This window comes from Acomys minous, assembly GCF_964271855.1.
Source record: "Acomys minous genome assembly, chromosome: 5".
NCBI classification, from domain to species: domain Eukaryota; kingdom Metazoa; phylum Chordata; class Mammalia; order Rodentia; family Muridae; genus Acomys; species Acomys minous.
Window position 1 is genome coordinate 72,684,961 of NC_140494.1, and position 110,308 is coordinate 72,795,268.

Consider the following 110,308-nt stretch of genomic DNA (forward strand, 5'->3'; position numbering starts at 1 on the left):
CTAATACATATACAACTGTGTAAGATCCTAGTGAGATAACACTCTGGTATAGAGTGTGTTGCACCCCACAGGCCAGCAGAGGGCCATTCTTTGTTCTCAAAACCCAGATGATGCAGAAACCTGTAGTCCATTGTTGCTAACATGTGCAATTGACGACAAATGCAATTTTACTGTAGAGTACTAGTGCTACAGTGAAATGCTTCCTTTAAGCCCAGCCATCAGGGTTCAGTTTGAAAAAAGCCAGACAGCAGTTGTTTCTTCTTAATGCTGTTTTTAAGGGGAATAAATTAGGTGAAGATTGCAAGGTAATTTTCTTGTTGACGTTTCAACGTTTCCCAAATGTCGTTTTGTTTACACATTAGATAAGATGCTTCAGAAACAGACGTCTACTTTTTAAAGCTAATAACAAAGGTTAGAAGTAAGAAAACTGTCAGATTTATGTATTCTTGGCTTTTTAGACACACATAGACATACATAAGTGTATTAAATATATTTTCCTTATGATTACCTATGTGTGTTGTATTTTATATATTTCTTATACTTAATCTGTAATGCTTCTTTTCAGATCTATGTACTCTTGACTTGTTAGACACACATAGACACACACACAATATATATATTTTTTCCTTATAATTACCTATGTGCGTTGTGTATTATATATTTCTTATACTTAATCTGTAATGCTTCTTTCTGATAGCTTAATAAAGTATGAAACTCAAGATGTATTTGGGAATCCAGCCAGTAAAATGGATAAATAGAAGTGGGAGAAATACTCTAGCATGAGTATCTGTGACGTTACCTAATTCCAGCCCAGGCGATGAAGTGCATCCAATGAGGGTCTTTGGGTTTGTACTTACTCATTTTCATCAGTTGTGCTGCACTTACCCACGGTTTCTACTTCATAATGTTCAAGCATTAAAAGAAAAAAAACCCCAAACTCTTGTTATTTAAAATACACACTCTAAGGTAGATAAGAACTGAAGGAGAAAGAACGTAGCTTTTGTGATCTGGCGAAGGGGGTCAGTTGGTGGAGCACTTGCTTATCCTACATAAAGCCATGGCTCTGATTTTCAGCACTAAGTAAACCAGTCAGGGCTGAGTGACAGCCATCCTCACCCCAGGCATCTGAATGCAAGGTTTTCTGTTTTATTTTTGTTTTGTTTTGTTTTGCTTTGCTTTAGTGAACTAATTTAAACAGTTTCTATAATTTTTTAAAATTAGCATCATTTATTCAAAACCAATGATGCAGCCTTGGCCCAGTTGCTCTTTGCTTTTTCTTTAGGTCCTTTCAAAGTATGTTCAACTGCAGTTGATGTTTTTTGTAATGAATCTAATTTACCTGTTCAAAGGTGTCAATATATACTGTGATAATATATATGTGTGTACAAATAACTATAGCCTTGGGGGAGGGGCGTGTTATTTAGGTCATTCAGATCAATCCCATACTTAAGTAAGGTCCAAAACATATGTTTTGTGAAATGAATTAATTCAGCATTCCTCAAAATTTCTAAATGCCCACATCCCAGAGGGCATGTGTTTCCAAAGTACGGCCAGTGATGGGCTCAGTGTGTCTACGTTCGAATGCTGTGGCCTCAGTGTGTCTGCCTTCTGATGCTGTGGCCTCAGTGTGTCTGCCTTCGGATGCTGTGGGCTCAGTGTGTCTGCCTTCGGATGCTGTGGCCTCAGTGTGTCTGCCTTCAGATGCTGTGGCCTCAGTGTGTCTGCCTTCAGATGCTGTGGCCTCAGTGTGTCTGCCTTCGGATGCCGTGGCCTCAGTGTGTCTGCCTTCAGATGCTGTGGATTCAGTGTGTCTGCCTTCAGATGCTGTGGCCTCAGTGTGTCTGCCTTCAGATGCTGTGGCCTCAGTGTGTCTGTCTTCGGATGCTGTGGCCTCAGTGTGTCTGTCTCCTGATGCTGTGGCCTCAGTGTGTCTGCCTTCAGATGCTGTGGATTCAGTGTGTCTGCCTTCAGATGCTGTGGCCTCAGTGTGTCTGCCTTCAGATGCTGTGGCCTCAGTGTGTCTGCCTTCAGATGCCGTGGCCTCAGTGTGTCTGCCTTCGGATGCTGTGGCCTCAGTGTGTCTGCCGTCGGATGCTGTTCACTAGGTCCAAGGCTTCTCCATTTGAAGTCTTATCTTGTCTTATACTGCCTTCTTCACACAAAGCCATCCAGCATATCAGTCCTGCTCTGAACACCCAGAGCTGACTGCAGCAGGGGATGGGGCTGAAGCCTCTCTCAGTTCAAGAAAGTTACTAGTTTTCTTGGTCTTTAAAAAAAAAAAAGAATGCCTTTATTTTTGTGAACACACAGGGATGACTTTAGCGGTTTGAGTGGCATCTTTATGTTCATGGCTCCTGTTCAGTCCTCCGAAGTGCAATGCATAGTCCCTGGATAGGATCCTCATTTCAGTATCTGATCAGTACTGTGTAGCTGGGTCACAACAGTAATTTGAGACTCCTCTGCTTCTCAAGTCCTGGTACCCCTGATGCAATTCCTAGGCTTCCTCCTCAAAAACAAAACCATAAAACTCCCCAGGAACAGAGTGTAACAGAATGTGGTTAAATCTGCACCATAAATTCCCTCCTAATATCAGTGTGATTTAATTATGTTATCTCTACTTATCCACCCTTCAGACCATTAAATATAAAAGATGATTCAAATGCTTGTTTTGGTGTAATTCATTATTCATTTTTTTTTCCCAAAGACGGAGGCAGTTATCTCCAAACCAAATTAACATGTTCAACAAAGAGTACAACAATCAAGATGCCAAGTTGCCCGTTACCATTACAGCAAGGTCACCATGTTGGCATGTTTTAGAGCTGTTGAGTCACGCTCATGACCCAAATCAGGCTCCTGCTTATGTACAGCGTACAGTCAACTCAAATTAGATAAGGAGATATCTTAGCTCAAGACAGACACCAAGACATGCTGAACACTCCGTATCAAAGCAGATTTTCAATGATACATTACACAGCTTTGTTAAATGTTAACACATTAGATCTTCGCTCCTACAACTGAGTCTAACAGTGCAGGATACGTATTGATAATGTGTTTACTTTTCACTAATGCTTACCATGACTTAATGACACATTTACTAAAATGGAAAGTATTTCTTCAACAATATACACTTATGTCATATCTAAAAAAAATAATTGGCTTATAAAAACTTCTAAATTTTCCTTTTAAATTTTGGTTATGAGTATGTTTACATTAATGTTATCAGATCTTAAATTATTTAATTCATCCCATAATGACTACTGTGATTATTATTTGCTCTTAGAAAAGAATACACTACTTAATGACTAGCCACAGATTTGTATTTTGGGAAAAAGAGGCACCTCATTATGTGAAGTTGTAGTGAATTTTAAATATATAGAAAGTAAAGAAATTTGAAATTCTGCCCTAGTAAACTGAAAAGTTTGTGTTATCTGGCATTTACTCTATCCTTGATAAGACTTCAGTTTCCCCAGCTATGTCTACTGTTTGGAGAAATAACTGTGCTGTGTACACAAGTGGGTTGATGCCTAGTAACTAAGAGTAGCTGCTCTTCTTAAATCTGTGCTTTGTGTTCAGCAAGATAAGGACATTGGAGTGAGTTAAGCTAATTACACACTTCTACTGACCTTGTTTGTAAAACAAAACAAAGCAACCAGGAAGCACATAGCACATGAGGGATGATCCTCTTATTGTTTGCAAACCTGACTTTTCTGATGTGTCTCAGATAAACAGCTGTGATGCACAGTGCAGCAACCTCTTATCTTGGCATTCGTGTTTACATGAAAAACTATTACACGCATTCTGCCATTATCAGGATGATGCTCCGTGCTGACTCAAACCCCAGTTTTTGAAATAGCGAGGAGAATATTCATCACATGCTCTATACCATCCAACACTTTTGTACTCTCAGGAAGCTCTCCTGCCCCCATGCCAGGGGATTTCTGGTCTGATCTTGCTAAGCTTAAGGTCTACTGCTTGGTTAATGTCCACTGCCAGCATTTACATTTATTAGACACAGAAAAGACTAGCTTCGATATATTCTTGGGGTCCTCAATCCACTGCTTTCAAACAAGTCAGCATTATTCTTATAACCTTCCACATTCAAAAATAGACCCATGCCTGTATTTATTTTTTTAAGAGGATCTTTACACAAGGCATTTTATTTATTAGAGAAAGTCTGACTATGGTTAGTTCTGTAGGACACAAAACAGACCTAACTAGGTTGGATTAATCATGAAAGGGCTTGGCTATGTTTCTGCTGTTGTTATTGCTTTTTATTGTCATTCTTTTTAAAATTAATTTATTCATATTACATCTAAATTGTTAGCCCTTCCCTTGTATCCTCCTATTCCTCCCTCCCTCCCGCTTTCCCCCTTCTCCCCTTCCCTATGTCTGTGGTCATGCCTGTATTTATGAGGCAGAGGCAGGAAGAACTGAGGGTAAAGACAAACCTTGCAAAGCAAACAAACGAACTAACCAAAGTCACTGCTGCCTGTGTTTCTAAACACCCTCGTGGGTTGTGGGCAGTGCCAAAGCATCCTCTGACATGGTTCTTCATGTCTTCACCCCACATCCTTGGTCCCTTACTAGCTCACATACAGTCATAAAGGAAGAGTCTCATGAGCAATTCCAAGCTTCACTTTAAACCTTGCATCATCCTCTCGTTTAAGTCTTAATTTTTTTTTTGAAAATTCATGTACATGGTGAATGTTCCTTGTAAATCATGGTGAATTTAAATAAAAGGATATAATAAAAACAGGCAAATGAACACAAATTATTATTCACTGGTACATTATTGGTATAATTTCCCAACACCTCTAGTATTACAATATCAAATATGGAATAGAACTAGGAAAGAGAAAAATGTGAAAGTTGGATAACAAAGTAAAAATATTTGAGGTTTTATTTCAACTTAATTGATTGGTTTAATTTAATTTTTATTTATTTTATTTTATTTGAATTTGATTAGTTGGTCATTGGTGGTTATAGAGACAAAACCTATAGCTTCCCACGTTAGGCTAGCATTTTACTACTGTGTTTTGTTAACTCTAGTTTTTTATTCTTTTTAGGAAATATAGTGGGAGTGAAATGAAGCATGAAGGAAGTAGGCATAACTGACTTTTGGAGATATTACATACACCAAGCACACTATTAGAATATAGTCAGTGTGCCATGCTGCTGTCTCTCGGCCCTGCCCTTTACACTGAATCTTGGACCTTTAGCCACAGGGCTCCTCAGGGAGCATGCTTTAGTGTTCCCATTAGCAGTGTGAACCCGGCAGAGCTGGTCCTAAAAAGGGAGAGCTAAGCAAGGTCATGTGAGCAAAGTCCACATGAGTTCAAGTCATAGAGTCACAAGGGCAAGATCACATGAACTCAGGCTTGTGCGGTAACAAGGACAACTCATGCTTGGAAACATCCTTGAAATGATAACGAATAAGATGCTGGGTAATCTAAAGTAAACCCACTCCTATTCATTACATCAGGGAGGGACACAAAGGCACATTATAAGAACAACCCACATTATGGAAGGACGGAGATTATTTTCTCATAAGTTTTCAAAAATTCTCCTTACACGGCTTCAACCATGGGCCACGTTCTGACAATATACAAAAACTATGGCAAGGATACAGACTGCTTGGATAACCCGAGTGCCACCCACAAACCCTTGCATAACTAAGGAGAGCTGCCAAAATGTTTGTGCACATATTTTTATTACTTTATAATAAATGCATGGGCCGATGACATAACACGGCAGGAAAAGCCACTCACTTTCAAACCCGAGCACCTGAGTGCAGTCATCAGAACCCATCTGGTGCAAGGAGACAACCAACTCTCCCAAGTTTCCCTCTGACTTCTGCATGTGTGTGTGTCCCATGTATGTGCCCCCACACACAAATAGCTAACTAATTAAGATAATAAAATTAAAATAATGAGCATACATGTAATCACACAGCTCCAGTATTTCCTTGTGACAATGCACTACACATCCTTAGCTTTTCCCATGGGATTTTTATTGACTTTCTTATTCTCTATAATGTATGTGTTGAAAAAACATTTCACTGTACTATAATTTATTTCAGAAATCCAAAGTTTTCGCTGCTTTGGTTGTAATACTTGACAATTACAAGCGGTACCAAAAGTGCATATTCAGCCTCTAGCATCATTTGATGTTTTGAAACAAGTTTCCATTTGAAATAGCCAAGTTGTGCTATTTGACATATATGTTGTTCTATCTGCTTGGCATTTTTTATCTGGAGCATTGAAATCTACTCTTGCTAATTTTCAGGGATATATTATTAACTGTAGTCATCATCTTTTATAATAGAGTCCTTAAACATACTTTTTCCTCATTGAAGTCTCATATTCTTTACTTATTTTACTTTTTAAAATTAATTTATTCATATTACATCTCGATTGTTAGCCCTTCCCCTGTTTCCTCCCATTCTTCCCTCCCTCCCACTTCCCCCTTCTCCCCTCCCCTATGTCTGTGATTGAGGGAGACCTCCTTCCCCTATATATGCTCTTAGAATATCGAGTCTCTTCTTGGTAACTTGCTATCCTTCCTCTGAGTGCCGCCAGGCCTCCTCATCCAGGGGATGACCACAATTTTTTTTATTTTATTAACTTATTCATATTACATCTCAGTGGTTATTCCCTCCCTTGTATCCTCCCATTCCTCCCTCCCTCCCATTTTCCCCTTACTCCCCTCACCTATGACTGTGGCTAAGGGGGACTTCCTCCCCCTGTATATGCTCATAGGGTATCAAGTCTCTTCTTGGTAACCTGCTATCCTTCCTCTGAGTGTCACCAGGTCTCCCCATTCAGGGGACTTGGTCAAATATGAGGCACCAGAGTACGTGTGAAAGTCAGACCCCAATCTCCACTCAATTGTGGAGAATGTCCTATCCATACCTAGAAGGGCTTAACAAGTAAAGCCATTGCCAGCAACCTTGAGCCTGAGTTTGGTTGTTGGAACCTTTGTGACAGAAAGAAAGAACCAATCCCTGCAACTCATGCTTTCACCTCTGTATATGCTTTGTAGCACTCATGCATGCACACAAACACATACATATTTACATACATGCACAATAAAGAAATAAAATGTGGAAAGAGAATTGATTCATCTAGAAGGTAGCCTCATTGGAAAATAGTCTAAAGTATTTGTTATTCTCACCAGTCCATCAAGAAGTGAACTTTAGAGGCTGGAGAGAGATGACTCAGCAGTTAAGAGCACTTTCGGCTCTTGCAGAGGACCTAGGCTATTTCCCCTAGGCTTGAAGTTGTCTATAACTCTGGTTCTATGGGGTCTGATGCCCTGCATTGCCTCCTCATGCACCAGGAATGCACACAGTGCATGTATATACACACAGACAATACTCATAGATATAAAATAAAAATACATAACTCTTTAATGCAAGTACCTGAACTGTAACTCATTCCATATTGAATCAGTATAACAGCAAAATCAATAGGAAGGTAAAGACACATCTTTAAAATGTTAATGATCAATCAAAAAGTCCAGAGACTTTTTTGGATTAAGGCTTTGGAGGATGAGTTATTACTATGTCTATTTGATGAGGTGAGACCACACAAGTCACTTGCACATCTTTTCCTGTTTAATGTAAAGCAGTGTGTGGCACATAAAAGAAACTTAGTGAATAAGTGCTGAATGACTAAGTGAGTGAGGGTCATATACTTAACTACATGACTTACCACAAAAGCATCTTCACATAGCACCATGCTTGTAGTTCAAGTGAACAATTTGCTATGTTTCCAATTTTTAAAACTGCTAGAAGCTGCTGAAATAGTATAGATGAGAGGCAATATATACCTGAGTATAACAGGAGTGAGAAGAGGGAACCTACTAAGTAGCTACTTAGAACATGGGCCCCAAAGTTCTTGATAATAGTTTAGATATGAGTAGGAGAGAAGGGTGCTGTAATTTCATGTTGCTGTGATAAAGTACTTTGACAAAAATACCACTTGGGTTTATTTGACTTACAATTTCAAGTTTTAGTCCGTCATTGTGTAATTCTAAAAGTCACATGACATCAAAGGTCAAGAGCTGAGAATGATGCATGTGTACTCATTTGCTTGCTTGTTTGACTCAGCAAGGTTTCTCTGATCATATAGCTCAGGACTTCCTGCCTAGGGAGTGGTGCTGCCCACATTGGGATGTGTCTTTACACATCAACTAACTTAATGAGATAATTTCCTCACAGGCATAGCCCTTAGGCCAACTAAATGTAGACAACCCTTCATTGAGGCTTGCTTCCCAGATGATTCCAGGTTGTTGCTGTTGGGTTTGCTTTTGGTTTTGTTTTTCATTCATTTAAGACCTTTATTAACAGGTGCTTGCAGTTTGTTGACTTTTTCAAAAATCAAGTTGTAAACTTTTATTATAAATTAAAAATGAAGTTCTTAAAAATCTTAACTTGACCAGATATGAAACAATTTAAAAACCATTGAAGATGTATTGAGAAAAACCAGACCTTTTTCCTCAAAAAACATGTTTATCATTACAAAAAAATAGGTAAAAATAATAAAAACCCCATGCTGCATAGACAATGCAGATAGTTCTAGTGTATCTGGTCATTGGGCAAAAAACAAGCACTTCAGGTCTTCATCTCCAATTTTTGTTCATTTCTTATTGCTGGAATTTCATATTCATTTCTTCTTGTTGGATGACCAAACCAGATGATGGTAGAGATGGTAAGCCAGCATTTACCCAGCCCTGTCCTGCTCAGCCCCGAGAGCAGACGAACTCTCAGCTGGTGGATCGGCTGCTTTTGTCTCTTTGCCATCTTGTGGTTTAAGGTTCTCTGGGCATCTGTGTCTGTAATTGACGTCGCACAGACATCGATGTTGAGGTGGCTGCTGATCTTGGGTCTCATCTCCTTGGTTTTCCTTGTCCTCTTCACTGCCATCCTCTCTAGGCTGTCTTTGGAAAGGAGGCTCCTGCAGAATCGTGATTTGTAACCCTGATACATAATCTGTCTCACTGGTCTACCTTGCTCTCCTGCATTTGGGTTGTCACCACCCTCCATCACTTCTCCTTACACAGGCAGGTTGGAATACTGTGGTCAATGCCCATAGGGTCTCCGCATGTAGTAAGGTGGGAACCTTTGCCTACGGTTCTAGGTTGTTTTAAGTTAATATTTAAAGATAACAATCACAACAGGTATTTTAATTAATTAATTTCATTATTTCTTGGTTAGCTCCCATACAGTTAGTGTATGCTCAGGAGTAAAAACTGGTGAGCATGCATTTTAACCTTGACCCCAAGAGATTCACAGTGTAGTGAAAGAGAGTAACGTTGAGTTAGGTGAGTTGAGGGCGTCTGGGTCTCTGGTGTAGATTGCTGAATGGATGACAATATTGCTAGCAGATGCACAAAATGCTTAAGCCAACAGGCAGACAAGATAAGAATATGAAACATTCTTTGCCAAAAGGCTGCAAAACCTGAGGCAGAAAAGAGAAATATGTTTCTTATGGATCTACAGGCTGGAAACCCAAGACCTCCTTACGCCACATTGGTCCCAAGGATCAAACTCATCATAGCTCACCACTGGTTCAAAACGATGTCTCCTTCCATAGTAAGCCAAGGCAGAATTTATCAGTGTACACTTCAGAGCATATCACACACAGGCTTACATTTGAGCCATCCCCTCCCACCATCTGTTACACAACTGCATGAGCTCTTCACGATAGATCTGATGTCTGTTGCGGTCACTCTCCGAGACTCCTCTTTGTGCCTTCAGACAGCAGAACAAGCAAGACGGTCAAGACACTCCCCATAGCTTTTTTGATAAAGGTGCTCTCCCTGTCAGTGTGGATTCTTTCTTCATTGTCTGGTTATATCCAGTGTCCTACTCCTCAGCAGCACAGAAGTTTCAACACTGCATGTTTGGGAACTCACATTCACATCACTGTTCTGGGCAACACATATATGACATGTAATAAGACTGCAAAAACTAAATTTAATTTCTTTAAATGAAAGAATTTAAGATAAAGTTTCCTTACAACTAAGTTTTGATGATACTTTAACCCTTATTCAAATGTGGAAACTAAGAACAGACACTTCAAATTAACAGGGGAAAGTATTTATTAAAACTTCACTCCTTTATTGGGCTTTGGGTTTTTCAAAGAGAATAATTTCTATTGAGCTTGTTTCAAGTTTTAAATTCCCTGGAGCAAGTTTAAAATGTGATCTACCTTGCTGATTTTTGAGGGGCACAAGTGTCTTCATAAAGGTAGCTCTCCCTAAACCAGTGCTGAGCATGATGTTAAGGCACAGTGGAGTGTGGGGGGAGGGGAATGGCGGTTAAAATCAGAAAGTCTGAAATGACTAAGCTATGGAAGGAGAACAACAAAGTGAAGAAACTAACTAAAAGGAAAATGGAAAGACTGAGACCCAAAGTGATGCCAATCCATAAGAAATGGCGAGTCAGGATGACCCGAGGCAGGGTGTCACTACAGTGGTCTGAAGTACAGACTGGAAAATTGTTTCTAATAGGGAAGGAGATCTTAGTCTGAAAGCTGACTCAGCAGGTAAAGGACCTTCCTGTCAAGACTCACTACCTGGAGTTTTGTCTCCAGAAATTTGTCTCCTGACCTCTGTACACAGAGCCATAACATAGACACACACACACACACACACACACACACACACACACACACACACACACGAAAATATTATTATTCAAACAATGCATTTCTGTGCAGCTGATAAAGGTATGCTCTAAACATTGTGTTTGAAGATGATATCACAACATTTATGCAGAAAAGGGAGTGTAAAAAAGGAGAATATAGGAAGGGATGGTGATGCTAGGATACGGGCTCTGGGAATTAAGATGGGAGCAGGCAATGCAGCAGGGAGAAAGGCAGAGACTGAGGTGGGACTGAAGCAAAGCATTCCACAAGGCTGTGCTCATTTTATAGGGCCCCGACAGGACCAGTGGGAAGATGTCACTCTTGAGAGCTTCTCCTCCACACAGACTGCATAGCAAAGCATCAGGACTGAAATCATCATGCCTCAGAGATCCGAGCCCTGGGCAACAGCATACTGGCAGAAGGAACAGCAATAAATCTCATATCTTAAAATACTGTGAGCATATGAAACCCTCTGTAAGGTCACTGTGGATGATACCATATTAGCTAAAGTGTGGTGCAGTCATCAGAATGCTATGACTACATTATCCATGCAGAGCCATTTATTGCATCAAGAAAAATCTAGCTTTTCCAGATTACTAACAGAGGAAATGGGATCTTAAAAGACAAACATAAAACATGGCCCAGAAATAATAACACTCTCATGGCCAAACGTCAAACCTCTGACGTTTTTGAGATTAGGTTAAGCCAAGGCTCTCATTTAGCCAAGCTATTCCTGTTGAAGGGGGCGCAGGGATCTGACAGCTCACATATTAGAAAAGGGTTTCATTGTAACATATATATAACTATGGTGGTTGGTGTCAGAACTACTCTAGTCAGGAAAATACCTTCCTTAATATAAATATTAAATCCTAAACAAATACACATACAAGCAATAGGTTGTGTGTGTCGTGTGTGTGTATGTGTAATAATTGAAGAGGTATGAACTTGTGGGGGATACAGGAGGAGCTGCAGGGGAGAGGGAGGTGTGGAAATGATCTAAATTCACTACTCATGTTTGAAATTCCCAAACAAATTTTTTAAAATCTTGAATTTATAAAAGATATCAACTTTTTATTATTATCAGAGAAAATATGTATACAAATTATGGTGCGTGCTTTTGGAACAAGATCAAATGAAGCCATGTTTACACGAACTGTGTTGTTTAAACTCTGACAAAGCAGAAATGGCATGGTTGTTAGCCTTAACACAGATGGCGTTTGTGCTGGCCAAATTTATAATGTGCATAGCAGATGGGAAGAAAAGAAAAGCTTTTAAGACATTTTCTGAAGTAGTAATGTGATCTTATAAAAGTATATGTCTTACCAAAAATTATTTGTCTCATATGGCTCCTTGTAGAGAGCCTACTAAGTGTTCAAAGTATAACACCCGTGCTCATCAAATGAGTCTATGCAACTTAAATTGAAGATGTGAGTTGGAAAAAAACTTATGTGGCTCTTGACAAGCACATAGAATCACACTGTTGGGTTCTTGGGTTGTGCAAAAATAAGAATTGTCAAGAAATTATTAAATATTAATACCTGGTCAAGTGTCATAGTTTGTAAACATTTTTTGCCATCTTGTTAGCTGCCTCTTAGTGCTTTCAATTGGTTTTTTTTTCTTAAATTATATGGCAACTTCCTAAGTGCATGCAATATCATTTATTTCATACTTGGTGTCTATAGTTATGAATTGTTGATAACATTTATTTTCCATATTCATATCTTCAAGCACATAATTTCTTCTTGTAGCATCATCATTTTGTACCTCTAGAGTATTTTTAGTTTATTTTTGTGTAAAATGAGAGATGAGAGTGAGAAGTTTGTCATTTATTCAGTAAACCTACAATTTTTAATTAGCACATTTATTCTGTTTATGTTACAGGTTATTTTTTATATTCCATCATTTGTTAATTTCTGTTTGTGTTTTTGTTGTACATCTCAGCCTTCTCTTTCTTGCTTTGTGGTATAGTGGCATTTTGAGCTAATGTTTGTTTCTTTTGTTTTTTGAATGTCCAGTTTCTGGGACATTGCATACATCTTTACATTCTTACACTGTGGTAATGACTCCTTGCTTCTAGATGCAGGGCTTCCTTGAGCACATTAAGGCTTGTCGAACAGGGATATGTCCCTCGATCTTCTTATGGTGAGAAGACTTTTTCTGCTGTGATTCTCAAGGGGAGCTTTGCAGAGTCCAGTCCCCCTTGGTTGCCAGGATTTTTCCCTTTTCCTCACTTAAGAAAAAAAAATAGACAAGCACACAAACACACTACTACAACCAACATCAAAATCAAAGAACCTAACAGTAACTGGTCATTAATCTCTCTCAATGTCAATGGTCTCAGCTCTCCAATAAAGACACACAGACTAACAGAGTGAATGTGTAAACAGGACTCAATATTCTGCTCCATATAAGAAACACACCTCAGCCACAAACATAGACATTACCTGAGAGTAAAGGGCTGGAAGAAGATCTTCCAAGCAAATAGATACAAGAAGCAAGCTTGAGTAGCCATTCTAATATCTAATAAAATAGATTTTAACCAAAATTAATCAAAAGAGATGAAAACTCAACCAAGATGACATCATAGTTCCAAACATCTATGCCCCAAATACAAGGTTACCCACATTTGTAAAAGAAACATTGCTTAAAATACACATCAATCCTCATACATTAATAGTGGAAGACTTCAACACCCCCTCTCACCAAAGGCTAGATCAATGAAAAAGAAAGCTAAATTGAGAAATGAAACCAACAGATGTTATGGGTCAAATGGTCTTAGTAGATATCTACAGGACTTTTCACCCAAGCACAAAAAATTATACCTTCCTCTTAGCACCTCCTGGAATTGACCATTTAATAGGTCACAAAGTAAGCCTCAACAGATGCAAGAAGATTGCTATAATACCATGTACCTATCAGACCACCACGGACTAAAGCTGGATGTCAACAACAGAAATGACAAAACGCCTACACACACATGGAAACTGAAGAACTCTACTCAATGATAACCAGGTCAGAGAATAAATAAAGACAGAAATTAGAGACTTCCTAAGATTGAATGAAAATGAAGGTACAACATACCCAAATTTATGGGACACAATGAAAGCAGTGTCAGAGGAAAGAGCTCCTTTCATAAAGATATTGGAAATATCTCACATAGGCAACTTAATGACACATCTGGAGGCCATAGTAAAAAAGGAAGCAAACACACCCAAGAGGAGTAAACTGAAAATAATCATACTCAGGTGTGAAATCAATAAATTAGATACAAAGAGAATAATTCAAATAATCAACAAAACCAAGAGCTGGTTCTTTTAGAAAATCAACAAGATAGACAAACCCTTAGCCGAACTAACTAAAAGGCAAAAGGAAAGTATCAAAAAAGAAATGAAAAGAAAGACATAACAAACGTTGAAGAAATCAAAAAATTCATTAGGTCTTACTTCAAAAGAGTATATATCCCCAATTTTGAATATCTAAAAAAGTTAATGAAAATCACATAAAGAACCTAGATAGACTTATAACCTCTAATGAAATAGAAGTAGTCATCATAAGTCTCCCAACTGCTGGTCTAACTGGATGGTTACATGTAGAAAAATGCAACTAAATCCATATTTATCACCCTGCACAAAAATTCAAGTCCGAGTAGATCAAAGACCTCAACATAACACTAGACACTAAATCTGTAAGAACCTTCAACTTATTGACACATGAGACAACTTCCTGAACAGAACACTAACAGCTCAGGCTCTAAGATCAAAAATTAATAAATGGGAGCTTTTGAAACTCAAAGGCTTCTGTAAGGCAAAGACTCTGTGAATAGACAGAAATGACAGATTGGGAAAATGTTTTCACCAACCCTAAATATGACAAAGGGCTAATATCCAAAATATATAGAACTCAAAACATTAAACACCAACAAACAAAATAACTCAATTAAAAAATGGGGCATACAGCTAAATAGAATTCCCAACAGAAGAATTGTTAATGGCTGAGAAGCACTTAAAGAAATGTTCAACATCCTTGGTCATCAGGGAAATGCAAATCAAAATGACTATGAGAGTCTGTCTTGCACCAGCCAGAACAGCTAAGCTCAAAATCTCAAGTGACAGCATACACTGGTGGGGTTATGGAGAAAGGGAACACTCCTTCATTGCTGGTGAGAATTCAAGCTTATATAAACACTTTGGAAATCATTCTGGCACTTTCTCAGAAAATTAGGAATAGTTCCATGTCAAGCTATACCTCTCCTAGATATATAATAAAATATGATCCACCATATAATAAGGACATTTTCTCAACTATGTTCATAGCAGCTTTAGTCATAATAGTCAGAAGCTGGAAACAACCTAGATGTCCCTCAACTGAAGAATGGATTGACAATACAGTACATTTGCACAATGGAATACTACTCAGCTATTAAAACAAGTAAATCATTAAATTTGCAGGCAAATGGATGGAACTAGAGAGGATCATCCTCAAAGAGGTAACCCAGACCCAGAAAGTCACACAGGACATGTAATCACTTATAAGTGGGTGTTGGTCATATATTATGGGATAGCCACAGACACAAAGAAGCTAAGTAACAAGGAGGGCCCAAGGGAGGCTCTCCTTGAATCTCACTCAGATGAGGAAATATAATATGGGGTGGAAGTACAGAAGGAACTGGATAGGAGAGAGTGTGAGGAGGGAAATGAGGTGGGGAGATCAGATGTGGGGAGAGGGGGGAGGGGAGGCTGGAGGGTTTGGAGAGAAGAGGAAAACCAAGGGTGGGGTCTCACTGAGACAAACTGGGGACCTATGACAGGACAGGCTACAGGGAGGATATGGGGCTGTCTCTAGCTGAGCCTTCTAGCAGCATGGGACATGGAGACTTGAGAAAGCCAACTTCTCGCCAGGCAGGACTTATATTGGTGGGAGGGGAACACCAATCCACCTACAAAACCTTGGAACAAAAATTTACCCTGCCTAAAAGATGTACAGAGATAAAGATAGAGATTGAGGGAATGTCCAGCCAATGCCTGGCCCAAACTAAGACCGATCCCATGGAAGAGAGCCAAGCCCTGACACCATTAACTATACTCTGCTATGTTTAGACAAGGGTCTAAATTGACTATCCTCTGAGAGGCCCCACCCAGCAGCTGATGAAATCACAGCCAAGTGTTAGGCTGAGCTCAGGGACCCCTGTGGAAAAGTATGTGTATGTGTTGGGGGAGGCGTTGTGAATAGAAGGACCCAGAGGGGATAAGAACACTGCAAGAAGACCAGTAGAGTCTACTAACCTAGACCCATGGGGTTTACAGAGACAGAAGCACCAACCAAAGAGTATGCATGGACTGAGGCCCCCTACAAATATGTAGCCAATGGGCAGTTCGGTCTTCATGTGGGTCCCCTAGTAAGTTGAGTGGTTGTTATCTATGGCATGGATTTTGTTGCCTGCTTTATATTACTTCACCCTAAAGGCTTTGCATGGCCTCAGTGGATGAGGATGAGCTCAGTCTGGTGCAACTTGATGTGCTGGGGTACATTGATGGTTGGGGTCCCATTTCTGAGGACAAGGGAGGAGAGATAGCAGGAAGAGGTTGAGGAGGAGGGACTGGGAGGAAAAGAGGGAGGGGCTACAATCTGGATGTAGAGTGAATATATAAATTAAAGATAAAATTTAAAATTTATTTTAAATGCTCACTCTTGCTTCACAATTGCCCATTACAAAGGCATGGGCATGGCACACAACATACATTCATTAAATGTCTGTTTATTTAATACACTAGTAAATTAAAAGAAATGAAAAGCTGTTCTTAAAAGAAATGAGAAAGAGAAGGCACAGTGTTATGGATATTTACAAGCTGTTCACCATATTACAACCTATTTTTTTGGACACTTAAATAAGACCACTTTTCCCAATCTGCACTACCGTTTGGTATGGCCAAGCAGTTAACCTTTGAATGGTATAAGGGGGCATAAATGGTAAGCCCTATTTACATATTTGATCCATTTCCTCATCTGGAGGTTAAATCAGAGGACAGGGTGAATCCCAAGGTGCAAGTAGACTGTACAGAACCCCATGAGAGAGACTGTCTTCCATTCATGGACTTCTAGTAAGAGTGAAATTTATGTGGAGAGCCTCTAGATTATGGTAACTTGTTTGCAGTGATAGCATTTTCCTGATGCTTTGAAGGTCACGCGTATAATAATGAGAGTTTTCTCTAGCGGAAAGTTGTATATAAAGGAATAGAACAGAATCTATCAGGAAAAAGAAGAATAAAGTGTATCTCTAAAACAAGGATGAGTCATATTTAAGTTTAGTTTGAAATAGTCGGGGGAAGCATCTCTAAGTAAAATGGATCTACTGGAATTGACTCAGGGTGAACGAAGGTGTCTATTGAAATGCATTAAGCAGAGACAATAGTGAACAGTTTGACAAAACTTGTCTTCAGAGAGACATTTTTCCCAAGATAAGGACAAAGAGTGACAATGGGGACTCTTATCCTGAAGTCCTGTGTCAACTGCTGTAGACGTTCCACTTAAGTCTGGGGCACGACCACTGTAGGACGTGTTGCCTAGTCAGTAGATTGCCAGATATTCTGCACTGTGCAGGACTCCTTATAAAACCGTCTCTGCTAATTTTCCATGCAAGTAAATGTACATGTGCTTCTTACTTTCAATGAGGCCAAAGAATGTGCTTAAAGGAGTAGTAAAGTATAATATGAAGTAGATATGGAAACACAATGTCACTGTTCAGATTAATTGTGAACACCTTCCAGTTCAAAGCCAAATCCATTAGCTACAAAGATATTTTGAATTTATCATTTACTAGTTTTGGGGAACACTAGCTAACTTTTAAATATAGGCATCTGTGAATTGGGAATGTGTCATTATCTCCTTGCAAACCCAAAGTTATGAAAATCTAGAGCCTTAATAGACAGGAAATAATCTCACTTTCCTTATCACAAATGGCTCCCTATGATGCCAACTCCTACTGGCAGAAGTCAGCCACAGAAAAGAAAGTGTGAAGCCCTTGAAGTCACATTTGCTACAGAGCCCATGGAAGTTCTCCATTTGCAGTGTCTTGTGCCCACCAGCTGCTTCTCGTGGGGGTTGCATCTTGTGGGGACATGTCAGAGCAGATGCTCTACCCTGTCAGCCACGCAATGCAGTTTGCCATCTCTCTGCATCTTCATCCTGAAATTCCACCTTGAGCTTTTGATACACATATTTTTCATCGTTCATCTCAAAATCTTGAGATTCCCTGGTTAATAAAAAGGGAATCAGATTATTGAGAAAATGGAAGGAACGAAGGAAAAATCAGATTATCAGGTGCTGTCCTTATTAAAGGGGTAAGGCGTTAGTAATAATAAGCAAAGGCTATTTTCCTTTTTAGATTAAAATCTCCAATGAGTTTTGAATTTAGCTCTGAAAATGGGTTAGATTTCCTCTATTGTATGCATTTAACTAACATAGAAATTAAAATTATTCATAAATATTTTTGTGTTGCTTTGAAATTTAAAATGGATATATATATCCATATGCATATATATATGCATCTTGAGGCCAGATCAAACAGATTAATCTGTTGGGAAATCTGCTATCAAGGTAGAATATAGTATTTGTTAGTATTATGAATTAGTATTTAAATAGTTACCTAGAATGCACAAGACCCTGAAACAATCAGCAGCAAAAAATGCATACATACATACACACATACGTACGTACGTACGTACGTATGTACGTAAGAAAAAGATATGTGGTTTTAAAAGCACCTCATTGCAACTTGTCCCAAATCCTGATGCACCATACAAAGTAAAAGCTAAGGCAGGTTTAGGACAATACGTTATTATAGCATTCATCACGTAGCCGTATGAAAATGGGTGTGTGAGCTGTCTTGGACTTGCTGCTCTGACAGTGCAGGAAGAGCTCCTTCGTCTTCCTCACCATTACAAAGATGGCTTTCATGGGTGAGGAAATATTTTCCTTACTCTAAGTGAAGCTAATGATTGTTCTCTCTCGATGTTTCACTGATTTAGAGCACTCAAAGGCAGCAGCACAAACATTAGAATATCTCTCGTTACATTTTTATTTATTCTCTCTCTCTCTCTCTCTCTCTCTCTCTCTCTCTCTCTCTCTCTCTCTCGTGTGTGTGTTTGTGTGTGTGTGTGTCACTGAATATGAGTGGAAGTCACAGTGAAGCTTGCATGAGTCAGTTCCCTCTGTCCACCAAGTGCGTCCCAGGAACTGAACTTAGGCTGCAGGTTTCGTAGCAGGTGCCTTTACCTGCTGAGCCATTCTGCCTGCCATCCCTAGTGTATCTCGTACATCACTTAAATGATTGACTATTTTTCTAGGTACTTAAACAGTAAATGTTCACTTAATCTCATCAATATTCTCATCCAGGTGAAAGCCCCTCTGCATAAATAGGAAGCTGTGAGGTTAAGTGCACAGGTTGTCTGAGGTGTCTTACATTGCACTGGTAATGACTCACTTTCATTTGAAAATCTATTAGTAGAAGAAAACAGATGCCTATTTTCTCAACAATGAGATTGGTACAGGACACAATAAGCTAATATATGATATTAGGATGATCTCCGTAGCTGAATACAGGCCCCTTGTAGGCTTCTTCTGAGTAAGCCCTAACATGGAGTTCACTGCTAACACTTCTATCTCCTAAGCTTCCTGAGAATTGTGGTACTCAAAGCTGGAAAATAGCCTGTTAATTCTCAAATCAGGCCAGGAAGAAAGCAGGAATGATGCGGTTACAGTATATACATGCCAGCAGAATGGCAGGGTCCCTGTCACTGAGTGAAGGTCCCACCTGTAATGTTCCAAATGAACAAGTAAAATTGGGACTCCCAACATGCAAAAATCTTGGATGGTGTGAGACAAAGATGGAGTTGCAGCCAAAAGCAGAGAGAGAGCCCTACCAAGGGAAGTAAGCGAGGTAGGAAAGCCATCCCTCAGAGTGCAGCATGTGCCTTTACTGAGCATGACATGTGCTGGTGGCTTTGCTAGATGCCAGGAAGGTTGGAGAGAAAAATAAGAATTTCAACCACCTGCCCCCACCCCAGAAGCATTGCAGATGTGGCTGCTGTGTCACATATGCATCAGGAGGAGACAGAGAGGAGAGAGGCTATGTCTACACTCAGTGTTCTGACTATGAACATATGAATAATTAGTAGCCCAACATTTCCTTTAAAAGGGGATCCTGAGATGACCACCAGTTGGGTGCCCTGCAGGCCTGGGGGAACAGGCCATGCCTGAGATGAGCCCTGCCCAGCACCCTAGCATCATAATGCACAAGCAAGGAATAGCATCCCTGAGACCACTCCTGAGAAAACCCAGACACTCAGACCCTAGCCACCCCTGAAAGGAACAAATAAGTGCTGGAGAAATGGAGGAGAAAGAGAAGCAGAAGGATGTGGGCACAATGAAGAGAGGAGATCTGAGGGTAGTGAGGAGCAGCCTGATGTGAGTTGCTGGTGATGCCACCTAGGACCGTGGTACTGTCCTGGCCTGTGCTGCCACAGAGGCTCGTGTCTAGATCTGTGGCCTAGAAGGAGCAGATAAATGCCGAGCAGATGTCTAAGGTCTGGGCTGCAGCCTAGGGCCACGTTAAAGTTTGAGAGCTGTGCAGAACTAGCCCCACTCCTTATCTGGGAATCCTGGGAGAGCTGGCCTTGGAATATGACAGCAGAAGAGCTGACCCCGCCCCTAGCCAGCTGAAATACTCTGAAGATCAGCTCTGCATATTGCCAGGGAGCCAGGGGTCCAAGGATGTGAGCTTAGGACCTAGCACTTCCTCTCATCTCCCATTCAGTGGCATAGATGAGGGAGATATACTCTCCTCCCCACTTGCACCTCACCACCTGTGGCAGGCAGGAAACCTGGCCCTGCAGTCATGAGAGGAGCAGAGCTGTCCCGGGCCTATCACCAGCTGCAGCACTTAGGAGAGGAGGCCCTGCACCTCAGCTGGCAACACAGTAGAGCTGACCTTTGTTGTAGGGTTGTGGGTGAGCCTAGCCTGAGGGTGTAAGTGTGGGAGAGTTGGCCCTGCTACTTGTATACTGTGCAGTGACCTCCTCCCCCACTTCCCCCTTTGTCACTTACAGCAGGCAGGATTGCTGGCCCTGACGTCATCACAGCAGAAGACTTGTCCCTGGATGGTATGGGTTGCAGGTGAGCTAGCCCCAAAGTGAGAGTGTGGGAGATCTGGCCCTGCCTCTTATCAGCTATGCAGTGGTGACAGTGAGGGAGAAATCTCCTCTTCTCCATTGTCTCTTCACCACTGGTGGTAAGCAGGAGAGTTGGCCCAGACTGGGTCATGAGCACAGGAAAGCTGGTCCCGGCCTCTCATCTACTGCAGCACTCAGGAGAATAGATCCTACACCTTTGGGCAGGACAGTTGAGTTGGGCCTGGATATGGGGGCTGTGGGTGAGCTGGCCCAGAGGGCATGAGTATGAGAGAGCGAGCCCCGCCTCTTGTCTGCTGGGTGATGGTGCAGATGAGAGAGAAGTGCCCTCTCCCCTTCCTTGTCCCTTGCCATCTATGGCAGGCAGGAGACCTGGACCAGGGTCATGAGAGTGGGAGGACTGGCCATTTCCCTCACCAGCTGCACCATTTGGAAGAGCAGGCCCTGCATCTCACCTGGGCAGCAGGGTGAGACCTGGCACTGGTAGTGAGGGTTTCTGTTGATCCAGCCCTTAGGGCATAAGAACGAGAGAGCCCGTGGGCTGACCAGCTCAGACGCCTCTCAGGCTCAGATCCAGGGCTTTGAGTTGGCCCATCCCAACATCTACCTTATCAATAAACTGCTGGAGTGTGTGAAGTAGCTGTTCCTGTACATCCAAAGCTACATAATCTCCAGGACACAGGGCAACAACAGGATATCCAAGAGAAGTCCCAGTGAGGTTCCCGTATTGGTAGAATAACAGAAGCCAGAGGCCTTGTACCAGACCAACAAGTCATTGGGATGAACATTTGAAAACAAAGAAGTGTGGGCAAAAGGGTGTACTCTGGACACACTACAGCTTCCACAACAAGATTTTTTTCTCTGTTGCGAGGGAGGTTGTGAGAGTGAGGATGGGTACCAGAGGAGGGGGAGATGAGTGGGACTGGGTGCATGATGTGAAATTCACAAAGAACCAATTTTAAAAAGTTCAAAAAAAAAAAAAAGGAATTCCAAACAAATACCAAACACTGGTCACAATAATTACATACTAAAAGCAGAAGGATTTGGTTTCTCATTTTCTTGGGAGGAAGATAGTCTTGAGAATATAAAACCTTGGTGAGTTGAAGAAGGCCCCGAGTTTGTTAAAAACAAAACAAAACAAAACAAAAAAAAAAAAACAGCAAAACAAAACAAAACACCTGAATGTAAACTGATATTCAGTTTGCAGCCTCTGGCTATAACATCATCTTATTGCCATTACGGTATATGTCAGGTTTTAATTTTTCTTCACCTTCTATTTTCAGTGTCTCCTCTCCATGGATCTCTTTCCTTTACACCTTTTCAAGTGGCTCTCTTTTTTAAAGAAAATAACAGACAACCTTCCCATTATTCATGTCTTCTCTTCTCAATTGAATCCCCCTCAACTGATCTTTTTTCTTTTTTCTGGATTGGATGTTAAGTGCCTACTGTGTGCTCGCCTGTGTTTCTATTCTAATTTTCTAGAACAGGACCTTTGGCATGGGTTTTTACTTCTGTGGAAAAAAATCATGGTATTAAACATGGTACAAAATTAAATATTTGCAAGGTAGACACAGAGTTGAGGGACATGTTTTCCACACTTCCTCATGCTGCTTTCAGCCCTCTATCTGGTATTGTCCAAACACGTTTACCTTAATTTGATATAGTCAGCATTATCGATGTCACAGAATATCTTGTGAACACCACATTTAGTGAAAAAATTCAGCCTTGTCTTAAGTGGGTTTTTTCCTGCTTTATTTGACATCATTGTCTCTTGAACACCTGTAATTTACACTGGTGGCAAAAATTCAGAAAGTGATATGACACACACTATTTGGAGACTTGCTTTGAAATACGCACATGTGCAGTTGCACCCACAGGCATGAATACACACACACAGAGAGAGAGAGAGAGAGAGAGAGAGAGAGAGAGAGAGAGAGAGAGAGGAGGGAATTATATAGATCTGCATATGTGATATACAGTTGAGAAGACCCATACTGTATTTGCTATGTGTTTGGATAAAAGTTTTTGCTTTATCTTCAGATGGGGAAACACACATGATGGGGGACAAGACATCTAGGGAAAGCCTTATATTCACGGATTAAGGATCAGAAAAGCCAATGGACTCCTAACATTCAGAGTCAGGAGAGAACACTATTGTTAACCTCTCCCTAGTTCTGCTTACCCCCTTCTTCCTCTTCCTCTGTATCCTCCTTTTTCTTTCTTCTCCTCCTTCTTTCATCACAGACTCAGGCCAATAGCACAGGGCTCTGTAGCTATGGTGAGAGTTGTAAGAGCATAAATAAGGGATATATCTCAGCCCATTCAGGCTGCTATGTGAAAATACTCTGAAAAGAGTAGTATTCAAACCACAGAAATGTATTTGTCATGAATCTGGAAGCAACTTCAGGATCAAGGCAGTGGAATTTCATTATTAAAGAACTGCGTCCTGGTTCATAGATGGTACTTTCTAGCTGTGTAGAGGCAGGGCAAGAATAGTGAGACCTTCCTCGTGGGTCTCTTTCAGAAGTACAGTACACTCATTCATAAAGCTCTACCTGCACAAGCTCCACCTCCTGTTGACCTCATGTTGATGAGGAGGTTTCATCAGATGGATTTGTGGGATACACATGTGCTCTATCCATGGCTTTTAGAAACAAATGCTAAATAACCATGCCCATGATGAGCTATCATATTACTGTATGGAAAAAATGAAAAAGGATATAAGAGTATAACTGAAGAAGAGGTTTAAATGTTTCTTCTGAAAATGCCCTATTAACAAACAAACAAAAAAAATGAAGCCTTCTCTTGTTTCAGGAAGACACGAACTTCTTGGATCATTGCCAATTTCACTATTTTTAGCAGATTACAATTTAAAGTGCACAGTGTTTGGACTACTATAACAAAACATCCCTGGCCAGATAACTTGCCCACAGTTCTTGTGTCTTTCACAGTTTTTGGAGGTTGTAAGTCCAGGGTCATGGTGCTAAGGCTGGGTTCTTAGGAAGCTTCTTTTCTTCGCTTGCTGATAACAACCTTCTCAGTGTGTACTTTGCAGCTGTCTCTTTCTTGCTCACTCTCCCTCCTTCCTTCCCTCTGTGTGCGTGGGGGGGTGGAGGGTGAGAGAGAGAGAGAAAGAGAGAGAGAGAGAGAGAGAGAGAGAGAGAGAGAGAGAGAGAGAGAGAGAGTATAAATAGAAAAGAGAGCAACTATGACTGTGGGGGAGAAAGAGCTAAATCCAGTCACATTGTGGGTGAATATTTCAACCTATGAACTTGGAGAGGACACATTTAGGCAAGCACCTACTCCTATATCAGATTTTATACTAATTCCAGCCCTCAGTAGCAAGGCCATATAGCATCTTAATAGACATTCACTAATCTACTTTAACAATAAGTAAAGCCTGGCACAACACACTTAAATAATAGCCATGAACACAGAAAAGAGAGGCTATAAATCATGTTCTAACTCCCACTGGGACATTGGTTTCACCTTAGCTATGAATCATACCACTACATCAGAAGACCAAGTGTGGACGGAAATAAGGAAGATGGAGTAACAAGGCAAATTAATCTTCAATAATGGCAGAAGACAGAGAAGCTACCTCAAGGAACAAAGTTTGCACAAATACCATGGAATGCAAAACTGGTAGCAAAGCCTTGGAGCAAACCTGGTGTGTTAGAAGTCCACAGCAGATGACAGACCCATGGAATGACCTCAAGGGTCTTATGGTGCAGCCTAGCCTTAACTGAAACCACGCCCTCCCTGTGCCTTGGTTGTGTGACTGCCAGCATGTGCCAGCAGTTCCTCACCCTATCTTATTCTTGTTCACACGACGCATGAATCCTAACAGGTGTAAGTTATGACAAATCTTTATCATTTACATTTGCCTGATTTTCCTGATTCTAAATTAGTCCTTGCACATGTGAATTTTTAATGGTAACCATATTAGTCAACAGAGGACAATGACAATGGAGCGCCAAAGTTGGTATAGCTACAATGCATCTACTACACCCAAGGCACAGGGAACATCACAGAAGAAGGAATAGAAAGATTGTAAGAGCCAAGGGCCCAGAGTGTCTGTTCTGAGGTAGTGTCTTCTGTATATGACAAGGGAAGATAGACTCATGAAGACTTGAGAAGGTGGTTGTCTAAACAATATCCCACAGCAACAACCCCAACTGACATGCTAAACACTCTACAGATCCAACAATCTAAGGTATTGTGGTGTTGCCATAAGGACTGTGGAATACAGCAGTTATGGCACAGAAAGGCTTTACTCTCATGTACTGATTTTTCAATGCACATTTAACGATAACTAATGAATCATATTCTGCTCAGCAGATGGTACTAAAAATGCTGGATAGCAACACACACAAGAAGAGGGCATAGGGATAGACTTTATGCCATATGAAAAGCCAACTTTAAATGCATCATGGTGCCAGCACTCTGGGCAGCAGGAGCAGGCAGATCTCCATGAGCTCAAGGCCAGCATGGTCTGCAAAGTGATTCCAGGAAAGCAAAGGCTACACAGAGGAACCCTGTCTCTAAAAACGAAAACAAAGCCGAAACCCAAACCAAACAACAACAAAAATCCCCTCAAAAATATGTGATAAGTATAATGTAAAATAAACATGACAGAAAGCTTTTGGGATTCAACTTAAAATGGCTTAATTTTTTTTGTTTTGACACTGAAAATGTAATTCACAAAACCATAAATTAATAAAAACAAGCTGTATCAATATCAGCCAGTTCTGATTGCCAAGGACCTTAAAGATGAATATGTTTGGAGGTAGTATTTCTCGGTCTCATATATATATATATATATATATATATATATATATATATATATATATATATATATATATATATATATCAATGAGTTGTATCAACTGTAAAAGGAACTAAACGTTATATTGGCAGATGCCTTTTTAATAACACATGACTTATCCTTTGAGAAGTTCATACACGCACACAATGTACTTGATCGTACCCACACACCAGCTCTGATCTCAACTACCAGCAAACTCCCTGCCAATCATGGTCTCTTGTTTTATATGCAGTGAGCTTAGTTGCTGCTGCCCGCATGTACAGGGGTGTGGAGCCATCCACTGGACCATGAGTAACCTATCCATATCCATAGGCCCACCCCAAATTACTCACACATTCCCAGCAGCTGCCAACTGCTAATGGCCCCTAGCTAGGAATGGGGTCTTACAAGCCCCTCCCCGACCCATCCATATCAGAAATATGTCTGTCACTTATTCTTAGCATTTTAAGGAGGGAATTTTCAAACGCTGATAAAAAAAATGTGATCAGACCCAGAGATATGTGGAGGAAGATATATAAGAAACAAACACAAGGAAAGAAGGTGAATGTCCTAAGTCTCTAAAGAAAAACCAAAACCCCACTGAGATTCCATCACATACTTCTTAAGTTTGCTGAAATTAAAAAAAAAATTGACCAACTGTTTTTCAGGTTGTGGCATAACTAGAACTTCAGCACCCTAGGGAGGATGAAAAATGGTGCGGCCACTTTGGAAAGTGGTTTGACAGTTGTATGCACACCTATGGTGTTGGTCCATTTTGGATGCTATAATAAAACACGATCCACTCAGTGGCCAGCTTAGATACAACCGGAAGTTATCTTGCCCTGATCAGGGCATCATCAAAGCGGCAGACTCAATTTCTTGTGAGATTATTTTCTCTTTTTTGTTCATAGATTTTACTTCTTACCTTGGGGTAGGAGGCCTGAGGCAACTAGACAATATCGCAGTCCCCATAGCTCCACCTCCAAGGATCATCGTACTAACTATGCAGAGTCAATGTATGAAGTCTGCGAAGATCATAAGCAGACCACTGCACATATGAACATATCTAGCCACTTTACTTCTAAATACTTACCTAACAAAAAGTAGAATATATGTATACAAAGACAGGCATACACATTTTGATAGTAAATTTCTAGCAAAAGACAAATCATACAGCTGTTTATCAGCTGGTGCATAGACAAACATGCCATGGTCTAATCATTCATTGGATTTCTACTGTGCAACAAAGGGCTACAATAGAGTTGAAACTCAAAATATTGTAGAAACTATTAAAAAAAAGAGCATATTATGAACTAGAAAAGAAGTACTCATTTCTAGTACCATATTGTTTTTCAAAAAGATGGAGTAAACTTCCAAGGTGAAATGGCTGATTCTACAAGGGTGCATGTAGTAAAAAAAAATGTCTGGAGAAGTTTGTAACCCCAGAGAACAAAAATGTGCTCAAAATACTTCATTCCATGACCACCCATCTTTACCATACATAGGGAAGGATGCCAAGTGACACAGAGGACAAAAGAAGGAATGCCTCGTGCTCAAAGCTGAAAAAAAAGCTTGAACAAAATGTTTCCATAGTGGTACACACACACACACACACACACACACACACACACACACACACAGAGAGAGAGAGAGAGAGAGAGAGAGAGAGAGACAGACAGACAGACAGACAGACAGACAGACAGACAGAATAAAGTGTTAATAAGGGTGAAGGGTGCTCACACATGCAGAATTACAAATAAAGCTTTCAGTTATTTACTCCATTCTGGAGTAGAGAACAAATTTCCTACTCCCGCACATTCCGAAAATGTCTCATAGTGACTTCCTTCAGCGGGTGTAACTGATATCCATGTGCAAGACTCTGAGAAACACAGGTGCCCAAGGCCAACATCACAGCAAAAGTCCTGTTCAGTGGGAACCTTTTATGCACAGTAGTGAAAACAGCACTTGCCAACTTTAGTTTTCTTTCCCATGAACCGTGACTACTTAGAGAGTGTCACTATACATGAGTTCTCAGCAGTACCGAGGTCATGAAATACAAGGGAAGTCTGAGAAGCTATCATAGCATAGAGGACCCTGGGAAGCCATGACAACAATGAAACAAAGTGGCCCTGGTGGAAAACTCTTGGAAAAATGAATATTAAAGGAAAACTGTATATGGCCTGAGCATTAGTCAGTAGCTATACACCAGCCTGAGCTCACGAAAGGCAACATACATTCTGTATTAGTGTACAAGATGCTACACAGAGAACACACAGTTACTCTGTTTTCTCTGGTAAATTTTGCTATGAATCTAAAAGTATTCTGAAAAGGAATGCCTATTATATAAAGTTTAAAAAAACCAATTATATCCAAGACATATAGAATAACCCAATGAAACATTTAGTAAAGCAGACAAAGATCTTTAAAGTCCTAGTATACCGTGGCAGGTCATTGGTTACTGGGGTGGGTGGTGATGGTAGAAGGAAGAGATGGGAAAGCACAGTTTGCAGAGATTTTACAGGAATGAGTCGGCTTTTGGAGGCAAATGTTTCATGTCTCACTTTGTCTGTGCTCAAGGCTCCCCATTTACATGGTGCATACATATGACATACCTGCTAGCCTAGTTCCTTTCCCTCCCATACTTATTCTATGCACTGCCTGTAAATGCCCTCCCTGCAGTTCCCACACCCTATTTTACCATTTGATGCCTTAAAGACATACAATAACTGCTTCCTTGAATTCTCTTCTAAAATTAGTCAGTGGTAACTCATTGCTGGAATAGCCAACACCCAAGCTCAGTGGCTCAATGCAAGTGCTTTACTTCTCATATGGAGCGCCTCCCTGGTGACTCAGGCATGCAGACACCTTGTCTCTAGCAGCTCCACCCGACCAGGAGTTTTGGAGTCTTCCATGTATCTTCTAGAGCTGAGTGAGAAAAACTGCAAGACATCAGCATAAACAGAACCTAGACACACTCAAGGAGCTCTCACAAAGGACTAACCAGTTTTGAATAGGGCACATTGAAGACAGTGTCGAGATGCCCACTGATCACGGGTTGATCGTGGGCATTATTAGCTTAGGGCTGTGTATCGTATTATTCTCTCCCTTCTGCAGTGTTGGTATGATTTAGTTTTAAAGCTTGGTGGTATTTATTCTAAGACTAGAGAAACATTAAATGGAGAAAATAGTGTTTAGCTTCCCCACTGGATACTTTAAAATCTGATGCAGGGTACTTAATTAAGGCAGAAGGGAACTTTTTGAAAATATAAAGATGCCTTTATTAAAGCAAATCAAATATGACACTCAACACCCAAATTCTTCACACACGTAGAGATGTTTTACCAACTGTCTTCCATCCTTACTTGCTAAGTCATATTGGTGGCCTTCAAAAGGAGTGTGATCCACCTGCCACAAGAATAATTTGAATGTGTTAAGGTTTAGGGACAGGTTGGAAGGGCAGCCTATGGATGCTTGGTGCCAAACTCACAGTGTGTTCTACCTCCAGAACCCACAAGGTGAAAGGAGGAAATCCATGCCCTTGGGCTGGTCTCAGACCACCATACGCACAATGTCACATGCACACATTCACACATATACACACAAAAGTAGCTGCTCTTTCAGAAAACCCCAGTTTGGTTTTTAGCACTCACATCAGACTCCTCACAACCACCTATAACTTCACCTCTGAGGGCTCTGCTGGCCTCTGAGTGAACACGTGATACACACTCACAGAGACACATACACGTCATAAAAAATAAAATATCAGGGACCATTTTCTATACATTTATTCTAAAAGATAATGCCACCAAATGTCATTGTCTGTGTTGAGCTTTTACAAATGTCAAATCCTTCCAACAAGTTTGCTTTTGACAGGGTATAGTTTTTCTCCCCAATGAGGCTGGCATACTTCTCAATTGACAGTATAAAATCTGATATGCTTTGGGATATTCCAAATGGAAATCAGATTAGTGGATGACAGGAATGCCAACCCCAGAGGTTTGGATCTAGCCAGTGATTGGCTAGGGAGGGGCTTTGGGCGGGCCTTCCTAGAGCGCGGAGGCTTGCTAGAAAGCTATGGAGCCAGTCCAGACTGTCACTATCAGTTAGGCTTTGTAGTATTTAAGAGTGTGAGGATTCTGCTTTTCTGGTAGCAAGCCCAATAAGAACTTGCTTCTCATAGCTTTCCCAGAGCAACCTGCAATCAGAGATCGCTGGGACTGCACTGAGCCCAGGGAGCCTTAGAGACTGTTGCAGCAGCAAAGGAATAAGAATGGGCTACTTCTAAAAGGTCCAACTAGCTCCAGACAGTAATGCAAACTTCCTAAGATGCTTAGGTTTCAACCAATGGAACAGGTCCGGAGATAGCAGGAGCCCTTTTTGCAGCACCGGCTACTGGAGCGCAGGACGGGTGAGCACCTCCGTGTCTCCCATCTATGGACGGACACCGGGAAAAAGTCTCTTGAAGAACTCTCTGTTTGAGACCAGCTTGTTCCAGCTACTTCTTACTGCCCTCACCCCAGCGCCGGGACAGCGGACTGCCTGCTATCATTCCTCTCCGTTTGGGTGGAGGGTAAGGACAGGAGCTGACCAACACCGCCCCTCCCGACCAGGAGGTGGAGATCCCACGGGTCCTGCGATTCAACACCCACTTCCCCCTCCCTCTGCTCCTATATCACCAGTACCCCCTCCTCCTTCCCTTTTCCCTCCTCCCTAGAGACAGGGGAGGAGAAAAGGGGAGCTCCGGTCGTCATGACTGAGCTACAGGCAAAAGATCCGCGGGCTCCTCACGCGTCAGGCGCCGCTCCCTCCCCCACCCATATCGGGTCCCCCTTGCTTGGACGTTTGGACTCCGGACCCTTCCAGGGGAGTCAACCCTCAGAGGAGTTGTCTGAGGTCTCGCCCGTTCCGATCTCCCTGGACGGGCTGCTCTTCCCTCGGTCCTGCCAGGGTCCGGAGCTCCCAGTTGGAAAGACACACGACCAGCGGTTGCTGTCCGACGTGGAGGGAGCATTCTCTGGGGTCGAAGCTACTCGCAGGGCAGGAGGCAGTAATCCCAGAGTCCCGGAGAAGGACAGCAGACTCTTAGACAGTGTCTTAGACACTCTGCTGGCGCCCTCGGGGATCGAGCAGAACAACGCCAGCCCTCCAGCCTGCGAGGCCATCACTTCTTGGTGTCTCTTTGAGCCAGAGCTGCCAGAAGACCCCCGCAGTGTCCCTGCTACCAAGGAGTTGTCCCCGCTCATGAGCCGGTCAGAGAGCAAGGCTAGTGACAGCTCCGGGACAGGAGCGGGACAGAGGGTGCTGCCCAAGGGGCTGTCACCACCCCAGCATGGGCTGCTCCCGACCTCAGGGACTGGTCCCTGGGCCGGGGCAGGGGTGAAACCGTCCCCCCAGCCAGTTGCCGTAGAGGTGGAGGAGGACGGTGGCCTGGAGACCGAGGGCTCCGTGGGTCCACTCCTAAAGAGCAAACCTCGGGCACTAGAAGGCGCGGGCAGTGGAGGAGGAGTCGCAGCCAGCGCTCCCCAGGCGGCTCCGGGAAGCGTCGCCCTGGTTCCTAAGGAAGATTCCCGGTTTTCGGCTCCCAGGGTCTCCTTGGAGCAAGACGCTCCGGTGGCGCCCGGGCGCTCCCCACTGGCCACTACTGTGGTGGATTTCATCCACGTGCCCATTCTGCCTCTGAACCACGCGCTCCTGGCCGCCCGCACTAGGCAGCTGCTGGAGGGGGACAGCTACGACGGCGGGGCCTCAGTCCAGGGCTCTTTTGCCCCGCCTCGGGGTTCGCCTTCGGCGTCATCCCCGCCGGTGCCTTGCGGCGACTTCCCAGACTGCACCTACCCCCCAGACGGCGACCCCAAAGAGGACGCGTTCCCTCTCTACAGTGACTTCCAACCGCCGGGCTTGAAGATTAAGGAGGAGGAGGAAGGCGCGGAGGCTGCAGCGCGCTCGCCGCGCCCCTACCTGTTGACGGGAGCCAGCTCCGCCACCTTCCCAGATTTCCCGCTGGCGCCGGCGCCGGCGCCGCCTCGAGCGCCCGCCTCCAGGCCGGGAGAAGCAGCCGTGGCTAGTGGCCCCGGCAGCGCAGCGGTGTCACCTGCGTCCTCTTCGGGGTCCGCGCTGGAGTGCATCCTGTACAAAGCGGAGGGCGCGCCGCCCACGCAGGGGTCGTTCCCGCCGCTGCCCTGCAAGCCCCCGGCCGCCGGCTCCTGCCTGCACCCGCGGGACAGCCTGCCCACCGCCCCGGCCGCATCCGCAGCACCCGCCATCTACCCGACACTGGGCCTCAACGGGATCCCGCCGCTGGGCTACCAGGCAGCAGTGCTCAAGGACAGCCTGCCCCAGGTCTACCCACCATACCTCAACTACCTGAGGTGAGTACTTGCACTGCGGCCCTGTTTGCTCCACTCCTCCAACCCCTCCTGGTAGCTGAGTGTCTGTGGGAGCGCTGGGCCTTAGGGACCTGACACCCACTAGCCAATGCTTCACTTCTTACATTTTGCGTGAAAAGGGGGTGCAATGGCTTGCTGTGCCTGAGTGAGTTGATACCCATCTGGGAGGCGGGGAGGTGAGGGGAGGGGATGTGAGGTGGGACTGAGAGAAGAGGAAGAAGGCTGCGATTAGATTGTAAAGTGAATAAATTAATTAATGAAAAAACAAAGAGTGCAGATATACCTCTTTGCTGTGCACCCTTCTTCCAAACATTGTCTGAAAACCTTCTGAAGCAGGAGCAACCTAGCTCAAAACCTGAGGCATCACTGGAAAAAGACCTTTGATTGAGCTGAGGATGGGTTGGGGACTTATGTAAATACTTTGTAAGAAGGGCTTTGAACCCGGATGTATATGTGTTGCAGAGGCAGAGGAACTAAAGCCCAGTTCCTCTGGGAGGGGTGGGGCTTAAGTGTGGCTTCAGAACTGAAATCAGAAACACCTTAGGGACTCAGGCAGGCCCAGATTTTCCCAGGAACCTCAAGAGCACAGTAACTTGCAGGAGGGAAGTGTTTGAATGGCGAATTTGAGCATCAAGTTGAAAAGCAGGCAGCACAAGCAGAGCATCAAATCCTCATACTGTTTCAGACACCCTGACGTTCCTCGGATGCGCTTTCAAGAACATTTAACTTCACGTACTGACCGAACAGAACGTGAAGGGAAAAATGCTCAGCGTTTCTAGTCTAGCATGCTCTGTGACTGGGCAAAATAATGGCAGTGTGTTAACAGTGCCTTAAAATAACATCTATTGGAACAATCAATCTTTCCAGGGCTGAGTTTTCAAAACGGAACCACTGCTAAGTCCGGTTAAACTCCTAAAGCTCAGCCATATTTGTTGTGCCCCAGCCTTCAGGAAGGATGTCATATTTCATCTGCCACAGGCAGATGAAGGAGCTCTTTTTAGACAAGAGTTTCTAGCTTTTTTGAACCTGAAAGGATGCATTGGCTCTCCTTTTATTACTGCTAATGAACGGCTAATAATGTGCAGGTTCAATGACTCCATCATAGGTAGTTATGGTATCAAGTACCAAGTTTAGTCACCTGACTTTCAAATACACATGCATACACATGTATGTGTATATGTGTGTATGTATGTATGCATGCATGCATGCATGTACGTCGTATGCATATGGTCCTGGGAAATAGGTATGTGGATCGGTTTCTAGAAAGGTTGTTTACCTATCATGTATTAAGCTCAAAGTTCTATTCCCAGCACCTCATAAACTGTGCATGGTGGCAAATGCCTCTGCTCCCAGCACTTGGAAGGTGGACATTTACGAGTTCAAGGCCAGGCTTAGATATGTAGCAAGCTTAAAGACAAACTGGCTACAGGAGACCATTAACAAAAAAACTAAAACACAAATACTGTGGATCTATTTTTAAAAAATTTTTGGCCTCCCCAATGCTAGTTTAAGAAAGCTTTCTTTATCAGAGAGCAGTGCCTAAAACTAAATGGAGTCTGTTTTGCATTTCAAGACCAGATTCAGAAGCCAGCCAGAGCCCACAGTATGGCTTCGATTCCTTACCTCAGAAGATCTGTTTAATCTGTGGGGATGAAGCTTCCGGCTGTCACTATGGCGTGCTTACCTGTGGGAGCTGCAAGGTGTTCTTTAAGAGGGCCATGGAAGGTAGGCAGCTTCCTTCTTCCTCATTCCTCCTCTCCATTTCATTGTCGCGGGGATCAGTGAATACTTTATGCACTTTAATTATTCCTTGTTTGCAAGAAACGGTGACATTTCTTTACACCTTAAAAGGTGATCGTATTTTAATAGTATGCATTGCCTACAATACCTAGGGGTGAACGTAGTTAGATACTATAATTTAGTGCTCTGTGACTCACACTTTCAACAGCACACTCAAGTCATGACACTGAGGTCTGTGCTGACACTGGGCCATTCTCCTTTCAAGATGTGCCTTTACTCTAGTGATGCGTTCAGATGTATCTACTGTATAAACAAAACACTGGGGTTTTGATTTTTAAAAAGATAGTAATTAAGGTTACATGTGTGTGTAACCTTACACTCTCAGACACACATACATTCATATATATATTACATGTTTGCTGTGTAGTTACAAGTATATGACATATATATTTGAATATACACATAGGTGAACATATGATACAATTGCAAATTATCTACCTGTTTACCCTTTCCATAAATGCATATTGATATAATATTTATATGACAATTCTAAACAAAACTTTACTTTGTCTTTTGGTTTATCATAGTGTTGTGTATACAAGAGGACAGGGCTAATTGCTTGGAATAAATGAACAACCGGAACTTCACACTGACACAATTTCCCCCCAAATATCTTGCTTTAAGTAACATTGGCACATTTTAAAAGAACGTTTTTGTAACATATTTAGCCAATGGTTTTGCATTAGTTTGCAGGTTATCTCTCAGACGTTACCTTCCATAGAAACATTTTAAAACTTCTTCCACCTCAGTAAGCGCCAAGCCAAATGCGTTTGCCTTTGAAGAGAAGAATCCCTGTAGAGATTGTGTCAGATTCTGATGCTGGAGCTAGTGTATCTTCTAAGCTGACATGGAGTGCTGAGGTGGCCTGTGGGAGAGCTGCAGCCTGACCCTCAGCTGCCTGCTCTCCTGCTTCCAAGGGTTCCCAGTTCTAACAGCCTCTACTCACAAGCAGCCAGTGAGGGACTGGAGCGGTCAGACTTCAGTGGCGCCGAGAGGGACTCTGCAAGGAGATGCGTGTGCTTTGTGTACTTCATAAGGTTGTTTTCTTGATAAGTAACAACTTATTTAAGGGATGTTGAATGCATTCGGCTCCAGGGACCCTGAGTTCACCGGGGCCCCATCCAACAGCGCATCTGAGAACGAGGGAAGTGAGAGCATTTGAGCCTTCTGGACTTGTTAGTGGGGTCTTGAATATCCATCCCATGTTAGGAGTCCCTGTGTTCTGTAGCATCCCTAGAACAGGATAGGTTTATAGTTGAGCAGCCCCTTTACAGTTCTCCAAAGGCCAACTGTTCCATCTTACTTCCGCTTTTCATGTAAGCAAGTCTAAAAACCCTGAATCTTCATAATTAATAGCTGATTCTAGTGGATACATATTAGGTGCTTTTAACTACAATGCTGTAAGTTGGATGGCATCCACAATGTTTGCTGTTACTTTTCAGAAGTTACTCCATCAAGTGCATGCACAGAATAAAGGTCACCTAACTGTCATTGTCATCATAGTAGTGTTCCAATGTATTTTCAAAACACATTGTTAGTAAGACCCTATTTTAAAAATGATGTAGCAGAAATAAAACACCCTTATTTAGCAATATGTACAAGGAACAACTAAAATAGATATTTATAAATTATTCATGGACTTAGAGTAAGGTTGTAATTCTCTGTGGACAATCCATTCATGTAGCAATGGTTATGTGCTCTCTGTGCCCAGATTTCTGATAAGGGCCCTCTTCTTAGACTTCATTTTCCTTCTCTTGAACACAAGATGAGGGTAAAAATGGCAGATAAGTTTTAAGGTGAAGATTAAATGAATTCATGCATACAGTATTCAAGGAAGGTCCTTGGGTATGGTTTCCCCGTTAAGAAGCTTATAACAATACTGAGGGGCTTCCCTATGCAAAAATAAAACATTTCAATAGAGATTCTCAGTAAGATAAACACTCCAGATAAACATTCTTGAAATTTAAGAGATTTATATGATTTCCTTTGGGAACACAGGTGAGGGGCTTGAGAGCTGTGTGTGTGTGTGTGTGTGTGTGTGCGTGCGTGCGCGCATGCGTGCGTGCGCATGTACATCAGAGGACAGTTTGTGGAGTATGTTCTCTGCTCCCACTTTTACGTAGGTCCTGAAGATCAAACTCCTGCTGCCAGGGTTGCATATCAAGTGCTGAAATGGCTGAGCCATCTTGCCAGATTGTGAGCTGGGATTTGTAGATTCTAGGATAACAACAGGAAGTGGGCTTCAGGTAAAGTATAAAGCTCAGTTGGCTAAAGAGCAAACAAGGGTTCTACTCATTGAGGAAAGGTTTCAAAGCAGGCAGTCAGGGAAGACATAGTTAGATTGCTAGGGTTTGGGTGAATTGGGAATCAGTGATCAAATGCAGGAGAGTAGATAAAAGTTTCTAGGAGTTTCCAGGAGTGAGAGATAACCAGGAGAAGATATAACTGAACTGGATCTGAGTAAGTTCATGGTGGAGGGCTGTGTATAAGCCAGGGGGACCAGAAGGGGAACGGCAGGTGAGGTAACTGAACCGGTGACCTGCATGACAACCTTGGCATTACAAAGTGATGAGGGGAGGCTTCTGGTAAGCAGCAAAGGGGGTTTAGGAAGCTACATCCCAGTGACTGTTTCATAGGCTCTATTGGACTCATCTCATCCCCACAACAGAGGCAACTTGTTATTCCCTTTTCACTTAGGCGGAAATCAAGCTGCCTGCATGACAGTTAGGAAGTGGTAAAGTCAGGATTCAAACCCAGATGGTGTGGTCCAGGTCCCAGCCCTCAACCACAGCGCTTCCTTTCTCACAATAGGAAACATAGTCAAGCGTGTTTGCCACGTGAGGGAAGGTCTAGAATGCTAAACACGAATATTAAGAGAGAGGGTAAAACTAGGGTGAATGGAAATGTATGATATAACATCACATGAGCTTCACATTTGGTGCAGTTTCCTGAAGAAAAGGCTCACTCAAGTGCCAAGAGAGAATTCTGAGTGGTTCCTCTCCCGGGTTAAGAGTGGGACACAGTGTCACCTAGGACAAATTGTTTTAATTGATTTTACTGGTTTTACATAGAAGAGAAGAGAGGAAAGAGGAGGACTGGAGGAGGATGGAGAGGGGAGAGGGAGGGAGGGAGGGAGGGAGGGAGGGAGGGAGGGAGGGAGGGAGGGAGGGAGGATACAATCCTCAGGAAATAGAGAATAGGAATGAGGAGAAATGGCTAAGTGAATCCAGTTTGTTGAAAAGCCTATTAAACCCCTTTACCCAAAAAATTGGCAGTCAGTGTGAACCAGGACGTGGTCAGGAATCACACAATGTCTATAAAAAAGATGGGATAAAAAACCTGCCAATTCTACTTATGCTGTCCAGCAATCTGGTCCTATGGGGACAGAGGCATTTTTATTGGCTTATTCTCTGTGCCCAATGACCAGAAAAAATGCTAGACAGTAAATAAATAGTTTACTTTTGCTTTATGAGCAAGTCATCATAACTAATTATGCTACATTCTTATTGTTTGGTTTACTATGTGACAACATTGTCACATAGAATTATAACATATTATTATATCACATAACATAATTGAACATAGTATTATAACAATATTATATCACAAAATATATAACATAATTGAATTGTATTATTTCAAGACTACATAGCATGGTGTATTTGTAATTACTTTGTAATATCATAACATTATGATTTCTGTATTCATTATTCATGAATTAATTTCCAGAAGTACATTAGCTTATGTGCTGAAGTATTGAGTACTGAGTACCTGTCATGCTCCAGCTTTATGCTAGGTACAGGTGGGAGGCCGATAACTCAGAACACAGAGCTGGCTACACACAGTAAAGTGCATGCCACCATATATGTTCATAACTAATTACACATATGGTACTTGACTGATCCATGCAGTGCTTGACTACCTGAAGCACTGAACCCTTGTTAGAAACGAGGGAGTTTAGAAAATGTCTGCATTAGAGAAGAACTCTCAGGGATGGAGCACAGTGAGAACAGGGCAGCAATGAGATTCTAAGTTTGCCTTAGGATCAAACGTTTCCTTGATACCATTTCCTGAAGAGAAATGATAGTAGTGTGTCCACCGGCAACGGCATCAGCTGCATTTCCCTGGCTGTAAAGTTCAGGGAGGCTTCATCTTCTGCAGTCCACACAATTACCCAACAATCTCCTCTGCTACAATCCATGTAATTAACATTTGGGCTCTTGAGAGAAGATTATTCACCCATCATCATATTTGGTTTAATGTGCCCTCAGAAAGTTTACCATTTAGCTAGTTTTCCCATTGCCCTAAAAATAAATGTGTAGTAATTCACTGGACTTCGTGTCAAAACACTACAGCAAATTTCTTCTGCCTAACACTGGAAATGAATAAACATGGTTAGAGCTATGACATACTGAGGGAAGGAGGAAGTAGAGAGATGCATTGGGTAGTATGTGTTTGACAGTTCTTGATGGCGTTTTGGCATCTATGTGTCATTAATACATGGTATGGAGGAAAGCAGTGCTACTAGACATTCGTATTAACCATGGCAGCTGTGCACCTGCTGAGGCCATTGCATCCTGAATTTTCTTCTAACTACCCAAGAAACATGACGGTGCATTGTAATTTTTTAAAAATTAAAACATTACTGATAAAGCTTAAGTCCTTATGATCAAAACGTTAATCTTCTCCCATCGCAGTGATTCTTCAAGGCCTCTACCTCAATGATTTAAAACATGCATATGTATATATGATATATATGCATATATATCAGGAAATGTTAAAACATAAAGCATCATTTACTAGAATGTATGTATCATTGGTATTATTATCCATATTCCTTTTTTGCATAATGATGTGTGCGCACATGCATTTGTATATGCACATATTCGGTGTGTACATATGTACATGTGTGCATGCTTCTGTATGAATATATGTGTACATATGTGTGCTTGTGTAGGGGTGGAGGCTCATGTGTGCTTGCATACATACATGTGCGCTTGTGTTTGTACATGTGTATATATGCATGCATGTCTTAGTCATGTTCTATTGCTATGAAGAGACGCAATGATCATGTAAACTCTTGTGAAGGAAAACGTTTAATTTGAGCTTGCTTACAGTTTCAGAGGCTTAGTCCATTATCCTCATGGTGGGGAGCATGGAGGCACACAGATAGACATGGTAGCTGCGAGTTGTATTTCTGGATCTGAAGGGAGCAGGAAGAGAGAGACACAGGGCCCAGCTTGAGCATTCGAAACTCTAAGCCCACCAACAAGGCCACACCTCCAATCTTTCCCAAATAGTGGCACTCCCTGATGAGCAAGCATTCAAAGACATAAGCCTATGGGGGCCATTCATATTCAAGCTACCACAATGTGTGCACAAGCTTGTATTCATTAATATGTGCATGACATTTGTGTGTAGGTGCTTACATATGTAGGTGCTTGTGTGTGAGAATGTATATAAATGCATAATGTGCATGATGATGTGTGTGCCTGTGTGTGTTCATGCACGAATGTGGCTTGAGGTGGATGTGTTTGTGCATACACATCCATTTGTGTGCATGCTTGTGTGTGCTGTATGTCTGTGTGCGACATGTGTGAGTGTGTGACTGTAATTCTAGCTTGCTCTTTGAAGCTCTCTGTAGTGCTTTGGAGAATGAAACTCCTCTGCAGGCATTGCTGGAGGGAACATTTCTTGTGCTTGGTAAGTGTCGCTCTATTCTCCAGGAGTTAAGTCTTTTGCTGATGCTTCTAGCAGACTAAATCCTCCTGCTGCCAACATGACTGCACTCACTCATTTATTCACTTCAGTTCTTTACTTATGCTTCATTTAAAGATGGATCATATTGGGAGTATATAAAGAAATATGTATGTGATCCTGCCTTCAACTGCTGCAAAAGCAGGAAGAGGAAATTCAAGTGCAACAACCAAATCTAGCCTAGTGTACACACATATGCAAAAAAACATATGTATGCATATACACGTAAACCTCTACTTCCACATGGACACATGAATGTGTACACATATGCACATAGAAGCATGCACACATGTCCACATATACACACTCAGACACACACATATATTTACACACACGTGCATATGCATGCACACAAATTATTCTATGAAGAGAGCATGATACTACTCTGGTGTGGGGTATCATGAAGATGTAGGAGGCAACACTGCACTGCAAGAACCGAGGAGGCATGCAGGGTTTCCCTCAGCAACATCTGAGGTTCCACAAGGGGTCCCCTCATCTAACAGACCCTGACTGGCCTTACCTATCATCTGGGCACTGGCTTAAAACATTTAACTCCTTTATAAATACAATAAGGTAGAGATACTATGTTCCATCTGAGTTTTACCAAGAAATACACAAAGAATTGCCTCCTCCCATTAAGTCTGACTCTACTGTCTGCCTCTGTCTCTTAACTCCCACTTCACTGATGTCTCACCAGATTGTTTGCATTTGAACATATATTAGTTATATTTTCAGAAGTAAACATGGCCTCCCTGTGGAGACTGAGGTTCAGAGTTGTGCTCCTTAACTCAGTCCTAATCCTTTCTTTGCTCAGAGTGGCTCTAGACTGTGCTTTTATTTGATTTATGTTTCCACTCCAAAGTTTATTATACAAATGATTCTAAGCCAACACATACACACACACACCCACAAAGGAAATCTTCTATGACGGGAAATTCTTAGGTCTCAATCGGATGCTTAGTGGAGCCAGAGCAAATCCTGGGCAGGCCTTATCTTTGGCATCTATAAAAAGATAAGAGGGCACTGTTTGGTGAAGACTTAGCACAAGAATGTCCCGGGGCCTGGGAGACTATGACCACTGACACCGGAAAGCCATGCCTGACACATATAGCTGCTGCTGTAACCAGCAAAACAGTGTCTCCAAAGATCTTAGTTAAGACAAACATTAAAATGGACACATGGGTCACTTCTTTTGGTTTTTAAACCGTGTCGTCATTTAAAGTGTTTGACAGTCACATATGAAGGTGGCGGTTTGCCCTGGATTCTCAGCTTTAGGGAGAATCAAGCAGCAACAGCACAAGTTCAAAGCCGTCATAATCCACACGCCAAGGCTCTAGCTCCTGAAAGGGCTTCTGTAATCATATCTTCCTCAGAGCAACATATGTAACTTACCATATTCTTTACTGTGTCAAAACCAAAGGACTTATTTATACAACTGGCCAAATGCTTAGTGAACACGGACCACCAACGCAAAGCTGTACTCAAATGTCTGTAGACAACATATAAGAAAGAATAGAATGGTTTTCACTAATTTATAAATGAAGGGACTCTTTTGAGCTCCCTCTGAAGACTAATTCATGGTTAGTTATCACAGCCAGACTGTGTGTGAGACGGGTTCTCTTTCCTTCATAGAAATATAGCATTAAGAAACAGCAGCACTGACCCCTTCCAGGAGGCCTGGATCCTGCCTTTGCAGACCTTGGTTCCAAGGAACTTAAAGGGCATGGGGAAGAGGGCCGTTAACACATATCACTAGGGTTTGCTGGAATGGAGACTTGGAAAGCATTCAGTAGAAGTGGAAATAAAATGCAAATGTTTGACATTACTGTCTTTATATGGTAGAAACCCTGCTAAATGCTTTGGATTTATGGCTTCTATCCCTCACAACAATCCCTCACCAGGATTTACCAGCCCCACTTCATAGGTAAGTCAGCCAGGACTCAGATGCCTACTGAGTTCCCCAAATAGGAGAGAGCACTGGAAGAAAGCACTTATTTCATCCTACAGAAACAAGAAGGGGTTTGTTAGGACTCCCCACCCCTGTATTTCCATGTATTTCTCTTTCAAGCAGAATGTAGGAGCCATTAAAACTATGTCACAGTGCATCTTAGGCTATTGTTAACCCAGAGATAATGTAATCTTCAATGGTTTCAGCTACATCTTATGTCAAAAATTAAGAGGAAAGTGAAGTTGAATAGAGAAAAAGCAGGGAACCCGGGACTCTAGTCAATCAACCAGTCTTCCCAGGTGAGCCGGCAAAATAGAAACCAACTTAGCAAGAACTTACTAGACTGTCCAGGAGTCAAGAATGTTTTCCATGGATGTTTGGGCTGGGCCTGTGACTGCAGCTGGGACAGATGCATTCGGGTTCCTTCTCAGTGGCCTCAGTGTTTTCAACGGGAAGTTTTCTGTGTCAATAAAGAAATAAGTATCTGGGGATAGTTGATGAATTAATGAGGCTGATATGTCCAGACAAGATATCATTTCAATAATCATTATCCCTTGTACTATAAAGACTGCAAAAGCCTCTCTCATCTAGAGTCCCAATAGCATGTCCTCCCCTCTGTCCCAGTTTCCTGGTAAGTGAAGGCTTTCATGGGACATGCCCCTTGGGCTAGTAAGCAGATATAAATGAGTATATACCATTTGAGTCTTTCTGCTTCTGGGTTAACTCACTCATTATGATCATTTCTAGCTCAATCTATTTATCCACAAATTTCGGGAATTCCTTGTTTTTAATAGCTGAGTAGTATTCCATAGTGTATATGTACCACAGTTTCTTTATCCACTCTTCTACTGAGGGACACTTAGGCTGTTTCCATGTTTTGGCTATTATGAATAAGGCTGCTATGAACATGGTTGAGCAAATGTTCTTGTTGTGTGCTGGAGCATCTTCTGGGTATATTCCAAGGAGTGGAATAGCTGGGTCTTCAGGAAGCCCTATTCCCAGTTTTCTGAAATAGCACCAGATAGATTTCCAAAGTGGCTGTACTAGATGAGAGAAGCATGGGAGAATAGCAAAGTAGAAGGATCCAGAGGGTCCTAGAAACCTACAAGTAGAACATTATGATAGGCAGTTTTGGGCTCAGGGGCCCCGCTCAAACTAAGGCACCAGCCAAGGACAATACAGGCGGTAAACTTTAAACCCCTACCCAAATCTAGCCAATGGACAGAACATTCTCCACAGTTGAGTAGAGAATGGGGTATTACTTTCTCACATACTCTGGTGCCTCACCTTTGACCATGTCCCATGGATGGGGAGACCTGGTGGCACTCAGAGGAAGGATAGCAGGTTACCAAGAAGAGACTTGATACCCTATGAGCATATACAGGGGGAGGAAATCCCCCTCAGGAACAGTCATAGGGGAAGGGAATAAGGGGGAAATGGGAGGGAGGGAAGAATGGGAGGATACAAGGGATGGGATAACCATTGAGATGTAACAAGAATAAACTAATAAAAATAAATAAATAAATAAATAAATAAAACAAGAAAAAATAAATAAAATGTCTTTGTTGATTTAAAAAAAAAAAAAGACTGCAAAAGCCAGAGGTAAGTTGATGGAATGGTACAAAAAGAGGTTTCAAGTTTAGGTTATGGGTCACATGGCATGTAGTAACATAATTGGAATAACAATAACATGAATAGTATTCTTCTTTACAGACATTACCCATTGCAACAGGCAGCTTGTGACTTATGGGAGCCACTGGGGTTAATTTTAAGCAAAAGGCACAGGAAAAGCAGTGGAGTGTTGATGAGTGTGTGATGCTGAACACTCTCTCACCACACACTGTCATATCTTATTTGCGTGGTTCTTTAAATAGTGTTAAACTTTAAAGACAAGCTTTGTGTTGTTCATGATTAGAAGGATGCACGCCCTAAAATGCTGACCTTGTCGATGATGGTGGCCTTCCCAGTAGAGTACTGCTCTGCAGATACTGAGCTGATGGCACACACAATATGGCTTTGAATTAAACATATTTTTGATAGAAAAAAGAAGTAACTCCCCATTGTAGCCATCTTTGTTGTTTAGAGAAGGTTTTAAAAAGCAAAAGTGCCAGCCCAAAAGGGATGTCCCATGAAAGTCTTCACTTACCAGGAGATTGGGATATATGCGGAGACTTCCTATTGAGGCTCTAGGTGAGAGAAGTACAGGAGAATGGGGAAATAGAAGGATCCAGAGGGTCCTAGAAACCTACAAGAAGAACATGAAGGCTGATGGATCTGGACTCAGAGGGGTCTATTCAAACTGCTGCACCAACCAAGGGCAATACATGCAGTAAGCATTGAACCCCTACTCTGATCTAGCCAATGGACAGGACATTCTCCACAGTTGTGTAGAAAGTGGGGACAGATTCTAACATGAACTCTGGTGCCCCATATTTGACCACGTCCCTTGGTGGGGAGGCCAGGTGACACTCAGAGAAAGAATAAACAGGCTACCAAGATGAGACTTGATAGATAGCCTATGGCCATTTAGTAGGGGAGGAGGTCACCCTTGGTCACAGACTTAGGGGAGGGGAATAGAGTGGAAGAAGGAGAGAGGGAGGAACAGGAGGATCCAAGTTAGGGGAAGACAACTGAGATGTAATCTGAAAAAATTAATTAAATAATATTAAAAAATCAAAAGAGCCTGGGCATGATTCCCTATAAAAGGTCAAGTGTCCCATAGTTACATGCTTATACACTTGTAAGCTGATGTTCTAGAGTGTTTACCTGCCTAAGAGTTTCACCATTTAGATTATGAGCAGATTTAACAATAGTGGCATTTAGTGCATACTTTTACATGCCAGAAACTTTCGCAGGCAAGCAGTGTAAAAATGGCAGAGCTGAGACAGGAGCCAGAGGCCTCTCTCCTGACACTATGGCGCATCTTACCCGTCTGACATCAAGGAAGGTACAAATTAGATAACTGAATTTTTGAAAAGAAAAAAGTGCCTAATTCTGGGGGGAAGGAGACATTAAAAATTAATATCTTAAGTAAGGATCTTTCCAGGTGAGCAGACTATTCATTCTCCTCATTATCTGGAAATCTTCCCTTTCCTCCCCTCCCCTCCCCTCCTCCCCTCCCTTCTTCTGCCCTCCCTTCCCTCCCCTCCCTTCCCTCCCCTCCCTTCCCTCCCCTCCCTTCCTCTCCTCTCCTTTCCCCTCCCCTCTTCTGTCCTCCTTTCCCTCCCCTCCCTTCCCCTCCCCTCTTCTCTGTTCCCCTTCCCTCCCCTCCCTTCCCCTCCCTCCCTTCCCCTTCCTTTTTATTTCTTCCCCAAAGAGAGGGCTAACCACTAAACAAAATGCAAAATGATGAGATGTATCACCAAGTAGATTTCTGTGAATGACTTTCCCCCCCCCTTTAGCATGTGTATAAAAAGGTCTCATTTATTCCAGCCTGACCACTGACCTCTTTGCTGTAACACCCCATGATTACACTGAATTCATGGCAACAGCTTGAAGTGGTCTCATCTCTTTCCTCGTCTCCAGGTTTTGTTCACGTCTTAGATGTTCCCCTCGGTGGCATGTTAAAACCTGGGTGTTTTAACATCCTTTCCAGTAAACGGTCACATCAGACCTTAGAAACCTGGACTTCAAATGCATTTACTGGAAGAAACAGAAGAAAAATGTGAAGAATAATCTTCATAGTACTATAATTGAAAACAGAGTCTGAACAACAAGAGTCAACGTTAGAAAGAGACCTGGATGAGGTTAACAGACAGACTTAGATAAGGAAATGTAACAGTGAGGCCCAAAGCTCAGTGATGAAAGGAAAATCCTGGAAGCCAGGAAGAGCAGAAGGTGACTGCCATTGCGCAGAGCTCACAGCGAAGGCGCTACTTCAGCACGCTGGTGGCAACTATGTAATAGTTGATCAGGCATTGTGATCACCTCTCTCGTTTAGCTCCATTCAATACAGAGGCCATATGTAAACATTATTTCTAGCTCTGCAATGCAATTGGGAAACAGACTGGACAGCTAATTTTCTTATGGAGTAGAACTGAATTTGACTGAAAATCTCTTTGACTGTAATGAATGTGGTGTTTTCACTTTGTAATTAGATAATGAATCTGGTGAGCGAAAAGTGGATGTTTAGCTCATTAAATGATAGGTCTCTGAAGAAGATAATGAAAAGAAGAGCCAGCCAAAACATTCAGTGGTTATAGAAAATAAAGCCCGGGGGTATCTTCAAATGGAATTATACAGGTACATAGTAGATAGTCAATAAAGATTTGCTTATGGATCCACCGGAATTACTACCCAATGAGCATTCAGAATGCATCTGCTGAGCTGAAGCACATTTGATTTACAGCATTGTGCATTGAGCTCCGAGTTTATAGATTAGAGATTAAATGAGTTGCTCAAGGCCATGGATTTAAAACAGATGGGAGAAATTGGAACTTGGGTTGCAAAAGTAAGTTTAGTAGCTACAAAAAAAATGTATTTAGTATATCAAAGAGACTCAGAGCATTTTAGGAATTTTAAGATTACACCCCCAAAAAGATATCCAAAGATCTAGTGTATATGTGGGTTATACCCACCAATGTTGCCCTTATTAGAAACTAAAACTGATATTTCATGAACTGGATCAGTGCGTGCATGCGCGCATGCACATGTGTGTATGTATGTGTATATATTCATATATATATATATATATATATATATATATATATATATATATATATATACTGTGTGTGTGTGCACACCCATGCATGCATGTGTGTGTGTATTCTGTGTGTGTGTGTGTGTGTGTTTGTATTACTATATGCCAAGTGTGTGTGTGGGTGCCTGTGTAGGTCAGAAGAGTGCTTGGATTCCCTTGGAGCTAGACTTATAGGCAGTTGTGAGCCAGCCAGTGTGGGTGCTGGGATCCCACCTCTCCTCCTCTGGAAGAGCAGGAATTACTTCTAACCACTAAGCCATCTCTCCAGCCCAGTGATTTGTAGGTTTTGAAACTTTGCTTTCCTCATTGAAAACATAATAATCCATCAGATACTAATTTTATGAAATTCAGTGACAAGAATGGCAAGTGAAATTGTGATTACAAGAGTCTCTGATGATTAGTACGGCCGCTTTGCTCACGTTGCACAAATCTCTGGCAGGACAGATGCACAACAAATCCTAGTTGTTATTTTAAAATGAAGTTACGATATAGTCATAAGGCAAGCGAAGAATGGCAATGTTTCACAAGTGTGTAAGTCATTTTCATAGGCCTTCTTAGAAGACATCTGGAGTCTCCTGTCTGCAACCAAATCCCATCTGATGTTTTGGCTGAAGCCGATCAGGAGGCAGTCCCACACAGACACACAGTTGTAAAATGGGTGGGTGTCTTGATGGCCTTTTTAAGCATCGCAAGTGGTCGTTAGTGCTTTAGAGACTGCAAAAGGATGGTTTTATACTTTTACTATCCTTTCTGATTTTTATCTCTTACAAATCATTCTCGTTTCTTTCTTCCTAAAGGAACTTTTCTATTTTTAAAAATACAATTTATAATGGAAGTCAGGAGCTGTGTAATTTTTAAGTTTAATTGTCAATTTTCAAGGTGACCAGTTTGTCTCCTAGAAACTTACAGAGCTTTCCAATGAATTTTGTGTCCTTCTCTCATTTGTTCCTTTTTACATTATCATGACACTTATTGCGCTTAATGTGTTTTAATTTCTTGAACTTATTTACATTGTCTTCAGTCAGCGTCTTAGTCAATTTTCTGTTGCTAACAACATAATACCACAGGCTGACTGAATTACACGGGAACGTGATCTATTTCTACCTCACAGTTCCGGTCTAAGTTGAGGGGACATGCCTACTTCCCTCTTAGTTTTTCAGTCTGGAGGCAGTGAACTAATATGTGTTGAGACAATGAACTAAATTGAGACCCAGAAAAATGGACATTATAGCAACTTGCTTCTGTTGCATTTTGTTCAGGATCTCTGTGTCTCTGTGGTGGGAGGAGTTTATCCATCTGTGATAGTTCACGCAGCCTCAGTTTCCCCTTCCTGAGTTGTACTTCCTCTGATATACCACACTTGTTCACATAGATTCATTTCTGTATATTTTCCTCCTATTTTAAAAAGTGGCATGAAATATTGTGACTTCTCTCATAAACAAATGAAAATTTGTCACTGTGCTCTTATTAAAAAGGCAACTCAAAGGCTAGAGAGATGGCTCAATGTATAAGATTATGTATTACAATTACAGATGACCTAAATTTGGTTTCCATGTCAGATAGCTCACAACTGCCTGTAACTCCAACTCCAGGGACCTAATGCCCATGGCTTCTGAGGACACTTCTACTCATGGGGCATCCCTCCCCCATACGCATATGATCCTAACACTTAAAAAAAGAAAAACTCTTCAAAAATAGGCAACACAATACAGATTTCTTATTTTGAAGGAAAGTATTTTTCTACTTTACAATGCAAAAGTTTCATTTCAGTCAAAACTGAACCATGTAACATAATTAAAACATTACCAGTCACTAGGCAATGACATTACCTACTCATGTTTTAGTCTTGCAATTTTTGATACTATGAGCATTTTAAATAACCGAAACACCACAAAGTTAAATACAGAGAGTAGTCAAAAACAATATCCAAGTACAATTATTCAGCAATATCTAGTCTGCAGCTCATTAAACATAGTTCTTTGTGAGTAATGAAAATTTCTCTTTCTGTAAACAATAGCAATATAAAGAATTACTGGGCTCGGTCAGTTAAGCCCTGGCCTTTCAAGTATGAAGACCCAAGTTCAGCTGCAAGAACACACATAAAATTTTGGTCAGAGTGGCCCATTCGTATCATCCAAAGATGGCAAGACGGGAGGATGAGACAGACAGATCCTTGGAAATTCATTGGCCAGATATCCCTATCCTACTTGGAAAAGTTCTAGGTCCATCTTAAATAAAGAGCGGAAGGTCCTCTTATTCCTACAAAACACTAAACTAGATTAGTGTGTGTGTGTGTGTGTGTGTGTGTGCGTGTGTGTGTGTGCATGTGTGTGTGTGCATGCGTGTGTGTGTGTGCGTGTGTGTGTGTGTTCAGAGGACCTAGTTCAGACCCATGCAGGCCCTTGGCATGTTGCTTCAGTCTCTGTGATTTAAAAGATCTTGTTTCCTTGGTGCCCTCCTTTTCCTCTGGCTCTTAGACTCTTTTTGCCTCCTTGCCCATCTGTTTTCCTGAGCTCTGAGGGGAGGGATTGATGAAGACATCCCATGTAGGGCTGAGTTCCCAAGGTCTCTCACTCTCTGTGTAACGTCTGACTGTGGCTCTCTCTGTTTGTTTCCAGAGCTGCAGGAGGAGGCTTCTCTGTGTGTTTGAGTATAGCAGACTATCATTAAGAGCCATTTTATCTCTACACTTTTTCCTTTTTTATAGTAGCATTATTTGATTTTTTTCCCCTCTGTCTCTGGGCTATCTAGTCTTAAGTTCTTGGCCACCCATGTAGTGTTGGGTATGGGCTACAACTTGTAGCATAGGCCTTAAGTCAAAACAGTTTATTGGTTGGTTACTTCCATAAGCTTTGTGCCACCATTGCTCTAGAATATCTTGCAGCTGGTTACCCCTTGTAGTAAAAGGGGTTATGGTGGCCTTGGTATTTCTGTTACTCGTTTGATAATGTGCAGAGAACCTTCATGTACCAAAGAAGCTGGACCATAGGGGTGAAGGCGTTATGTAGGCACCAGCTCAACATCATGCTCATTATACGTGTTGTCTTCAGCAATGGGACTTTGCTGTCAGTTAGTCCAGAGCAACCCTGTTGTCTTTGAAACAGCCTGAGGTTTGATGATTCCCATGAGCCCCTTTGGCCAACGACTTAATTAGATGTAACTCAATCCTTGTGCTGAGAGTTTCTCTGGGTGACAAAAGATGGCCAGTGGGGATTCTGTCTTCCCCATTATTTGGAAATTTCATTTAGATCACCTTCACATATGTGAATGTTTTAGGAAGTTTCTACTGTATTCACTTTCCATACAACCCCTTGAATGCCCCTCAATTTTATCTGTCTCTCCTCACATTCCCTCCCACAACCACCACCCCCTCTCACTCCCTACTTGTATGACATGAGAGGGCCTCTGATTCTAGTGCCTTCTCTTGGGATCTTTTCCTTCTGATGGTTTGTCTTGTCCTACTTTGATAAGATACTTTTTGTTTTATCTTATGGTATTTTATTTTGCTATATTTTTAAATGAATGAAAAAATGAGTGAAAACCTAGCCACTAGGGTAAAAGTTCATAGCTGAACTGTCATGTATTCTTGCAGGGAAAGGGAAAATCAGTTTTCTCCAATAGAGCAAAACCGGGTATATCACATTCCAGGACAGCCCAACAAATAATGAGCGCTCTCTCTCTCTCTCTCTCTCTCTCTCTCTCTCTCTCTCTCTCTCTCGCTCTCTCTCCCTCTCTCTCTCTCTCTCTCTCTCTCTCTCTCTCTCTCTCTCTCTCTCTCTCCCCCCCCCCCGTGTGTGTGTGTGTGTGTGTGTGTGTGTGTGTGTGTGTGTGTGTGTTTGTTTGTGTGTGCACTCATGTGCTTTTATTTTGTTACAGTTTGGCCTTTGGGGTTTTTTTTATATTTTTTTCTCTTTTCTTTTTAGGTGTGGTTTTATTTTGTTTTCTTGGTTTGGGGCGTTTTGTTGTGTAGGATTTTTATTTGTTTTGAGGGAAAGAACTTAAATTTCAGTGAGTTGAGAGGAAGAGGGGATCTGAAAGGACTTCAGGGAGGGGAAATAAATCAAATATATTTAAATTTAAAAATTGTTTTAAGTAACATAATTTTAAAAAATCACTGTGGTAAAAAAGAAAGTTTAGACATCTACAACACTCTGTGCAGATAGAAAGATTTATTAAATCCTTTTCAAAAAAAGATTTTAAAAGAGTAAACATATGGTCAGTTGTGAAAAAAAGTGAAAAAGATACCTGAGAAACCCAAAGTTGTCATCTTACTTCCAAATGCATGTACCCATCCATCTGCCAATGAACGCAGACACAAGCACACACACACACACACACACACACACACACACACACACTCATGCTCATAACACTCACACGCACAAGCACATACAGAGTCATGTATGTACCTGCACACACACACATATACATGAAAGAGAGAGAGAGAGAGAGAGAGAGAGAGAGAGAGAGAGAGAGAAGCTTGCTATATTATACATTTAATTCATGGTGTAAAAGGCAATGGGTTATGTATAAAAGTGTTATATAGTAAAACTGCTTGAAGATAATAAAAATGATCATTTTAGTTTACTATGCAAAGCAATACATAAAATTTGTAGGTCGTATTGCTGTGTATGACTGTATTCAAATGGCCATAAGTGAACAGTGAGCATTAAGATGCATGTATTTATCCAATAAAATGTATCAAATTCTTATTAGACAAAAAGGTTAAAACATTGAAAGTTCAGCTTTCACTGGGAAAAACAGGCATGCAGGTTTTATGACACGAGCATGTGGTCCACCGGAAAGCACCTGGAGTTTTCTGAGATCTGCCAGGTTAGACCAGATGGAAAAAGATAAGCAGAGCCTTGAAAGATGAGTCAGGGGAGGGGAGAGAGAGTCACTGGCAAGACAGGGATGCTCAGCATGTGAGACTCTGAAGAGCATAAAGAGGTATAAATAATTTAAAAGAAAAGAGGGGGCTGGGGATAGCTCAGCTGGGAAAGTACTAGCTGCATAAACATAGAAACCCAGCCATGTATGGTGGTGTGTGCAGGAGAGGCAAAGATCTGTCCATCCCAGGAGCTTACTGGCTGGCCTGCCTAGCCTAATTGGCAAGCCCCAGGTCCGAGGGAGAGATCTTTCCTCAAAAACAAGCTAGACTGCTCCTAAGAAGTGACACTAGTGGTTGACTTGTGACTTCCACATGCGTACACACACATGTGGACCTGTACATTTGCACCCCCATGTATACGCATACACACACACACACACACACACACACACACACACACACACACACGCACACATATAAAGAAAATGCATAATATAATGTAATAAATAGTTCCTATTTCCCCCAGGAGAAAGAAATATATCATCATCATAGTCAGTTATACAGTTCATAAAAATTTTCCACAGGTTTCAACAGAGCAGATGCTGTGATCTTTAATTGGGAGCTAGACAGCATCTCCTACTAGGTTTGTGGTTATGTCATGCATGCTGTTAACTTCTGTTGGAGAATATATGGGAAGATTGCTGAGTAGTTCCAAAGACTGCCTTATTGCAGACTTGCAGAGTGACCATGCACCACTGGACCAAGGAGAATCAATTGTGTGTAACCGGAGACATTAAAATAAGGAGCAAGCAAATAGGCCTGAGCGTGGGACACTCTTAAAACCTGAATGGAAGCTGGGGAAGATTACTGGTAGGAAAGTGGAAGCAACCCATGGTCTACAGGATTGCCACGCCCATAATCACGCTGGGACAAAGCCAGTACATTGATTGTTGACTCTTCCATACCTAAACATGCACTTGTGTACCTAAAGGAATGACACTGTGATGAAAGCCCTCTCGTTCCTAATGGTTGGACATCCCAGGTAGGCATTGAGCCGCAGAGGCAGTGTTTGGGCTCCATGCCACATTCTTAGGCAACTACTGTGTTCCCTGAGGGAAGCCAACTCCATGGAGACTAACCTGAAACTACTAGGCCGATGATGTGTCTGCTTCGCAATTCTCATGGCCCAGCACTAAGTCCCAAGGATGGTCATGTTTTAGAAGGAACTGAGCTTCCAGATCTTACGGAGCCACTAAAACCATTTTGATGCATTCCAGTCTTCTATGGGTGCCCCCCGGAGGGACACATGACAGGAGATGTGGGTTGTGTCAACCCAGTACGGTGCTTACTTCATGTGAGTGTGCTCGACTATCAGAAATGTCCCCTTCTACTTAAACTTAAATGCTGGAGCTGGGCATGGTGGCACAATGCCTTTAATCCCTGCACTCAGAGAGGCAGAGGCAGGAGGATCTCTGTAAGTTCGAGGCCAGCCTGGTATACAACGTGAGCTCCGGGAATGCGTGGGTGGTTATATAGAGAAACCCTGTCTTGAAAACAAACACACAGTGAATAAATACAAATAAATAAAATGCTGTACTATGTAGCTCTTTGCCTGCCATGACATAAAACTTGCATTCAATTTGATGACCACAGCTCTCTTATTTCAGTATAAATGGTTTTTAACTGTTTTTAGCCCTAACTAGCACCCCATTCCCAGGATGCAGTGGTGGGCAGCAAGAAGCTGGCTACAGCAGCCATGAGCTTGGTGCCCCGTGTCTACCCTTGGACCTGGAGTCTTTGGAACACATGAATAACATACTTTTTTCCTTTTTTAGGGCAGCACAACTATTTATGTGCTGGAAGAAATGACTGCATTGTTGATAAAATCCGGAGAAAAAACTGCCCAGCATGTCGCCTGAGAAAGTGCTGTCAGGCTGGCATGGTCCTTGGAGGTAACGCTGATGTTTCCTCAGTAGTATAGTGTCTCATACATCCAACACTGAGTGAGAGTAACCTCAACTTTTTATTCTTCAGTTTTCTTTTCTTTTCTTTTTTTTCCCCTTGGTTTGTTTTGTTTGTTCGAAGTGACATTCCATGCTCCGGTTTGAAGCACCAAGAACACAATCCTGTTAGTTCCGCATACCTCCTGCATGCTAAGTTGTGCTGGGAGGGGGAGCCAGGCCCATCTGTGTTATCAGTAGACTGTAAGGAAGTGCTCGGACCTCTTCTTAGCTAGTGTGCGTTGGAGGCTAGGCTCTCCTGCTTGCTGCTTGTGTGATTTTAAATGATCCGCCAGCCCTTTGGGGATATTAGGCTCCTGAACTGTATAGAATAAGAGATCACAGGTTTCTTGGAGCTTATAACTTGATTCTGAAGGTTTGTCAGATGCAAATTAAACAACAAACAAAATCAAGTCAACACTATTGGACCAAGAATCCATTTGATGGGCATGCAGCAGTCACTCCCTACACTCTCTAAGGCTTTTAATAATATAGCAGTAAATACATTAAAGCTGGACTGGCAGATGCCTGACAGGCAAAGGTGCTTGCCACCAAACCTAATGACTGAAGTTTGAACTGCGAGGCTATGTGGTGGAAGGGGAAAACCAACTTTCCAAAGTTTTACTCTGCTATACATATGTGCATCATGCCATGTGTATGACTAGTATACATGTGTGCATACATGTGCACAGACATACTCAATCAGACATACTAAAGTAATGATCTGGAGAGATAATAAAATGCTTGTCTTGTAAACATGAGTAGCTGTGTTTGATCTCCAGACTATATCCTTTTTAAAAGGCTGGATATGGTAACACTAACTTATGACCTAAGTTCTAGGGACATAAAGACCAAAATGTCACTGAGGTTTGGTGGCTAGACAGTCTGGAAAGCTTCAGAGCTGTTAGCAGAGACTGTCTCACACACACAAAAAAAAGATAGAGGGACAACACCCATGGTTATTCTCCAACCTCCACAAGCACATGCACAAGAAAGCATGCGTGCTCTTACATACACTCTCTGTCTCTGTCTCTGTCTCTGTCTCTGTCTCTGTCTCTGTCTCTGTCTCTGTCTCTGTCTCTGTCTCTCTCTCTCTCTCTCTCTCTCTCTCTCTCTCTCTCTCTCTCTCTCTCTGCCTCTCTATCTCTGTCTCTGTCTCTCTCTGTCTCTCTGTCTCTCTCTCTATCCATCTGTCTCTGTCTGTTTGTCTGTCTTTCTGTCTGTCTCTCTCTCTGTTTCTGTCTCTCTGTCTCTCTGTCTCTGTCTCTGTCTCTCTCTCTGTCCATCTGTCTCTGTCTCTCTCTCTGTCCATCTGTCTCTGTCTCTCTCTCTCTCTCTTTCTGTTTCTGTTTCTCTGTGTCTCTGTCTCTGCCTCTCTCTCTCATACACACACACAAATATGAGAGTCAGACTTTAACATAATGATTGTGTTTATTCTTTGACATTTTCATACATTTTGATGAGATTCATTGCCTGTCTAACCCTTGCCAGGTTTCTCCCACTTCCCGGCCCACACAACTTCTACCTCATCCTCCCTTCCTCTTTTTCTCTCTCTTAAAAATAAAAAGCCATGGGATCCAGTCTGTGCTGGCTGATTGCTCCTGCGCTCAGGGCCTGCCCTGGAGTGCAGCAGATAGATTCACTCTCATTCCACTGGGAGGGAGATAGTCATATCCTACACAAAAATATGTAGGAATCAGTTTTGAATGTGGATAAAAACTGTCAACAGCATGAAGAAACATGCATGAGAGATTGAAACCTTTCTTCTTCCTGGTGCCGTCTAATGCAAGCTTGCTTGTGTTCCCTCAGTGTTCTCTTTCTTCCTCTGGGGAATGTTATTTTTATACCAATATTCTTCAGATTTAGAACCTCGCCCAAATGTTATTTCCTCCCTAAATTTTTTGCCAATGTTCTTGGGCAAAATTCACACCCCTTCAAAACTCTGGCCACTTCGCAGTCACTCACTGAGTGGTAGCATTCCTGGTATTTTATGGTTTCATGGTTAGTGACTATTTCCCCCAAGTCAACGCCCAGGTCTCAAATGTGCCCATACAATGCCTGGCCAGGGAGGTGCTCAGAAGGCAGTGACTACATCAGCACACCCACGGTCAGTAGTTTCCAAGTCCTGCACCTCAATTTCCTCCTCTTTCTGTTTCAACTTTAGTTCATAAGCCGTCGTGACCTCCCATGTTTCAGAAAGCCAGCACTTTCTCACGAGTCACTCATGTTGCTGTTGGAGCCACAAAAAGGGCGTGGAGATGCTGTGGCCCCTCCCTGGCTCTGCTGCTGTTTTCTTCTATGGCATGATTGCCTTAGAGAGCACCAGGATCTCTAATCTGTGGCTGACCACCATCAGGATTATACTGATTTATCAGTTCTTTGAGAATTTCATAATGGACTTTGACCATATTTAACTCCCACTCTTCCTAGATCTACCCTAGCCAACTTTATATACCCCCCTTCCTTAAAATAATAATCCAGAGTTCAGTTTGTGCTGCCCGTACCCTAATGGGTATGACTTCATCCACTGAAGCTTGGTAGACCCATCTACCAGGAACTTTAATCTGGGACTCGTCCTCAAATGTCTTTAAAAGAGTCTTCCCTTTGACCACAGGTTAGAAACAGCTGTGGACAGAATCTTCAGTGTATGCTTGATGATATGGGGGTCTAACCTGGAGACTCTCCGGTTGTCTCCTAGTGTTCCCAGGCTCTGCCTGTCATCCAAACTTATATAATCTTTCATTGCCTTCTCTCTACAAGCTTCTTGGCCATTTACCCCATTATTCAAGTACTGCTCAAGTCATACCCCAACAGCTCCATAGTTACCACCATACTTTAACAGCTCTGCATTATCAGTGTTCCATCTTAGATCCCTCCCCCTCCTGACTTCTTTTCTCTCCCCTCACTTCCTTTCCCATCTTTCTTTTCTTTCTTCCTTTCTGCCCCTTTCACTCCCCCTTTCTCCTCCCTTTTTTGATAACAGCAGAAAATAAAATTTCTCACGGTGCACAATACTTGTCTTGCAAGCACGAGGACATTATGCTTGATACCCAGAACTCACATTCTTAGAAAGACTAAGCGTGAAGGCCAGCACGTCGCTGCGGATTGATGGCCAAGCCATTCTAGCCTACTTGGTAGCTCCAGGGCTGTAACAGACATTGTCCCTCCTGGGGCTTGTGCTCTGCAGTGGGGGAGGTGACACACATGCCAAAGGACAGAGGTTCTCTGAACAACATTAAGCAAGTGCATAGATGCGTGAGTGTTAGTTAGGGTGCTAGCTTGTCCCTGAGCCTTATTCTGGCTCACGTAACCACTTTCTAAGCAGATCTCTTTCTGAGACAATGGGTTTGACTGGGATGACTTTCCAGAGCAGAACAAGTACATTCCTAACAGTTTAGATGTATACTTTATTTAGTGTGTTACATACCCTACTTGGAAATGTCCTTGCTTCTCTTGCCCACAGAACAGTCTAATATAATTAAACTACAATTTTACTGCCTAAGATAATGAAAATGTAAAACGTGTGCATCTAAGTCTTGAGAACAGGGGCCAGGGTTTATGAGGGGAAGATAGAGAGGAGCCAGGACATATACAGTATCCTGACTGGCCTTGTTTCACAAGAACTTGTTTCACAAGTGGGGAGAGAAGGGAAGCAAGATCCACTTGGACGTCGGTGAGCCACTATTACAGTGTCCATCTCATCCATGTTCCTAGGATTCACCTTTCAGAGGCTTTCCAGACAGTGAAGCCCAGGTAAATAAGGGCTGCCTCTGCAAGCTGGTTTCTCACAAGCTGATCTTTATATAACTTTCTCTACTTCTAACTCTCTCACCTCTGCAGGAGGCCAGCATAGTGACTAAAGGGTCACACTGTTATGCTAAGTGGCCCCAGACCAGAGGCAGTAGAAAGGCCAACTGGTTTTTTTTTCAAGAAGTAAGAAAACTCTTTAATTAGTAAACAAATGGCCACTAAACAAGACAAACAATTGTAGCATGACTGTTTATCCCAAAAACATTACAGAGAGTTTACAAAGAACACAATTTAATATATTGGCTTTAATGGCCAACTGTTTTATCTCCTGCTTACAGATAGGGCTGCTTTTGTGTTAGGATCCAACTGGTCACAGTCAGTGGATGCAGCCTCATGGATTAGAGAGACATGCAGAGCTAGGAGACTGCTGGCTAAGCTTCTTTGTCCATGTTTTTTGCTCACTGGTCACTGACTCCTGTTTCTTATTGCCATCCTGTGTCCCAGATGTCCTGAAATCATTGGGCAGCTAATCCCTTTGCTTAGCATGTCTCCATCAGTGAACTCCTTTTATGTGAAGTGGCCTTTTGAGAATGAAGAGGAACTACTGATATTGAAAATGGGCCGAGGGATAGAAATGGGAACGTGTATGGGCTATAGCTGGCGTGAGGGCAGGTCCTCTGATTTCCCCAGGCAAGTAACCAAAGCAAATATACAGTCTCCTGGGGACAGATGGAAAACGTAAGTGCTTTGTTTCCTAATATCTATTGCATAAAATCAATTAAATAGGCATATGTAGATAAAATTCAGGAATTAATCCTTTAAAGCTGCATTTAAAGTATGTTTTACTAAGCGATCCCCACTGCTCACACCAAGCATGAGTTCTTAGCACAGAAACAATTAACTATGTACTACTTTCCTCTTTAAAACCATGTATTCCCAACAATGTCCCAGACTACCACTGAAGTTGTTTTGTCTTTTTTTAGTTTGTCTTTCCCAAGCAACATGTTGTCTTCAAAACAACTGTGTTTCATGGTGTGGATGGCTCCTGAGGACTAACCTAATACAGCACATTTTGTTGTTGTTCTTTAGTTTGTATTTTAGTTGGCATGTTTCTCCCTTCTCTTTCCCCACTCAAATCCCCCTCCCTGCTTTCCTTCAAATTCATGGTCTCTTTTTCATTAATTGTTTTTACATGCATATATGTATTTGTATATATACATATACACATACATTCCTCAATATAGCCTCTGGAGTCCAAATAGTGTCCCATATGTTTCAGGGATGGCCATTTGACAGTGGACCAATTGGTGTGCTTTTTCTACAGAAGGCCACCTCTCCCACTCCCAGCTTTCTTCTGTTGCCTATAGCACTTTGGGTACAGTGGAGGTCTCTTGGGCTTTTCCCCACCAAGTTCGTCACGTTCATTGATGTCATCTATGGTCAACTCAGACTTTGACAGGTACAGCGTTTGATGTTGCTAGAAGACATAATCTCCCTGCAGTCCCCTCCTCCGCCCCTGACTCTTACAATCTTCCTGCCCACTCTTCCACAGTGCTTTCTGAGTATTACAAATGGGAATGTTTTGAAGGTCGGCACCGCAACTCTGAAGTTTGGTTGGTTGTAGTTTTCTGTAATGTTCTCTATCTGCTGCAAAGAGAAGCTTCCTGGATGAGAAGTAACTACACTTAACTGTGGGCTTAGAGACAAATGTTTATAGACTGCTGGGTTAGTAAATTAGTGATTGTAGATTCTTCTCCAACAACCAAAATTTTACTAGTACTGAGTCATTGGGTAGGTTTCCAGTATCAGGCATAGAACATTTTTTGAGAGATAATTTTGGGATTTAAAAAACTATATTTCCTGGCTATATATTAGAAAGATACCTTGAAATCTAGTGGTGGCTGAAGGACAGTATGAGGAACAGACATACAGCAGTGCCCTACCTTATTATATCCTAAGTGGATCCACACAGAAGTTTATCAGGAAGAAGTGGGCAGGGCCTGGGGGTACACTGGGATTCAAACATAGTTGAACCTTTCTGAAAGTTATTGACAAGACTCTGCAGGATAAATAACCAACTCCTCACCCAGGAAGAAGGTCATTAGTGAAAAGGATTAGATTCAGAGCATCAGCACGACTTCAGTTGAGCTCAAGTTTCTAGAGTAGAGGGGCTATAGTTGTGTGCTGTATTAGACGTGACTCTTTGGAGTCACATTTGGGTTGTTAGGAGCTGGGTCCTCCATAGTAACTGCTTTCACCCTGCTGAAGGAGCCTGGGATCCTCCTCCTCCTTCCTTCCATCTCTCTTTTCTTCTTTCCTCTCCTCCCATCTTCCCTCCCTCTTTCTTCAGTACCTTAGTTCTTCCTTCCTAAGGTTTCTTATTTCATATACAGACCTTTTGAATAAAGGTGAAATATGAGAGGATACTGGAAAATCTTGCCCAGGATTTAAAATCCTATGAGGGGAATGTCAGAAGAAATATGGTTTTGACATGTCAAGACAGAGATTCTGTTAATGGGCTGCTTGTTCCTCTCTGCCCCAGTGACTGTGTTCTCATCGTAGGAGTGATGGGGAAGCCCGTTGGTCCTCTCAGTGCATGTGATCTTGTTTTTATGAATCACTTCCCTGGCTCTTCACAGGTCACAGTGAACTTTTACATTTAGTTCATTGCTCTGCATTACTGAGTAGGAAGACAGTTCCACCCTAAGGATGGTAATATATCATCCCAAGAAGGCTTCATGTGGCTAGCTTCTTGCCTTTAGAAGACATTTCTGCATGATGACGCACACGCACACACATGGGGGTGGGGCGGGGATAAAGTTATTCCTTTTACATTCATGGAAAGAATGCTAAAGTACTACAAAGGTAACTAGCTCTTTGAAAAATAAGGAGTTCTCTTCATAAAGGACTAATTCAATGAATCAGATACTCATGAAATGAATGCTTTCTGGAATGTTGTTGTAGCTAAAGGGTTTTGCTTTTGTTTCTGTTTTTGTTTTGTTTTGTTTTGTAGAGAATCATACAACTAAATTTTTTGAGTTGTGTGAAGAAACCGGTTTCTGCTCCTCTCCCCCCACCTCTCCCCAACTTCCATTCATCCCCACTTCTCTTCATGTACCAAATGGCATCCTGGGATAAGAGGGTGAGCTGTATAGCAGGGCTTTTGTTATTTTCTTTGACATTTCCCTACATTTCACTGCCATCTGTGCTTTTTTGTGGACTATACCCTAAATATGAATTCAGTTCCAAAGTCCAGAGGCCTGCTCTGTCCTTTCTTCATTAACAAACAAACAAACAAACAAACAAACCAAACAAACAAAAAACCTAAAGCCATGCACATCACCTTCCTAAGGCAAGAATGACTTTGGATGAGGTTCCCACCTGTGTCTCGGGATTTTACCCTGTCTTCTTCCTTCTTTGCTTTTGAGCCAGCATATCAGAAGACACATCCCAGATCTTGATCCCCACCCACTGTCCTGAATTCTGCAACCTCGTGCTGTCTTCTGATGACTAACTGGGTGTGCCTGCTACACACCCCCTCATACATGTGAGCAGGAGACCACCAAGCTTCCGTGTCACCATTGTACTGAACACCCTTGGGTTCAGGAGATCCTGTGGCTGTGGCTGCAGCTGACAAGAACTTTTTGTAGTATCTACTGAAACCTTCTACTCTCCAGGTCCAGACTGAGTACAGACTCAGGGATTCCAATTTCTATATTTCAGGTGACATTGAGTAATTGAGACAACATGGACTTTTAAAGCTCAGCTCTTGAATAGCTGGACAAATGGTTATGTTGACATCTATGTTTCCTTTGATGTATATATGGAGGACCAGTGTTGGGACTGGAAATCATAGGTGGATTCTAACATGAAAATGGAACCAGGGCAGTAGTTGTTGCTAGAGCTTAGTCTGGGGCAGCAGTCCTGGCCTTGCACAGTGGCAATTGTGTTCTGTGAATCTGAAATTACAATCTTCACAAAAACACTCCTCTATAATTCCTTACAAGCACTGAGGAGACGCCTAAAGAGTCTTCAAACTTGAATGATGTGCATTATGATACTCATGACGTCAAAGGATTCACACCCATCCTCAATGCCTGCTGAGCCCCATCCTCTGTCCCCGTCCTGTCTGACATCATGCTGGTCCTTCCCTTCTTACAACAGCATCAAGCGCTGTCACATGATTATCTCACACCACTGTTTCAAGATCAAATGTTTCCTGCAGGGATAAGGAAAAGTAGCAGCAAGACAGAGGGCATGTAGGTACACAGGGGACAGCAGTCACTTCTGAGCTGTGTTGATCATCCCTTTTGCTCAGTTCACTCACAGCCAAGCAGTGTGAGGACCACTCCATACCAGCATGCTTCTATCTCAGGTCCTGATTGGTGACCTCTTTCAGAGGACGCTTAGATACATTATCTAATTGCCATCCTTCGTTGTTCATTTTGCTATTGCCCAAGTTGTTACTTTTTGTATACTTCAGTCAGTTCTGTATTCTGGCTCATGATTCTTCTGTGAGGTGTGTACTTTGTTTTTTTGTTTTTGTTTGTTTCTTCTCTCTTGCTGTGGACCTTAAAAATATATGAGTATGTGTATGTATGTATCATGTATCATATTTATACGCATGTTTTCATATGTGTCTGTGGAGGCCACAGATTGACACATGTTAACTTTCTCAATCAGTTTCCATTTAATTTATTCAGTTGATATCTCTTATTGAACCTGGAGCTTCTTAATTCAAGGCTAGCCATCTTGCCCTAGGGATCCCAGGCTCTGCCTCCACCATGCCTGCCTGGTTTACATAGAGATACAGAAAGCTAACTGTCCAGACCCTGTGCTTCTTTTATATGAGACGCTATATTTGTTTACTTCAGAAATTCTTCTTTTTTCTTTGGAAGTAGCTTTTGTTTTCTTATGTTTTTAATTCTTGATTAATATATTGCAAAGAATAGTTCTAAGATCCAAAAATCAGTTATATATTTAACACCACACTAGCATGCTGGTTAACCCAATTTATTTCTTACTTTAAAAAGTAAATACATTATAGTTTCTTATATTTTTCACTGACAGTTGTGTCAGTATTCTATCTGTTGTCCATTGGAGACTTGGAACATTAAACAATAAGTCCATTAAGGTTCTTGAAAAGCTAACAATCAAGTGTTTAAGTCAGTGAAGGACAATTTAAAAAGGAATTTATCCAGATTCCATCCCAATTGTTACCTTCTAGTTCCCCCTCCCTCCCCCTTTCAGCCTATTCCCCTCCCCTAGACCTGTGACAGAAGGGGACTTCCTTCCCTCCCCCACTGTATGACCACAGCCTATCAGGTCTCATGTATATAGCCTGCTTCTTCTTCTTCTGAGTGACACCAGGCCTCCCCACCAAGGGGAAGTGGTCAAATAGGAGGCACCAGAGTTCATGCCATAGGCAGTCCTCACACTCCCCACAACCATGGAGAATGAGCTGTCCATTGGCAATATCTGAACGGAGGTTCTGGATTTACTGCAAGTATTGTCCTTTGTAGGTACAGCAGCTTGTGCAGGCCACCCTGGGTCCAGATCAGCCAGCCATGATGGTATTCTTGTGGACCTCTGGGACCCTCTGGGTCCTTCTATCTCCCCATTCTTACATACCCCTCTCACCTGAAGTCCAATAGCGAGTCCCAACATCTGTCCTGATCCCCTACTGAGTGAAGACTCTCAGAGGACATCCATGTTGGGCTAATATCCACTTAAGAGTATATGCCTTGTGTGTCTTTCTGGGTCTGAGTTATCTCACTCAGGATGATCATTTCTAGTTCCATTTGCCTGCAAATTTCAAGGTTTCCTTGGTTTTGATAGTTGAGTGGTATTCCATAGTGTAAATGTACCACAGTTTCTTTATCCATTCTTTGACTGACGGACATCTAGGTTGTTTCCAGGTTCTGGCTATTACAAATAAGGTTACTATAACATAGTTGAGCAAATGTCCTTGTTGTGTGGTGGAGCATCTTTTGGGTATATGTCAAGGAGTGGAATAGTTGGATCTTGAGGTAGCCTTATTCCAAGTTTTCTGAGAAAGAACCACAGATTGATTTCCAAAGTGGTTGTACAAGTTTGCACTCCCGTCAGCAATGAAGGAGTGTTCCTCTTTCTCCACATCCTTGCCAACATGTCCTGTCCCTTGAGTTTTTTATCTTAGCCACTCTGATAGGTGTAAGATGGAATGTCAGAGTCATTTTGATTTGCATTTCTCTGATGACTAAGGACATTGAGTATTTCTTTAAGTGTTTCTCAGCCACTCGATATCCCTCTGTTGAGCATTCTCTGTTTATCTCTGAACCTCACTTCTTAATTGGGTTTGGTGGTGTTTAATTTGTTGAGTTCTTTATATAGTTTGGACATTAGTCCTTTGTCAGATGTAGAGTTGGTGAAGATCTTTTACCAGTCTATAGACTGTCTGTTTGACAGCGCCCTTTGTCTAACAGAAGTTTTTCAGTTTCATGAGGTCCAATTTATAAATTGTTGACCTTAGAGCCTGGGCTGTTGGTGTTCTATTCAGGAAGTTGTCTCCTATGCCAATGAATCTAAGGCTTTTCCTCACTTTGTCTTCTAGCAGATTTAGTGTATCTGTTTTTATGTTAAGGCCTTTAATCCACTTGGACTTGAGTTTTGTGCATGGTGATAAATATGGATCTAGTTGCATTTTTTTTACATGTAGACATTTAGTTAGACAAGTACCACTTGTTGAAGATGTTGTCCTTTTTCCACTGTATGGATTTGGCTTCTTTGTCAAAAATAAAGTGTCCATATGTGTGTGGATTTATTTTTGGGTCTTCGATTTGATTCCATTGATCAACCAGCCTATTTCTATACCAGTATCTTATTGTTGATCTATAGTACAGCTTGAGATCAGGTATGGAGGTTCCTCTGGAGGCTCTTTTATTGTACAGGATTATTTTAGGTACTCTGGGTTTTTGTTTTTCCATCGAAGTTGAGAATTGATCTTTCAAGGTTTTTAAAAATTGTGTAGGCGTTTTGATAGTGATTGCATTCAATCTGTAAATTGCTTTTTGGTAAGATGGCCATTTTTGTTATGTTGATTCTCCTGATCCACAAACAAGGGAGATCTTTCCATTTTCTGATATCATCTTCAATTTCCTGCTTCAAAGACTTGTAGTTTTTTCATATAAGCCTTTCACTTATTTGGTTAGAGTTACACCTAGATACTTTATACTGTTTGTGGCTATTGCAAAGGGTGCAGTTTCCCTAATTTCTTTCTTAGCATCATTTTTATTTGTATATATAAGGGCTACTGACATTTTTGTTTTCAGCTGTAGGAGTTCTCTGGTGGAATTTTGAGAGCCAGCACTTATATACACTGCAAATAGGGATAATTTTACTTCCTCCTTTCTGATGTGGATCACCTTGATCTTTTGTTGTCCTATTGCTCTAGCTAGAGCTGCAAGTATTATATTGAAGAGATAGGAGAGAGTGGGCAATCTTGTCTAATCCCTGATTTTACTGAAATTTCCTTGAGTTTCTCTCCATTTAATTTGATGTTGGATATTGGCTTGCTGTATATAGCTTTTAGTGTGTTTAGATATGTGCCTTGTATCCCTGATCTCTCCAAAACTTTTAACATAAATGGGTGTTGGATTTTGTCAAAAGGTTTTTTTTTTTGGCATCTAAGGAGATGATTGTGTGATTTTTCTTCTTTCAATTTGTTTATATGGTGGATTGCATTGATGGATTTCTGTATATTGAACCATCCCTGCATGGCTGGGATGAAGCCTACTTGGTTATGGTGAATGATATCTTTCATGTGTTCTTAGATTTGGTTTGCAAGTATTTTACTGAGTATTTTTGCATCAATGTTCATAAGAGAAACTGGTCTGAAATTCTCTTTGTTTATTGGGGCTTTTTGAGGTTTAGGTATCAAGATGACTGTGGCCTCATAGAATGAGTTTTCTAATGTCCCATACATTCATTTTTATTTTGTGGAGTAGTTTGAAGAGTCTGATAGAATTCTGTGCTGAAACCACCTAGCCCTGGGCTTTATGATTTTTTTTTTTGAGAATTTTGGTGACTGTTTCTATTACTGTAGTAGAAATAGGACTATTGTTTATCTGATATTGATTCGAGTTTGGCAAGTGGAGTCCATCAAGAAAATTGTCCATTTCCTTTAGATTTTCAAATTTTGTGGTGCATAGGCTTTTGAAGTAAGACCTAATAATTATTTGTATTTCTTCAGTGTCAGTTGTTATGTCTCCCTTTTCATTCCTGATTTTGTTTATTTTGATAGTGTCTCCCTGCCTTTAGGATAGTTTGGCTAAGGGTTTGTCTAACTTGTTGATTTTCTTAAAGGACCATATATTGGTTTTGTTGATTCTTTGAATTGTTCTCTTTGTTTCTAATTTCTTGATTTCAGTCCTGAGTTTAATTATTTCCAGCTATCTACTCCTCTTGGGTGTTTTTGCTTCTTTTTTTCCTAGAGCTTCCAGATGTGTCATTAAGTTGCCTATGTGAGATGTTTTCAATCTGTTTATGAAGGCACTGATTGCTGTGAATTTTCCTGTTAGCATTGCTTTCAATCTGATAAATTTGGGTATGTTGTACCTTCATTTTCATTAAATTTTAGGAAGTCCCTAATTTCTTTCTTTATTTCTTCCCTGGCCCAGTTATCAATGAATAGAGAGTCATTGAGTTTCCATGTATATGTAGGCTTTTTGTTATTTCTATTGTTGTTGAAGTCCATCTTTAGTCCATGGTGATCTGATAAGATTCAAGGTATTATTTCTACCATCTTGTATCTGTTGAGGCTTGCTTTGTGACCTACCATATGGTCAGTTTAGAGAAGGTTTCATGAGGTGCTGAGAAGAAAGTATAATCTTTTTTTGTTTGTGTGATATTTTTCATAGATGTCTATTATACCCATTTGATTCATGACATCCGTTAATGTCATTATTTCTCAGTTTAGCTTCTGTTTCATTGTCCTTTCCTTTGGTGAAAGCGGGGTGCTGAAGTTTCCACTATTAATGTATGGGGATCGATGTGTGATTGAAGATTTATTAATGTTTCTTTTACAAATGTGGATGCTCCTGTATTTGGGGCATAGATGTTCAGAATTGTGATGTCATATTCGTTGAATTTTCCTTTGATGAGTATGAAGTGTCCTTCCTCATCACTGTTGAATAATTTTGGTTGAAAGTCTATTTTATTAGATATTAGAATGGCTATTCCATCTAGTTTCTTATGTCCGTTTGCTTGGAATACCTTTTTCCAGCCTTTTACCCTGAAGTAATGTCTATCATTGTGGCTGAGATGTGTTTCTGGAATGCAGCAATACGTTGGGTCTTGCTTATGCATCCATTCAGTTAGTCTGTGCCTTTTTATTGTAGAGTTGAGACCATCGATGTTGAGAGAGATTAGTGAACAGTGACTGCTATATCCTTTGATTTTGATCTCAGTTGAGGTAGTGTGTTTATTTGTTTGTTTTTCTCATTTTTGTTTTGCTAAGGTGAGGTTATCTATTTCCTGTGTTATCCTGGTTGTAGTTAGCCACTTTGGGTTGGAGTTTTCCTTCTAGTAACTTCTGTAGTGTTGGATTTGTGGATAGGTACTGTTTGAATTTGTTTCTGTTATGGAATATCTTGTTTTCTCCATCTATAGCTATTGAAATCTTTGCTGAATATAATAGTCTGGTCTGTTATCTGTGGTCTCTTAGGGTTTGCAAGACCACTGCCCAGGCCCTTCTGGCTTTTATATTCTCTGCTGAGAAATCGGGTATAATTCTGATATGTTTGCCATGATATGTTACTTGGCTTGTTTTCCTTGCCACTTTTAATATTTTTTCTTTGTTCTGTACATATTGCTTTTTGATTAGTATGTGGTGGGAAGATTTTCTTTTCTGGTTACTCTATTTGGTGTTCCATATATTTATATACATCTCTTTCTTCAAATTGAGAAATTTTTCTTCTATGATTTTGTTGAAAATATATTCTGGGCCTTGGAGGTGGATGTCTTCTCTTTCCTTGATTCCTGTTATCCTTAGGCTTGTCTTTTCATGGTGTCCTTGATTTCTTGGATGTTTTGTGTCAGGAATTTTTCAGATTTAACATTTTCTTTGATGATTGCATCAAATTCTTCCATTGTATCCTTTACACCTGAGATTCTTTCCTTTACCTCTTGAATTCTGTTAGTGATGCTTACATCTGCAGTTTCTGTTTTCTTTTCTAAGTTCTCTCTTTCCAAGCTTTCCTCTGTTTGTGCTTTTACCATTGTTTCCATTTTCATCTTCAGATCTTGAAGTTTTATTGATTTCTTTCACCTGATTGTTTGCATTTTCCTGCATTTCTTCCACTGATTTCATTACTTCCTCTATATAGACTTCTGTCATGGCCTCTTCAAGGTTCTCAATCTGTTTGACTATCTTCCTGGACTTTTTAGGCATTTTATTAATTTCCTCTATTATCATCTTCATTATGAATGATTTGAGCTCATTTTCTTGTGCTTCAGTTGTGTTTGAGTTTCCATGGCTGATTGCTTTGGGATAACTGGATTCTGGAGATGCCTTAAATTTTTGGCCTTTGTTGTTTATGTTTTTTACACTGTCTGTTAGTCATCTTGCTGTTTCTGACATTGGGTGGTAGTTTCTGGCCATCCTTCACTGGCCACTGAAAACAGTTTGTAGGTGAGTGTCTATTGGTTGAGGCCCCTACCCTGTGGGGATCAGGGAACCCTTCCTTGGATCAGGCAGGTGACCCGGGTTCATCTTCTGGAGACTTTGCTCCATACCCTGGGCTCCTCACTGAGCCAGCAGATGCTGATGCTGGTGCTCTGCAGCCCAAGGTTCAGTCTAAAAGAGAGTGCAGGTATAGCCCACTAGTCTGCATTTGGCTGGTCTTTGGAGACCTTGCCCTGGATCTCCAGGACCCTAGGTCCTTCCTTCACTCAGAGAGGGTATAGGGACAGCATGCTAACCTGTGGCATTTGTCTGGGCTTTGGAGAACATGTCCACAGCTGCCTGCCTCTGGGTCCCTCCATGGACCTCAGGGGTAATCCAAAATCAGATCTATTCCAGCTCCATACTCTGGTTCCCCCCTTGTGCCAGAAGACACTGACACTGGTGCTCTTTAGGCCATAGTTGAGTCAGAGACAGAGAGTGCAAATACATCCTGTTGAGTCAGAGACAGGGAGTGCAAATACAGCTCGACAGCCTGTATTTGGCTATGCTTTAGTGAGTTTGCCTGCATCTGCTCAGGCACTGGGGATTTCTGTGGACTGGCAGGGTGGTCTGAGGTTAGGTCCACCCATTCTCATGGGTTCTCCCCTGGGGCAGCGATCGAGATGCTGGTGCTTCACCACTAACAGATCAGTCCCAGATACAAAGTCCAAGATAGAGAGCACAAATGCAACTGGCAGGCGGGTTTGCGTTCAAACTCTGGGGACTGGGTTCCCATACTCCATAGACCAGTTGGATGGCATGAGGCTAGATCCACCTATGCTCTACACCATGTGGACCTCTCTCACTGATGGATCTCCACACCTTGTGGTCTGTAACTCCCAGCCCAGTCTCTAGGCTCAGGTCTGCAAATAAGACACAGTGCATGATCCGTGCCACAATCTTACTTCCCTTGAAGGACAATTTTTGGAATTAGTTTTGTCCTCGGTTTCCCATATCTTGCAAGTGGGATAATCACAGGCCTCGGATCTGGATGAGGGAGGCCTGTGCTTATGACTCGGAGAGGAGACTTTCTGCACACATCAAGTGCAGAGAACAAGAACAACTTCATCTGCAGCCTCCATGAGTGCATGGACGTGGCCTTTTTTAGGGACCTTCTGACAACTTACTAACATTTCCAAGAGCTGAGATACACACTAATAAGGTATTTAATAGCTGCTAGGTAGTATATTGCATATATGTCTGTCCTCAAATTATATTTACACAGAAAAGCATAACCTTAAAGACAATATATACATTTTTCGAATGGTAGAAAAATCATGCAAATGAGTAAACATGCCTGACAGTTGAAGGTTTTGTTTTGGCTTAGAAGACAGTGTCATACATTTTGACTTTAGAAGTGCGTTGATGAGCTGCTCAGAATAAAGTCTACAACTCCAGGAGCATGCTGAAGTTTAAAAAAATATTTGCCATTTTGACCTGCAAGGGCTGGGGGTGAAGATTGGAATCTATATTGCTGGGGAAGGAGCAAAAAGCAGGTGAGGGTGAAATGCTGGTTGTGTGCTCCGTCTTCCACTTCCCACATCTCCACTAATGTTACTGGAAAGAAATGCACAGTGTTGCCTTTCCTCTATCTCCTACATCTACACATTGCCTTTCAGGTGTTTAAAACTAGTGAGCAAATGCCGCCCAGGAATATATATTATTTTCTTTTGTTGGTAAGATGTTGTATCTTGCCAAATATATATATTTTTTAATCCTTGAAGTTCAGGAGATGACTTTGTCAAGATTTAGCTCTGCCTGGGCCTATTATTTTTTCTGAGCAAGGATAAGCACTTTCAATCTGAAAACTCATGTCTTTGTAGATGCTCTAAGTGTTTGCCTTAAAGACAGGCTCCCCCTGCCCCCCCCCCCCCGCTCTCTCTGGTTCAGCATCAGCATCCTTTGGTTCTGCACCCATCCCTGCATTCACACTAGTCTTGGTCCCTCCACAGAGGCCTCCAGCAAGTCTTATTCATCTAAGTTTCACATCACTGACATAATTTCTTACACTGAATACTTCTCATTTAGATTTTCTACTGTGGTCTTAGATCCATGATGGTCCCTTCGTTTGCTCTGCCACCTCATTTTTGCCTTATTCTCATTTGTAGTTGTTTTTATTTGTTTCTCTTCAGTTTCTTAAAACTGTATACAGGGACCACTGTATATTTGCCATGCACTGAATGATCAAAGTAAGGTAAAGATGCCTCCTCTAACCAGACATTACTCACCTGTGACAACAAACACCACAGCATGTGTGAGCAGTGGAGAACATATGTGAATAGGAAAATGAAAAAGCAACATAAGCAATTTTCCTTCATTTCTCATTTATTTCTCATCAGGCATAAAATGTAGTTAAGGGGGCTGGGGAAAAGGCCCAGAAACTAAAGCACTTGCTGCATAGCACACAGGCTGGAGTTCAGATCCCCTGCACCAGTGAACATTCCAGGAAGCTTAGTCGATCCTGCTGTGCTTGCAGCCTTAGGCTGGCTGATGAGACTTGCCACATCAGCAAGCTCTGGGTTCAACTGAGAGACTCTGCTTTGGTGAACTAGGTGGAAGAGCACCTGTATATGATTCCACCATTGTTAGCCTTGGGCCTCTATATGCTTGTACTTGGACCTGCACGCACACAGACCTGCACGCACACGGACCTGCACATACACAGACATGCATAAACACATACCTGAATGCACACGGACCTCCACATACATGAACCTGCATACACACAGACCTTCATGCACATGGACCCACATGCACACAGACCTGCATGCACATGGACCTGCATGCACACAGACCTGCACACACACATAGTAGAAAAAGGGAAAAGTAACATGCAGGCTGTGTTAACTAATGTTGCCATATTCTCTCACTTTACTGTGCATTGTGCCATTTTTGTTTATTTGTAGTGTGTCCACTGACTAGCATGCATTTCCTCCCTGTTTAAGGACCCACTCTTTTACCTTCAAAATAAAAGATCAAAGACGGTTCTTTGTTACTCGAAGCTGTGAACTCAGTCTTAATCAGGATCTACCCCTTGGTGCCCTAAGCATTCACTAGAAAGTAAAAGACTAAGTGAAAATAGCCTATGTTTGACACATGTGCTCTGCTGTATATTAGCCTCATAAAGCTGGCAGATCACTAGACTTCCATAAACCCTGTTTCTAAAATGTAAACGTTAATGTTTATTCAAACCTTTGATGTATTAATCAGGACACTTGAGTGGCCCAGTTCAACACTGGATCCCTCTTTGACTCACGAAGAGATGGAGCCACGACCATAACCATAAGTATTTTGTATATTAATTCAAGTTTATTTTGTGTAACCAGCATGTCAAGAAGTCAGTGTTCTTATTTGTGGAAGATATTTAAGAAGCAATCTGCCCAGTGTGCAAAATGCTTGCTATGGTTTTCAAAAAGACACCAGCATTTTACAGTTCAATCAAATACTGACGAAACCAGAAAAAGAGGTTTATGAAAAAGATAAAGATGGTAGAATGAATTCTAGTAGAAAGTTAAGGGTTGAGGGATACCATGGAAAATAGGGTGGCAGCCACACCACCTCCAGCAGTAGCTTCCACTCAGGTCTCCCAGTCTAAAGCCTAATTCAGGGGTGCTCTCTTACCTCAGCTCAGTGCTGTAGGAGCAAACAAATACCACATCAAGTACAAAAGCCAAGATCCTGCCTCCTCTGCTCCAGGAGCACTCCATCTTTGGGCATTACAACATGCCTTGTGGATGTGTGTTGTGTGGCACTCTTCTAGGAAGACATGAACAGATGCCTGCTTACCCCAGGAAGAAACTGACAGCATACAAGAGGAATGACACCTCCAAAGTGCACTTTCATGAACCACTGAGTTTTTAGAAGCGTTGACACCGCAGAGGCAGACGCATCTCCAAAGGCCACCACCCTAGCATGACAACTCAAGAAAAATGGAAGCCTAAAGTTCTCTGCATGGCTTCAGGCAGCTCAACAGGTTGCAAAGTTCCTCTTCTAGGCACCTAGGAAGAGTCCCCGACTCCCACCCCTGGCATCTGATCACTGCATCTATACCATTGAGAATATCCTCCATCTTTCCATTTCAGTTCTCCTGGACTTAATACAGTTTTTACCTCCTCAGTGTGTCATTCATGAGCCTCCTCCGGGGTGGAATGTGTCCACTTAGAAGGATTGGAGCACAACAACCTGCCATGCATAGATGTGTCGGGATGCAGTGGCCACTATTCAGAATACTCATAGCCTATTGGCCACAGGTGGTCATGCCTAAACCATTACAGTCACCAGGCCTCTCTGAGCCCCTTGGCACAGACCCTTCACATTGAAAAGCTATGCCTGACCGAGCATGGCTCAGGCTGAAGTCCAACCTGTCCTCAGTCACAGATGCCTTCTCTGATTCACTCTCAACATGTCTGCAAAGTAGCAGCCTTCATAAACATCCAGGTGTCCATCAGTCTGCTTGTTTTTGCATCCAACTGTTAGCCAAGGCCGACCCTGCTTATTTCTGAAAGCAGATGAGGTTGGATGTGATCAGGGTTGTACGGCTGGCAACACATCAGTCTCCCCTCAAAAGCAAATTCCTTGTGAGCTTTTCTATCAGCTTTTCCTTCTGAATATACGAGCATTCATCCAAATAGGAATTCTACAAGGTGACTAGAAACATGCACATTGTGCAAGCACAGATCACAGGGTGAAAAGTATGTCTTCCCCTAATTTAGGAAAGACGGGCTTAATTTTGGTTATTTAGATCTTGTAGCAGTATGAAGATTGATTTCAAGAAACATATAAATCTCCTACAAGTATATGGAAGGTGTTGTGGGGTTTACATAAAGTACATGAGGTATAATGATTCTTAAAAGAATAAAATCCAAAAGAAGATTCACAATTGTGATAAACTCAGTTTGCATGAATGTAGCCTTGATCACCAGCTTTGGAAGGCAACCCTGTTCCACAGTTGACCAATCCTGTGTCTTCTAAACTCTACTTGCCTTCACATGCATCTGCTCACTCAGAGCTTAATAACCTCTGCTTGGTCTTTATATGACTACACACACACTGCTAACCCAGAGAATACTATTATTATTTAATCAAAGTCTGATGCCTAACATGTAGACTCTCTCTGTCTCTCTCTTTGTGTGTCTCTCTCTGTGTCTCTCTGTGTCTCTCTCTGTGTCTGTCTGTCTGTCTGTCTGTCTGTCTGTCTGTCTCTCTCTCTCTCTCTCTCTCTCTCTCTCTCTCTCTCTCTCTCTCTCTCTCTCTCCCCTTGTTCTTTGAGGTCTTATGTAATCCATGTAGTTCAGGAAGGTTGCCTGAAGTCCTCTTGATCCACCTCCTTCCACCTCTCAAGAGCTGAGACTACCGGTCTGCGTCACCAGGCCACCACTTCTAGAGTGATGATAAAGTCTACAGCACAGTGATTATAAAGCTGAAGGAAAAAAAAAATACATTGCTAGGATAATAAGTTCCTATTTGATTATACAAAGTTCTTTCCTTTTTGTCTTCTCTGTAGGTCGGAAGTTTAAGAAGTTCAATAAAGTCCGAGTTATGAGAGCCCTCGATGGTGTCGCTCTCCCTCAGTCGGTGGGCCTCCCTAACGAGAGCCAGACCCTGGGCCAGAGAATCACATTTTCACCAAACCAAGAAATACAACTGGTTCCTCCACTCATCAACCTGCTCATGAGCATCGAGCCTGATGTGATCTATGCAGGGCATGACAACACGAAGCCAGACACTTCTAGCTCCTTGCTGACCAGTCTCAACCAACTAGGCGAGAGGCAACTGCTTTCGGTGGTCAAGTGGTCGAAGTCACTGCCAGGTAATTTGTATGTGGTAACATGCATTAAAGGGCATTATGTTTGTGACACCAACATAGTCTGCACAGAAAGTCCATCACCATGTAAACAGCACCTATGCTTTAGCAGTTCAAAATGCGCGCTAAGTCTCACATGTGTGCTTGCTTTAGTGGGTAGAGCACTAGGTTAGCACACATAAGCTCCTGGGATCGATTTCCAACAGCACCTGTGCATACCCAAGATTCCTGAAGACTATGGAATACAGAAGTAGAGAGCACACTAAAGATGGCTGATAGCTAACCACACGACACAGGTAAAGAACAGTGTCAGTGTATGTGTTAAAACGCCACAAATGTGCTAGAAAAAGACATTCACCATCTCTTTACAGTGTCTAGTTCATTGTAAAACCTAACTGAAGCTTTGAGTCTGTTACAGATATAATCGACCGTGCCTACTCAAGTGCTGAGAGAACCTATAATTTCTAAATTCAGCGGAGAATACAAAATTCCTGAAGTTAGTACGGGCTTCAATCACTGCTTTGTCTTATCACACCAAGGGAAGGGGGCATGGCCCAGCTATAGTGAGAGCCTTTGGGGGTTTGTGGAAGTGTTTTACTTCCCTTACCAGCAAGATTTGTCCCTCAGTACAGCTCCTTAGCAGCTGAGTGCCGGGTAGAGTTATAAGGATGAACTTCTCACTTGGTTGAGTATCATATGGCAGAGACAAGCAATGACTAGCAATTGTTTCTGTGGCCTTAACATCATGATTAGACACAAAATAATTATTTCAAATATCACTTGCTTTTCACATCAGTGACATCTTCATACTGTTCTTCTTTCTAGCACATGGCCAAGAATTAGCCACATTATGTCCTTTTTATCCCAGGAGAATTTAATAAGTTTTTTTAAACGAATTTCTTCCCAATTTTCCTGAATACATCTCTTGGCTATTATTCTACCTGAAAGGTTTGAAATATAATAGATGAATTGTTATTGAGCATCCAAGGTTATATGAAACAGAAAACAGATTCTTGTTGGTTAGACCTTCAAAAGGATATGTATTGAGAAAGGTTAATAAAACTTGCTATTCTAATGGAGATGAAGTAATTCTATGGATGAGTCAGAGTGCCCAGGTTTTCATTCGTTGACATTTCATTGTAGCGGACAGGCCTTGGACAGGTAACTTTTTCCATTAAAAAAAAGCATTGAATAATTAAAACCTACTGAGTGGGTATCAAATTTGATAGATCTTTACTAAGCCTATCATAACTCTAATAGAATAATTCTGTTTTTAAAATAGGTGTTTAGCTTTGGTTTTAATTTTCTGTTTTTATTATGGAAATAGTGATTACTGTGGCTGTCATGACTGTGGGCCATTATTACTTTTGCTTGAATTTCTGAGGTCTCTTTATTGTTTAAGATTTAACCTATTTAGAAATATTTTTAAAGAAAGCAATTAAAAAGAACATTTATTCATTATAGATAAAAGTTGTTTTTAAGTTAAAATGGTTATCTATAAAAAGTCAAGATATTTTTACCTTTGCACAGCTTTTAAAAAACAATGAGAAGAAATATGTGGACTGAGTTTGGTGGAGCTTTTTATGTGCTGCATAATATGATACATATGTGGAAAAATCAAAGCACTGGCCACACCTTTCTGAGGCCCTCTGTTTCTATTAATGATGCATAAGGCACCAGTGAGATGGTTAAGAGTTTGTGTGGCCTGTGCTCCCTTTAAACCATATTTTTAAACAGCAAATTTTTAAAAAACACTACAAAATGGGTGCAGAGATGGTCAATGAACCCGAAACTAATTCTCCTCTGAGGAGAGCTGAAAGGGACATGAATTAAATACTGTTCTGGTTGCCTTTCTCGTTGCATTGGCTCAGAAGAGGGTCCAGACCATCACAGAGGGGAAGCATGGGGGAAGGAACATAAGGCGATGGTCACACTGAGCCCACAGTCTTGAAGGAGAAAGAGATGGATGCTAGGGTGCAGTGTGCTTTCTCCTCTGTGTCCATTTGGGACTCTCGGGCATGAATGATGACACTGACATGGAGTGGATCTTCTATCTCTAGTTAAAGCTGTGGAAACGTCCTCACAGACTGGTAGGGGATTTGGCCTCCTACCTGGTTCTAAGTGCAGGGGTTAGTACATCAGGAGTACCCATCACCACGATCCAGTGTTATTAGATACTGCTGCCTTTACCAAGGCTACCGTTCTCCAGTGACTCAGTGAATGCCGACTACATATCTACTGAATGCAGACCCCAGCAATTGAGTAATGCTGCTGGGATGGGAGGCAGGCTCTCAGCACGAAGGCACTACAGGGAGTTCACAATCATATCTGGGCACTGATTTTGTACCGAAGAAAAACGTTTTATTCAGTTACTCATTTGCAATGATATCATTAATCGAGTGAAAAGGACTTTCGTTAAAGGAGCCTTAACAATAAGCCAGACTGTGAAATTACATAGTAACAGTGAAAATGTAGCTGCTATTAGCCATGCACATATGCTGTTGGGAAACCTGTTGCCAGACCGGCTCATTATTCTGAGACAGCAAAGTGCACATCAGAGTCAGATTGAAATCTCACGTTCAAAGGCAAGCGCAAGGGCTCATCGGCAAGGGCTCAGGGCATGACTCTGAGGGTGCCTTGGGGCTCTTCCTTTTTCCTGGTCGGGTTCCCTCTTTTCTTCTTTGTCTTCACTTTCATTGTTATTGATCTGTTACCATAATTACAGACAATTATACTTTTCTCCAGTAACATTTCAGAGAATTTTTTGTTCAAATTTAATGGGCACATGTAAGACGTTGCAGCCTCAAGGTGTCATATTTATAAACCGTCTCGTAGAGACACACTCCACTTGGCTTTTAACATCTGGTTATGAATAGTTTCCTGTGTGATTTTATCTGTTGTTCACTGGTTTCTAAAGGAATGAGAAGGGAGACTTTAATTAACTGTATAAAGAGAAAGCACTTTGGTTAGAAGAACTAGGTGCCTGCAGATATAAGAAAGGAAAATGGTGAATGACATTTGGTTAGTAATGAACTGGAAAACAAACAAACAAACATGAAGCAGTGACTCTCCATCTTTCCAATGTGGGGATGCTTAAATAACATCAAAAGTTAAGTTATTCAGCAATGAAAAGTTCAGTAGTTACTGAGAAGATACATCAGTGTAGATGAACTCTCGGATACTGCTGTAGTGAGTGCTGGCCTTCTGAGGATTGGGGCTGAGAACGAGCAGCCCAGTCATCCAGAAACAAAGGTTATAACCTTATTTGAGGATGAGCAATGGAAGGTAATGACACAGAGGAAAATCATAGGCAGCTCAAGTCCTGCGGCTTGAAGTCACAGTGAGGCAAAAGTTAAGTAAACACTCACTCAAACCTCAAGCTCACCTTCTCTATCAGCAAGCCGTAGAAGCATTAAAACAGCAGAGTGCAGGGGAATCATTTCTTTGTCATGTGTTTGTCTTGCCTTTTTCCCTTGCTTGATGAAATATCTATCCAAAGCCATGCTGTGAAAGTCTAGCTATTGCGCATTTGAGTGCATCCCTCTGTGGTTTCAATTAACCAGACTGCTTGAAATAATAAGAACCTGAAGACGAGGACGATATCGCCTTCATTTTCTAGCTCTGAAGCATGAGTCAATGGCTGTATGACAAAGGACTTTTTTCTCCCCCCGCCTCCAAATGAAATGAATAATTAAAATTATTGCCTTCAAAAATGTGATGAGAGAGGAAGGAAAGTGGCCTGCTGGGAGTAAAGTTGGGCCTGACCAAAGATTCTATGAAGACTTTTAAAACCCATCTCCCAACTTTAGTTCACTGAAATCCCCATCCCTAGTGTTGAATTTTTAAAACTGCCAAGCTGCCTGTCTGTTCTCAACCCATGGCACACTCTGGTGCCTGTGGGGCCCTGGGAAGAGTAAACACTTCCTGCTGAAACTCATCCTTTGACGTCACCATTTTCCTCCAGGTACATGGATTCTCCCACAAATCTTTGGCTATTATGTCTGTTCTTCCATGCACACTATCCATTTCGTGTCCTGTGTTCTGACCTCTATTCCACTGGCTTGTTGTGCTGCATATTTTGATGAGCATGTTTGTAGCCCAGATGTTTTCACTCCACTCCCATGACACTTGAATGATAGCATTAGCCCAGCCCCTTCAATCATTTATTCTAATTGCTCATAACACATCTCCACTCAGGTGACCTCCCAAGTCAATGTGACCTTTCTTTTCATATGCCAAAAGCATTTGTTTGTATCCTGAACAACACGTCAGGCAGCCCCTTCTGGGCCATCTTTGGCTTTCTCCTCCCTCATTCTCTGGGTGAATGGCTGTTGGTTGTATTAATAGTTTTTATCAATGCATGGCTCCCTCGCTATGGCACTACTTTTATGGCTACTGATCCAGCTAAGTTTTGTCATGAGCCTTTCTTTGTTTACCTAGGTTGCAGCTCTCAGACAATCCTCTATTAACTCCATCATCTTTTGAAAATAATTATACCCAATCATGTTTTCCCTTTTCCGTTTCAGAATAAAGTCTAAGTTCTGTGGCCTTAAAACCCAAAGCCCTTATGTCACCCAGCTCCTGACCTGGCAGCACTCCCTTTCCTGTCCCATCATCCCACAGAATCTAAGGTACATTTGCTGAAAGGCTCTTTGCTCCATTTCCCACCTCTGTCCCTTCCCCTGTTGCCTTCTGCCCCGGAGGCTCTCTCTTTCACTCCCATCTTCTCCTGCCTGGCTCCTGACTACCCTTCAGCATCCACACTCTAATCAATTCTGTCCTGCATCTTCCCAGATGGAATCCCAACACTTCAGAAGAGGTAGAGGCAGGGGAGGGTGTTAGGTTCAAGAACAGCCTCTGCTACAAATAAGACCCCAAAAAAAGACAAATAAAAGGATGTAGAAATCTAATGTGTGTAATTAATAATAAAGAGCTAAGTTATCGTAGACAAACTCTAACGTTCTTGATCACGGTAAGCTATTGAATGTGTTGGTGATGCATCACCTGTGCTTCTCTGTGATCTGAAAATGCACGCACATATAGACATTTACATCTTGCTGTTCAAGGCCCTGACATGTGTAATGCTCCACCTTGATTGAGGTCCACTATTTCAACTATGTGACACTTTTTTTTTCAAACAGAGATACAACTTGTACATTTTTATCAGAACGTTGGAAGTCAGGGAAAGTCTCACAAGCCATTACTTATCCTCTATTTTTTTTTTTTAAAGAATTCAGAATTGGACATGCCACAGCTTTTTAGGTCAAGACGCTTAAAGAAAAGTACATTTTTAACACTACTTGTTAAGCACAATTAGCGACCATCCGTCACTTCCCAATGACAAGGTTTTCCAGTTGATTATCATCTGAAGTGCACTAAATCTCTGTGATCATTGCCACAGGAATCTGATCTCCATGTTGTATTCCTGGCTTTGAATAAAGCGATGGAATGCTATCACAGTTAATGGGGGAAACTTTGGGCTTCTGAACCAGCATGTTCAAGCCTATTTAACATTGGACTGTTTCCACAGATACACCGCTGTGCCTGTGCTTGTTTTCTGACTTGTATTCTGTTAGATGAAAATATGACTCTGCTATGAGTGTTAGTAACTGAATAAGTTTTGAAATATTTCATTCAAAGTTGCCTGTTATACTACTACGGGAAAGCAAAAGTGCTTCTTTATTTCAAGATGTTACTAAGCCTAGGATGCAAGAGTGAGACAAAAAAAGAGGTTAAAAATAATCATAAAGTAAAGATAAACAAACAGAATCTTATTATCAGAAAAGAAAAAAAAAGAATCATATGTATAGCTGTAAAAATTTTAAACTAATCAGAGGTTAATATAAAACAGCTTAAAACAAAAAAATCTTGCAGTTATGTCAAATATTTAGATATTTTAAAATGTATTAGAAAGGTTAGAAATGAACTGAAGTATTCCAGAGTGAACTAATGAATGAATTATCAGATAATTATCAGATATCATAATGAGCATTCTGTTAATATATAATGTATAATTAATTGAATTTCACTTTCTACAAGTCTGTCATTTATATATGAAGAAATTCATATACTTATAGAGTATAATAACACACATGAACTATTCTAAAATATTCAAATGTACATTTCATTAAGAATGTTTACCTTTATGCATATATGTAATTCGTATGAATCTATTCATACATTTATACATGTGGACCTGTGGAAGCCTATGTGTGCATGTGTGGCAATCAGACATTGACACTGTCTTCCCAGCTGTCCTCCACCTTATTTGAAGATTGCGTTTCTAACTAAGTCTGGTGCACACTGGTTTATCTAGCTGGCAGCAAGCTCCAAGCATTCGTTTGTCTGGGCTTCTCCTTATCTTTGGGAATGTGCAACACAGAGCATGCCCAGCTTTTTATGTGAGTGATGGGAATGAACAACTAGTTCTTCATGCTTGTGTGAAAAGCACTTCGCTGACTGAGCTGTCTTCCCAGGCCAGTGACGCCTGATTTGCCTCTGATTTTATTGCTGTTCACAGTCTTCATCATTTTATTATGTTTATGCTTTCTGTAACATAAAGGAAATGCTTTCTAGCTTATAATGTTGATCTCATTTTGTTTGGGGGCACATTTTTTTTCTTTCTCCGTCTCTCTCTCTCTCTTAATATTGTTATTTTGGCATAGGTTCTTGAGTAGCCAGAACTGGCCTAGAACCTACTGTGTGGCCAAACATAAACTTGAACACTTGCTCCTCCTGCCTCCAGCTGCTCAAGGCTGTGGCTGCCTGAGCACACTACCACAAGTGGCGCATTTGTTGTAAATTTAAGCTTTCTTCCCAAATTGGTTGGTGGCCTTCCTACAGCCATTAATCCAGTGTGAGTGGTCTGTCGCAGGATCTGTTGTTGGGATAATAAATATTTGTATATTCCTCAAAATATGAACAGTTATTCTGAATATTTGGCAACTGGTCGAGTTAGCTGTCTTTATCCTTTCCTTATGGCCTTACTTGTTCAAGGCAGCATTCAGTTGCCAGAGTCACAAGGGGAACTTAGGCCTTTCTGCAGAGCCCTTGAAGCCACACCAACACAGAACTCTCTGCACCCTTTGGGGAGTCTTCATATTAAAAAAAAAAAAAGGAGAAATTTTCATTTGTCCCTCAACAATTGTTTCTGAGTTAAATCAAAGAATTACCCATTTAGCTGAATACTCAATGACAAGTAATACTTATGCTCTAGATATGTCATGCTAAGAGTCACATTTTTTTCCTAAAATGACATACCACATAGAAATGCATTTGACAGAGTAATTAAGTCATGTGGAAAACAGAAATTGTAAATTCCGCATGCCACACTGTTTCTTGGCAGAGTGGAGTCTTCCTGCCACAGAATAAATTAGATTTGTGAGTGTCAACAGCATCAAAACAAAGGAAAACAAACTATTCTAATGATTAGAAAGCAAGCAAGCAAGCAAGAAAGAAAGAAAACCCTGGGCTTTCCAGCAGAAAAGAAAGAAAACCACCTCAGGAGGGCACCAGGAACTCACTCACAGGCTTGATCTTGTGCAGGTCTAGTTCAGGCTCCACAGAAGACACTGAGAGACTAACGTCACATGTTCTCATCCATGTGTGACCCTTGCATTGATTCCCATTGTTTTAACACTGTGCCTAGCACGGGAAAGGGACCCAGTACATAAGTGTTGCATGCATCCAGAGTGGATAGTTAGCTCAGTTAGCGATCCCCACCAGCACTAAATCAGTCACTGATGTTCCCGACTCCCAGAGTGTCTGTCCCCTCTCTCTTTTTAGGCTGTGCTGTTTGTGAGCAACGCTCCCTGACTTTTAAGGGCAACAGTATCTAATTTTGACTTCCTACCAACTTTTAGCATTGTTCACATGATTTCTGCCATTGTTTTCTTTCAAAATGTCTGTAGGTTTCCGGAACTTACATATCGACGACCAGATAACGCTGATTCAGTACTCCTGGATGAGTCTGATGGTGTTTGGCCTGGGGTGGAGGTCCTACAAGCATGTCAGTGGGCAGATGCTGTACTTTGCCCCTGACCTAATCCTAAATGAGTAAGTTGTGACTTTGGCGCTGCTGTTATTATCACTGCTGTAGCCATAGCATAGTTTGGAAAACAACACGGCAATAGATGATCACGGGTTTCGTGTCCTAAAGGGGAGAAGTTGTCCTGAAATAGTTTCCAAGGACTATCTCACTTACTAAAATCATCCTTCTTTTTTCACGTGTGTATATATGTGCGTGTATTTTACGTATTCGTTTGTTCATTGATTTTGTGTGGCACGAGTGTTCAGGAAAGGGTGGCGGCTAGTCCTGAAAGTGGAACTCAGGTTGTCAGGCTCGGCAGGAGGGATTTTCATTCGCTGAACCATCCTGCCAGTCCTTCCTCATGTACAGCCACTGTACATCGTGCTGCAGTTCATAGAGATACGTTTCAGTAAGCTCTTCATCCCTGGAACAGTTTTCTTCTGCTCTTGTGCTATATATAATACATGATTTAATGTATATTATATATAGTCTAGGCTCCACAAATGAGGGAAAATGCATTTGTTTTACTGAATCAGACTTAAGTTGCTTAATATGAAGTTGTCTAGTATCCATTTATTTGAAAAGACCATAATTTTGTACTTCTTAGCTGACTAAAAGTCCATTATACATATGAAATCTCTCTCTCTCTCTCTCTCTCTCTCTCTCTCTCTCTCTCTCTCTCTCTCTCTCACACACACACACACACACACACACACACACACACACACCACACTCAAACAGATGTGCGCGTACCCGCAAGTACATGTATATTTCTTTATCTATTTGCAAGAACCATTGATGTAAGGGTCCCTGTGGACTCAGGAGTGTGAAGATTTATTTCTAGGTGCTTGAGAAGTTTCTATGCTGATTTCCATAGCAGCTGGGCTGGTATGTATTTCCAGCAGCAGGGTGTCTGGGCTCCCTTCTGCCCATGACCTCACCAGCATGCTGTTTTTCTAACTATCATGCTGACTGTGGTAAGATGGAGTCTCAGTGTAGCTTTAATTAACTTTTCCTGGATGATTTATAAGGGTGAATATTTTTCATGGATTTATTGGCCATTTATACTCTATATTTTGGGAACTGTCTGTTTATTTCATTAGCTCATTTATTGATTTGGTTATTTAATTTCTTGATTTTTAGTTTATGATCTTTGCATATTCTAGGTATTAATCCTCTGACAAGTGTAGTTAGCAAAGATTTTCTCATACTTTTTGGGCTTTATCTTTATTCAATTTTTTCCTTGCTATACAGAAGCAATTTAATTTCATGCAATCCATTTTGCCAATTTTTGGCATTATTTCCTGAAAATTTAGAGTCCTTTTCAGGAACATTTTATCTATGTTTATTTTCTTAAATTTTTTAGTTAAATCATTTGAGTCACTACTTTGATATTTGGAGCCCTTTCCTCTTTTCTTGAAATGTGGTTTTGCTTTTATTTTTTCAAAAACTGAGATGTACATTTCAATATAAAGTTAAATGTTTATCATATGAAATTACATTTTCAGACATTTGTACTTGTGATAATATACTTGAGATAATAAGGTAAATCAAAAATACTTTTGCTTCATAATATTGATTTACTTTTAAAAATTAAACATAAAATTTTCTATGACTATTCCAACCTGATTTATTATATCTAAATATTTTTATTTATAAATATTACATATAGTTTTATTTATTTATAAATATTCTTATGTCTTAAATATTATTCCTGCATATAGTCTTTAGAATTTGTACAAGGTAATGTCTACACTGTTCTGATGGTGGATGTCAAGTTGTATGCATCTGAGCTAATAACTGACATGGTCTACATTAGACAAAGACATTCTTTGCAGTTGGCAATCTTCGCACATCATTCATTCCTTTGAAAAGTACAATCCCTTGACCTAGGCAAGGGCTCAACATCAATCATCTTAACAAGAAACTGGGTACCCTGGCTGAGACCTGATGGGCCAGGCTTAATCTTGGTCCTTTGGTGTGGGTATCTGGTCTTCATCCCACTATGCCTATTGACCGCACTGGCTGATGTTGACGTTACAAAATAGCACATGGCTGAGAGAATGTCTCCAGTAAGGGCCTCCATCCTCAGAACCTGTATTAACATTTACAACTATGTTTACTACCATTCTTTTATTTGTTTGTCTGTGTCACCACACACTATCTCCTAGAAAAAGTCACAATATTGTTCAAGTTTCATGAACTGAAGTATTCACTTGTGCACTATTAACTTGTGCACAAACTTATATTTACATATACAAACGCACATTCTATTCAGTAAATAAAGCACTTCCTGCTTCCAAATGCTCAACTCCTTCAGCATCGCTCTGACTAGACGTAGGTATTAACAATGTTATAGTAAGAGCAAGAAGCAACATTAACTTTGATCAGTGTGTATGGAATATCATTTTTATGTCTAAATTTTCTTTGCCTTAAAAATTGAGTGCTACCCTATGATAAAAAGTTTGGAGACATTTAAAATTCCAAATATTAGGTTTGCTTATTAAATATGTCAGTAAATTCAACAACAGAAAAGACAGTTGCTGAAATCTTGTTCACTGACAGGTTACATCACTGCCCGGCTCACAGGCTCTGATTACTATTTTCATGTTGGCTTTTCTTCTATGTGCTGTGTGTGGTACAGGCAAAGGATGAAGGAGTCGTCGTTCTACTCATTGTGCCTTACCATGTGGCAAATCCCACAGGAGTTTGTCAAGCTCCAGGTGACCCACGAGGAGTTTCTCTGCATGAAAGTCTTGCTACTTCTCAATACAAGTGAGTACACAAGTGTAGAGACACACAGCCCCCCTTACTATTGACTTCACAAGGTAGACGTCGAAGACACAATCATATGGTTATAGACCAGGTATAAAACTAGATTGGAACTATGAAGGAGCAAAATTTCAATATACCGCCATTGACCTAAATTAAGTGATTTGGTATTTTTTTATACCTTTCTGACACATAAGACTAAAATGGCACATCCTAACGTGGGAGAAATATAAGAGATAGGGAAATAGATGGACCCAGAGGGTCCTAGAAACCAACAAGAAGAACACTATGATGGGCAGATCTGGGCCCAGGGGTTCTGCTTGATCTATGGCACCAACCAAGGACAATATGTGCAGTCACCATCAAACCCCTACCCAGATCTAGCCAAGGAACAGAATATTCTCCACAGTTAAGTGGAGACTGGGGACTGACTTTCACACGAACTCTGGTACCCCTTACTTGGCCATGTCCCCTTGATGGGGAGGCCCAATGGCACTTGGTGGAAGGATAGCAGACTACCAAGAAGAAACTTGATACCCTAGCATCATATTCAAGGGGAGGAGGTCCCTCTCAGTCACAGTCATAGGGAAGGGGAATGGGGTGAAAGTGGGAGGGAGGGAGGGAAGGAAGGATGCACAGGATGGGATAGCAATTGAAATGTAATATGAATGATTTTATTTTTCAATTAAAAAACATTTTTAAAAAAGCTTAAAAAAAGACTAAAATGGCAAAAACCAATCTCTTTATTTTAAATGATATAATATTACAAATGTATTTGCTTATTCAGTTTTACAAACTAACTGATATTATATGAACACAAGCTATGCTTCCCATTAAACCTACTACACATACACAAAGGGATCACTGACTGGGTGCATGGTGTGTGTGTGTGTGTGTGTGTGTGTGTGTGTGTGTGTGTGTGTGTGTGTCTTACTCAAACAGTCCCCGGGGGCAAGCAAGAAAGACTCAGTTTCCTCCCACATAGTGTTCACACTGCATCATGTGGCCTGGAGGCTTCTGTTGCATCTGACTAGAAATGGACAGGTAAGGAGAGGGTCTTGGTTGGCGTGCAAGACTTGAAAGCTGCAGGTCAGCTAAGGGGAGAAGGCAACAAATGGGAGCAAAACCAGGTGACACAGGCATGCACGACCCTTTCTGTGCCTTTCCCACAGAGCAGGCTCAGCCTGCAGCTGGATAATGGATTTGCGAGAGTCCCAGGGAGCTAACACTTTAGCTCCCTCAGGTGATTGCGTGTCTTTCTCAGCACCGTCTTTCAGGGATTTCTGCTAATGGCACAAATCTCAGCTGGCTGAGCAAGGGAGGTTGGGATGGGAGTGGAAATCAGTCCTTTAGAATCCATGTGAAGGGGGTGTTGTGATGGCTCAGTGGTTAAGAGCACTGATTGCTCTTCCACAGGACCCAGGTTCAAGTCTCAGCACCCACATGGCAGCTCATAACTGTCTGTAACTCCAGTTCCAAGGGATCAACACCCTTATACAGATATACATGCAGGCAAAACACCAATACACATGAAATAAAAATAAATAAAATACAAGGAGATGGGAGCTGAAAGCAAAGAAAGGGAGATTTAGGAACACAGAGGGAGGATAGAACAAAAGCTAGATGATTGAACCTACTCCTTAACTCAAGGTCTTAATTGTTACCTATAAGGAAGGTTATATCTAAGTCATTACCATAGAATTTAGTATACTGATAGAAAACATGGGTATGTCAAATACTTGGCAGATTTTAACACAAGAATATATACCCGAACTCTAAGAGATAGATATGACTCTATCAATATATGTAATAAATTAGTTGAATAAGGTCTTCAAAAGTCTCAGAGACACACAGAATATAGCATTTAAAGTTGTTCTTACAATCCTAAATTTCCTTGACAACTAGACAAGTTAACTCCTGACAACACCCAGCCAACCTCAAAGAAGATGATGAGCATCAAAGAACCTCCTTATGGAGACGGCTCCAAATGTGGCAAACCAACCATTGAGCCAAATGTCCTCATTCTGGCCACAAACAGAATCTGCCTAAAAATGGGCAACTTAGATGTAGGCAGAGTTGATGGCCGCACTTTGCCAAGTCAGGGTAAGCAAGTCCTCAATAGTTTCTGCCCTGCAAACAACTCTGGGAGAGATATTAGGCCAGAAAGCTGAAGATGAGGCTCCAATGTTATAAAGTGTATTAGGTGACTGGTCAGGCAGTAAACTGTCTTAAGTCAATTTGTACATTTTGGAAGCTGCTAACCCACACTGCTGGTTCACTCAGGAATTTAAGTTTTATTCCTTCTCAAGTCTCTGAGGGGCATTGAAAACCAGATAGCATAGTTTTACAACCAAGTTTAGTTGATTAGGGGACAAGATCATCTTAGATTAAGTTAAAGAAGTTAAGCTATTAGAGTTGAGATAGGATAGATACTGAATTTCACTCAGAAATTTAGACCCAACAAGACAGGAAAGACACTTACTTCAAATGAGACAAATGCAAATGGACAATTCACTATGGATGTAACATGTATAGAACTCATTCTCATGGTTGTCACATGGTTCTCCCTGCTGTATGTAGTTTGTTTTATACATGTGTAATAAAATAAAAGTATTTTTAAAAAAGAATCCATGTGAATGTACTTACATATCTTATGCATCCTAATCAAAATTTGAGTAACATTGGGTATACAAAGTATTTGGAAGAGCCTCTGTAAAGCTAAGAGGATACATAAGCTAGTATAACAAAGATATGAGGAGAATTAGATACCACTTGCTTCTTACCGTCTACAACATGGATGATTACATTCATTTGTCAAGCAGAAATTTAAATACTATAGTGAGTATATCATAAGTCAATGAAAAAAATTAATAGTATTAAGAGAAATCACTTTATGTTTTTAAAATATACTTTATTTAGCTGTGTATTCAGAAATTGTTTAAAAACTACTGAAGAAATATAAACTTTTCACATCTCAAATAGGAAATACCTTTGCAAAACAAACAAAATCTATGGGTCTAGAGATGTGGCTTGACAATTAAGAGTACTAGCGATCAAGCTGGGTGTGGTGGCACAGGCATTTATTTATTTATTTATTTATTTATTTATTTATTTGGTTTTTTCGAGACAGGGTCTCTCTGTGTAGCCTTGGCTGTCCTGGACTCACTTTGTAGACCAGGTGGCCTCGAATTCACAGTGATCCACCAGCCTCTGCCTCCCGAGTGCTGGGATTAAAGGCGTGCGCCACCACGCCCGGCCCGGCACAGGCTTTTAATCCCAGCACTCTGGGAGGCAGAGACAGGTGGATCGCTGAGGCCAGCCTGGTCTACAAAGAGAGTCCAGAACAGCCAGGATGACACAGAGAAACCCTGTCTCAAAAAACAAACAAAACAAAAGAGTACCCTCATTCTCACACAGGGCCACAGCTTGCTTCCAGCATCCATGTAGGGTGACTCACAGCTATCTGTAACTTCAGGTCCAGGGGGCTCCAACACGCTCTTCTGGTCTCTGCAAGTGTTCACACACAAGTGTGAATATACTGTCACACACACACACACACACACACACACACAGAGAGAGAGAGAGAGAGAGAGAGACAGAGAGAGACAGAGAGAGACAGAGAGAGACAGAGAGAGACAGAGACAGAGAGACAGACAGAGAGACAGACAGAGACAGAGAGACAGAGACAGAGAAATACTAGCAAATTAAAAATAAATGAAATGGAAACGTTTGACAGTTCAATAATCCTGTGTGTCATGAAAATTTTCAAACAAAGCTCTCCAGGAATAGGTAGCAGATTGCACACATGCTCTCAGAAATTACCTAGTAAAGAGATTTTACCAAGAAAAGTAATTTCGCGTTCCCGTGTCTGGGTGAGTTAACTAGTGGGATTGCTTTGGAAGCTCTGGAAGCACACGACGTTGAAATAACTAGAGTCTGAAGTAACTGGAGAGAAGAGATTGTAGGTATCCTAGGTGTGCATCCTGCACACCCATACAGACATGCAAACAAGAATTACATGTTCATTGAATGTTTCAAAAATTACTCCTGAGAAACCCCTGTGTATTTAGGATCCAAACAGAAAAGCAAAGGTTTATTTGTTTTCTCTTTGGTGTATCCTTATCCAAGAGAAGTAGAAAGCAGCCAGGGTTTAAAGCTAGCTACATGCAGTGTTTTTAAGCTGACTGCACATCTTCATACAACGAGTCCAGAGTATACATCACAAACGTATAGTACCATAAATTGAGGAGGTTTTGTATTTTTTTATACACATAGCTTCAGAAAAGCTTTGCTTGAGGCTGAAGTGTATAGAAATGCAATGAAAGAAGAGGGGAAGGATCAAAGCCATGGACTCTGGAAGCAGAGAGCGGGCATGGGAGGTGCAGTGAAGCCGGGAGACCTGGCAGGTGTATGTAAGGTGCATGGATGATTTGCAAGGAAAAGCGCTAACCTCTGATCAGTAGCCATGGCGATGCTCAGCTCAGTGCAAGCACACACATACACACAAAGGCAGGCCAGAGGCGAATTGTTAGCTAACGTTCATGACAAAGTTAACTCTCTTTTAAATAAATAATGAAGCGCATATATCTACCATCACTGTTATTAGTTAATATTGTTATGTAAGCGCCGAACAGTACAACTAACTTGTTGATAAATGATTGCTAGAAGAGCTGAGCATGTCGGGTAATGTCTATAATCCCAAGCTTGGGAAATAAATGCAGGAGAATCAAGAACTCAAGGTCATTTGCAGATATGTAGTGGGTTTGAGTCCAGCCTGGGATACATGAGACCCTGTCGGGAAGAAAGGAAGGAAAGAAGGAAGGAGACTGACAGTTGACAGCTACAATTACAGAAAAGGGACAATAGAAACACTATTAGAACTGTACCACGAGAACAAAACAGCTGAGTGTAATAGTTGCCAATGAATAAAAAATAAGAGCTCAAATATGACCAGCTTTTCCCATAGCACCAGGAAAGCAGTATAAACTATAAGGAACAATGTTAAAATTATAACAAAAAGGTAGTTTATAAGATCAATCTTTAAAAATATTTGAGGTTTAAGAAGAAAAAAATTATATGAAGAAATGCAAATAGTTGTTTAAAGACAGAAATAAAACCAGAAGATGAAAAATAGAGCAATAAACTAAATAAAACTAGGTATTTGACGCAAAATTATATAATACCAAGGCCTCTTTTGAACAAATGGTACCTTAAGTACATAGTTCATAGATACAAGTCTGAAGTTGTTCATATATTCTTTGGCAATTAAAAGATTTATGTGTTCTGATTCTTACTAATTTCACAATTGTTTTTCTATTTAACTTGTTCCTATTTAAAATTATGTATACTGTATATATAATTATATATTTATAGCTTAGAAATTATTTAAGAAATATGTTAGTTGTCGAGCTCAGAAATTTATTCATTGTTAGTGTTGTGTTTTTCACATAACTGCCCCTTCTTGTTAATTTTGTGCAGTTCCTTTGGAAGGACTGAGGAGCCAAAACCAGTTTGAAGAGATGAGGTCAAGCTATATCCGGGAACTGATCAAGGCGATAGGATTAAGACAGAAAGGGGTGGTCCCCAGTTCACAGCGCTTCTATCAGCTTACAAAACTTCTCGACAGCTTGCATGACGTGAGTATTTTTGTTTTTCAGATTCTTGGTGAGAAATCTGTGAGTTTCTCTAATGTCTTAAGTAGTTAGATGCTGAGTTCTGAGGCTCGGTGAGTACTTTCCACTTCAGACAGCCCAGGACCCAAGCCTAGGGAGTGGTGCCATCGCCATACTCTCTGGCCTAAAAGCTAGGAGAATCCAGACAGCCCCTCTTAGACTTACCATAGGGCTCTTTCTAGGGCTTGTTAAGTTGATGACCAATATTAGTCATCACAATGTGCTTTCCAAAAATTCTTGTTTGTGGTGGGCTTTTAAAAGACTATATCAAACTGTTGAGTTTGATGGTGAACTTCAAATTTTCCTTTTTGTACAATGTATATTGAATTTAATGGCCAAGATGAATTATCATACATTTTTTCAGACTAGGCTCTAAAACATGTTTTTGCTTCAAATATTAGCATAGAAAATAATGCTTTTGTACCATTCTGTGTGTGTTTGTAACTACTATTGCTGGTGGCAACCAAGCAAGAGCTCCATGCTTTCCAAGATTCCATTCAAAGGCATAGAGAAGTAATAAATTAAGTTCTTTAAATTCGTTCTAGGTTCTTGTTTTTATACTTTGCTGGGATAAGCAGTCCAGAAATGCCCAACACCAGGGCTAGAAAACACACACACTCAAATATATACATACATATATGTGTATATAATACATATACACAAATATATATATACATATATATATACTCATATATATGGTAACCTGAGACATATAAGACCTAAGCTTTTATTGCAGCAGCAATAAGAAACCATATAAAAATGAGGGTCAAAGACATAAAAAGCTACCCAGTCACCCAGTTAGTTTGTGAGCTTGAATTATGAACACAGTACAAAGACAATGAGATACTTGAATTAAACCTTTAAAACGAAAAGCAGACAATAAAATGGGCTTAAAAGAAGTAAGCAACTTGAGGGGAAAAGCAGCAGAACAGACAACGGAAGAAAAAGTCACAAAGCCCCAAAGACACAGTAGTCCTGTGTCACAGAAAGAACAGAGAGTCTTAAAAAAAGAAACATTTAGCAGAAATAAATACATAAATAAAACTTTTGGGATAATTAAGTTCAAAATAGAAGTCATTAAAATTCAACAGAAGTCATGAAATATGGGAGATTCTCAGTGGGAAGTAATCCCAGGACATGATAAATCAGAGAGAAAAGGAGATCAGCCATTCATATGTCATCCACAAACTCAAATTAATAGGGATTTACAGGGGAAAGGGGGAATAAAGGCAGGAAAGTATCATAAAAGTTGCTCAACTTGAAGCATATGAGTTGTCTCTTTGCACTTTTCTTTCTCATTTTTGAGACGTGGGCATGCTATGTAGCCCACACTGCCCTTCAGCTGGTACCAGTCCTCAGGGCTTGTGTCCCTGCTCTTTGCTAAAGACCTGGGGTTTTCTAACTAAGGGGCTAGGATATGAACACTGCACAGCTGATTCCAGTCCATCAAAGCAAGAACGAGAAGACTATCCAAGCACATCAGTGAGAAAAGAAACAAGTCACATGCAAATCACCAGCATTCTGAACGACACTGGATCTATGGCGGTGCCTGGTGAGTGTCTTCAGGATCCCGAAGAAGCGAGACACCAGCCAAAGAGTCAAACACTCGCCATGCCCCCATAAATGCCCTGCTTGCTTGCAAACTCTGACGTAGTTTTTCTCAAGTATGATGTTTCCAGGGAAATACTTTAGGATCTGTTACCATAGCACAAACTCCTGGAGGCAAAGAGAATTCAGGCCAGGAGGTAAGACTGGTGACGCTCCAGGAGGCCTCTGCTGGCCCAGCAAGAGAGCGCTAGTCTCTCGCACGCACGCACGCACACACGCACACACGCACGCACGCACGCACGCACGCACACTAGCTGCGGGGTGAAAATGAAGCTAGAAGATTCCTAATGCCCACAGTCTTATTGAAGTGACTTTTCACAGACCTTTAGAGAAGTTGATGATGCCTTTGTGACAAACGAAGAAAAAAATAAAGGAAAGAAAATACAAGGTGATTAAGGTCCTGCGGGGGGAAAAATATGGACAGTGCAAGCCATGAAATGCCATCTATCAGGAAACAATACCAATCTTTCTAGTGAAAACATAGGCTACTGATTTAGCCATAAATGGAGATGTAGTAGTAGGAAGATGCCTAAAGAGGAACGTCTGGGTTTTGTTTCTGCTGTTTCTTTTTTGATGCATCTTGAAGTAGTATGGGAGTTTTTAAATTGTTTTTTTTTCTTTTTTTTTTTTTATTAATTTATTCTTCTTACATCTCAATGGTTATCCCATCCCTTGTATCCTCCCATTCTTCCCTATATTTCACTAAAGTAGACATTAGCCTGTTGGCATAAGCTTTTAGTCCCGGATGTTTGGGAGGCCAGTGCAAGAAGCCTACAAACTCACAGGCTCCTCTGACCTAATGGGTCAGACTTTAGTAGTCTGGGCCACTTAGCAAAACCCCGTCTTACAATAAAAAGTAAATATTAAAAAGATGCTGCTTGTATTGCTCAACAGTGCACTGCTTAGTTCATAGGCCTGAGGCCTTGGGCCTCATGATTCATGTCAGATTATTGACATAGAAGCAGTACATTGATGTGGAAAAGCCTGGTTAACAAGTAGAATTTATTAAATAATTTCATTTTGAAAATGTATACCTTTAGGTAGTTGCAATATTATGTGTACGTCTTCATACATCCATAAAAAGAAAGAGGGCTGAAATTAAACCAAAGTGTTTACTTTAGACCATGGGAATGTAGCTAACTTTCGTTACTTTAAAACATTACACATTTGGGGCTGGAGAGTTGACTCAGCATTTGAGAGCCACTGCTGCTTTCGCCCAAGACCTAGGTTCAGGTCCAAGCACCCACCTGGTGGTCCACACCCATCTGTAACTCCAGTTCCAATGTATCTGATGCCACCTGCTGGACACCATGGGCACTACAGGTAATACATGTCTATTCATAAACAGTAGGCCCTCGGACACATAAGACAAAAAGAAATGAATCTTTAAAATGCCATATTATCAGCATGTCCCGTGATGAGTATAAAACAATTTCCACCTTATCCTGGGGGCATGGAGAGAATCACTTGCATGTGGCTAAGAACAAACCTCTAGACAAGTATTTCCAGCATTAGAAAAATAATTACTATATTTGAACAGCGTGTGCATCTATTGCTTCCTTCATTTTTTTTTCTACCCACTTGTTGCAATGACAGCTTGTGAAACAGCTCCACCTGTACTGCTTGAATACGTTCATCCAGTCCCGGACACTGGCTGTGGAGTTTCCGGAAATGATGTCTGAAGTTATTGCTGCACAGCTGCCCAAGATCCTGGCGGGCATGGTGAAGCCTCTCCTGTTTCACAAGAAGTGATGACGTTTCTGTTTCCTTGAATCGAGTTTTGTGGTGTGTCTTCTTTGTCTCAGTTAGGACGGGCAGGTCTTGTGTCTTTATAATGTTCTTCTGAAAGCCTTACGTGTATACATATCACACTGTAAAGTCATGGGGAAGTGTGGGGCATTCTGATTTTCCTTTGTGCTGCCCAAGCAGAGCCTTTATAGTGTTTTGTGTACCCATATTTCCCTTGAGGATTTACATGGTTTGAAAAGGACTAAAATTGACTGTATACATAAACTATATCTCATCCATGCTATTTCATCCTTTTCAAGTGAGGATCTTTAACTTTTGCATCTAACAAATCTTCTTTAGAGGAGGGGGAAACCACCTGCCTTTAATGATAACCGGCTACCACACGGGCTACTGTTATTAGTTCCTTTGGTTTCCCTGCTTATATTTCCAACGCTGAACCTTTAAAATGTCAGACAAAACTGTAATCTGAAACAGATTTTCAAATGGTTTGTGTGTATGTATGTGTGGATATATATATATATATATATATATATATATATATATATATATATATATATATATATATACACACACAGAGATGAAATGAGTTATGAGTTGCTGTTTTAAAGTGGTGCCTGGTTGGAAGCAGATTTATGACAGAGGTAAAATAGCCATAAAGCTGCTGTGACATTGTGGAGGGTGTGTCTGAGGAGATAGTGCCTTACTAGGCCTGTGAACAAGAGGTCTGGTCTCTCATTAGAATCCCCACTTTTGGCTGACATTGCAAGGCCGGTCGCCCTTGCTCGTTCTGTGTCCTTTCTTTTTCACAGAAGGATGACAGCATCACTCCTGGTGCATGCTTCCTTTGGCCATATCTTCTTCTCACCATTTCATCAAAGAAGGCTGGAAGGGAAGGAGAGAGAAAGAAAGGGAGGGAGGAGCGTGGGGGTGGGCGGGGTAATACCATTCCTTTCTTGGGGATGGTGTTTTTCTTTAAGGAAATGTAGCCAGTGAGTCTCAGGTGGAAAATACTTTTAGTGCTTCTAAATCTGAACGAGATGCTTCAGAGATAGAAAGTCTCAGGTGGGAAAGCCGTGTGTGCCTGTGACCCAGGTCTAAGTGAGTTGCTTCAGGGAACCCTGGATACTTGCTTAAATAATGCAACCAGGAACACTGATGATAAAACACACAGTTCACTTTGTCACTTCTACTTAAAATATTCCTTTGAAAGACAGACAATTATTTTCTGAGATGAGTCACTGGAGATGCATTAGCTTAAAAAAAACTCACACACATATGCATACCAAGTTCACACCAATGGTGAATCCAGTAAAAGTCAATTACTGTTTGCTTTTATTGTCATTGATATCAATTCCAGTCATTATATATATGTATATATAATATTAATATATAAGGCTTGGAGAAACTTCTAGAGGGATTTTTCCCAATTTTTCTTTAAATGCTTTTTTGTTATTGTTCTATAAATAAAACATGAACATTAATGAAAAAATTAACCTTTAAAAATAATATAGAAAAAGTGCAAAACACTTTCTGGCTCTTAACTCAGTTTTAAGTTTCAGCCAATGAATGCTTAGTTTACCAAGAGACAGTGCAGGTAAATATTGCCAACAAATATTACCATGACCCTCAAAGCAAAGCAAAGACGTTTTCATCTGATCCAAAAATTAGCACCCATGTTGCTATAAGTGTCTTAACAAGAAATTCTCTAAATTAAAAAAAAATAAGAATGGACTATGGTGTATCCATAAATAGGGAGTTCTTTGGCACCGTTGGAATAGGCATTAAAATAAGGACGACTCGGGCATCTTGGCTTGTGTTCACTTCATGCATGTGGAGATCCTAACGGCTTGCCTGCACAGCAGTGCCCTGCTTAGAGCATTCGATCAAAGTTCTACCAAGTCCCCGACAGTCAGCACTGGTGAATAGATGCTCTTCCTAGTGGTTAGTGTACATACCCTCCTGTACATATGTCTGATAAACATTACACGCTTGACTTGTGCTTGGCTCTTTATAATCTCCGCACGCACATGCATGCATGTTCTCACTCCACATTTCAAAGCATCTTCTGGGGAAAAAGATCTGATTCCTTAACAGTTATCTTTTCATTTGTCTACTTACTATGCTGCTGTTACGCTACTGCTGTGCCAATCTTCACATAGGAAAAAAGGAGGAAAGAAAATAATTTCTTCTGTAGCTTCTCCAGTCTGACTCCAGGCCCATGCATGTACCAACCTTCAGGAGTCGCCTGTGTTGTTTCTGTAAGGTCTTTTCTCAGTCTGTCACACAGAGACATGATAGCTCCTGTTTCCATGTGGCTGTTTACATTACAATAATATGTAGCTGCACTATTCTGATGGTCCATAGGTCTGGAGAGTTGTGCTAAGGAGAGTCATGGTGTTTCTCACAGAGAGTTGACTATCACATCTTTTCTGCTGCTTCTCCGTCTCCTGGATGATACTGAAAAACCACTTTTCATGGCTTTATCGCTCATTTTATCGGCAGCTTTATTCCTATCTCATCTATTTTTTCCTTATCTGGTGATTACTTGCCTTTTATTGACTACCACGTAGGAGCACGTTTTATATGCATTCAGAACAATGGTTTGTTTCCTGTTCTGAACTTTACAAGAGACTAAATGGATTATTATTTCCTTCCCTTTAAAAAGATTCTACAAAGAATCAAATTCTCTGACATTGTTTTATAGGGCAAACCTCAGTGTAACACTTTCCCCTCATTTCTGATTTTATTCAACAGATATTTTTGAGTACCTACTGTTTGCATAAGAAAACATGGGAATAAGGTTTAATAGAATCTGGAGCCAAGGAAAAATTTTATATAACTCAAGAAGTTATAGCCAAATAGTAGTATAAATCTAGTGTCTGCTAAGTAGAGGGCTATCAAATATATGTGGCATATAAACTACATTCTCAAAGTTTTATAGGTACAAGGCATTAATTGTGTATAATTTGAATGAGATAGTGCTATAAAAGATAGTATTTTAAAATTAATAACTGTTTAATGTAGGCAACTGTCAGCAATTCATCTGTTTTAAATTTTTGTGTACAATTGTTTATTGGAAATGCTTTCAATGCCACTTTCCAAAAATATAATAACAATAAAATATTTTTAAGACATTGCAAATAGAATACTTAGGGAATTTTTTTCTCCTGCGGCGTTGTATGTGTTGTGAGGGATTGGTGAATGAATGTAGCTAAGTTCAATGCCATGAGTTCTTTTACACAAGTAATGGGCCCTGCAACACTGAATACAATCATTATGCAATCATTTTCCTTTGAACTAAGAAACTAATTTGATAGTAATTGTCTTTGTATACTAGCACAGTTTTATTTTCAAAATAATGAAAAATTTCTAATTTCTTTCAACTTGTGGGAAATAAAGTGTCTTGGCCCCAGGGCTGGGTTTTATTGTAGCTGTTTTGAGACTGCCTAAAACCATTCGGTATTCTTGATCTTGATCTCCATACGTAGTTTAGATGTCTAAACACCAGGATTTAATATTTAAGGTTAGCTTTAGAAAGAAACAACATTCCCAGAAGAGCACGGCATGACCAAATGGAAGTTATCTCATCTCTGAATCTCTTACTCTACAGTTTCCAACTGCAATGACTCTGTCCCTGTGTAGTTATTGTGACCTTTATCTCCACTATGCAGGTCATGGTCTTTGGGTTACACCAAAGTTAAATTAAAGCATAAGCACACAGGAAATACTTGAAGGTCACTAAAGCAGCTTTGTTTACTTAATGACATATTTCCTTTACAAAAGTTAGAAAAACGATTTGTGTCTGAAGAGATGGTGTGTTCAGTATCAATTGTTGTGGAACTACTTTATTTCTGGTGTTTAAAAACCACGGCACCTTTAGTGAGACAAGATTTTGCATTGTATTTTTCACAATTAACTTCAAATTTTACTACTGTACAGGCATAAAATAAAATATATTTAGATGGTCACAGTAAATCAACTTGTGGCTGATTGTTACCCACTATAGGGATGGAATACGGATGAACATACAATGCTAATGTAAGACTCTGCTCACTTCTTGGACATTTGCTGGCTGCATGAGTGTAAGACAGAGCTACTTCATTAAACTGTGCCCAACTCCTTTGTGCGTGTGTGTGTGTGTGTGTGTGTGTGTGTGTGTGTGTGTTTCGAAATGGCAAACTCCATAATTCCATCTTCATCATGCCATAGTTTTGGTAATAATTTTGTCAAGTCAATCAGTTCTATTCACTAGTGACACCAAAAATCTGGAAAATCCGGTTGTTTTCCTTCTCCCACTGTTCCTTATGAAATCTTCTATTAATTTGGACTTATTTACTTTACTTCTTTTCCTGAAAAAAAAATATAGTATTTTGAGTTTAGGGCCTGATTCCTAAGAAACCTAAACAGTGCACACCCTTTGCTTATAATGTCTAATAGCAATAGTATTAATCTTTGACATTTCCCATTAACTCTTAAAGCTCCAACAGCTTAAGCAGAGTGCAGCTCCTCCATGAACCACTCCTCTGTACTAAACGTTATCCTTGTCCTGGCTCTAACTCCATCTATTGCGTCTGACAATGGGAGCCAGAACTCATCTTCTGATCATGCTAAGAGCTCTCCCTGCCCACTTGATCTGATTGCTGTCGTTCCTTTGATAGCTGCTACACTTTGGGTTTTTGCTATGAACACCTAGGATGTTAGGATCACTTATGTTTGCCCTTATCAATCAGGGCAGACTTCAGGCTGAAATATGAATCCTTTGAATATCTTTAAAACTCCATAGCCTTGTATATAAGCATGAAAATATGTTTTTACATATTACCTTGTTTTTTCATTCCATGATTCAGCAACTCCTAAGGATATAGTGAGTTAGAGAAGAGGAAGATGCTAGGGCAGGCACAGATTTCTTTTTCCCACAATCTGCCTCTCAGATGTAGAAAACATATTGAATTCAAAAAAGAAATTCAAAGGCAGATACTCTAGGAAATGTGTGTCAACCCCCAAGTTTCTCGCACACTCTAAACTAGGTCACACCATAATTTTCACTAACAGAAGATTGTCGGGGCTCCATGCTGTTGCTATTGTCTTTATTTGAGGTTAGGCACCAAGTGCAATGCCTCTGCCTTCAACCTGTGACTTCTTTCAAGTAAAACTGAGTAAAAGCACAGAGGAGTCGACTGCCCATCCACGAGATGAAGTGCAAACAACTATGACTTACACTTCACACCGTGATATGAGTCCAAGTTGAGCGAAACCTGGAGAACCAGATTCAGGTGGAATGGCACATGTATTTAGACTCAGGGAAAACCCTGCAGACCACCAGGCTGCTGGACTCCCCCTCTCCAGAGTTACGTCTTCAAAACTGAACCTAAGTGCTGTGTGTGTTGATGCCTTCCTGAAGCCACAGGACTGTGTAGGCTGAGGCAGGGTTGCACAATCCTGACCAGCCTGGGCCACACAGTTAGGCTTTGTCTCCAATGTTTAAAATAAAAAGTGAAGAGTAGCTTCCCTTAATTACTTATTCTTCTCTTCCCTGGAAGAATTTACGTGTTTATGGGGGCATTAATGACATTAAATAATAGCAGCATGGGCATTGCAAAGGGAGGTTGCTGTCCTAGAGCTGACGGCATTCCAAAGCAGAGCACTGGCCATGACTGGAGGCTACTCCCAGGCTCCCTCAAGCTCAGTGCAGCTGGGGAGTCTGGAAAACTCTGGCAGGATTGCTGGATGAGTCCCAGAATGTCAACCTCATTTTCGACTTACTGGCTCTGGTTGCCTGTGTCACGCTGACCTTATTGTTAAACACAGGTTTGTTTGCCTTCTTACGACTCATGGCGAAATGGGGAAAGCATTACTTTTAAGCTGGTTGGGAGCTTTTAACCGACAGGCACTTTCAGGGAAATGAGAGCCATGAAAGGCCGCTCTGCCCAGTACTTCCGGGAAGCTGCACCGTACCTTTAACTGTCCGGGGTGACATCAGTGTCATGGTCTGTATTGCAACAGATATAAGTAAAATATGTAAGCAGCATTATATGTAATTTTCAAGAATACACTGTACCTTACTTTTTAATTGCCTTTTGAAATTGCTTTTAAGACATCAAACCCAAATATTATTTTCAATGAGACCCATTTAAATATGGTGTTCTCTTGTAAGATACATATGAAAATTAACACTTCTGGTCTATGATGGCAACTTCCTTTTGAGTTTCATAGTTAGCTGTTTTAACCAGCAGTGGCTTAAAGTATTATGTCACTGACAACAACTTTTGCTATCCTCCTTGCACTCGGAAGACTGATTTTAAAGTATCTGTTCACCAAACTGTGTTTCTATTAATACACAGCTGTTCTGTTTTCTTAATGTCTTATTTAAATACATAACAATTAGAGTTGCTGAGCCATGAAACAATACACTCAGTGTGGTTGGATTTTTTTAAATGTAGACTTAACTTGGTAAACACATTTAAACATTTTTTTAAAACAGGAAAATAGCAAATGAACTTCTATCACAGCTTTCCTGAACCAGGCTGAGAACTAGAGATTTGAGGCCATAGAGCATTATAGGGTCTTACCTTTTCTTCCTGTGAAGGTTTTAAGACTTAAAAGAAAGAAAGAAAAGGTCATGAGAGTGAGCAGCATTGTATCCCGTAGCTGTCAAAACTGAGAAGCACCCTGTTTATTCTGGGTAGAGCTGCCTAGAATTTCAGATGATAAGCAGCGACAGAAAGAGTTCCACAGGCTGCCTTCTGTAATGATCATTTTAATCAGTATTGTGTCTCCCTTTGACCCAAATATTCTGTATATTTTAACTCTTCTGGGGGCGGGGGCTCATCTTCCCAAGAAAAAAATCAGAATATTAAGGCCTCTAATATAAAAATACTTCAAAAGAACAGTAACCATTTTCAAAAGACATTTTTGTTAATTGATGCTTTGAAACAGACAGAAGAAACAGGCAAGGGCTTGGAAGGAGAGATGCTGCTTGCCAAGTCAAGTGGAAAGTTCACTGGCATAAAGGCAGACACTGTCCTCTGGATCACTGTGTCACATTCATGGCAGGATGATGCAACCCCCAAAAGGTGGTGTGCCCAGATCAAAATATGGAAAAGGTTCAAAGAATTACCAGTCATTATGCAAACACAAAATGTAAATATGGTCAGAGCCTGCCTCTGTGGTGTTTACCTATTCTAATTTGAGATTACATAGTTTAGGGGGAAAGTTACTGATCCATAATTTCTATTTAGATGTCACCTAATTGAGTTTTTTTAAAGGTCTTAACATTTCCCCCTAAAACAGAAAAATGACCAGAAGCAAATTATCTATTTTAACTCCTAAAAGAAACCAAAGCCCCACTTCTAACTCTGAAACTACCAGCTTTCTAAAAGTTTATATCAATGTATCATGGCCAATTCTGTTATCTATGTCAGTATAGGAAAAACTTGCCCTTAATACAAAAGCAAAATGGTGGTGGTGATGGTGGTGGTGGTGGTGCTGATGGTGGTAGTGGTGGTGGTGATGGTGGTGTTGGTGTTGATGGTGGTGGTGGTGATAGTGATGGTGGTAGTGGTGGTGATGATGGTAGTGGTGGTGGTGGTGATGGTGGTAGTGGTGGTGATGGTGATGGTGGTGATGGTGATGTTGGTGGTGGTAATGGTGGAGGTGGTGGTGGTGGTGGTGGTGCTGATGGTGGTAGTGGTGATGGTGGTGATGATGGTAGTGGTGGTGGTGGTGGTGGTGGTGATAGTGATGGTGGTAGTGGTGGTGGTGGTGATGATGGTAGTGGTGGTGGTGGTGATCGTGGTAATGGTGGTGGTGGTGATGGTGGTGATGGTGATGTTGGTGGTGGTAATGGTGGAGGTGGTGGTGGTGGTGGTGGTGGTGGTGGTGGTGGTGGTGGTGTGAGAAAAATGGTGAAGCTGAAAAGTGTTCCTTTAGGTATCATCCCAGTCTGAATGACAGCTATCACCCTGCTGGACTGTGGCAGTAACTAGTTCCCCGTGATCTGACATACAGGTGGGTGGAGAGGAAAGGCTGACAATTAGCATAGCTGCATATTGCACAGTGAAAGAGAGGGTGGAGAACACACAGGCAATTCTTAGAGTAGCTGACTCCAAGTGGGTCAAGACATCCAGAAAAATGGACGTGAGATGCCCGAAGAATTAGCTTAGCAGGCAGTCAAGAGGCAGAGAAAAGCACTCCAAATGTGTTAAGAATAGAGGTACAGCAAAGGGAAAGGGCACACCCATGGTGCTACAGAGAACTTGGAACTAAAGCTGATGTCACAGAGCATGAAATCCAAGTCCCAAATATCTGTGGCTGTGGGTACCATCTTATCACATGAAGACATGATTCTGTGTGAGCAAGAAAAGGGCATCCTCTGAGTGTGCAAGAATATTTCCTCCTGTCGTAAAGACAGTGGGGTTGTAAAGGGCTCATCCTAGAGGCAAGAGCATGTTTTGAAGAAGTTGCAGTACTCTGTGAAAATGATGGGTCATAAACATGAAGAGCTGGGGGTGATCGTGACCTCTTTAATTTTCCAGAAGGCTTTACAAGACATAACCGAGAGGCACTGACAGGATGACGAAAGTAGATGAACATACCAGATAAACCGCTATACGGGAGGCCAGATGCCTAATTGTTTGGCTTCTGTGTTGAAACTGAAATTCCTCATCAAGAGAGAAAACAAAAGCTAAGAGACTTCAGTTTTACCAATTGCTAAAATCCAAATGGATACCCAAACAAGCTGTACCCTTCCATTAACATTCCCACTGATGCAAGTACCTGCAACCTCAAAGTCCTAGTTAGGCACTGAGGTAAGGCCAGAGCAGCTTCAGCCTCAGCCAGTGGGAAACAGAGACGCTGAGTTGCCAACAAATACAAAAAAACAAAAACAAAAACCCCACACCCAATGTGTAGCAAATCCTTAAGATGCCGCTATCCAGTAGTGTGGCAGTATAGGTTAGAAATAAAAAGGTTAGATACCTGTACAGGGTCTTGCCTCATGAATCATCTGATGACCTGGGGAGGGGTTGAGTGAAAAGGAATTTGATGGGTGACAGGCTGGAAAGCATGTTTATCTCTTTCAGTTTAATATAGCCCTGTGTGCTATCAGTTCCTATCAAGGCCTCATCTTCCAGCTTATTCTAACTAATAAGACAGCCGTGAGGAGAAGGCGAAGCTTCTGTGTGTGGTAGCAGTAGGGAGTGGGGCTTCCCAGCCACTATTCTGGCACCTCATGTAGAAATGTATGGCTTTTGCATTTATCGAGTCTCTCTTCTCCAGCATGGCAGAACACCTTGTCTGTTGGCTTAATGCTTTCTATTCTTTGCTAGCTTGAGAGATTCCCGCAATAGGATATTGTTTCCTAGTCTGGCCACTGATATAGGGTCATTTTGCCCTTTCAAGAGAACTGTGGCTTTCAACCTGCTATGCCCTCACCCCACTGGCAGCCCGCTGAATGTAGGCATCTCTGAGATGCTGCAGACCTTACGGCTTTGTAGGACACTAGCCACTATGTTCTTGGTTCCTCCTGCTCGGTGTAGATTGTCTTCCTGAGATGAGCCCCTGAGTGTAGAAGTCGGACATCCCTGCCACACCCATGGCTGCTGCTTCTCTTTCACTTCGTGCCAGTCACAGGACTGTGGTTCTAAAGTTGAGACCTCGCCATGTCTCTTAGAAGCTATCTGTGATCCGGATCAGCTTTGCACGTTCACTTTATTTTGAAACCTGATCACATTAGGTAGCCTTGGCTATCCTTGATCTCACTATGTAGACCAGGCTGACCCTGAACTCAGAGAAATCCACCTACACTGCCTCCTGCATGCTGGGCTTAAAGGTATATGCCACCATGCCCAGCATTCAAGGCCATTTCAAGGCCTATATGACTAACATTTGGGGGACTGTTTATGTCTTAGAAAGCCTTGCTCTTCAGACTTGCCTTGCTCTGGTACACTTTACTTGAAGACCAACTCAGGAAATCAAAAGATGAGCACTGAATTCTTTTAAGCATTTCTCCTCCAGTGTCCATCAAGAAGGACTCATTGCTAAAAAAAGAACCAGCACAAATGGATGTACTTGAAAAAGCACACTACACAGTTCCTTGGGGATTTCTATTGAAGTTGCCTGTTAAGAGGGCAAACTGTTCCCTTCAACTGCAAAGCAGCTTTCCCCCTTGGGTACCCACTGTAGGCAACTAACACCTGCCACCTTTTAACACACCCCCTTTAATCTCTTGTTCGATACTTCCCTTGGGATAATTTCGCTGCTTTGAATGATGGCTTTCACAGTTTACCCTGGAGTTGTCGACAGGCTCCAGGAAATAGACTCTGCTCTGTGTTAGTGAGCCTAGGGTCCACAGTGGTGAGACAAGGAGCTCCTCACACCCTGGCATGCCCTGTGCTCCCTTCTGATCTTTTGGCTGCTGGTACGATTTGAGTAAACAATAGGGCCCTAAACCTATTCAGGACACTTGGATATTTAATCTCACGTCATTCAGTAACATTTTATACCCGGGGCTTCTTCTTGCTAATTAGGAAAAAAGGTTTTGAAATATGTTGAAAAATGAAGGGGGTTTCTAGGAGCATGGGCTGTTTTTCTGGAATGGTCAGGTGATGACTGTGAAAACCACACAAGCAGCACAGTGGCATCATGTGCTATTGCCAGCCTATTGAGAACTCCGTCTCCACTTTTCCACTAAGGGTGGAGTTCAGCGGAGATGTTTTGTGATCCTCACAACAAAGTTGAGTTAGCCTTTTCACTTTGAACGGAGTCATGCGTTAAATAGGCTGTTGGTTTAGAAAGGATTTCACATAAATAGTTGCTCAAAAACAACATTGGGAATTTAAATTAATTCCTAGTGTAATACCAAGTGATGGTAAAGAATAACTTTCTTTATCAATGAATTAAAACACCCCAAAGCTTGCTATAATTATGTACCAGGTATATATAAATAGTCAAGACATTGTTCTCATTTTCATTTCTAGTTAGTATTTCAGCTCGGAAAAACCATGTGTGGCACAAAGTAGGATGTTGATATAGTTTGATGATATGTATTCTTGAAAATCTATGCATTTTAATAAAGCAAGGATTGACCCCCAAGGTAATTAAACTGAAGCTAACTAGTTGTTTTAATCATAAAGATAAGACAAAATAGTTCATATTTAGTAAAACATAATAATATATGTGTATTGATTACAGTGATCAAATGTGATATTTATTCTACAAATATTAATTTTCACAAAAAAACTGTGTACTAAAGATTAGGTAGTTATAATGTAATTGTTCAGATTATTATTTTGCATTGGCTTCATTAAAGTAGTATAATCTAGTACAGAACTGTAAATAAATGGTAGTAAATAAATAAAATGTGTGTTGTCAATGTGAAGACAAAAAAAGTGACGGGTAGATTTCTTGCTGGATCTCTACCTGAGTGGATATCAAATACTCCAAATAGTTTCTAATAACCAGTTTGTTTAATTTCCACCAAATAGTAGGCTGGACACAGCAGAATGTCCTACTTTGTCATTTAAACACACACACACACACACACACACACACACACACACACACACACATGTTCTCACTGCATATAACACTTATTTCATTTACTTCTGGCTTGTCACTATGTTTTCACATTAAACATACCCCACAGTAACCAGTTAAGATTGTGAATAATGTTGATCAGCCTCCTGTTTACCTATGAAATCATATGCTAGGTATTTTGTAAACACTTGATTACAAGCATGGATGCCGCATTTTTACTTTAAGTTAACTATTTAATATATGGAAAGGAGGTGTGCTGCTGGGTGTGCCCCTGATGCGTGCTGGTGCTCACTTAGCAAGCAGAGGCACAAGTACTGCCGGTGGGTGGTGTCATAAACCTTAAGCTGCCCAGGACTTCAGGATGATGCTTTGCCTCAGAGTTTAAGTGAGAAGCTGCAGTAAGTCCCAGGGGATGTGTAGCAGGACATAAGCCCTGCTGTCACAGTGCTGCCCTCTGGAGTCACTCACCTTGCCATCACTCTCTCTCCACTACTGAGACACAAGATCAAATTGTCTATATTTTAAAACAATGTCTTATCTACACCACGTGGTATCATTTTAGGTGTCCAGAAGTGGTCAAATCCCATCTTATAAATGATCTAATCCAGTTATTTTGTAAAGTGCAGAAGGCCACTGTGTGTGAGCAGTTTGGAATTCATAACGCTTAAGCAACACGAGTACTGAGAGAAAGCAGAGGCATCTCCTTTCTGGCTTATGTCATTGGCATGTGACTGGGCTGTGATAGAGGAAAACTGGCACAGCACTGACAAGCACACACTGTGGAGCCACCTACGGCCACCCATCCCGTGTCACTCCATCCCCTCTCACTGTTATATTCTCACTTATATCCCTGTAAAGTGGGCACATAAGAGCATATTAAAATCAGACAGAATCCAGTAAAACCGTTAGTAGCCATACTTTTGATACCTGTGTTTGAAATAATCCCAAATAGAGCACATCAGAGGATGTGTATCAACCAGATAAAATCATATTGATATATCTAGTCCCCTAATACATTAAATAAATATTTTTTAAAGAAAATATTCACAAAGGAAAGGAGTTTCACTTTATTAAATATGCTTAATAAACATAGAAATCTGCTTGTTAAATAACCAAGATTAAAATATAAATACAAAGCTTTATTTTGTTGTCATTGAAGGATTTGGTTATCATTTGTATGTCAGTATTCCTTGGGAGAATCACAAACTAAGATCTTCACCACGAGAAGTATTCTTTTGTGTATTTCTTGTGTAACATGATAAACACCCTGGACATTAAATTTTTTTCTAATAACATGTGAATCACATATGAATGAAATACATCTAAAGGAGACAATCCAGCATAACAATAGCCACTGTTAATCAATCAATTAACAATAACCATTTTAATCAATTTATTAGCAGTGGTTATTATTAATCAAAGGTATGTTGTAGTGTGAGGGGCATAGTTCTTTATTGGCTTTGCATGTTTTGATTTCTTCCTATCAAAAAATCAATTATTAACTTTCATCATTGTTTCAGTTCTTATGAGCTCTAAAGCCAAGTTGCATTTTATAATTCTTATAATCTTAAACGCCATTAGTTAAGGGGAAATCTGTACAGATGTACAAAAACCTTTCCTTGTAAGCTGGTTTTGTAACTTGTGCCTGCAATCCCAGCACGTGGGAGGCAGAGGCAGATAGATGTGTGTTAATTTTGGGCTAGACTGGTAGACATAATAAGTCCTAGGCGAATCAGGGCTGCATAATGAGATCCTGTCTATTTACCACCTGGCAAAATCAGCAGGTAATGCTGACATCGAAGTACTTCATATCCTGGGAAGTGTGAGTTCTCATCTTTCACTCTTCCTGCACACTTGCCACTCTGCAATGGCAGCTCCTATATAAGTGAATCAGTGGTCACCTCTAGCCTGGGCACACTGACAAATTCACACTTGCCACTCTGCAATGGCAGCTCCTATATAAGTGAATCAGTGGTGACATCTAGCCTGGGCACATTGACAAATTTTAATGCATGTGTTGTATTGACTTAGGAAAAATAGTTATTGCTAAGAATTTCCATTAAAATTACAAGACTCTTAAATAATCTGATTATTGCATAGAAATAAAACCAGAGGACACTAGTGGACCAGGACAGAGATAGTTGTGAATCACCCAATTAATATTGTATTTGCATCAGTAAGTGAAAAGCACCATTCTTCCCAGACTTCTTACACATAGGTGTGTCACGGCTGGAATGGGAATTCATTGTGATTTCAGTAACCTGACCTAAGCTCTGAGTTTCAATATCGCTGAACACATGATGGTGCCATTTCAGCAGAGAGCTCTGTGTTTAAACAGGAATTCACCCACAAAGCCACCTCACACACCAGAACACCCCACTTTCACATGTCCTCTTTTTCCCTAAATAATTGCCAAATGCATGCTAAAAAATAAAGTTAACACATAATTCCCTACATCATAATAAGATTACATTCATAAATTAATAAATCTTGGGTTGCCAAATACATGATTTTCAAGGACTCAACCCTCAAGATTTATTGAAAAACATGAAATATCCAGACTTCAAAACTATTAGAATGCTTATTTAGAAAAAAAACATTTGTATGGCAGCCTGGAGTGTGAAGGCCCCTGTGGGCCTTCAACCTCTCCTCTTGTATGTTGCTCAAGAGGGTGATATTTCTGCAAATTTATTTTCTGAAATAGCAGATCTGTGAGGGCCTGTGTTTTGGAAAATGTGGTGCTTTGGGGGGAGACAACTGAAAATGCACACCTCCATGGAACTTTTCTCTCCCACTTTCCAAATAGGAAGTCATGTTCACTGCTATTTAAAATGCTCTCCCCCCACCCGCCACTTTCAATAAATTTTAAGAAAAAGGAAAGAATGTTATACTTAAAACTCATGTATAAGAAACTATACTGCTATCATAGTAGGATTCTTTCTGGACAGCACATGTCTGTAAGGAGCAAGGCAGCACGGGAGGGTTCAGCTGCGGTGACAGACTCCTGTGCGGTGGTTTCAGCTCTGCTGTGTAGTTACACAGTACAGTCAATGGCCGATTGCATTCAGGGGCTAACCCCACTTAGCATCACTTTTATGTTCTAATGTTTGTTCTGAATTCAATTTCATGGGTCAAGGAGAATTGCTTCTCCATGTGGTCTTATCCCAAGTTATTTCTATGGAAGCAGGGCTTACCTTGGAACCCACTGTATGTGAGAGCTTAACTCTGAGTGAGTGCCTGCACCCACCTCATGACCACTGCCAGTCTGGAGGATGGGGTGGACAATGGTACCACGTGGCTAACTAACGTACACAGAGTCTGGAAGCTTGGAGCACCTCCCTGTGATCAGCAACACCTAGTGAACTGGCATGAGTTAGTTACCAGGGGAAATCTTAAATTTCTCTCTCTCTTTTTTTTTTTATTTTTCTCTAGTTGGAAAACTGTGCAACATGATATTCTCTGTATAAAAATGGGCCATCTTTTGATTTTTGTAAAAGACTAATGTAGTTTTACTTAATTTTAAACTCTTGATGTCCGATGCTCATGCTGACATCTTCACAATAAGGACTCGATGGGCATTTTAATAGATTTTATTAACTATCATGCTGCAAATTTCTGTTTGTGTAATTTGAACCTGAATAATTCTACTTATTGGAAAATCATTTAATTTCTTCCTAATTCCCTATATATCTACCAACCATTTGAAGTAATTTCTGGTCATAAACAATAATTCTTTCAATTAATTTTATAATCATTTTCTCTGTTACGTTATAAAATTGGATACTACCATAATTAAACATAAAACACTAGAATATTGATATTTTGATTTGTGATGCTTTCAAACCCAATTCAGTTTTCATAGTCTTCAAATTTTTCTGAATTTTGTTTTATGTACATTTGAACTATTTTTTGGATAAAATTTTTTGTTTAATCTAAAAAACTGCCTTTTGTCTTTCTATCTCTCTATCCATCTTTGTTGATAAAACCTTGGCTCTGAAAAACAAGTAACATTTACCATCACATGTTCCTAAAACTAATTTTGGCATTACAATTCAAAATATTTGTCTGCACGTTAATTCTTCCCAGCTGCATGTAGAAATACCCATGTTTTAATTGCTTGAAATAATAGCTAAACTTCTTTATACTGTGCTTCAAGGATGAACTGTCAAACAGAAACGCAGAGGCTTTATTGACTAAAATGATTGTCAAATAATTGCAACTGAATGTTGAACAATGTGCCTGTCAAATGTAGGAAAGTAATTACCTCAAAATGTGCATACCTGTCATCCTAGCACTCGGGAGACAGAGGCAGGAGGGTCAGAAAGATGAGGCTGACCTTCATTACCAAGGTTAGCAGGCAGCTCAGAGCTCAAGGCCAGCCTGGGCTACATGACACCTTGTCTAAAAGAAAAATCAACATAGGTATTTCAAATGGATAATGTATTCTGTATTGATTTGAAATATTCTGTTTTAATTTATTCTTTAAATTAGTGTTGTTCTGGATAAATTTTGAATGGGATGAGAAAAATGTGCCAAAATAGTTGGTCATGTAATAAATGGCAATTGCAGTTGCAAACACTCTTGTAAGAACGCACTGTTCCCTCTTGTATGTCTTACACAGCCTACTCATTTCTGAAGGTCAAAGTCATCACTTTCACCACATTCTAAAACTGTAGCATAGTATCCAAATTGACATCTCTTACCCAAATACATGTTCCTTGAAATACTTAGTTTGTATATATTCTGTTCTACCTGTGTGGTTCCTTAACCTTTCAGTGCACTGTTTATGCAGACATAAAATGATCATATGACCAGAGAATCACAGGATTTGAGGGGGCCTCAAGGCCGACCTTAAATATGATGTGGTCCATGAAATCGCCATCTGTGTTCTGTAGACATGCCTTGAAGAAGCAGAAATCCTATCTCACTCTAGCACATACTTAGCATGCGGAACGTTGCTCCCCATTGTTGCCATAATCTTCTTGGGTCAACAATGAGAATTGTGTCTATCACACACGTCACAGAGATTCTGAGATTCAGAAGTGTCTGCCACTTCTCCAAGGCCAGAGTGCATGAGCGGGTTGGAGTCGGGCCACTGACTTGTAGGATATGGGAGATGAAGCAAGGTGCTTTTTCTAGTAGAGCTATGCTATTGTTTTACGTCACACACACAAAAATGTGATTTTCCTCCATAGTCAGCTTTCTAATTCATTGTAAGCACAAACAAACAGTCTGTAATCCAATTCAATTATAAATACTATGGACGTGGGTTATTCAAAGCTCAAAAGTTACAGTCCCATCACAGAAGACTGCTCTCACCTCAGGTGCCCCCTGAACACAGAGGCTCCCAGGCTACTCAGGACTCTGGGCAACTTTCCCACAAGTCAGAAGATCCATGATCCTCTCCCCGACGGTGGACTAAAGATTGCAGAGCACAGGGGATGTTTCTCTTCACCAGCTTAACACAAAACAGGGTACCCAGATGAGAGTCTGTGCTCAGGAGACCCCAAGCTCAGGACTGATGCTCCCCACTGAACTGAGTTATGCCACCCTGGCACCATGTGGGTGGGCTCTCAGAACGATGGCCTCTGGGAAGTTTTGTGAAACCTTATCAGGTAGACACA

General features: G+C 41.2%; 1 protein-coding gene across 2 annotated transcripts; it reads left to right on the plus strand.

The window, feature by feature from the left end:
* The first annotated feature begins 30,376 nt into the window (after window positions 1–30,376).
* On the plus strand, window positions 30,377–96,561 carry PGR (progesterone receptor). 2 transcript variants are annotated; one of them, XR_014779512.1, is made up of 9 exons: window positions 30,377–32,011; window positions 33,603–33,754; window positions 52,900–53,016; window positions 73,020–73,325; window positions 81,230–81,374; window positions 83,993–84,123; window positions 89,599–89,756; window positions 92,997–94,149; window positions 94,212–96,561. XR_014779512.1 is itself a non-coding variant. In XM_084783138.1 (8 exons), the coding sequence occupies exons 1-8, from the start codon at window positions 30,393–30,395 to the stop codon at window positions 93,150–93,152; spliced, it is 2,784 nt and encodes a 927-aa protein (XP_084639264.1). In that variant the 5' UTR covers window positions 30,377–30,392; the 3' UTR covers window positions 93,153–96,561. The 2 variants fall into 2 exon arrangements, 1 of the variants encoding a protein (XP_084639264.1); XM_084783138.1 differs by having other exon boundaries at window positions 92,997–96,561.
* Window positions 96,562–110,308: the final 13,747 nt, after the last annotated feature.

Coding starts and splice junctions, on each gene's coding strand:
- PGR (XM_084783138.1), top strand. CDS start 30,393: ATGACTGAGCTACAGGCAAAAGATCCGCGGGCTCCTCACGCGTCAGGC. Junction 53,017..73,019: donor GGCTGGCATGGTCCTTGGAG/GTAACGCTGATG, acceptor TCTTCTCTGTAG/GTCGGAAGTTTAAGAAGTTC. Junction 89,757..92,996: donor TTCTCGACAGCTTGCATGAC/GTGAGTATTTTT, acceptor TTGCAATGACAG/CTTGTGAAACAGCTCCACCT.